Source organism: Xyrauchen texanus, chromosome 8 (assembly GCF_025860055.1).
Source record: "Xyrauchen texanus isolate HMW12.3.18 chromosome 8, RBS_HiC_50CHRs, whole genome shotgun sequence".
NCBI classification, from domain to species: domain Eukaryota; kingdom Metazoa; phylum Chordata; class Actinopteri; order Cypriniformes; family Catostomidae; genus Xyrauchen; species Xyrauchen texanus.
The window spans coordinates 30,960,688-31,067,352 of NC_068283.1; the positions used below are offsets into that span (position 1 = coordinate 30,960,688).

Consider the following 106,665-nt stretch of genomic DNA (forward strand, 5'->3'; position numbering starts at 1 on the left):
TCACGAAGCAGCATCCATCCGGCTCAACTACTAACCTTAAACACGGCAGGGACTGTATCTTCACGCAAAAGAGTGACACTTGAATGACAATCAAATTTGCTCAAAATAATGCTTTAATGAAAATCTGTGTCCTTAATATTTGTATTTAGTATATGTTTGATAAAACCTGAGGCCAAATAAACAGACTGTAAGGTTGCAATCACTTTTCTGCATGTTTTGCCTAACAACTATATTCATTATGGGTGTAAAAATGCTAAATGATCGCAGTGCATCAATCTGTCAAGAAAATTTCAATGCATTGATTACGGAATTTAAGAATCAATTATTACTATATTAATACCCAATGTGACCGTCTCAAATTACACAAGCCTTCTCGCTACAGACACGGAGCAGAGCATGCAAGATTGAAGGGAAAGCGCACTTTGAAATTATAAAGCCAAAAATGAAAATTCTCTCATTATTCACTTACCCTGATGTCATCCCAGATGTGTATGACTATTTGTGTTCTGCTGAAGAAAGACAAAGTATTTTAGAAGATAGAGCTCTGTCAGGTACTTGTCGTACAAGTAAATGGGCGCCAGCACTTTGATGGTCCAAAAATAACGTTTAGGCAGCATAAAAGTAATCCGCACAACTCCAGTCGATCAATGAATGCCTTCTGAAGCTAATCGATAGGTCTATGTAAGAAACAAGTCGATGATTAAAAAGTTTTTAACTTTAAATCAGTGCTTCCGTCCAGGGCTCTGATGCAGTTTAAAATGGCCGAACTCATGAGTTATGTTTGTTCTTCTGTTGAAAGTGTTGGTTCCGAATTCCCACGCGAACGCGCTTGCATCACACGACAGCTACGTGATGCACACTGCTGGCAGGAAGCGCATTTTAAAAGTTTAAGTTTTAATAATCATTTTTTTAAACAAACATATCGGTTAGCTTCAGAAGACATTCATTAATCGACTGGAGTCGTGTGGATTACTTTTATGCTGCCTAAATGTAACTTGGACTGTCAAAGTGCTGGCACCCATGTACTTGTACGACAAGTACCTGACAGAGCTCCAACTTCTTCTAAAAATAATATGTGTTCTGCTGCAGACAGACGGTCATACTCATCTGGGATGGCATTAGGGTAAGTGAATAATGAGAAAAGTTATGCGATTGCTTTAAGTTTATGCTGCTGAGCTCACCCCCACAAACCGAGAAGAGATATAATGGATGGTCCAGAGTTTGACTTTGTCATTCTTCAAAACTGTCTGTAATATTGTATTAGACCACACTAACCTTGTTCAGCCTCCCTGTGAGATTGACAACAATTTTTCCAGCTCTGTGATCATCAATGATCTCAAATTCACCAATGTAACCTGCAAAAATCACACAATAAGCTTCAGTAGTTTGTTCCGACAGTTACAAATGCATCAAGACTGGCCAATTCACGTTGTACACACAACAGCAGAAGCTACAGATCATGGTGACAAACACATGCACGCACTTACCATGCTTCATCATCACAGTAAGAAAGCGCACTATGACTTTGGAGCAGGGCCTGATGAGAACCTGGCGCTTCCCCCGTTTCTCAGCATTGTTGATGCTTTTCAGCGCATCGGCGAGAACGTTCATGCGCACCATGATGCCTGTAATAAAGAAAAGCCCGTCATTTGGTTGAAGTATCCATAATGCAGCCTAGAACAGCCACTGTAAGGACAGAGCAAATTGCTACTTCAAAAGCCAGCCAGGCGCATATCGACAAGGCAGGTGTAAAATCACCATTTCCGATTATATCCAGCGACGTCGCCTTGTAAGGTTTAAGTTCAGTTACACCATGTTAAAACTGGGAATACTACTTTCTTAGACGCCGAGTGGAAGGGTAACGCTCCGTCAATGCGGAGAACAGAATGCAACTTAAGCTATCACGACTTGCAACTTTCGACTTCACCTAACACACATTGGTATCTTTACATAAGGCACCGGACTGCTTAAGTAGACTCTGGTTATTCGTTTGTCTTTCAGTTCATGGGCAAGCACCGCTGAACGTTTTGGACTTGGGTCACCCGTGACTATCAAGGAAAATATCCTTTTATACAGACACGGTTAACCAAATGCCTCAAAACCCTGGCGTTTAGGTTGTTCATGAATGCATCTTCAATGCTATGTGTTCATGATACATAACGATGTCCATGATTTTAAACAGATTATACAAGCATTGTAGTTATCCTGGACCTTACCAGATCAGCAATATGGCGGAAAGAGGAAGGAAGAGCGGCGCGCGGTGCGATTAGGGAAAAATTTACTCTCGTGAGAGCCTTGATGCACGCTAAAATTGAATCTACAGTGTGACTGCCACCTACGGACTCGGAGCATCTTAGCGTATTCAACATAGATGAAACATCTTAAAATCATTCAGTATTTGCGCACCACGAACTTAATATATCTATATATATATATCTATATATATATATATTCAGGGTTGTGAGTGTTACTTTTGAAATGTACTCCACTACAGATTAAAGAATACATGCTGTAAAATGTCATTTGTAACGTATTTCATTAGATTACTCAAGATCAGTAACGTATTCTTAATACTTTGGATTACTTCTTCAGCACTGGAAGATTTTTTCACTTGTTTTGACTATAAAAACTCGTTAAAAATACATTCTCTGAAAAACCTAAATATCTTATATATCTAGTTTTAAAGATTTTTGATATTTTTAGAGGAAAACAATACCAAAATTGTCATCAAGAATATGATTTTCCCCTAATATCAAAGGTCTTTCTAGAAAAAAAGAAATTATGATCTGTGTATTTTCTTGATAAAAAATATGATTGTGTCTGTAACATGTACGTGTAAAATGGCTACAAATAGCATTTTAGTTTAGCGAAAAGCTGACAATTTACACAAGTTTATTTCTATTTCTTCCGCATTAAAGTTATATAATTAAATATGTTTTCCTTCTGAAAGGATTAAATATGAAATTAAACAAATTACAATAAAATGCAAAGAAATCTCTACAGTAATCAAAATACGTTTTGAATGTAACTGTATTATAAATACCAATAATTGAAATTGTAGTGGAGTACAGTTACTTATATTTTAAATACGTAATCCAGTTACATGTATTCCGTTACTTCCCAAACCTTTGTATATATATATTTTAATATATATATATATATATATATATATATATATATATTTTAGATATATATATATATATATATATATATATATATATATATATATATATCTTAAAATATTTACTTGATTTAATTTATAATAATGTGGTCCTCCATAGATAAATGTACACTTTTGTTATAAAATCCACACTTTTAACATCACAAAAGGGAAACACTTAAAATAGGCATAAAGATTGTAGAATGTACCAAGATACACGTTGTTGCATTGCGAGAAACTATGTACAGCGTTCTAAAATAAGGATTAGGAAAATACATTGAGTTTATTGACATTTCTTACAATGACTCGACTTAACTATTTAACATTTTTGGTACATTAGAAATATCAAATCTATCAAAGCTTCTTATAATCCCAATATATATGTATATATTTTTTTTTTTTAACTGTGAGAGGCTGGAATACCCCTTTTTAACTGTGAGAGGCTGGAATACCCCTTTTTAACTGTGAGAGGCTGGAATACCCCTTTTTAACTGTGAGAGGCTGGAATAAATGTAACCTATTTAACACATAAAGACTAAATTATTTCAAACGCAGTAGGCAGTGCTGAGTAGTAACAGATTACATGTATTCAGGACTACGAAATCAGACTACAAAAATCAAATCCTTGTAATTAGATTAAATTACATTTTAAATTAATATACATATATAATCAGATTACAGTTACTTTTTATGGATTACATGTTAATCTGGAAAAAGCAGTAAAGTGTTCATAATTTATTGAACCCTCTAATTTTATTTATTTTTTATATTTAAATGTTTACATTCCAAATCATCTTAAATCTGCTATACATTTGGTAAGTCGTTGAGTCTTGTCAAATGGAAGATATTACATTACTGACTACAATTTTAGTCATATTATTGTAAACAGTATCAGATTACAATTCAGAAGTAATCTACCCAGCACTGCACATCGGTTTGCATGAACATAAATATGTAAACAGTAAAAACAGACCAAACAGAATTTCACTTGCATTGTTTATTCTGTAGATCATATCATGTGTGATGATATCAACAGGCTCTTATTTATTCAGTATAGCAATACAAAAAGAGCTACAAGATTTACAGAAATATTTAATGACTATTTTTTCTTTCAGGGAATGCTCAAAAACATTTTTGGGGACAAATAGTAAATTGAAGAATCTATCTGTGACAGATGAAGCTTCTAAGTGCTGAAGTACATCACATGAGGTGGTGATGAGATGCTATCGTGCATCTCCATTCTGCAGGTTCTTCAGTAAGAGATCCATGTAGGCACCCTCTAACAGATCTTCCTCCTTAACTCCCAGGTCCAGCATTAACTTGTTTGCTATCGCCACCCCTTCCTCTCTGCTCTGATGTTCTTGCATCACAACTTCGAGCTCCATGAAATCCCCTAGGCCCTCCACAGAATCAACATGCACCCTGGTCTGTCCCACCATATACAGCCTCCTCTCCTTCTTGACTTGGCCCACTTGCCCCAAAGCATCAGTCAAAACCTTGACAAGCCCCTGTGGATCGTTGGTAGGGGTTATGGAATAGTTTGACAGCTTGGGTCCCTCTGTGTCCGGCCTCTCATAGAATATTAACTGCCCTGTCCCATCCTGGAAGTCCCTGAGTTTTAGGCGTCCTGTAGGGATCTTAAAAAACGTGTCCTGCTGGCGGATCAATGTCCCTTCTGAACCGCTCAGCTCCTTTGCACGCTGCGTCAGGTAACGCATGTTACGCAAAACAGCTTTTATCTCCACGTTTGACGGCATGTGGAACAGATATGTCGATATAAACAATACAGTAGCACAGTAGCGCGTGTATCAGGCGTGAAGCTGCAGATCTGTTTCGCGCGCTTACGTGAAAGACTAGAGCGCATGCGCAGTATCGTGTCATACTGCATGACCCACATATCAACAACTGGGATTTTATATTATAACAAAATAGCCTAAACTGCAGTGGGTTGACATTTTAACGGATACTTGAAATTTATTGGTTATCGGATAAGCACACAATCCGGAGCAGACATCAGCGTCGCTAGTCTTCAATTGGCTTTGCAGAGATGTTTACATCCCAGACCTCTTCCTTTCAGGAGTCCATAGACGTGGATGAAAGGGATATAGACTTCGACAACGAAGAATTCGCCGGATATAGCCAGAAAATACAGCAGATTAACAGTTACTATGCCATATATTACTACCAGAGCACAAGGTACAGTGTTTTAAGATAACGCTATGCTAAGGAGGCTTGGGGGGTTTTGCAGATGCTGGTTATTTTGGAGATTTTTCGTACCTCAGATTACAGAATATGTGAGGTTTTTTTGCATGTATTTTCGGGCCTGGATAACCTCTTGCGTGGTTTAGTAAAAATTCACGTAACAATGTACGTTTCCCAGCCTCAAATGAATTAAACTTGCAGTTGCATGAAGGGAAATGGAATTGATTTTCTAATACTATATTTCTGTAATAATTCATCCATGATAGTTGTTGTAAAATCATACCCACAAAATGTTTTACTATAGTAGCCATATATTTTAACCATGATTTCCGTATTTAAACCATAGTAATAATAGAGGAGATAAACTGTTACTAAAATCATAATCATTCTGCCAAAAACATAGTTCATAGTTTACTACAGAAACACCATGGTTAACCCTTAAATGCATGAATGCAAACCTTGGGTCGTTGCTTCTTAGTCAAATAGCAATGTCAAAATTAAACCAAGTTAATTAATGGAACATCCGCACTACCTTGAGTAAGAAATAACATGTATAATATGGATGTGAACATGCATATGGGATAATTCACCACTGTCCCAGAAAATCAACTTGATGTAGTCATTTGTATGAACATAATACTAATTTGTCTTAATAAATAAAGAAATATTTATCCTGTGATAATAAACTTATGTAACCGCCAGGACCATAGCTAGTGGGGTGAAAGATGGTAATGATTCTAGGGGCCCAAAAGTACAGGGGGCCCCACAAAAAAAAAATCAAAAATGTATTTTTTAATAGGAAAGGGGCCCAGAGCAATATACAGTCAGGGGTCCCAGATTACCTTGCTATGGCCCTGGTAAACGGTCCTGCTCGACCTGCTCCGAGCGGGATTCAAACCCGCGTCAGGAGGCGGGGCCAGGGGAGTATACCGCACAGCTATCATGTACCTGCTGGCTCCCGTCACACTTGTGACTTGTGATGTAGATATGAAATAATAATACATAATATGATTTATGGAATCACAAAAAAAACAAGCTATTTCATATCTCGGGTCTTTAATCAGCTTATTCACTTTTGGTAAGTAAGCAGATATATATATATATTTATTTTACCCAAGTTAGCTTTTTTTTTGTTTTTGTTTTGTTACACTAATCAGTAGAGAGGTGTGGGCATAATTAAAAAGGTACAGGGGGTGGAATGAGGTCCCTGGTTACCAAAGACCCGAGTTAGGTATGTATTAAACTTTAAGGGTTAATTTGTATTATGTATCATGTTTTTTTAAAACCATTCTTGCCACAAAAGGGTTATTATTGTCATGGTTACTGCAGTTTTAATGTAGTTAAAACCATGAAAATATTTCTTGTGTATGTGTGTGTTTGTAACGGTTTAAAAAAAAAAAAAGAGAGAAAAACAAGGTACATGTACTACAAATTAATCATGGTGACATAATAGTCCAACTGGAGAAACCATGTTTTTTGGCAGAGTTAATATATTTTTTATTACCATAGTTTTGGTTTTCCTGGATTATTACTATGGTTTTAATGTGAATATCATGGGTAATATGGTCACTGAAGTAAAACTATGGTAAATGTTGGTTATGGTTTTACTACAAATACTATAGTTCCACTATATGGACTAACTGGAATATCATGGTTAATTTCCGTAAGGGATGGATAAAGATATTGCGAGGAACTTATCGTAAGCGCAAACTATTGCGTGGGAATGCAGAACTATTTTGGGGGGAAATTCCCTCCCTGTCCTCAAAGGGTGCCATAGAAAACAATAATAAGAAAACATAACAATATTGCTGTTACAAATAACCAATCATAGTTTATTTATTTTTGATGATGAAGGTGTTTTTGTTGTAATGGTACAAATAAATTAAGTTTTGATTTGATATTAATTTCTCTCTAATGAATCATAGGGCTGGGAATTGCCACAGACTTCCCGATTCGATATTACAATGATATTTCCTAGCCGATTCAATATGTATTGTGATATTATGATTCTGTAAGTATTGGGATTTTTTGTTTTGATATAAACATTTCTTTAAAAGATAATAAATATATTTTATTTAAAGAGAAAAATAAATAACTCCTTTTCTCAGAAAAAAATGTCTATTGAAGAACAATTGTGTCTGAAATGACAGTTTGTTCACACTGTAATATATAATTTTTCAGGTAAAAGGTAGGGATGTGCAAAACTACAAATTTAAAACTACCAATCGACTTGTCAGTGCGTTGTCTAAGCTAAGTGACTAGCAAAAGAACACATAAGGCTGCATTATATCCGTTTGTATTCAACAAATATATACAATATATAATTTTAACTAGTCAAACTAATTTTGTTATTTTAGAATATATATAACATAGCCTATTACTGTTATCATAATCAATAATTTTGCAACATAAATGGAGGCTAAACCATTTCTGGGGATTTACTGAATTATGACACGTGACAATTCACCTGTAGTCGAAATGTCATTGCTTGTTATTTACATATGCATCCTGAGACTGAGAGTCTGAGGAATGTTCTCATAGACAACACTATTATTATGAACTGCTCCCAAATGACTGACAGTGGAACTTCAGGATTATGCAGAACAGGAACATTGATCACAGCAGTGGTGCATTAAAGGACTAAATGTAAAGAATTAAAGGGACAAAACTTCTCAGAGAGAAAACCTTTTAATGTGAAACATTTTTTATTTAAAAAAAAATTATAAAAAAATTCATCAGGGAGACGGTTTTAAAATCGTTTGGCTCAAGAATTGCGATTTGTAAACAAATAGTTTTTCCTGCCCTAACATGTACGGTGTATGAACACTATGTAATCTTCATAATGCATAGCATTCTTTGGAAATATCATAAATGACCATCTACAGCCATGGCCAAAGTATTGGCAGTGACATAAATCTTGTGTTTCGCAAAGTTTTCTGCCTCAGTTGTTGTGGTGTTGATTCACATTGTTTCTAGATTGTTGTGCAGAGTGATCAGATGCATTTTAAATAATTGCAAAAAGCTTAATTTACCAAAAAAATTTACTTTATAACAAAAACCCAAATTTCATTGTTTTTTGGCCCTGGCACAAAATTACCAGCTAACATCATTTCCCTAATCATATCAGCAGCTCCTGGGAAAGTGTGAACGAGTACTTGTCAGGTGAAATCACTATCACTCTGATTGGATTATAAGAGCAGACTGATTGCTATAGAAGGAGGAAAGAAGTGCTTCCAATCATTGTGTTCTTGTTCGTAATGGTTACCTCTAAAGAAAGACGTGCAGCCATCATCGCTTTGCATCAAAATGGCCACATATACAAGGAAATTGCTGCAAAGAATATTGCACCTGAAAGAACAATTTACCGGATCAACATGAACTTCAAGGAGGGAGGTTCAACTGCAGTGAAGAAGGCTTCAGGACGTCCCAGAGTGTCCAGCAAGTGCCAGGACTGTCTTCTCCTGAGGTGTCAGCTATGGAATCGTGTTACCACCAGTGCAGAGCTTCCTCAATACTGGCTGCAGGTTGGTGTGAGTGCATCTGCACGCACAGTGAGGTGAAGACTTTTGGACAATGGCCTGGTGTCAAGAAGGGCAGCAAAGAAGCCACTTCTCTCCAACAAAAACATCCAAGGACAGACTGAAATTCTGCAGTAAGTACAAAGATTGGACAGCAGAAGACTGGAGCAAAGTTATTTTCTCTGATGAAGCCCCCTTCCGACTGTTTGGGACATCTGGAAAATCGATAGTCTGGAGAAGAAAAGGTGAACGCTACCATGAGTCCTGTGTTGCGCCAACTGTGAAGCATCCTGAGACCATCCATGTGTGGCGTTGCTTTTCATCCAAGGGAGTGGGCTCTTTTACAGTTCTGCCCAAAAACACTGCCATTAATAAAGAATGGTATCAAAACGTCCTGCAAGAGCAAGTTCTCCCAACAATCCAGGAGCAATTTGGCGATGATCTGTGCATTTTCCAGCATGATGGAGCACCATGTCACAAGGCAAGAGCAATAATGAAGGCTCAGAGATCATTACATTTGAAATTTTCAAATGGGATCTTAATCCCATAGAGAATCTGTTGTCAATCCTCAAAAGGCGTGTGGACAAGCAGTCCACACTCTGAGCACTATTAAGTCAAGAATGGATTGCCATCAGTCAGGATTTGGCCCAGAAGATGATGTCCAGCATGCCAGATTGAATTGCAGAGGTTATGAAAAACAAGGGTCAACACTGTAAATATTGACTCTTTGCATAAATTGAATGTTTTTACCAAATAAAAGCTTTTAGAACTCTTGAAACACTTATCATTGTTTTCCAGTATGCCATAGAAATATGTGAAAATAATCTACAAATACTGAAGCAGCAAACTTTGCAAAACACAAAATTGATGTCACTGCCAATACTTCTGGCCATGGCTGTAGGTCAGTAAGAACCCCAGGAGATGATTTTTGCTAAATGAACACTCATTAAAATATTAAACGCATTATTAAACTACCCAGATCTGATGCTTCTGGAGAGAGTGTGGCCTGGAGCCAGAGGAGATCAGACTCCACTACAAGTCAGGATGACTTTAGGTAAAGAGGGTCCTTCATCATCACTCAGTCATTGCAGTCCCGTGACTTTCGTCTTTGGGTGTTGTGATTTGCTCTGCGTGCTGGGGGAAAAATCATGGCTTCAATCAAATATCTAACTTTGACTTTTCATCATCTGATCTTGTTCATGTCATCCATTACCACTGAGCTGAATGCTGTCTTTTATTAATCTCTGTTAGGTGTTGCTGTTGATTCAGTGAACATCATTGCTTCATTAACTGCTTATCTGTCTGCCTGCTCACTTTGTTGCTGTTTGTTTGTTACTTGTTAGTATCATGAATGATCTGCTTTGTAACATAGATATTTTCCACTCTTAAAGTCTCACCCTATTGGACACAAGTTTACCATCAGAGGCGGAGCCAGAACTGCGAAGCTATATCTCTCGCAGGTTGAGCAAGGGTGCTCTGCTTGGTGGTATGGGTAACATTGCCACTGTGGAACTAAGGTACCCAATTAGCGTTTTCAATATTTTCAGTATTAATTTTGCCACTCAAATACATTTGGGTCACTCATTGTTTATTATTCTTTAGCCCAAATCTGACACTGGTTTGGGCAAAAGATCAGAATCCATTCTCCATTGTTGTGTTCCCAATTAAGATTAGATTAATATCACATATTTTGTTAATATCATCAATTTCTTCTTCTTTGTTTTTAGTCACTTTTCTGGCCAATTCACTGTTTTGTTTTCTTTTTTTCTGTGTTCAAGTGTTCCTGAGCAAGCGGTGGGCTGTTACTGCTGTCTGCTGGACCAGGAGAAATCCCCTGAACAGATTGAGGCTGATGGCAACGGCTGGGTGGTGTGTCTCCTTGGAGAATCAGAGAAGGGCCTGAATCTATATCCTTAAATCAGAAATGACAACTACAACATTGTGCACTGAGCAATAAAGTGAAATTGAAATATGACTCTACAAGAATTCCACAAGAAACAACAATTTAATAGTTTTACCATTGTGTTTAAACAGGTAAGAGTAGTTTACCACTACACTATGCTCTCTTCGTAAGGTTTATCATTTTAAAAAAGCATACTTCTTTCCCCCTTAACCCTACAAACATTCAGAATTGAGCTGGACAAGTATGTTCAGGGTCTGCAGGGTAGTTTGACCCCAGAGGTGAGATCATTTTTTAAACAATGTATAAACAAATAACATACATTGTTACCTAAATATTAATCTTAGTCAATATTTACTTGCACACTGCCTCTGATTATTGGATTTCTATGTGCTGATACAATTTGGTAATTTCTGGTCACAGATGCAGAATTTGGAGACGTACGTCAGGCCCTACCTCAACTGCTGGTATGAAGAGTCAGTAATGCATATTCACAGAGTTGTTCAACTGTTGCAGGCAAACCTGGGGTACCTTCTACATGCTGTAAGAAACCACTGTTGTCTATACCATAAGAATTCTTTAGACTTTCTTCTGGTAACAAAATATAGACAAATTATGCTGTGTGGACACTGGAGAACAGGGTTTGCAAACTTCCATCCCAGACGTTTTTCAGAATCACATCCTTATGCAGTTGAATGGATAGATCACCAAAAAATGAAAATTCAACCCAAATTACTTACTTTCTTCAGTGGAACTCAAATGGAGATGTTAGAAAGAATGACAGCCTAAAGGCTAAATTATAATTACTGGGCGAACATGCTTCGCTTAGTTCGCCTACTAATGATGACTAAATGCAGTGACATTTTTGTTCTGCCAATGTGTTCGTTTGGTGAGATTTCTCCTGTTTGCGTGCATCGCTGAAATTCTTGACCTAGAGAACTCGGCTGGTCTAAGAGCGCTGATGATTGGTTAAAACTATTTGTGGGTGTGGTTTGGACATAACGCTTTTTATTTACAATCGAGTGTGCCTGCTTACTGCCGTTAAAATGAATAACTTTGAAGCCGTCTCTCAGAGATTTTGCTGAAGCATCCTTTTTTTTTTTTACATGATTTGCAACAGTAATTCTACAAAGAATGAGTGGCCATCACAAATGAGTAGATAGAGATTGGAGTTTTAAAAAGTGAAATTGGCCGTGCAGGAACGGACTATAAATTGGGTTAGTTTTCATTGTTGACCATTGTCTTTGTTCATTGTCCCCCGGGAAGTCAAGGGCCCCTGGGCACTGGCTCCATTGGCCCGGTTAGTAATCCATACCTGGGTCCGTGACAAGTTTGATAAAGCAAAGAAGCGACACAGCGCTAAAATAGGCTGTCCTCGGAGAGAAAAACCTGCATTATTGGCTTTACTTGTCGCTGAAACAGTACATTAAAAAACCCTAAACAAACTAATTTTCAAACAACATTGTGTGTAGTATAAATGCAGGTTTCGTTCGCCTAGGGTGCTTTAGTTCATCCAGGAGAAAAAAGTTTGGCTTCTTCCAAAGTATAAATTAGGCTTTAGTCACCATTCACTTTCATTGTATGTCAAAATTATGCAACAAAAGTGAATGGTGATGTAGGCTGTTATTCTACCTTAAGTCAAGTCATTTTTATTTGTATAGCCACGAACCACATGAAAGAGAGTGAATGATGACAGTATTTTCATTTTTGGGTGAACTATCCATTTAACCGTTGATGGCCAGCCTATTTTGTCAGCATGATAAATGAGTGTAGCATAAGAATGGATCACTAATAAGCAGTTCTCTGCTGCAGGCTCTGAGTCACAAACTTGTAGAAGTCACAGAGGCGGATGAGAAAACAAAAACAGATGTAGCAAGGTGAGCAAAATAGGATTTTCTCCTCATAACCTTACTAATTGTATTTCAGTGTGACATCCATTGCAGTTATAATGGCAATTGTCTCTCTTAGATTTATCAAAGCAGCCAGTCTCCAGGGTCTAGTCCAGGAAAACACAACCACTGCATCGCTGTGTAAGGCCATCTCTGAGGACTCGCACACCAATCTGATCATCGACTGCTCCACCAGTCCACCCACACTCACTAATGCAGGTCAACATCATCACCTCACTACTAAATCCACTGTTATTCTCCTTTAATAAACACATTGTTATGATAACTTTATGTTGAAATGGTACTGTGACGATTGCAGTCAGTAACCGGTTCTGTGATGACTGGATTCAGGCCTTCCTCAATGCTACTGAGCGCTTTAACCCTTTCCTCCTCCGTCAGATCCTTGAGAACTTTAAACTTAAGGTAAGTATTGTTTTGCTTGTGCATAATAGTAATGTGGTTCCCAAATAATACTTTAGTAATCGTATGGCGTTACTGGTAACCCATATGTTTAAAGTGTTCGTTCACCAAATTGAAAATTCTCTCATCATTTCCTCACCCTCGTGCCATCCCAGATGTGTACTTTCTTTCACCTGCCGAACACAAATTAAGATTTTTAGAAGAATTACTCAGCTCTGTGGGTCCATACAATGCAGGTGAATGGGTGCCAAATTTTTATGGAGTTAACATGCAGTCTTTGCCTCTAAAGAGAGAGGTATATCTTGCAAGGCAAGTAAGTACATACAATTGTATATGACATAGACACACAAAAAAGCTCAATCCTTAACACACAAACCTCAATAACAGTGACAATCAACAAACCTGAGGGAGAATTGTTGCTATGGCACTCTAGGGCTAATGGTTCTAGAGCTGCTTCAGAATCTACTTAGCTATTCATAAAAAAGTTAAAAGATAAGTTTCTAGGATCACCACACAACAATTGACTAGCAGTGGCAAAAACCAACAAAAACAGCATAAAATCAGCAAACAGCAAAAATAAACCTATAACACTAACCACATAATTTATTAATGTTGCAATGCATGCTGGGAAGTGAGAACACGCAAATCAGCAACGTTGTTCAGTATGAAATTGTTTGTTAGGACAACTCTGTTAGACTAGTTGGGACAAAATTTGGGGGGATATTGTTGGTCTAAAATAAAATACAATTAAATTTTTACAGTGTATTTAATTGGTATGGCCTAAATGAAAGCAGCACAACAGTAGACACTACAAGATTTGCCAGCCCAGAATGATTGTTTAGAGCAAATTAAATGAAAAATTCCATGGACATGGAAATATTAGGAAAATGTAAAATTGTGATTTCTAGACCTTCGTAAGAGTGATCATATTCAGAAATGACAAAATTATGAACTGACTCGTTGGACCTTACTAAGACCTGGACTATGTGGCATCATTACAGTTATCTTCTTTCTCTATACAGGCCATTCAGGACATGAACAACCTGAAGCGTTTCATCCGTCAGGCAGAGATGAGCCACTACGCTCTGTACCGCTGCTGTCTGTTCCTGCAGAGCTGTGGAAATGGAGATGTGCTGCTGCAAAACGCGCATGCTGAGCACAGCAGCCTTCCCGAGGCCTGTGGAATCATAAATGTGCTGGAGGAGTTCCTCGGTGAGCAGGCACAAGACACACTGTACTGACACCTCTGCCTGCAGGGGGCCACAAGGTTTCATACATTCACCTGGTAAGCCTCTGATCACCTTGTAAGCTAGTGCTATTCAAATCCGGTACTGGAGGGCCACTTTGCTGCAGAGTTTAGGTCCAGCCCTGCTCTTACACACCTACATGTAATTTTAAATTAATGCTGAAGACTTTAATTAAATAGTTCAGGTGTGTTTGAATAGGGTTGGAGCTAAACTCTGCATTAATGGTGGCCCTACAGGACCGGATTTGAATAAATACCTTTGTATGCATATCCCCCTGAATTGCTATCCAGCCCTCATAATCATATCAGTGTGGTCATAGATCTGCATTTTGGCCAACTTCATCTATCTTAACACAAAATATAGTACATCTTTGTGTGTGTTACTGAGGTTCAACATCAAAGATCAAAAATGACTTTTCTGTGATATGCTGCTGTATGTCGATTTTGGATGCTTTAACTGATTATTATTATAAATTATAAATGTAAATATTACATGATCCAGCTTTATTTAATCCCATTTGTATATATTAACACTATACTGTTTATATGTGAAACCTGATTCTATTATGTAGTCTCAGCTGTGTTTTAGCCATTGTCTTGTGCAATGTTAAACTAAGTGGTAACCAGACAGTTCTGTACATTAATGGTTTGTAATGCTGAAGAAGGAAGCTGATCATGTAATACTGAAGCTATTCACAAGCCAATAACATGTTAGCTCATCAAAATTATATAACAAAAATAACAAGAGTCCAGTGGGAATTACACTTATTGTCATGCTCTTCTTTTTCTTCTTTTGTGTCTGAAAGTGCTTAATTTATTCATATTTAAATACTTCTTGATGTTTGATTTAGGTCTATGATTTAAGTATTTTTTGAGAAGTTTTGACATAATTCCTTTCATTTTTCTCAGTGGCAATTTTACAGTTTTTCTTACCAAAGACAGGCAAGAATTTAGAATCACTAATCTTGTAATACAAAATTAATTTTAATACAGAAATTAGATGTAAATGTTATGAATGCTAAGAAATGAAGTATAATAGTGTGTTTTGTTAAAAAACACAACAGACCAGTTTTTGTATATATTGCTCAAGTTGTAAAATACGTCAGTGTGTTTAATTATATTAGAATTGTGTGGCTCCTGAAACTCCTCACTTGTTCAAATTTGGTATGACTATACCTTAATTTGTGCCAGCAACATTTCATTTTGTCGGAACTTGAAAGAATTAAAGAAGTGTACAACACTGTGGATCGAGTTACTGTATTTTGTCCCCATGAAATTGAGCTCTTTATATACAGTATATGCACATTTATATGAAGCATATTTGTATAACAATAGTTCTCTTGATTTTTTGGCATAAGGCCATATAGCCACACATTTAAAATGTTAAATATATGATTAGGCAATAGCATGATTCATTTAAAACAATTGCTGTACAAAACGTTTGTCATTCCTTGCAATCATACATTGCAAAAATACAATGCCTATCAATGCACAAAAATGTTACAAAATATTTCATTATTATTCAATACAATTCCATCAAACTAGTCCACTTAAACTTTTTAAAATCTTAGTTCATCAAAATATTATGCGGATCATCACAATTGTGAAAATGTTCAAAATTGTTAATATACAACTCCAAAAGTCTGATGCACATATCACGGCTCTCCGTTGCAATGACTTGTATGTCATATTCATTTTCCTATGGTGGTGCATTTTGGTAAACTCATATCTGCATTCAATCCCTGCAATTTCACTCTGAAACTTTGATATCAAAGTCTACAACTCCATGAAGAGAAAAGCCTAGGTAGAAGGTAACATTTTAATGAGTTAATGAGCTCGGTCCAGTCAAGATCATTTTTCAGGTCACTTGGGAAAAGGTCAAGTTTTTCTGTAGCTTTTTGTTTCTCCAAAAAAAAAAAAAGAAAAAGAAAGGGTGGGGTAGGGTGCTCATGGAAGGGGAACTATATCATTATCAACTACCTCATCCTCTTAAATGGCACCACAGAATAACTTGGCATACACTTTTCCCGATGAGCCATTTTCTTAGATTATTTACCTTTTCAGGCTCTCCTTCATCCAGCTCCTCTTCCTCAGAACTTCCTCAAAAAGTGTGAAAGTGAGCTAGATCCTCACAAATACATTCCAAGGCAATTCTAATGCTACCTTTCAGTCCTTTCAAAAGGCCATGAAACTTATGCCACGGTTTGTGTACTACCTCCGGTATGTGTAAGCAAGCAGGTAATCCATCAACTCAGACTTCCCCTCTTTGGTAGCAAAAATATCTACATATAACAGAAGTTCAAGCAATCGACATCCAATATCAACTTCTCAGAAATAGGAATTATTCAAGCAGACTGTCAGTGACTGAGGACATTTTTCAGAGTCTCTAAAAGCAACAATTACTAAAGAGCAGTATCAATAATTTCAATGACTTCCTCTGGATTAATTGGGTATTTCTTGCATATGGAATCATGTTGGTCATAGAACCACTTTTTGCACACATCCCAATGTGTCAAGTATGTATGTGTGCTGTGGTAGATGAGATTTGCCATTTCAGCCCAGGTCTGTGCTTTCTAAAACATAAAGCAGTCATGCAAGTTGTTGAGCGACAAAGGCATCATCTACAAAACGGGTGTAAGCTACCTTCAAATGATCAATAGCTTTCTCCAGATTTTCTGTTTCCCGAACATGCAAATTAAATGAGAAAACCAACTGTCATTTGGATCTCCCTTGCTTTTTTGGCCCCTTTATTTATCACAGGAAGTGGTTAAAATGGGGCAGAACAATTCTTCTGCTTCCAAATGGTCACTAGACCATGAATAATCGGTGTATAGTTTTGTCATCTGTCATAATTTTGAAACGTTCATTGATTTTCAAAAATGTATTTACAATGAGTATATAGGACCGAGGAAAACTGACATTGACACTTCCCTATTTAGTTTAGAAGATACAGAACAGCTTTTTTTATTATTTACATTTATGCATTTGGCAGACACTTTTATCCAAAGCGACTTACAGTGCACTTATTACAGGGACAATCCCCCCAGAGCAACCTGGAGTTAAGTGCCTTGCTCAAGGACACAATGGTGGTGGCTGTGGGGATCGAATCATGGACCTTATGATTGACAGTTATGTGCTTTAGCCCACTACACCACCACCACTCCCTATTATTTATTAAACACTGCACAATGAACATATTTGTCCATTGTTCAACATAAGTGATGACAGTGTGGATGCAAAACAGAAAACAAAATAATAAAAAACTTATCTTAATCTTGCTCAAAGTGACTCATGTCATTGAGGATCACAAATGGTTCACAGTGGAGCAGTTTTGACCCAGGTAGCAGATTCACTGCCCAAACAGGCTATCATGTCACTCAAAAGACCACCACTCTCAGGCCTCCCACTACTGCTGTGAAATTCTGCAAAAGCAAACAGATCACACACATTCGCTGCTGGGGACTGTTGTACATTTCGTTTTCATTCTCAAACAAGTTAACTTGATTAGACCCAACTTCACAAGACACTGGACAAATCAAGACATGAAAAACCCACCGAAAGCCATTTTGAACAGCTCACCAATTGTATGATCAGTCATTTTTCTAATTATGGAGTTTGGCACATCATAGATGCTATCAGTTACCACTGTATGAGAAGGAATAATCACAGCACACAGAGGTGAATATTTATGAGTCTATAGAGTAATCTATATTGTAAATAATAATCTCATGAGAAAAGGGAGCCGACTTACCATGCTCACCCTCACTGGCTGGCCATTTGGAAGGGGGGGTGTCATAGACAGCTTCTTCAGTGGCTGCAACCAATTATCATCAATAATTAGAAATCATTTTCAATAAATTATCAGGAGTAAAAAATATCAATATAATACATCATATAGGAAAAGCATGAGTGAAAAAGATCACTATGCAGACATTTTGATGGTGGAAGAATATCACAGGCAAAGTCTGGCAGTACATCCTCCTCTGAACTCTGCTCCATTTTACTGTTTGTTTGCGGACTTTGTGTGTCATCAGCACCTGAGGACGGTCAGTAAAGCAACAAAAAGCTATGAGCATCATAAATGTGTTATGGAATTGTGTTTTAATACAAAAATGGTTTTATTGTGCCTTAGGGCATCTGGATGAAGTGGCTTCCTAAGTGGTTGAATGGTGGAGATTTTATTTTTTCTTACACTAAAAAAATTAATAGATCTTTTTGTTAATTTGTTTATAATGATGAACTCTCAGGAATGAAGACTCCAGTCATTGAAGCAGTCCTATCCTAATGATGAAGCCATTTAGATGTGTCATGACACATCCTCAATAAACAGAAAAATTTGATTATTAGACTTAGTTCATTTAAAAGTATAACAGAAAAGCATTAGAAATCAATAGGTGGCAAGTATGCTGTTGGAAGTGGAATTGGAGAAGTGCTGGACTTACCAGCAAAGGACTGGAATGACTCTTGATCAAAAGAGAGGCATCGACTGTCCATTGCAGTACTGCTGGTCTCAGTATATGAGCTTTCACAGAGGCTAGACCGAGATGCAGGTGACACCTGCTCCCTAAACTCAATCACACAAAAATCATTCAGAACATTATGAATCTCATGCAGAAATGACCAGTGGTATAAAGTGTCATGTAGAGCAGTGGTACCCATTAGTGACACGTCTAGTTCTGTCAGGTCCGTTGAGCAGCATGGCTTTCCACAGCTGGTTCATCCACACCTGTCTGACATTAGCTGAATCTGCAGCCTGTTCAACCCAATTAAAAATCAGGGATAGACAGCTACATACTAGAGAATACTTTAATTGGCCACACTTAAGAGTAAAGCATGTGATTTTTTCTTTGTTAAAATATGTTCTATCCCAACTCGATATGCATAGAAAACTAAATGCAACATTTGCAGGTTGGTTTCTTCTAAAAGTGTAAACACTGTGGCAGTATTTAATCATTGCCTGTTAACATTGGTTTGTGGTGGGACTACAGGTGAAACTCGAAAAATTAGAATATCGTGCAAAAGTTCATTAATTTCAGTAATTCAACTTAAAAGGTGAAACTAATATATTATATAGACTCATTACAAGCAAAGTAAGATATTTCAAGCCTTTATTTGATATAATTTTGATGATTATGGCTTACAGCTTATGAAAACCCCAAATTCAGAATCTCAGAAAATTAGAATATTACATGAAATCAATAAAAAAAAAGGATTTTAAATACAGAAATGTCGGCCCTCTGAAAAGTATAATCATGCATATGTACTCAGTACTTGGTTTGGGCCCCTTTTGCATTAATTACTGCCTCAATGCGGCGTGGCATGGATGCTATCAGCCTGTGGCACTGCTGAGGTGTTATGGAAGACCAAGATGCTTCAATAGCGGCCTTCAGCTCATCTGCATTGTTTGGTCTCATGCCTCTCATCTTTCTCTTGGCAATGCCCCATAGATTCTCTATGGGGTTCAGGTCAGGCGAGTTTGCTGGCCAATCAAGCACAGTAATACCATGGTCATTGAACCAGGTTTTGGTACTTTTGGCAGTGTGGGCAGGTGCAAAGTCCTGCTGGAAAATGAAATCAGCATCTCCATAAAGCTTGTCTGCTGAAGGAAGCATGAAGTGCTCTAAAATGTCCCAGTAGACGGCTGCGTTGACTGTGGACTTAATAAAGCACAGTGGACCAACACCAGCCGATGACATGGCTCCCCAAACCAACACAGTCTGTGGAAACTTCACACTGGACTTCAAGCATCTTGGATTGTGTGCCTCTCCATTCTTCCTCCAGACTCTGGGACCTTGGTTTCCAAATGAGATGCAAAATTTGCTCTCATCAGAAAAGAGGACTTTGGACCACTGAGCAACAGACCAGTTCTTTTTTTCTTTAGCCCAGGTAAGACGTTTGACATTTGAAGCCCATGTCCAGGACCCGTCTGTGTGTGGTGGCTCTTGATGCAGTAACTCCAGCCTCAGTCCACTCCTTGTGAAGCTCCCCACACATTTGAATGGCCTTTTCCTGACAATCCTCTCCAGGCTACGGTCATCCCTGCTGCTTGTGCACCTTTTTCTTCCACACTTTTCCCTTCCACTTAACTTTCTATTAATGTGCTTTGATACAGAACTTTGAGAACATCCAACTTCTTTTGCAATTACCTTTTGAGGCTTTCCCTCCTTGTGGAGGGTGTCAATGATGGTTTTCTGCACAACTGTCAGGTCAGCAGTCTTCCCCATGATTGTGAATTCAACTGAACCAGACTGAGAGACCATTTAAAGGCTCAGGAACCCTTTGCAGGTGTTTAGCTGATTAGAGTGTGACACTTTGAGCCTACAATACTGAACCTTTTCACAATATTCTAATTTTCTGAGATTCTGAATTTGGGGTTTTCATAAGCTGTAAGCCATAATCATCAAAATTATATCAAATAAAGGCTTGAAATATCTTACTTTGCTTGTAATGAGTCTATATAATATATTAGTTTCACCTTTTAAGTTGAATTACTGAAATTAATGAACTTTTGCACGATATTCAAATTTTTTCGAGTTTCACCTGTATATCTGTTTGTTCAGTCAATGGAAGATGGGGGCGTGTTCTGGTAACATGTTTGAAAAGACATGCACTTTCTTACACCGATTAAGCTTAATAAGCAGACAACGCATGTGTTCATGTAAACACATTAAACAGCGTGCCTTTATCGGTATATGGTCATAAACGGCGTAAGAATAAACCGATCAACACTGGTAGACTTTTGCCCATTATGACTATTTCAAAAAAATTACAATTCTCCATTTGACACTTAAAATGGTTTTTGTTCTCCATCTGGATCACCCATTTCTGTAGTTTTCATACATTGCTTCTTATGGAGACCAGAACAACGTACGGTGGCAATCAGAATCATTATGGCACCTTTAAGTGGTTGGTCAGGAAAACTTTGGACAACCGACAATCGTGAAACCCGCATTTATTAAATGGTAGCCAGCTGGTACGTGATAGTTGTGCAATATCTATAATGTCTTGCAGTGATCATTGTACAGTGTAGTTTGATTAAATATGATTGCAAAATGTGTATAGAAATTAATTAAATAATAATTGTATTTAGAACCCCCAGTGAGCAAGCTGAAGGCGACTGTGGCAAGGGACACAAAATTCCATAATATGTTGGTTAATGGAGAAAAATAATCTTGGGAGAAACCAGGCTCACTGTGGGGGCCAGTTCACCTCTGACTAAACAACATGAATATAATGCCAATGTAAGTGCCATGGCATTTCTAGCCTCCTTGTAAACGTGTCAGACTCCCATGCCGGGATTCCGCTCGAGGAAGGTCCAGTAGGCCTGGTGACTTTAAGAGATTTGTATCTGAATAATAGGATTATTCCCATGCAGGTAAGCACGTATAATTAAGTGTAACGTCATTAAAGGTGTTTTCATGCAACACGAAACTGGGAAATGGGCCGATGGTTTTATTATGCTTAACTGCTTAAACTTTTATGATCTCACCCCCATAAAGAAAAACCCTTTAAGGCATTTGACCTTACACAACTTTTGATCCACTTATGTTGCCACAATGACACGATTACTAACTGACAATGTCACTAAATTACATTGTGACTACAAATCCAGGAATTTAATGTTTACGGTTGTCACACTGTAATTAGTTAGTAGTTGATACAATGAAAGTTTGGTCATCAGATTACGTTGATGTTGTGTAACGGTCACGTGTTTCTACTTAATACCCCAAATCTTTTTGTTTATCTAATAAAAGATTAAATCTAAGAGGTAAAATACATGATCAGTAGATTCAGCTTCAGTACATTTGAACACATTATATTGTTGGTGTATTAGGACATGCACAAAGGCAGTTTTTCTTGCTTTGAGTCATAACAAGAGCAATCCATGTTCCTTTTTGGAATAGTCATCATTGTTCTGTAGGGTCTTTAGTTTCAACAAAAAACCATTATTTAGTAGTGGCTTGTGGTAGACCAGATCCTCAAACACAGTTCACAGACTCTCTCTTGAACAAGAGTTGGAAACTCACCAGCATTTTCTTCTTCCCGTTTTTCATGGTGATCTCAAAAAGATAGCGTTTGTTCTCCGGTCCGCTCACCTCACGCACAGACTGAACCTGTTAAACCACGTGGCAGACTCTTAAATTGCAATGGAACTCTAAAGTATCAATTTTCTAGCATTCAAACAATGACACAATTATGCTGAATATTATTAATGCAATTTACCTCATATATGTAATAATGTCCTCTGAGGTCTAACTGTTGAATGTAAGAATGAACAATGGATTAATACCTACAAGAGCCTTCTGCAAAATGGCAATCATTTAACTAAAGCATTTCAAAACAATGTTGTTCGGATGAATGAGTTAGAAACAATTGGAAAATCATATGAATGCAAGTCTAATATCACCACAGGTATATTACATAATCTCAGTAATATCTCTAAAAAATATTTTCAATATTATTAGACTTTTTTTTTTTAATAAACCAAAGAAAATTCACTATATTAAATGAAATACTTACAGCACTCCCATGTTTCTTAGTGTAGAAAAAAAGCGTTGTGTTGTAAAGTCTGAACCAGTAAGTCACCCACCGAAGCTTCTAATGAAAATATATTGAATCACTGAGAAAGAGGCTTAATTTAGTTCTACAATTATCTAATCACTGAATTAGTATGCATCCTAAAATATAATTGCAGAATATAATGTACCCATCCAAAAGTCAACTACATTCACATACACTCACAAATAAAATACAGACACTAGACCATACCAGTTTGTCTTTACGTTTCTTCAGAAAGCCCTGGCAGAGCGGGGTTGGCACCCCTCTTTCAGTCGACATGCTCATCTCAGATCTGATTCTGTAAGTGCTTACACTTCACCATACCCAAATCAACATGATGACTTCTCTTTTTCTGAAACCGTCACATCCTCACTTTTGATCTTTACATATTGACAGGGGCTTTCCTCCCTCATTTAAAAGCAAAACGTGGCATAGATATATGCTAGTTTTGCAGTATACAGAGTCTATTACCATTATTACAAAGGCCACATAAATGTATCATGAACATAATAAAAACCACCAACTCTGTGATGTTCATTTCACTGTATAAATGTGCTAGCTAAGCTCAATTTGTCCCAATCAAGCAAAACAGACCGATTTATTCACACAATTATTTATTGTAAATGTTTGAAAACTCAGAAATGCGGCAATTCCATGGTTTTGAACATGTAAAATTGCACAGAAAGTTACATATGCATAAGATCTGAAACTTTAGAACACACATGTTTCAGAAACTCAGTCTATACATGATTGTTAGTAGGAAAAGATCACTGATAAAGTCTTTGCAATGTTATATGCCATCCTATTGGTCTGGTTTCATCTCACCATTTCTTAATTGAATATTCACCGATATATAATAATATTCTGTCATCATTTAATCACCCATATGTTGTTTTAAACCTGTATGACTGGCTTTCTTCCTTGGAACAAAATGAGATATTTAGGCAGAATTGTAGGGACTAACAACCTCAGTCAGCATTCACTTTCATTGTATGGGAAAAATAGAGCAATGTCAACATTCTTCAAAATTTCTAATGTGTTTTACAGAAGTCATATAGGCTTGGAAAGACATACAAATAAAGTATATGATGACAATTCAGTTTGGGTGAACAAACCATTACCGTAAAAATGGGAAGAATTAAATTCAGAAATGTTGCTGTGCATAATCTTTATAAAGTAACAGGTAAACAGGATTTTGATATATATATATATATATATCAACATAAAAATAAAACAAAGTATCCCTTGTTCCTGATTCAAGCCATTGCAAAAAAATACATGAGGCAAATAAATTAATATAATAAGAGCAAAATGACCTTTACATGTGAGAAATGGTTTTGTTTCAGTGCTCCTCCCTTGAACACGTGTGTATCTATGTGAGAAGGTAAAATATGATTTTGTTCACTAAATACAGGCAAACTTATAATGTCCAGTAAGATATATACATATATAAACATAGTTTTCTGTCATCGATCAGTAAACCCTGTCCCTCTGCTGTGTGTTTTCAATATAGGTCACACCAATTAATACTGACAGAGGAAAATATCAGTTTGCATAAATTAAAAACATGTCCATGTCCAACCAGCAGAGAGCGTAATTGCAAGTCCTGCCATACAATAAATGTCCTTTTCCACCACACCGCTGATAAGGGATCGTATGTTCATAAACACTTATGGAAAGACACATGGTTTGGAAAGGCTGTTTTAAAGGGATAGTTCACCAAATAATTAAAATTATGTCATCATTAAATCATCTCCATATCGTTCCAATCCTTTATGACTTTCTTCCTTGGAACACAAAAGGAGATGCTCAATAAAAATGTTATCCTCAGTCACTATAAATTTTCATTGAGCCGTTTTTCAATTCAATGAAAGTGAATGGTGACAAATGCAAACATGCTGCTTAACATCTTTTGTGTTACACGGAGGTAAAAAAGTCATTAAGGATTGGAACAGGTTGAGTCAATGACAGAATTAAAAAATGTTTAGGTGAACTATCTCCAACTATACAAACTGAAGCCATCTATTACTTTGCATATAACCTTCTCTCGAAAAGGAAATAAGGATGGAATGAGGGACAATGGGTTTTGTAGTTTATCAGGGGAGGACTGAGTTGATGTGACATGCTAGTTGTGCAGATCAACGCTGCTTGAGGAGAGCTTTATACATGGCGAAGCCAAGAACTGCAAACACGGTGGCACCGACACTGGCCTGCAACCAAAATGTTGAGTTTTTCAGGTCAGCTTGGGTCATGTGTCTGTAAAAGAGTAACAGTGAGAAGAAAAATTTAATGTTTGTTATGACATTCTTCATGTGACTGCCCATAAGACTCACGAGATGACAAATGACAAATCAATGACATCCCTACTGCCCCAACTGAGAGTAAAAGTAGTCCTAAAATTACAGATTGCCAATGAAAGTAATACAATTTTAAATTTAGAACTTTATAATTAGAAAGTACTGAAGTTAAAATCTAGGCCTAGATTAATTAGAGTATTTAAACTGATGGGTGAATCTCAAAAAAGCTATCAATAACATGTCCAGGTCAAATCCACCCCTTTCCCCAATTTGGAATGTCCAATTGCCAATGCATTCTAAGTCCTCGTGGTTGCGTAGTGACTCACTCAATACGGGTGGCATAGGATGAATCTCAGTTGTCTGTGTCGGAGACCGTCAATCCATGCATCTTATTACGTGGCTTGTTGGGTGCGTTACCTCGGAGACCTAGCGCATGTGGAGGCTTCATGCCATCCACCACGGCATCCATGCACAACTTGCCACGTGCCCCCACTGAGAACAAACCATATTGTATCGACCACAAGGAGGTTAACCCATGTGACTCTACCCTCCCTAGCAACCAGGCCAATTTGGTTGCTTAGGAGACCTGGCTGGAGTCACTCGCTTGCAAATCTTTTTGTTCCAAACATAACGATGGTCATTATGGTCATCATCAGACCAGAGGACATTTCTCCAAAAAGTAAGATCTTTGTTCCCAAGTGCACTTGAAAACTGTAGTCTGGCTTTTTTATGGTGGTTTTGGAGCAGAGGCTTCTTTGCTGAGCAGCCTTTCAGATTATATCTATATAGGACTCGTTTTACTTTAAATATAGATACTTGTCTACCCGTTTCCTCCAGCATCTTCACACAGTCCTTTGCTGTTGTTCTGGGATTGATTTACACTTTTCACACCAAACTACATTTATCTCTAGGAGACAGAATGAGTCTCCTTCCTGAGCTGTATGATGGCTGCGTGGTCCCATGGTGTTTATACTTGCTTACTTTTGTTTTTACAGATGAACGTGGTACATTCAGGCATTTGGAAGTTGCTCCCAAGAATGAACCAGACTTGTGGAGGTCCACAATGTTTTTTTCTGAGATCTTAGCTGATTTCTTTAGATTTTCTAAATGTCAAGCAAAGAGGAACTGAGTTTATCCACAGGTACACCTCCAATAGACTCCAATTAACCTATCAGAAGCTAACTACCTAAAGGCTTGACATCATTCTCTGGAAGGTTCCAAGCTATGGAATGATATTAATCTCTTTATTATTAATGAATGCACACAATTATTCATGTACTAGATACATTTTGTGAATGTATTTTACTAACCACAAACAAATGCCATTTGATTTGAATCTGTGGAATTCGGGATTGAATGATTGTGCAGCGATTTGTACAAATACAGACATGTTTGCAAATAAACATGGTCTGTTCTACATTAATAAATCAAAAATTGCTCATGCAAAAATGAATCCGTGCATTTGTGGATCAGAAGACACGCGTGCATTTATTGATTCCTTGTTCGAGTCGATCCTGTTCGGTTCATTTGGATTTTGAGACTTGTTTTCCGCACTTTCAGCATTGAGGATCCACACGCAACTGAAAGGCAAGGCAGGCAGCTACCACTAGATGGCAGTCGCAGAGAATTACCGAGTTGGCCTGCCCTGGTTTGAGAACAGGTGATAATGGACATTTTGGCATTCTCCCGAAGAACCTTTAAAACATGGATAATACCATTTTAAACCAACAAGCTGGTTGGGTAAGTAACACTAATCTTTTTTTCTTTTTTTTTCCTTTTATTGCATACTGAAAAGAAGAAAAAAAAAGTAACTTCCTATAGACTAGCAAGTTAAAAACAATGTACATTTGATATATTTGACATATTAATTACATTTTATAAATATTCATTTGATGAGATATTAACAAAAACATGTTGGCTCTTCATTATGTATGTTAGATTATTGTTTAGAGTGTGAGCTGATCAGGGAGGAGAGAATGTTGGCGTGGCTCGTCTGATGTTTTCTGAACGTGGAGAAACTGCAAGAAAAACAAAACTAAGGACACTTGTGACAAATGTCAAAAGGTAGTGTGTGGGATCTACACATGGAAGGTAGAGAGTACATGTGTTGAGTAATCGATCCACAAGCGTCAGTGAATGATGTGCGGGGTTTGCCCCCAAAACAGCCAGATGCCTTGTTCAAGTGAGCCCACTTTTAGGAGAATTCAGTTCATAATGATTTTACAGCATGATATTTTTGCTCACAGTAAAACAAATATTGCTTTCTAAATCAGTTCGTTTTCCCACAGTTTAGCTAATGTTCATATTCTTTATTAACTGTTTTGGCCATTTTGGGTTTGGCCTATATGTGTTTCATACATGTCTAAGGTTTTTACTATGCATTGAAATACACATTGGTGATGTTTTTATAAGCTATTGTATTGATTTGTTTTTATTTTACAAAGAAAATAATTTAATATAAATAATCAAAGTTGCATCTGTAATCAGCTACAATAGCAAGTTCTGTGATTTTCGATGAACTAATACATTTTCACATTCATTAGAATTTAAATTTACGTGTCCTGGTGTTTATTATTAATATAACAGATTAATTTATTCATGGATTTCGATTCCAGTGGTGGCTGCATAGGATTGTTTCCAATTTGTGTTGTCCAAACATTTCCAATAACTCCAGAGCGTTGTAAAGTCCAAAAGTCAACATGTTTTGAAAAAATATAGATTTAATAATTTCCCAAATTCACAACATGTTTTTATCTAACGAAATATTCGCCTCAATCCATGTTTGTTGGCGTTTAGACTTTCAAAAACATTTTCACTGTGGTGAAAAAACTTGCTGGACACAAAGCGAGGCACGCACCTTCCGGGGCAGTCTAGCAGCTAATATACATATATTTTTTGTATAGTCTAGCACTATTATATATTACAAAAAAAGATTGTATTATATTGGACTATCTACGTTAAGCTTGGCTCCGTGCTCCATTTAATCCATATTATTCTATTTTATTCTAATTGAGGATTTTGTTCGAGGATTTTGACATTTTTTAGGGTGATGACGTCATAAAATATGACGACAGACATTAGAAGCTTCATTCTAAAACCTCAATAGAAGTGTCGAATGTAAATATGACATGACATTTGGTACAGTCTAGTATGAACGATCAGAATGACCGCTATGGCCATTCTAGTAGTTATAGAGTTCTATATAGTTATATCACCTAAAGGATTATTAGGAACACCATACTAATACTGTGTTTGACCCCCTTTCGACTTCAGAACTGCCTTCATTCTACGTGGCATTGATTCAACAAGGTGCTGAAAGCATTCTTTAGAAATGTTGGCCCATATTGATAGGATAGCATCTTGCAGTTGATGGAGATTTGTGGGATGCACATCCAGGGCACGAAGCTCCCGTTCCACCACATCCCAAAGATGCTCTATTGGGTTGAGATCTGGTGACTGTGGGGGCCATTTTAGTACAGTGAACTCATTGTCATGTTCAAGAAACCAACTTGAAATGACTCAAGCTTTGTGATATGGTGCATTATCCTGCTGGAAGTAGCCATCAGAGGATGGGTACATGGTGGCCATAAAGGGATGGACATGGTCAGAAACAATGCTCAGGTAGGCCGTGGCATTTAAACGATGCCCAATTGGCACTAAGGGGCCTAAAGTGTGCCAAGAAAACATCCCCACACCATTACACCACCACCACCAGCCTGCACAGTGGTAACAAGGCATGATGGATACATGTTCTCATTCTGTTTACGCCAAATTCTGACTCTACCATCTGAATGTCTCAACAGAAATCGAGACTCATCAGACCAGGCAACATTTTTCCAGTCTTCAACTGTCCAATTTTGGTGAGCTCTTGCAAATTGTAGCCTCTTTTTCCTATTTGTAGTGGAGATGAGTGGTACCCGGTGGGGTCTTCTGCTGTTGTAGCCCATTCGCCTCAAGGTTGTGCGTGTTGTGGCTTCACAAATGCTTTGCTGCATACCTCGGTTGTAGCGAGTGGTTATTTCAGGCAAAGTTGCTCTTCTATCAGCTTGAATCAGTCGGCCCATTCTCCTCTGACCTCTAGCATCAACAAGGCATTTTCAGCCCACAGGACTGCCGCATACTGGATGTTTTTCCTTTTCACACCATTCTTTGTAAACCCTAGAAATGGTTGTGCGTGAAAATCCCAGTAACTGAGCAGATTGTGAAATACTCAGACCGGCCCGTCTGGCACCAACAACCATGCCACGCTCAAAATTGCTTAAATCACCTTTCTTTCCCATTCTGACATTCAGTTTGGAGTTCAGGAGATTGTCTTGACCAGGACCACACCCCTAAATGCATTGAAGCAACTGCCATGTTATTGGTTGATTAGATAATTGCATTAATGAGAAATTGAACAGGTGTTCCTAATAATCCTTTAGGTGAGTGTACAAAAAATATATGTATATTAGCTGCTAGACTGCCCCGGAAGGTGCGTGCCTCGCTTTGTGTCCAGCAAGTTTTTTCACCACAGTGAAAATGTTTTTGAAAGTCTAAACGCCAACAAACATGGATTGAGGCGGAATATTTCGTTAGATAAAAACATGTTGTGAATTTGGGAAATCATTAAATCTATATTTTTTCAAAACATGTTGACTTTTGGACTTTACAACGCTCTGGAGTTATTGGAAATGTTTGGACAACACAAATTGGAAACAATCCTATGCAGCCACCACTGGAATCGAAATCCATGAATAAATTAATCTGTTATATTAATAATAAACACCAGGACACGAAATTTAAATTCTAATGAATGTGAAAATGTACCGGTATTAGTTCATCGAAAATCACAGAACTTGCTATTGTAGCTGATTACAGATGCAACTTTGATTATTTATATTAAATTATTTTCTTTGTAAAATAAAAACAAATCAATACAATAGCTTATAAAAACATCACCAATGTGTATTTCAATGCATAGTAAAAACCTTAGACATGTATGAAACACATATAGGCCAAACCCAAAATGGCCAAAACAGTTAATAAAGAATATGAACATTAGCTAAACTGTGGGAAAACGAACTGATTTAGAAAGCAATATTTGTTTTACTGTGAGCAAAAATATCATGCTGTAAAATCATTATGAACGAATTCTCCTAAAAGTGGGCTCACTTGAACAAGGCATCTGGCTGTTTTGGGGGCAAACCCCGCACATCATTCACTGACGCTTGTGGATCGATTACTCAACACATGTACTCTCTACCTTCCATGTGTAGATCCCACACACTACCTTTTGACATTTGTCACAAGTGTCCTTAGTTTTGTTTTTCTTGCAGTTTCTCCACGTTCAGAAAACATCAGACGAGCCACGCCAACATTCTCTCCTCCCTGATCAGCTCACACTCTAAACAATAATCTAACATACATAATGAAGAGCCAACATGTTTTTGTTAATATCTCATCAAATGAATATTTATAAAATGTAATTAATATGTCATATATCAAATGTACATTGTTTTTAACTTGCTAGTCTACAGGAAGTTACTTTTTTTTTCTTCTTTTCAGTATGCAATAAAAGGAAAAAAAAAGAAAAAAAGATTAGTGTTACTTACCCAACCAGCTTGTTGGTTTAAAATGGTATTATCCATGTTTTAAAGGTTCTTCGGGAGAATGCCAAAATGTCCATTATCACCTGTTCTCAAACCAGGGCAGGCCAACTCGGTAATTCTCTGCGACTGCCATCTAGTGGTAGCTGCCTGCCTTGCCTTTCAGTTGCGTGTGGATCCTCAATGTTGAAAGTGCGGAAAACAAGTCTCAAACTCCAAATGAACCGAACAGGATCGACTCAAACAAGGAATCAATAAATGCACGCGTGTCGCCTGATCCAGAAATGCACGGATTCCTTTTTGCACACGGAAATTGTCACACTTTAATACAAAGCAGAACATTTATACTCACAAACATGACTTTATTTGTACAAATTGCTGCACATTTATGTAATTCTTAATTCTACAGACACCGGTTGAAAAGCATTTGTTTCATTGTATAGTGACACACATTTACGAATCGTGTTCACGTTAATGAATAGCACTGGCTTGTTCGTTAGTTGTGTGTGTAAGAAAAGGAAGTCTCAAAATCCAAATGACCCGAACACGATCGATTCGAACAAGATGTCAATAAATGCACGCGTGTCTTCTGATCCACAAATGCACAGATTCATTTTTGCATGAGCAATTTTTGATTTATTAATGTAGAACAGACCATGTTTATTTGCAAACATGTCTGTATTTGTACAAATCGCTGCACAATCATTCAATCCCGAATTCCACAGATTCAAATCAAATGGCATTTGTATGTGGTTAGTAAAATACATTCACAAAATGTATCTAGTACATGAATAATTGTGTGTGCATTCATTAATAATAATGAGATTAATATCATTCCATACCAAGCTGCTTAAAGGCACAGTTAACTTAGTGTATGTAAACATCTGACCCACTGGAATTGTGATATAGTCTTTAAAAGTGAAACAATCAGTCTGTAAACAATTGTTGGAAAAATTACTCATGTCATGCACCCTAAACAACTTGCCAAAACTATAGGTTGATAATATGAAATCTGTGAAGTGGTTAAAAAATGTGTTTTAATGGCTTCATCCTAAGTGTACGTAAACTTCTGACTGCAACTGTAAATCCATGGTTTTACTATTGTATTGGTAGACTTTAGTAACCATAGTTTCAATTATACTGTATCCACATAGTAACCATGGTTTTACTATAGATTAACCATGGTTAATATTATGGTTTTACTGCAAATGGGCCTACCATATTTTAGCCATAGTATTTGTACTATAAACATAGTAATCACAAAATTATTAACTATTGTTTTTGTTTTAATGTATTATAACTAACGGTTTCACTACAAAAAGTTACTGTACCATGGTAAATTTACAAAACCATGGTAAATGTATTGCAAAAGAATGCAAAACTATTGCAAGAACAAGCAAAACATATTGCGCGGGCACTCGATGCTTATTGCAAGAGCACAAAAAAAAAAAATCCCGCCCTGTCCTCTAAAGAGCCTCAGACAATTAAGTACAGTTTTTCCCACACCCGTTCCATATCAGCTTTGTTGGATGGCGGGTTAGCCTGTAGATCTCTTTCGGCTGACTCCAGAGACTCAACTTGCTTCTCAACCTCGTCCATTCTTGTTATCAAGGTGGAAATTATCACCTCCATATACGTGATCACTCTATGTATTTCCACGAGGCCCTCCATGTCAGTCGAGATTTTTGTTAATGCTGCATAAATGATCGAGGTATCCCGACCTACGTCGTGAGGCTCGCTGTCATTATCAACTGGACCCCTGCCATCTTGATCCTGCAAGTCGTCTACAGTGCGAGAACGCAAGTGCTTTTTAATGGGCCGACGTTTTCGACATCCTGCACTCCCAGCACAGTTTACAAAACAAAATTATAATGTTCTCAATAGTTAATATTGCTTAAAAGGATAATTGTAGCAAAGTTTAAATGGAGCTCGCCTTCAAGTGATCAGCCATTGTATAGCATCACATGACCCCCCCGTATTACAGTTGTTTTACTGTAATACATTTAAGTGAAAAAATAAAAATGATTGCCCCAACATTTTTATTTATTTTTTTTAAGATTCACACTCAGACATAACTATAGCCAGCGCATGATGAAACAACCAAGACAAAGCATTATTGTCCAATTTCAGCATTAGTAGGGTTTTCAATCTGTCTTTTGTTTTGCCTTTAATATACAGAAACAATTAGCAATCAGGAGAGAAGAGGTACCATGGAAAGCAGAGAGAGAGAAAAAGCATGAAAGAGCCAGCTCATGTTTTCAAGGGAAAAAAGTAAAAACACACTGCACAGATGAACATGACGAAAGAGAAACACAATACAGGACAAGTTGTTTCCCCAACTCGCATCCAAAGGAAGAACTCACTTTAAACACACTCCAATATATTGTCAGATTCAAACTTTTAAATTAAAAGTTTATCATAGCCATTTTGAGAGTTTTGTCTGTGAAACACATTCAATATCAAAGAAGCCACAAAGCTAATTCAACATTCAATGACGATAAATCAACTATAGAAGTCCATATATTTCTAGCAATAACATGAGTATTTACCTCAAAGTTGAAGTGTTACATTTTTTCAATGTTAAAATACTGTACTTCCTCCTATCCCTACTTATATACAGAGACAACTACAAGTAATAAATTAATTGGTGGTTTACTCACAAAAGCAATGTGGCACTATCAAATCTTTGCTGTGTTTATTTAGGTATCCCAAGTATCCTGCCACAATAGTATTGGGATAGAGGGGAGTGTTGGAGAAACTGTTTGAAAACATTATTTTTGCAATTATATTTGCAATGTGATGCTAGAGGCACAGAAATTACACACTTCACCTTTACAGACTTTGTGGTGAGAGAAAGAATTCAAAATAAAGAATTAAGAATCCAATTTCATTGAACCACCTTTCCAATTTCTTTGAACCACCTTGCCAAAAACCATTTAAGAATGGAATACAAGTAGATTAATTCACCTTAGTGAACAATAAAGTACCTAGGTACCCAAGTAAGGGGGTCTTTACCTGTCACAAATGGGACGACAGACGTATCCATGTAGACAGAGTCCTCAACAAAGCTGACTGGATGAACCTGATTACTGAGGCTGAAGTCCTCATTAGCCACACAAACGTGCCCACATCTTGAATAAAGTGCCTCAACCTTATACAGACATGCACACAGCACGGCAGTTCAACAACTGCACACCCAACAACACCACCCCGCTGCTCACCACATGCTGTAAACGTACACACACCACTACAGCTTAATAAAGAAATGGCTGCTTTGGCACTTTAAACTAACACCCAATGTATGATTTGACAATATCAATATGTCTGTCTCTAGGAGTTTGTTATGCATGTATAGATACTCTGGTTTAGTATGACTTAAAAACAAATTTGGGTTGCCATAGTGACCCATTCATTTCTATGGGGAAATTTACAAGAAATGCTCAATTGATTTGTCTATTTTATGACAGAAAAACACTCCAAGAAGTGTGTGTATGGATTTGTGCACCTTTTTTTTTTGTCAGCTGAATTAAAGAAACTAAGAGGACTGCTGTGAATACAATCGATTTAGTGATAAAAGATGTGGAATTTTGTTTTCTGCTTTTAAGTGTTTCGATATTAAATATTTGAATATATAGGTGAAACTCGAAAAATTAGAATATCGTGCAAAAGTTCATTAATTTCAGTAATTCAACTTAAAAGGTGAAACTAATATATTATATAGACTCATTACAAGCAAAGTAAGATATTTCAAGCCTTTATTTGATATAATTTTTATGATTATGGCTTACAGCTTATGAAAACCCCAAATTCAGAATCTCAGAAAATTAGAATATTACATGAAATCAATAAAAAAAAAGGATTTTAAATACAGAAATGTCGGCCCTCTGAAAAGTATAATCATGCATATGTACTCAGTACTTGGTTTGGGCCCCTTTGCATTAATTACTGCCTCAATGTGGCGTGGCATGGATGCTATCAGCCTGTGGCACTGCTGAGGTGTTATGGAAGACCAAGATGCTTCAATAGCGGCCTTCAGCTCTTCTGCATTGTTTGGTCTCATGCCTCTCATCTTTCTCTTGGCAGTGCCCCATAGATTCTCTATGGGGTTCAGGTCAGGCGAGTTTGCTGGCCAATCAAGCACAGTAATACCATGGTCATTGAACCAGGTTTTGGTACTTTTGGCAGTGTGGGCAGGTGCCAAGTCCTGCTGGAAAATGAAGTCAGCATCTCCATAAAGCTTATCTGCTGAAGGAAGCATGAAGTGCTCTAAAATGTCCCGGTAGACGGCTGCGTTGACTCTGGACTTAATAAAGCACAGTGGACCAACACCAGCCGATGACATGGCTCCCCAAACCAACACAGACTGTGGAAACTTCACACTGGACTTCAAGCATCTTGGATTGTGTGCCTCTCCATTCTTCCTCCAGACTCTGGGACCTTGGTTTCCAAATGAGATGCAAAATTTGCTCTCATCAGAAAAGAGGACTTTGGACCACTGAGCAACAGACCACTTCTTTTTTTCTTTAGCCCAGGTAAGACGCTTCTGACGTTGTTTGTTGTTCAGGAGCGGCTTGACAAGAGGAATACGACATTTGAAGCCTCAGTCCACTCCTTGTGAAGCTCCCCCACACATATGAGTGGCCTTTTCCTGACAATCCTCTCCAGGCTACGGTCATCCCTGCTGCTTGAGCACCTTTTTCTTCCACACTTTTCCCTTCCATTTAACTTTCTATTAATGTGCTTTGATACAGCACTTTGAGAACATCCAACTTCTTTTGCAATTACCTTTTGAGGCTTTCCCTCCTTGTGGAGGGTGTCAATGATGGTTTTCTGCACAACTGTCAGGTCAGCAGTCTTCCCCATGATTGTGAATTCAACTGAACCAGACTGAGAGACCATTTAAAGGCTCAGGAACCCTTTGCAGGTGTTTAGCTGATTAGAGTGTGACACTTTGAGCCTACAATACTGAACCTTTTCACAATATTCTAATTTTCTGAGATTCTGAATTTGGGGTTTTCATAAGCTGTAAGCCATAATCATCAAAATTATATCAAATAAAGGCTTGAAATATCTTACTTTGCTTGTAATGAGTCTATATAATATATTAGTTTCACCTTTTAAGTTGAATTACTGAAATTAATGAACTTTTGCACGATATTCTAATTTTTCGAGTTTCACCTGTAACCTTGAGAGTATTCAACAAAATTGACTTATTGTCTGCAAGATGGTATCTTAATCTCTCCATACAGAAAACTGCTGCCATCTACTGAGTGCTGCATTGTCAGCAACTAATTCAAAACTTGAAAATAAATACAATACAGACTATAGATCTAGCTCTAAACTCTAAATGACATTGATAAAACACAAATCATGTGAAACACGATCCACCAAAGCACCAAACAAAAATGGTTAGAGAAGCTTGTGCAATTTAGATGAACACTATATAAGCAGCAACAGGTCAGACATGTTAGCCTTTCAAACGTAGAGACAATCCAACACAAACCAAGCTCCTTAGATCCTCCTTAGTCAAATCACATAATTTGTCCTGTTAGTGGCAGTTAGTCTCTGTCTATGTAAAACATGAGATGGTTAAAAAGAGAGCGAGATGATATGCCATTAATGAGCACTAGCATGATGTAAAGTGATGCAAAGCAAAGATGAAAAGGGCGAGCCAAATAAAGGAAAAGGAACACCTAAGGGGGACAAAACAAAACATGAAATCACAAGATTAAATAAGAAATAAAGTTTAATGAATTTCGTACACCAAGAGCATGAGATAATAAAAGAGGTTAAGACACATGCTTTAAAAGATTATTATTATTATTTTATAAAAATCTGTTTCAGTCATTCATGTTTTTTGGTACTAACTTTATACATTAATGGTCACTTGCAAATTTACTTAAAAAAATAAAAATAAAAACCAAGTCACACCCTTGCATTCTTATGATGTTACATTTTATAGGTAGAGAAGAAAATATTTAAATCTACGAGATCAACTGCTCACTGCTCAGTATGAAAAAAGTCTCAGGAAAAATTGCAACTAAAAAGGTGACATTTGAACTTTGTGGCCACATTTGTGCCTGAAGCATAGATGAGTGAATTAGTGCAGATTTACTATTTGCATATCCACTTCAACGGGCTACAGAAAAAGAGGGTTAAATATCAGACATGACATCAAACGCCAAGGTCAGGGCAAATGCATCAATTTTATTCTGTCCAAAATGCAAAGGATGCCTTTAATAAAGCAACTAAAACTGCTGATGGGAAGTATGAAGAAAAACTCAAATTAAAAACACTCAAAGAGCTGCATGCTTTTAGCAGGCATAAAATGATACAATTTAAACAATTCTTCAAATCACTATGTGATTGTAAACTCATGGACAAATGCATAGTAACATTTAAAAACAATATCTGAAATGATCAATTTAAGATGTAGAATATTATGTATAATAATATTAATATTAGTAGCTTAAATGTTGTCCAAGATACAGGCTGAAGTAAAAAGGGAAATGCACTAGCATGCCTTGTCTGCATTACTTGTGGTTAGACAGAAATTACGAGGCTAAATGTTTGAGCTATGTGTGGATAACACTTTGAGAGAACGGAATATCTTGCCAGACAAAAGATGTGAAATTCTTAACATTTTAGTTGCAATAAGTCTGTTTCAAACGACCCCAAATTTAAAGAACTAGCTTACCCCAATTTTTTTTTTTTTATTATTTACTCACTCATGTCGTTTCACAAGGTTAGTCTAATATACTGTTTTTTATATCTGCGGAACACAAAAGCAGAGTTTTTTTTAAAGTTGTTACGCTGTTCTTGTCCTTTTTAGAGTGTGACAGGATCATGTCTAGAAGGCAATGGCCCCTTATCTAATGTCTCACTGTTTCTTTGTCCTACATAAATCCCACACCTACCCCTAACCTTAAACCTACCATTAAATCTAACCCAAAACCTAACCTTCCTAATAGCGAATGAGACTTAGGCTGCCGGGGTGTTACCTTTTAAACACAGCCATGTGAAAGAACTTGGTTGATATGTAAGGGATAATGTACAGTCAGCCGGCTGTTATGATCAGGTCTTATATCATCCTGAAGGAGTTTATTTTGCGATAACAACCAGCTGACTGTGGATATGCAATTGTTAGTGAGAAATATCAGACCGCTAGATGGCGCCACTGACCAATTAGAATAGATAGATAGATAGATAATATACAGTCTGCCGGTCTTTATCACAAAATAAACCAAGCCAGAATTGTCAGGACCCTGTCATGGTGTATCACTTATTACATGGCTACTTAAAAAATAAATAATTAAATAGGACACAAAATAATGATCGGATTTGAAATTATGCCATGTGAGAAAAAGGGGACAAAAACAACTGAATTCAGCCTACAGTTCGTGTTGGAATTTCGTTGGTGTTTATATGATGAAAATAACTGCCCATTTTCATGAATGTTATATGACAGATGTAAAATATTGATTTGAGTTTAAAATATTTTATTAGTTTACTTGTATAGTATTATTCAGAAATATCAGACTGCTGGATGGCATGACTGACCAATCAGAATATTAGCATTCCAAGGAGTCGTGTAATAAAAACTGTCAGTGTATAATAAAAGCTGCATAAAAATTATTCTGAATTAAATTATAAATATATTTTAATAATAATAACATTAATAAATAACAGCAAACGTTTGGAATGAAATGGAGGGTGAGATAATTACAGAATTTAAACTTTTGGGTGAAATATTCTTTTAAGATAAAAATTTAAACAAGTCTTGTAAAAAAAAAAGTGCCATACTCTTTTACAGATGCACAGAATATTTCTCAATATCCCTTTGTGGATATGCAATGTAAACCTGACAGGCCAACAGCAGGTCAAGAAGAGAGAAGGACAAGGTGTTAAAAAGCCAAGGTTAAAGAAGGTCCAGCAGAGAGGGAGAATGGGGGTGTGTAGGGCTTTACATAGAGACCTGTTCAGAACGGCACTGTAGAGTTTGGCCTTTACAGAGCGCACCAGCTCAGTGTTCAGGAGGTTGTGACAGATGCAAAAGGTACACCTGTTGCAGGTGCACATGCAGCGTAACTTGGCGTGGCTGCAGAAACACACACAGACAGGAAGAGTCAGTGTCACGTGACGCAGTTCCAGGAGATTTGGATCTCAAAGTTGTTCGAGTGTTGCTCCAGCCCCTCCTCTATGGTGAGGGCAAGTAGGGCTTGTAGATACAATGGTGAAGGGAAATAAGCACAGGAAACAAACAAACAACAGTAAAAAGGCCAAAAACACCTGCTCAAGGTGTAAAATATATGGCTGTCAAAAAGTAAGATTAACTATTTAATAATTTTTTTTAAATAACGCAATTAACAAAATTAATCATGCCCCCTGAGCTGTATATAAATTAAATAGTATTGTAAGAGATTTTCCAACCATTGGAGCCATTTATGCTCCAAGTACTGCCTCAATGTGATTCTACAATCAGCCCGGCAACAGCATAGAATGAGTAAGGGGGCTGTTCACAAAGGGCACATTTTTACATTCTAAAACGGCTAAACGGAGCACCACAGAATGGAATCCTAAAACATGGCATGAAATACTGAAAATACAGTCAGACACTTTTTATAATGTATATAGAATTATTTACTTGTCTACCACAATAATGTATTGTCTTTGAATCACCTTCACATCGGGGCTTTTCTCAACAAATATGTTATATGGTAGATTCATTACTAACAGCCCCAATGAAAATGTAGTGATATCCTTGTATGGAAAAGCAATTTCTGGGAGCAGAGCATTTTTGAGAACAAAAACTACCTAGCTATATGCACAACACGCAAAAGAAAAAGTAGGAAAAGAGATGCAGAAACAAGTAGGGTGCATAAAGCTAGAAAGCTTTGGTACGTCATTTCTCAAACATGAAGGGAGAGATTCAAAACTAAAGATTTCTAAAACCTAGCACAACCCAATAATGCTAGAATACCATTAAGCTTGAAAGTCCATTAAAATAGTTAAATTAATACTTTAAAAATCGCACGTTTCTGTGTAGTTCTCTCCAAGCAACTGATTTCCAAAAACATTTACTACTAATATTTTGTGTGTTAGATTGCCAAGGGTTAATCAGGTCCAGACGCTAGACCAGGAGTGTCAAACTTATTTCAGGTCGAGGGCCAGATTGGACTAAGCATACCTGTATGAGAGCTGAACTATTCATACATGCGTACAGAGTATGCATGTATGGTCTCAGAGGCGGAGGCAACTGAGACATGTCCTCCGCCACCCAGATTGAAATGAGTAATCACACCACCAAGAGCACCTACTAAGTAGTGGGAATTGGGCATTCCAAATTAAAGGGGATAACATTGTTTTTTTTTTTTAAATTACAAAAAGAACATCATATATTCGGTTAAGCATGTGTGGGGAGGATTTGCTGCTTCAGGGCAAGGGTGAATTGCAATAATTGAGGGAATCATGAATTCTGCTATCTACCAGAAAATCCTAAAGGAGAACGTCCGGTCATCAGTTTGTGAGTTGAAGCTCAAGTGCAACTGGATTATGCAGCTAGACAATGATCCAAAGCATAGGAGTAAGTCCACCTCTGAATGGCTCAAAAGAAGCTAAATAAAAGTTTTGGAGTGGCCTAGCCAAATTCCTGACTTGGACCCAATTGAGATGCTGTGGCAGGACCTTAAATGGGCAGTTCATGCTCAAACCCTCCAATGTGGCTCAACTAAAACAGTTTTGCAAAGAAGAGTGGGACAAAATTCTACCACAGTGTTGTCCTACCCAGTTATCAGAAGCATTTGCTTGCAGTTAGCAAAACCAGCTATTAAATTTAACGGAGCAGTTTGTTTTTCCACATGGGTGAAATAGGTGTTGGATAACAAATTTGCTACAATAAAATATATATACATTTATTATGTTATATCTCGTTTGAATATCTAAAATTTAGTATGAAAAATACATAATAGAAGAAATCAGGAAGTTGATAAATACTTTTTCAAAGCACTGTATACTCTATATACAAATCATGTATGAAGATTATAAAACCATTTATTAAAAAAAATTGCCCATCTTAACTTAATGTTATCATTTGAACAAGTGTAATGACAGAATTCAATTTTACATTTAATTAAACTTAAATTGATTTTTTTTTTTTTTTACACAAAACAGTTCTTGTTTCATTTTGGTATGACAGAGAGAAGAAGCTTGCGGTTTCGTAAGGGAATCAGACATAATTCAGATGCTGTGTTTCATTGATATTATTCAGTGATGTATTCATCAGACTGGTTCAAACCAATAACTTGTGAGTTGGCGAGTCGTTTGGAGAAATTAATTGAAAGGGCCAGATTGGAGTCCTTTGTGGGCCACAATCCTACTGTAACATCTGGCTCTTTCTAGTTACTACTATACACAAACATAGGAAAGAACGGTTCATCGCCAGCCCATATAGAACAACAACTCGACTCACAATTGTTGAGCACTAATGCAATAAAGACCAAATGTAATCGCTAAAATACTTTTATCACTGCACCACTACAATGTCTGTTGACAGAAAAAACAGCATTGAAACGCAGTATAACTGTCTACTATATAACAAGCACAAAAGGAAAACAACATCCACACAGACACACAAGAGATGGTCTAGCCAAACACAATCTAACAAGATGGGTTAACAAAGGCGCAGACTGGTTAAAGAGGGGAAAGGCAGGCTTTACTCACGGATACATGGCCATGGTGGTAAGTTTGGTGTAGATGTCTTTGTTGGGTGCTTCAGTTGTGTTGCAGGTGAACAGCTGTGGCGGGTGAAGTTTGTGTTTCCGGCAGAAATCCAATGGTGACAGAGTGTAGTACTGACGGGCTTCATGCAGGTCTGACTTGGCAGCAATAATTATACATGGGGTCTTGCTGTCAATAAAGTATTTCTGTAAATGGACATTGGTGTTATTGTTAAAAAGTTGAATTACCTTCAACCAGGATAATCAGCAAACTAGAAAATAAAAAAAGCCAATTCGGTAGGGTAAAGCACAACCAAAAAAGGAGGTTCTTCGTAACAATTTATAGAGGCAAACAAGCTTACAAAAGTACTTTGCTTTATATCAGAAAACTGAATGATTGTGCAATTTATTTTCAATGATTGAATATCAGAGTCAAAACATAGCTGTCCAAAATGATGCTTTTTGTTATTGCAAAGGTATTTCCAGTAAATATAAAACTTGCTCGCCTTGTAGACTTTAGCGCAGTACTCAAAGGAGCGAGGGTTGCTGATGTCATAGACCAGGCAAACGATATCACAGGCCAGATCAGCCTCTGAGAGGAACTCAAAGTCTGGAAGCAACTCATGCAACTGAGAGAGAGAGAGAGAGAGAGAGAAAGTTATCAAGAGTGTCAAGACATGAAGGTGATCATATTTTACATAGCCACAGGGCTTATACTTACAAGCAAGTATTTCTCCTGTCCATAAACATAAGTGGTGCTAATGGCATAGTAAGATTTGTGGTCTTCTCTTATCCTCTTCTGATGCTGAAATATTGAGCGAAAATCAATCAATCATGAAATGAAGCGGTTTGATTTTGTGAGGTATCCGTACTCACCACCAGATTCCTGCCCAGGAAAGCCTGCAAAAAACTGCTTTTACCACTGCCTCGAGCTCCCAGGACATTGCAGTGGAAAACACTTCGCTGGGTTTGTTTTTTCTGCAGGTCAATGCGCTTATTCCTGGTGACTGCACATGGGAGGACACGTTAATCGATTACACAATGCATGGCTTAACCAGACTCTATAGACAATGCAGAATTGATCTTGACTGAACTTTCTTACCTGTAATAGCTGCTGCTTGTGATTCCTGTTCTTGAATAATGGAGTAACCAAGGTAACCCATGTACTCTAAGCAGCGTTGTACATCTAGGTATGTTGTTAGCCTAAAATGACAAACTACTTCAGTGGAGAACTATGACTACAGTGTGTTCAAGACCAACATGACAATGTAGAATGAGTGCGGCACTTACGTCCACTGGGAAAGGTAGCCTTGGTAAGTGATCCAGCCCTGCTCATTGGTGCAGACCGTGTTGTTGACATCAGGACCCCAGGGCATGTAGGGAAAGACCTTGAATAAATCTTTCAGCTCATCTGTAGACAGGGCACAGTCCCGATCCTGAAGCACAAGTGTTTAAAAAAAGAAATAGAGAACAATTCAATAGGGCAGTCGAACCACTCATTAAGGGGGACAGTTTTTAATTATTTGTCAATGTACCTTGTGCTAAACTGATTTCTCACAATTATTTCAGTGTCTTGTGCCATGAGCGCCAATTTTTTAAGATGCCGTGTCAAGTTAAAAAATGTAACTCTTAAAAATTAGAGACTTGCAGTCTTTTCAATTGTGCTGCGTCTTACTGGTTTTGAACGCAAGAACACATCTTGTGTGAACAGCCCCTAACATGTCCTTCAACAGGGTGATGTTGTAAAACACGTTGTATTATATAACAAAACAAACACTTTGGTATTTTAACATATAGCAATATCAATGTTCTGTATTCAAAATACCATCCACTGACTGAAGTTACATAACTGTACTTTTCAATGAAACTGAATGACATTTTGCTGAGCTCACCTTGTCATGCTTGTCAAAGACACTCTGGAGGAAGAGGTAGGCATTGTGGTTCAGCTCTGTGGTGCAATCTGGAGGTATTTTGAACCTATGAAAATAAATGGATGTTAAAAATGTATCTGACCTGATTAGAAAACCACAATTGGACACTGTGGTTCTGTTTCTTTAAAAAACAGGGCAGTAAGCCATTTTTTTTGCAAAAACATTTTTAGCATTCATGGTAAAAATGCAATATGCCCCTCCCAGAAATAGTGGACTTCAATTTCTAAGCTTTTTATCGTGACAAAAGCCCGACAAAAGCCCATCAAATTTAAATAGTGAAATTAAAATTTCCTCATAATTTTCTCACCCTCATGATATCCCAGATGTATATGACTTTCTTTCTCCAGAAGAACACATTTGAAGAAAAATATCTTCGCTCAGTACCTTCTTATCATGCAAGTGGATAGTGATCAGAGACAGCCAGTATAAACGTCACACAACAGACAGCGTGAACTCAGCATTCTCATGAAGCTTAACGCATGCAATGACAGTCAAAAAGTACTTAAATATTGATCTGTATCACACCAAAAGCAATCGTGTTGCTTTAGAAGACATGAATTTAACCGTTGGAGTCATATTGATGACGTTTATGCTGACTGTATGTGATTTTTGGAGATTCAAATGTCGGAACACCATCCACTTGCATTTTAAGGACTATGATATTGTTACATTTTTCTTCAAATGTGTTCAGCAGAAGAAACCCATACACACCTGGGTTATCATGAGCGTGAGTAAATGAGAGAATGTTCATTTTTGGGAGAACTATCCTTGGACTCACAGTGGAAACAAGTATTCTTGGGTCAGCTCCAGGTCATCATCATAACCAAACCTTCTGAGCACAGTCCATGTGGTCTCATGCCTTCCTCTCTGAATAAATAGTGTATGAAGGAACAAGAAGCCTGGTAGACAGAGAATACACATAGTCAAGTCAGAGAAACAAACAGTGCAACATTATTTGTTGCAGGGGCAACATTATTTGTCTCTCTGATCAGCTCACCCTTCAGTGTGAGGCCGTTGTCCTTCACCCCATCTGACATATTTTTCCGCACAACATTCTTCACATCCTCCAGGGCTTGAGGTGCTAGGGGTATGTTGAAACAAGTTCTCTGCAAAGTAAGACCACCAATTATCAACCATGTTGCCAGAGCATATCATCCACTGCACTTGGTAATGTGCAATATGGAAACAACCTCACCCCATCAACTATACACATCTTTTTTGGGGGGGAAGACACAGTAATTTCAGCACAAAGCAGTATCAGACATTATGGGGGGTTCGGGAAAAAAAATGCCACTGAAAACAACTAAAAACAATTGCAAATGTTGAATTCCTGTTTTTATTTGTAACACCTGATATAGTTAGGCATTTTAACTCTTGTTAAAGAAGTAGTTTAGCAATATGATAGATATGGATTAGAAACAGATCATTATTTTAGTCAAAATTTTCACATTCAGCCAACTACTGGTTTGGACTGGTCAAATGTGGATACTGGTAGTAAAAAATATTGATCTGTTTCTCACCCTCACCAATAATACAGATCCTGAAAACATGGATTTAACCACTGAAGTCATCTGGATTACTTTAATGCTGACTTATGTGATTTTTTGAGCTTTAACATTGTGACACCCATTCACTTGCATTATATGGAAAGTCATACACATCTGGGATGGCATGAGGATGAGTAAATGATTATAGAGAATTAAACATTTTGGGTGAACTATTCCTTTAAGTCCTTTTTTTTTTTTTACTATCAAACTGAACCTTTGACAAGCCCCACCAAGTAGGTGGCTGAATGTGAAAGTCACTTCCACACCAGAATGTGGAGGTAAAAGTGTAGATTTACAGTTAAAAATAGGACTTAAATACCTATCATATCACTTCTGAAGATATGGATCTAAATACTGGAGGCTTATGGATTACTTTTATACTGCCTTTTGGGCTTCAGGGTGCTTTCAGACTTGCACTTTTGGTGCACATCCAAGCTCGAATGACGTAAAAGTTAATCGCAATACATCACAATATACGATTATATAGTCAACTCCCCTGTCGAGGGTCAGTGAATATTTTTGCTTTATTGATTTTGATCTAAAAATTTAAATCTTTTATTGAAACATGAAAAATATAAACAAAAAGATGTTTCAAAATACAAAATGCACTTTAAACAAAAAGTGATCAAAAAAATCTTATTTATCCACTTCCCCAAATCCAAACATTTACTATCTCCACGGTCCATTTGCCATTACGCAAGCACCCGTCAATGGCAACAGGTGAAAAATTACTAATAGCTTATAGATTAAGAACTAAAGACAAATATAAATGTAAAGATAATAATAATCATAATAAATTCCCTTGCGTCTCCAAAATAACGCCGCCAAATGTGTGTTCTTATCGAATTTGTGTTAGTGTTGCGTTTTGGTAATCCAGTTTATGCTGCCTAAAGAAAGTAAAATAGAACTTATTTTAGGTTTAAGATGTACGTGTATTATATTACTTTATGATTTAATCACTTTCTTCTTTGTTTCTTTAATACAAAGATAACTGTATATATTACTGAACCTGCAGTTGCATTCACAGAAATAAAGTGAACTAAACTCGCAGCACCTCACGAGATGATCGGAAATCATTTGCAGCATTCTCATAGACAACATTATACTGGCAAACAGTTTTCAGATAAATGCAACAGAGAAAAATGTGTGTAAACTCTTTAAAATGAGCTTGTTCCACAAGACAGGCTCGTGCTTCACACCTCTGAACAAACAGAGAATCAGACACGAGCAATGAAGGCTTTTCTTTTGTCTGTTCTTAAAAATATAATAAAGTGTGTTTCTTCAAGTTCATGTCTTTGTGACTAACAGCATTTCTTTCATGTGTCACTTCGAGATGTCTTACAGGTCGCCCGCCTGTTGTGGGTAGATGAGCAAAATTTCCTGCGCATGAAATACATTTGGACGAGGAGCTTGCCAACAGGATTCAGCCTCGTCACATTTGGTGGGTGCCAAGTTCACTCTCTGGGCTACAGTTTAATATATTTGCTGACTTCCCAGATCCATGCTTTTACCATTTCCTAATATTGTTGATCAACGTTTGTCAATTGAGTGTTGCAATCAGCATCGGGATCTTTGTAAGATATCGTCGATATCCGATAACATCGTCCTAACGCCCAGCCCACAAACGCACAAAGCGCATCATTGTATTTGCTTACGACTAGGCAGGAACTGTTGTGCAATCCAATGCAGATGAATGAGAAACAACAAAAGTAAAAGATCACAGAAGGGGGCCTGGGTAGCTCAGTGGTAAAAGACGCTGGCTACCACCCCTGGGGTTTGCTAGTTCGCGTGCTGAGTGACTCCAGATCACGACGTCCACAACACAGGCATGTCTTATCACAATTGCTGCCGTTTTATTAAACAAAAAATTCCAATTGAGTTTATTCATCAGATCATAATTAACGACAATGGCTTTCAATGCTTTTTAACCATGTACAGAGCGCAGCTTTTTGCTCATGCCCATGAGCAGCCGGTGAAAGACAGCAGCTGAATCTTCGGATGACACACAGCTCATTTCTCCGTCTCCGTGAGTTAATGAAACCCCACATGAAACACACGAGAGACACACACACACTGTCTTTCATTGTACATGATGTAACTAACAGCACAGGTTTGCGAGAAAGCGGTTGTAAGATCTGAAAATTTGCAGGTGTCAGTTCGGTTATAGAATGCAGTTGTCACTCTTGTAAATAACTGAACTGTGTGTGAACGTAGCTGTATTAAGCATTAAAAATACAGGTCTGACAACCAAATTCTGCTGCTGTGTGAATGTGGCCTTACTCGTGCGTACTGTTCTACAATACCTCAGAAAAACGGAAATAAATTAAAAAATGTCTCTCTTTTTTTTTTTTTTCCTTCAAATAAATAAACTTCTCTTACCTGGAAAAAATTAAGCTCATTGTCATTCAAGATGCCATCGTTGTCCAGGTCAGATAATTTAAAAATGCGAGTTAGTGCTTTTATGCAAGATGGTTTCATCTGAAGAGAAAAAAGAAGAAACTCATTACTACAAAAAAATTATAAATAAATAAAAAAAAAAAAAATCACTAAATGTGGGTGTTTTGCTTCAGCAATCCAACCAATTCTTCAAATCTAAAACTTAACGTTGTAATCTCCATCAAACTAAAAACATACGGGTATTATAATGGTGAAAGGCACTTTAACAGTATGTCTCGTGTTCTCTATTCAGATATTCTGTGGCCATGATAACAGCCCTAACAGCTCTACAGGCATAATCACAGCTAATCTCTTACCTCTTTCTCTTCAGGGGTGTATAATGGTCCTGTGGGGTGCAGAACAGCCTTTTGGGCATAGTAGAACAACTCTGAGATATTCTTCAGGTTTTTGGCTGAACACTAAAAAACATTAATAATAAAGCCATTAAAAGGATAATTGATCAAAAAATGACAATTCTCACATCATTTACTCTACCTTATGACTTCCCAGATGTGTATGACTTTTTTTTTTTTTTTTGCAAAACACAAAAGACTTTTAGAAGAATATCTCAGCTATCTTGGTTTTCACAATGCAAGTGAATGGTGACCAGAACCCAGAAGGTCCAAAAACAGACATAAAGTCAGCATATAAGTGATCAATAAGACTCCAGTAGTTAAATTCATATCTTCAGAAGTGATACTATAGGTGTGGGTGAGAAACAGATCAATATATAAGTCCATTATTACCATCACTCTCCACCTTCAACCAGCCCAAACTAGTAGGTGGATGAATGTGAAAGTGTAGATTTTCAGTCTTAAATATTGATCGGTTTCTAATCCATATCGATCATATAACTTCAGCCAATATGTATTTAACCACTGGAGTCTTATGGATTACTTTTAAGCTGCCTTTATGTCCCTTTTGGAGCTTCAAATTTCAGGTCACCGTTCACTTGCATTGTGTGGACCAAGAGAGCTGAAATATATATTATTTTAAATCTTTGTGTTCCGCAGAAAAAAGAAAGTCATACACATGATGACGGATGGCGTGAAGTGGAGTAAATGATGGGAGAATTTAAATTTTTGGGTGAACTACTCCATTAAATGAACATTGCATCAGGACAACACATCTGATCTTGGTTCTTGTCTGAGTTATATATCCAAAGGTAAGTGCAGCATTCAAGGGTATTATTTAAATCCTTAGGCTGATAATCCAATCTAAATCCAAAGTAGTATTTCTAACAAACACTTATAATTTAATAAAAGTTGAAATAAATATTTCGGGTACAATACAAGTTATGATCAATCGATAGCACTTCTGACAATGTTGATAACAAAAAAAATTATTTAGGCGACGTTACAGTGAGGCACTTACAATGGAAGTGAAAAGGGAAATTTTTTGGCAGAAAGGTGAAGCTTCTAATTTCTTATAAGCACTTAAATTATTTAATTTACATAGTTTTTACAGTCGTTGTTGTCATATCAATAAAGTTGTAAAATTAACACCAAGATCACTTTAACATGCATATTGTTTCAGTCTTGTGACTATACTTTTCAAAATGTTAGTATTATAACATTTACGGATTGGCCGCATTGGGTGATTGGCCATTGTAAGTGTCTCACTGTAACCCAGATTTTTGGTTTACTTTTTCTTTTTTAAGCAAAGTGGAAATACATTTTTGTAGTAATACATATTATGCTATAAATGCTGTCGATTGATCTTAACTTGTATTGAACCCGGAATATTATTTTTAATAAATTAACACCCATTAATTTCTTTTTAAACTCAACAATGACTCTTTTGACATTTATAGGAGCCCAATTAGAAAAAAAACTTGCAGTTTTGTTAGACAAATTAAAAGGACTGATTTACTTTGTATTTAATGGCTTAGTGTGAGCCATCAGTCTCTTGTACATTGAAAATAATACCACCACTGCACCAAGAATGAGTGGAGACACATGACCCACAGAGGTCACTTTCCTGCATGAAGCTAATATCCCTCTGCACACACTCGGTGTCTAATATACTAGAGCACTGAGAGGCGTGTACAAAACGTGTCAGCATCATCAAGCTTAAATCAGAAGGTAAAGCTAAAATATTACACTAAAACTAACACATCTTGTCCAAGTGTTCAATCTAAAAGGTATAAAAGACAGTCATGTCATGTAGACAGAGTGCACATCTCACCTCCACACAAGTCTCTATCTCAGAGTACTGATTCATGATGGGCAGGATGGTCTCCATGCTGCTGTGCTCCACCAGATCAGATTTATTCCCCACCAAAATCAATGGTACTCTGTGACAGTGTTAGACAAACTGATTAAAAACACTACATTTTACTGCTTCAAAGACACAATGCTTAAAAGGTGAATTGTGCAATTTCAGCTCCACTAGAAGCACCAAAACAAAAATAATGATTTCATTGTCCTCGTTCTTACAAACAGGCAGTCCTACCCCAAACTCACATCATAAATTGAGCCAGATGTTGAACATGTTAGACCGCTCAGACAAAGCAATTTTTAAAGGCCTAAAGAGCATTAAAGTTTAAACTCCTCAAAGAGGTCAACATAAGAACTGCTTACTTATAGCTATCCCTTTCACACTAAAGCCAAAATTATCCCTTAATTTTGACACGTACACTCAGAGTCAAAAGAGAAACTGTTAAAGTACAGTACATATGACTGTGCGAACATTCACAGGTGTTTAGCGCATGTGCCTATGACAGCTACGAGACACTGGACTATTTTTCTTGAGGAGTTTAGACCTATAAAGATGTCCTTATATTCCTTCAGACTCTAGGTATACAAATGCAGGTATTTCCTGACATCCTCACACACGTCCTTTTCTTGCACATCCACTTTTGTTGTTTTTAGCTTTGTCTCCTGTTGTTTAGAGGTGATAACATCAAGCGATTCTTAGTGACAACAACGGCTTAAATGTGAGTGTTGCCACCTTGTGGACACACTAATTAGTGTAAATAATTCCAGGCGCATGCTCATTCTGCACGTTCAGAATATAAGGTTAGAAAAATCTGGCTGCACACGTTCAATGCTCGCACACTCTGCTGATGACGAGATTTGAGTTACACGTCCTGTCACGTGTCAGACTATACATTGGGCTTAATCTGGGATAGGAGAAAGTATTTTAACATCTAAACATTTACCGCTTCACCATTAACTGCTAAAGAAAGTAGAGGTAGGCCAATATATTGGTTTAACCAATTAGTGCCAGCCACAGTGGAATAATAATTTAAAAACAAACTATTTGCAGATAACCAATAGTTCCAAAAAGCAATGTACTCCATCAGCACAAAACAGGTGTCATAAAATTCATATCATGTAAATAATAATAAACTATATTCCTCATTAAACCTTGTTTGGTGAAATATACAGATTAAGTCAGAAATGTACATACACCTTAGCAAAATACATTTAAACTCGATTTTCACAATTCCCTACATTCAATCGTAGAAAACTGTCCCTGTATTAGTTAGGATCACTACTTTATTTTAAGAATGTGAAATGTTAGAATAATAGTAGAGAGAATTATTGATTTCAGCTTTTATTTCTTTCATCACATTCCCAGTGGGTCAGAGGTTTACATACACATGTTGGTATTTGGTAGTATTTGCCTTTAAATTGTTTAACTTGGGTCAAACGTTCTGGGTAGCCTTCCACAAGCTTCTCACAATACGTTGCTGGAATTTTGGTCCATTCCTCCAGACAGAACTGGTGTAACTGAGTCAGGTTTGTAGGCCTCCTTCCTCGCGCACACACTTTTTCAGTTCTGCCCACAAACTTTCTATCGGATATAGGTCAGGGCTTTGTGATGGCCTCTCAAATACCTTGACTTTGCTTTCCTTAAAGGGGTCATGACATGAGAAACCAAATTTGCCTTGATCTTTTGGTATATAAGAGGTCTTTGTATCATTAAAACGTCCTGCAAGTTTAATATTTTAAGACGTCCTCCCCATTCTAAACGAATCATTTATTTAATCAAGCTCAAAATACATCTCGTTCTGGATTCATGGTTAGAAGTGACGTGTCGGTTAGAAGTGACGTAACAGCGTTTGCATATGACCGCCTCCAGCACAAGATAACTACGATTTAAGCGCAAGACAACTACGCTCATTTCAGTATCGCCGTCGCCTCACAAGTGTTCAGTCGATGGACAGCGAGCTCTGACAGAGACTACTTGTGCACAGGAAAATTACGATGCCACACAGATGTGCTGTTCCTGGCTGTGGTCAAACAAAACCTCTGAATAAGCTGCCGAAAGATCCAGACGTCAGGGAAAAATGGATGCAGTTTATTTTTTGCGGACGTTCCAGTCACGGCAGTGTTAACTTAAGCGTTTGTTCTGTACATTTTAAGGATGACTGTTTTGAGAACAAATCTCAATATGATGCTGGCTTTACCAGAAAACTGTTGCTCAAAGATAAGTCCGTGCCGACTATTCTGGGAACAACGACGACGCAAACTGTAAGTAATCTATTTTAAACTTTAAACTACTTTTTAAAGCGCAATTTCATTCATTATGAATAATCACAGTGTTTTTACTTAGTTTACTTGCATATTGTTCTGGCTGGAGCGTCAATAATTGATACATAGGCACTGACGTTAGCCAATCATAACAGTGGGCGTTAACACTGAAGTCTTAAATGGAAACGCCTCCAAAACAGACTGTTTGAATCAGAGGATGAGAAACAGGGTGGGAAAAGGTCATAAATCACTAGATTTTAAAAGTTTTTCTTAAAAAAAAATATATTAATACTATAATTGCACCTAAGGGAACATAATAATACAATAAAAAAAACCATGTCATGACCCCTTTAAGCCATTTTGCCACAACTTTGGGAGGTATGCTTGGGGTCATTGTCGATTTGGAAGACCCGTTTGTGACCAAGCTTTAACTTCCTGGCTGAGATATTGCTTCAATGTATCTACATAGTTTTTCTTCCTCATGATGCCATCTATTTTGTGAAGTGCACCAGTTCCTCCAGCAGCAAAGTACCCCAAAACATGATGCTGCCACCCCCCATGCTTCACAGTTGGGATGGTGTTCCCCATGTGCACTTGCATACTGTAGTCTGGCTTCTTCCTTGCGGAGCTGCATTTCAGGTTATTTAAATATAGGACTTGTTTTACTGTGGACATAGATACTTGTCAACCTGTTCCTCCAGCATCTTCACAAGGTCCTTTGCAGTTGATCTGGGATTGATTTGCACATTTCGTACCAAATTACGTTAATTTCTACACGACCTGCCTTCTGGTGTATACACAGGCTATGAAAAGCTTAATCTGCAAAATACATATAGACCATTGTAATGGAGTTAAGTCTGCGTTATTTCAAATAAGAGTCCCCAGTATGTTATGAGCTGGTTAAAGGCCAAAACATACTTCACGCAAGTACGCAAGTGCAAGCTACATAATGTGCGCTCTTGCATTGCTCTGGCAGTTACAAACCCACAAGAGGGCAATAGACTTTTTAGGCGTGACCATGAAACCAGTGCTGCGTCCGAAACCAGGAAAATGCTGCCTTCGGAGGCTGTATACGTAGTCAGGATGAAAATAAGGTGCTTTTCAAACTGTTCGGAGACCAGTTCTTAATAGTTCCATTCATTCAAAACAGCTGTCAGCTAAGCCATTAACTGATTAGGCAGCAAGTCAGCTGTTGCCTACATTTTCGCATGCAGCCCAGAGAGTTGAGGAGTGGGTAGAGACACGGAAAAAAAACAAGTTCCCTGAATGGACTGGGGACAAAAAGTCAGAAATATTTTATTACTCAAATTGCTGCCCGAGTCCGCCATGACAGCTGTTAATTGAAAGACGCTCCATCGCCCTTTGGCAATGCTGAGAATGCAGTGTGTACTTGCGTTGTGTTATGAATTGAGTGCGGACACATTTCACAATACAACGACGTGTGAAATCGAGCTTGCTTACCAAGGTGCATCTGTGTTCACGTACTTGCGTAGAGTATGTTTGGGCCTTAATAGTTCAAAGTCCTGAATTCTGCACCAAATCTTCCTTTTCTGATTATTATTGGGATTTCTGTCTAACAATAAACTACATTTAGGATTATATTTTGGACAAAAAAAAGAGGAAAAAAAAGAAATTTATTTAAAAAAAAAATTTAAACTATTGGCCGATTAATCCGTTATCAGCCTGTTCCACCACATTAGTACTTGAAATTGGCAAAATACACTGTCTGTCGACCTCTAGAAGAGAGTGCACTTAACTCTAAGAATTAGGGTGTACTCACACGGAGTACAATCTGTACCGTGCCGGGGCAAGTTTGACCCCCAAATACAGTTCGTATGACTTGTGTGATGGCTCCGAACCTTGCCTTGGCCCACTTGAAGAGCACACAAGAACTCAGACATATTTGGTAAAATACGCAAGTATCTTCGTGCTAGTGGATACCAAAGAACCACTGAGCAATGAAGTGACAAGCTGAAAAAATTGAGGGTTCAGTATCTCAAGGCAAATCTGGCAGCTCATCGGAAGAAAAGTATAAATTCCAGTGGTGCGATGCTGTTGACAATTAGGCATGTAAGAGGGCCGTGTGTCAACGTGCCCCAAACGACAAAAATAAAAGCCACAAAGTAACATTACAATGATGGACTCCATTTTGCTCTACAAAAGAGCTCTTTTCACCCTGTTTTCTTCAAAACAAAAAGTCGTATCGTAATGACGCAAGCGTGCTCAGGCCAGGAACGTTAAGTGCAATGTGAGTGCAGGCCAGCGGGGAAGTGGGGACAATCGTGCTTGGGCACGGTACTAGGCAACCGTCCTAGTGAGAGTACACCCTTAGTCTAGTGATTGAGAAAACAGTAAGTGTTGTCTTGGGAGCACAAAGAATCCTTGTCAATTGTTTAATGGTATTTGTTGCACTGCCACTAGCAGCCTACCAGATAATTGCAATATGCAAATGTTTGCATTTTCCCATTTTGATGACAATTTAGATAACAATACTCAACATGTAAAGTCAAAAGAATGCCAGAATGACAGGCAGCTCTCTTTTCAAGCATGTTGATGGACCCATGAGACATCCATTTCAAACATAGCACAGCCAAGAAGCAAGAGGCCACAGACCTGCTGTCCTTATCTGTCCGTTCGTTGATGAGGGGAATCCAATGACTAGTCACCTTCAGAAAAACAATAAAATGGGACACAATTGAACACCACTAAAAATTAAAATGTATAAATAATTACTATGAATAAACTTTTTTAGAATTACTAATTACTTAATCAAATTTCTATTTAGTCTGCAGGTACACTGATGGGTATTTGTTTTTGGTATGCAAGGAAACAAGACTTACCTCTTCAATTGACTTCTTGTTGTTTACTGCATAGACTATGCATATAACATTGGCCTGTACAAACATAACAAATGACTAGTTAGGTGAATAAACACAAGATCAAAATAAATTACATCAGCATGGAAATTAAAGCCCAGCATTACCTTTGAAATTTCTTGGTAAAGCTGCTCATCTGTCTGCTCTGCTTCTGTTGGATAAAAAAAAAAAAAAAAAGAAATACAACATATAACAAGACAATATAAGATTTGTACTAGAGGTCGACCGATATATCGGTTTTGCCAATTAATCGGCTCCGATAAAGATTTCTGGAACCATCGGTTATCGGCAAAAATCCACACCAATAATCTCCCCATTGTGTCCGGTGCTGGATCGGCTGGGAAGGGCGCGCTGTCATTATACAGTATGAGAGCGGCCTCTAGAGGCGAAATAAAAACTATCACTGATGCCTCGTGGTGGTTGATTTGACACGCAAGACTGCATGTTGAATGCAGCAGAACACTGTATGGAGCTGAACAATGCAGACTTAAAACACCAACAACTAAAAGGTATGTATAGAGTAAATGTTGTCATATCATTATAAAGTATTTCATTTCTTGACTAGATGCTGCATTAATAGAGAACAGCAGTATGTTTGCAGACCAGGCTGAGAGGACGCTAATATTAAAGCTAACCTCAAGCGGTTAGAACAATGTGACAAAAAACACGCAAGTCCAACCAAAATGTTTAAATAAAATATATATTTTAAAATATCTATTTGCATTAGTTTATATCCAGTCACATTTATGCTTTAGCCAGCTACATTGTATATTTAAAGGTAGTGAGAAATTTGAGAAAAATATCTTCATGCAGTCAAGAGAAACGTATAAACAAATCAGAAATGCATCTGATTTTAATTCATTTATTATCCTCACAGTAATATGTATTTTGTCATTTTGATTAGGTAATCATCAAGTGATCGTTGTGTGTGTGTGTGTGTGTGTGTGTGCTAGGGTTGCAACGGTTAGAGATTATCAAGGTATGATAACCGTCTCAGAAAATATTATGGTTTCACGGTATAACACAATTTCTATTATCAGTGAAAACAGAAGGGTTATTTATTTATTTTTGAGCAAACACTTTATTATAATTGAAACTTGAAATCATTTATTTTATTGAAGTATGTGTAAAATAAATAGGAAAAAATAAGAAAGCTAACAGAATTATAATAAACAGAAATATAAATATGATAAAAAATATTATGTAACTATAACATGTTATATAACTTAAGCATGTTAGCATAGCATGTTAAATGATCTACTAAATAAACAATAACATCAGCTGTGTGAGCTTTTGAAGTAATGTCCTATGATTATTAACAGTTAACATATACTGCTCTTGTCTGTCCCTTTATCTCAGTGATTCTCAACTGGTTTTGCTTCAGGACAGATTTGACATTGGACATCAAGTGTTGACCTGCCATAGATCAAACAAAACCTGTATTTAATGTATCCTGGATTGCATTTCCTTTTATGTTGCATAGTTTTATTCATGGTTTTTCCAGTACAAGGACATGCATCAAGTGACAATATTTTTGTTGATGATGTCAACGTTTGACTTTCATCACACAACTGAATAACACAGACTGCATGACTATGATAAATGATTACTTGAGTTAGATTAACATACAGGTGTGAAGGGACTTCAACATTTCTCAATTGCACAAATAAAAAATACATATACATATTCATCTCTGGCTTGCTTTTGCTCACATGTCAATGAAAACCCCTCCGTGTGTCGATGCAGAGATCTACTTTTATATTTAATTTAATCACTGAGAAGGTTTACCTGCAAAATTAGTAGTAGCAAACATCACAAGCAGCCTCAAAAATGGACACAGAGTAACTGTATAACACTTTTCCTTGAGCAGAATATTGCACTACAGATCGCTAAATTTGTTCAAAGGGGAAAGCGAGAGATGGAAAAAGCGCACTCGTGTGCATGGTTGCCAGATTGCACAAAATAAGTATAACATTAGGCGGAATATTTCCAATTTGCGCAAGTATAAATCTCAAACTGGGGATGTTGCGTCTCTTATCTGGCAACCATGAGCATGTTAAACGCTTGTGGAGACGCGTGAGGTCCCAATGCAAGTTAACTGAAATATCCAATAAAAAAAAATGCTTTTACGATAAATGAGCCGCAGGCTACATTAAACCATGTGGAGGACCTGATCCGGACCACGGGCCGTATGTTGCCCATGTCTGCTTTAGCTGTTTGCGAGATTATCATTAAATAAAAGTGATACATAATATGTCATTACCTGAATAGTCCACTATATGTGTAGGCACCCTCTCAGGTGTGACATCAGCAGGAATGGTGATCTCTTCAGCTCGGAGAGGGACCTTCAATATGATCATACAGAGTGCATGGTAAATTATAATGGTATGCATTGGTAGGCAGTCTAAAAACAAGTCTGAGAAACACAACAGGAATACAAAGCATGTATGCATCTTTGTACTGGATATACTTTACATCATAAGTAATAAAACAATTAGGGGAAAAAATACATTAAATATCGGCAACTAACAGCATATTTTTTTCAGACAACTGATAGTTTAAAAAAAAGCAACTATCAGTACCGATTAATCAGTCAAACCGATATATCGGTCGGCGTCTAATCATAATAAGTGAAAATTGGGGATTCATGATGTCAATTTATCATCAAATGCAATTTTAAGGAATGATTACCTCGTCAGGGAATTCCTCACTGACAAGTGACATAATCAGGGAGGTCTTCCCCACTTTGGCTGTGGAGAGAAAGCATTTCATATGGTGACCACTGAGTTTTAGATCTATTAATAGCTCCAAACAATTTCCAGAATCATGCCTGTCAACATTTCAGAACCCATGAAAAGAAATAAAAGCACAAGTGAAAAAAATATATATAATAATATCTGATGCGAGTAAATATGTATAAGTGAATAGACCAAGGTGCATGAAGCCTGACGGTTTGGCATGGGTGAACAGCACGTTTGCAATGACATGTAGCATTTTGGTTGCCAAGTCTAAACTTTGGTAGTTCTTGCCATCGGAAGGCCACCAAATGTCTCTCCTAAAACTGCTAAAAATAGCCCTGATAAACAAGTGTGAAACTAAAGCATCTAAACATGGCGGATCACACCCCTACCATTAATCTCAGGGTCTGAGGATAATTTAAAGCTGCTTGCAATTTTCTAAGATTGTTTTTTTTTTTTACACAACGCACAGCCAAGCAGAAAACAAAACGTGTCTAATAACTGCAATCTTTTAGGGGTCATTGTTAAATAAGACTGTCTGAGGTGGGGCTGCAGAATTAATAGAAAAAATTATTGAGATTGCAAATACAGCTGTTGCAATTATAGAATTGTGAAAAGTGTCAAATACTGCAATCCATTTAGGTGTACTCCCATCATGCCAACATTTTCTATTTATGTTTAGTGCCTTTATGTGCATGAATGCAAAGGCAAATCAGAGGCATTTAAATACAAATAAATCAAATCTAAATGCATACAAGTAATGCTCACTATCCAAATGGCAAATGTATTCTTTATTTTCATGCAATTAAAATAATAATGCAATTCAGGAAGTTCTCAGCTTCTTTTGAGGGATAAAAATATAGTCAAGTTCTTAGAAATATATTCGGAGTCCATCTGGTATAAATGTTTTAAATAATTGAAAGCATTTTTTACGTTTTTAATGACTTGTGTGAAGTTAATATGTAACCATGAAGTAAAAGGTAAAATACATACCTTTCTGGCAATGTGAGGACACGTGAGTGTACCCAACTTTATCATTAATTTCATAAAAATGTCAAACATATTTTTCAAGGTAAAGCATATTTTTTACAAGTATCATGGTTTTTTGAGTCACAAAAAAGTTCTCAGGTTTACTCCATTTGAACTGAACAAAATGTGCCTTTCCACAAAAATGTCAAAACATCTGATATAAATAAAAAAAAAAAACTTAAGTCATGAAAATCTAAAGGGGTCATCTCTCTTACACCATTTTACTTGTATTTGGTGGACAGAATGTATCTTTATTATTCTATATTTATATAAAAGTTATATAGATTTTAAAACCAAAATGACATCTCTGCTTATTTAAAAATAACAATAGCAATAAATATTCTCAATATAATCATTCAAATTAAGAACATAAACGAATTTATTCAATTTAACAGTTTATATCTGAAAATTAATTTGTATTCAAGTACTTTTTAATTAAGCAAAAACGAACAAAAAAAAAATCAGGGACACGTCATTGACCATTATAGATATGCAAAGGCATGTCAACAAATCAATATATTTTTGTGTAGCTTCTTTTAACCCATTTAGATGTCGTTAAGCATAACAGATTATTTAATTGCTCGTTAGTTATAATGATAAAGATGAACGTCTCATGTTGATGAATGAAAGCTTAGAATTGCTCAGCTTTAAAATGAGAATATAAAGAGTGGGAATGGTTTCGGGTGCAAATAACCTGTGCTTGTTGACTAATTAGATGCCTTTGCAAAACAATTCAACAACTCAACCGGTCATGAATCAGGACAGTCATGAATCTGGAAAACACTGAATCAACCGACTTACGTTCTCCGACCAATAATATCCTCACGTCCTTTCTCATGGTTGCAAATTGTATTTGATCAAAATAAAAAAAGAATAAATCCTTTGGCTTGGATCATTTACCGCGCTGACGTGTGTAATAGCAGAGGCCCGCGCACTGCTGCCTCACTATAGGGCAAAACGGACGGATGAAATTCAGCCCGTCTCAGTGTGCAGATAATCTCTGCTCACACGAGTTTAACACATAGAGACGGTTCATGCCGTCGAGACAAAACGATACCGTATAGCTGAGGGTACGGCTTGCTCTCTTCTGATTCCGTTTATGACATTTCTGGGTTCACATTTCAAGAACACGCCAGAAGAGGCTGACCTCCAATAACCGGTAACTACGGAATGCAGCGATAGTCAAACGCGAATCTCACACTGACTTTTTCTGTTTACCGCTAGTGGTCATGGCGTTATACCGCCATCTGTAGGACTGGAGGAAACGTGTTTGCAAAGCTTTCACATTTTCCTTCTTTGTTTTTGTGGCAGTTTAAGTTCTTCTTGCATATCATCACCTACTGGTCGGGGCTGGTCAAAGGTGGATATTTATAGTAAAAAAGGACTTAAATATTGATCTGTTTCTCAACCACACCTATCATATCAGCCACCATTCACATGCACCTACGGAGCTACAGAGCTGAAATATTCTTCTAAAAATCTTAATTTGTGTTCTGCAGAAGACCAAAAGTCATTCACGTATGGGATGAAATGAAGGGGAGTACACGACGAGAGAATTTTAAATTTTTGGGTGAACTATTCCTTTAAGTTAAATGTCACATTATCCACTAAAAACGTATGTAGATGCAAGTGTAAACACTAGAGACCAGAAAATGGTCCCCCATTTTGGGAAAATGGAAAACAGGCCCCAATTATGCATCATAGAACATCTCTGTGTTCAGACAAAAAGTAGCTAGCAAAGTAATAGGTCTATACTCTGGATCTAGGTCTATACTGGACCACTTAAGGGAACAGTTTTTGTACCTCTAGGTAAAATTAATAACTTGTTTTGAATACACAGTTGTACCCTGAGGACCGATTGTGTTAGTGTACCTTTAAAGGTACATTTATATGTTTTATTTACATGTACATGTATGCATTTGGCAGACGCTTTTATCCAAAGCGACTTACAGAGCCCTTATTACAGGGACAATCCCCCTGGAGCAACCTGGATTTAAGTGCCTTGCTCAAGGACACAATGGTGGTGGCTGTGGGGCTCGAACCAGCGTCCTTCTGATTAACAGATTACCAGTTATGTGCTTAGACCACTACACCACCACCACTCCATTGCTCTGGGAACAACAACAATTGTTTAGCTTTCTGTCTCCATAGGTACAAATATATTCCCAAAATAAGGGTACCACTCCAGTGATGGTGCTGTACCTTAAAAGGTACTATTTTCTGAGAGTATACTATACAGTTATCAGTCAGTGAACACAATTATATCAAGTATGTTATCATGCATAAACCTGTAATGAAAAACATTTTAATTTCATTTACAGAAACACAGTATGAAAAACATGGCACATATCAACTTGCATGGCTAACTAAGTTATTTAAAGATACACATGAATATAAATCAAATGGAAAAAGTGTGGACATCAAGTCAGCTTTGTTCAATAATCCACATGATTATAAATAAGAAAAAAATGCCTGGCCAAATGTCAGTTTAATGAAACTCAAGTGTTTATCAAAGAGCATTTCTCATCGCACACTACAGGTCACTCATGCTTCTTCACCATCCTCAGGTTGAGAGAATACTGTTAGTGATTAGTGCACATTATCATGTACCAAAGTCCCCACTTCTATTTTGTGTCTAGCTCAGTTGTAGTGAACTTAGTCTGTGAATCTAATTCAGTTTTCTCTAATAAACATAAGATGTTGTATCCTTTAGGTCTTAAGTCAAGGCTTCAGGATCTCTCCTTATACTAAAGAGCCAAGAGCTTCACACAGCAGTCTGATCCATCATTCTGTGCCTCCAGACCAACCACCATACTGTCAGTGCTTAAATTTTCTGTCAGTTTAAGAAGTTTCATATCCTTAAATTGACCATTTCTTTTGAACTTACTGTTAGAGATAATGCCCAAAGATGTTCTCTCCATCTGATGTGACTGTTTGTCGTCAAATGTTCAACCCAAGATTTGAAATCAGAATATAAGGGTTCATCTAAAATTAATTTAGAGTACAATGAGACGTTGTGTGCTGAGCTCACTGTCACATCCAGTCACTGTTTTCATCTCCGTCTACGTATATTAGCTTCAGCTGAAATAAGACAGTGTGTTATTTTTTTAACTTCATGTTTTACATCTTATGTGTTATTCAATTAGCACATCTGATGAAGAGTGGTGTAATCTTACTGGTATAATCTTGGGGCTGCATAGGTTTTGAAATGACTTTTTTGAGGGCCTCCACCCACTCTTTTTGATCACGCTCTTGTTCACACATGAAGACAAACTGTCGATCAGGCGTCTCCACAATTACCCCACACTTCCATTTGTTGCCTCTTGTCCCTTTAGGTACACACTCCCTCACTGAATACCCGTGATTTTCTGAGCCAATAAAAACAACCCCAAGCTCAATAGCATCCTTAAGGAAAGAAACAAACCATTAAAACAACAAAAGATCTTTTTAGATAACCTCTAAAAATCTATTACAGACGTATTATATTGTATGTAACAAGGTTAGAATGTTTAGTTTCACTAAAGACAATGCAGAATATTATCTGAATTCAGGACTTTAGTTATATGGATGCCCTGTAAATTAAGTTGAAATTTTGGAAGACTTCCTGGATTTGCAAAAAATAAAAATAATAATAATAATAATAATAATAACAATAATTAAATACAATTCATACCAGCTGTGTTTTAAAATAGAGTAGTTTCCTGTCCAGTGAATCCAAGATAAACCATCTTTTCTTGAAAGGTTCTCTTTGCTGTTCAACATATACAAACAGTCCAAGTTATTTGTTTATTAACAAATTAACACTTTTTATATTACTTTCTAAGTGCATTACAAAAATATACAAAAATGCAGGGCCGTTTCTAGTTATAAGTGGCCCGAGCCACCAGGGGGCCCCACAAAGCAAAGATAAAAACAAGAAATGCCAAGAAAAATGCACCTACAGTATATGTAGCTGTGTGTGTAGGTGTGTGTGCAAAGGCGTGTGTGCAAAGAGTTGTGAAAGAGGTGTTTTACAAGAATAGCAAGTTTTTTCAAATTTATCCTGAAATCAAACAAGTACAACAGAAAATCTAGATTTCAAGATATGTCAGTAATCAGGGCACTTATTCAACATTCATAGTGTCATTTGTGTAAACTCTTACCAGAGGGCCAGTCTTCTCCATGTAACCCTCTTTCAGATAGTTTCTGGTTATCCATGGTATTAACTTAAAACAAGAAATACTGGTGAATTATCTTTTAGACGGGAATGGAGAAATGACTAATTGGGTACATAGTTTAAAAACAAAGTTGCTCACGGACTGTTCCACGGTGCTCTCAGAGCCATCAGTCAAAAAAAGTTTTGTTTTTCTAGTCATGTTTCCATTAAAAGTCTTTAGTATTTCTGAAGAAAATTTCTAGGAAAACTGTTTTGTGTAAGCCAATTCTGTATAATGTTGTTCCAGATTACCAGACATGCAGAGCAAAAGACACTCCTGAAAGTGATTAGTGGGTATGCACCGTTGACAGAACCATTTAACTTGTTTTAGTATGCACAAGGAAAGTAACAAAACATAAAAAACACATTTTTGGCCACTGTTGTCATTGATATGTTATAAGGCAATAGAAATCTTGTGAAATAGGAGGGAAGACAGGCCTACAGCAGTTTTTGGTTTTGGGAAGTAAAAGAACCTGGAAAAGAGGAAACTTGAAAACTTCCTTTTTTTCATTACATTTTGTAAGCATAATTACAACCGGTGAGAGCATTTGAACATGTTTTTAAGCAAGACATTTGAGATTTTCAAAACCTAACGTCATATAAATTATAAGCACTGAGGTAGTAACACATGGTGCTCTAGTTACTGAAAGACAAACACTTACTGACTAAATGTACTTACATCTCCCTCAGTTGCTGTTGGAAAGGCTGTTTTAAGGTAGACATGGCGAACAGCTCTAATGGCATTAAACCAACTTACAATTTCCTAAAAAGAATTAGAGAGCAAATACTTTAGTATTTTTTTAGCAGCAAGGCTGGCTTTGCAGCTGAAATGGATTCAAGTTTCTTAAATAAGTTTCACAAAGTAAATAAATATAGCTCAGATTTGAAGGGGGGGGGGGTTCAAATTGCTTGTGGACAAAGGAAGAAAGAAGAGAAAATGTATCAAAAAGTGTTCACCCGTCCACTTTTATGGTAAACAAAAAGGTTTTGGGCGTGATCTTCCACACAGTAGGTGATTTGAAGGCCATGAGCATGTCCTATCTTCTCAGGCTGAAAGGTCACATTCAAGTCCTTCACAGAGATGATGGCCTTTGGCCCCTTAGATTCCTGAAAAGCACATACATTACTAAATGTGTTGCTTCAACTCATTTGTGCACCTAATACATGACTGACTTTTCTTTTTAAAGACGTAGAATCTTTTTAAAGAGACAATGGACCAATAATGCAACAAAATTGCATGCAGTTGTTTATGGTCGTTTTACTGGCTTCAACAACAAATGTCTTCAATAAAGAGTAATCTTTCTTGTCTTAATATAGTTTGCAGATTATACAGCAAATAATTGCTCAAATTATTTATTTCCTTACATCCTCCTTGTAGTACTTGAGGGTAAAATCACGCACTGAAAGAACAAACTTCCGCTCGAGAAACTGTCCATTATCCTTTCCTTTCTTCCATAACATGCCCTCATAGACACCTAGAAACAGGCAAAACAGTTTAATCAAAACATTTCTAATATCCTCAATATTAGCAGACCAAGTACAAATTGAGCAAATACAAATATACACCAAAGCAAGCCGAGTGGATGAAACTGGCTGACTATAATATGCTCTGCATGATAATATACTATTATCTATTCTATATTTTTCGTTGTAGTTTTTGCTAAAATTGCATGTTTTTCCCTTTCTCTATTTCAAAAACTTTTTTTTGAGACTTTGCCAAATTGCTTGATATGCACAAAATATTAATCATGTAAATTCATGTTTTTCCACCAATGTATGCATGCATACATACATACATATATATATATATATAAATAAATATACAGTTGAAGTCAGAAGTTTAAATACACTTAGGTTGAAGTCATTAAAATTAATTTAACCACTCCACAGATTTCATGCATACTATAGAATTGGCAAGTCATTTATGACATCTACTTTGCATGACACAAATAATTTTTGGAACAAATCGTTTACAGACAGATTGTTTCAGTTTTAACTGACTATAAATGACAATTCCAGTGGGTAAGAAGATTACATACACCAAGTTAACTGTGCCTTTAAACAGCTTGGAAAATTTCAGAAAATTATGTAAAAGGCAAGCCATTAGACAATTAGCTTCTGATAGGAGGTGTACTGAATTGGAGATGTACCTATTAAGGTATTTTAAGGCGTAACTTCAAACTCCGTGCCTCTTTGCGTGACATCATGGGAAAAGCAAAAGAAATCAGCTAAGATCTCAGAAAAACTAACTGAACCAACACAAGTCTAGTTTATCCTTGGGAGCAATTTCCAAATGGCTGAAAGTACCACCTGTACATCTGTACAAACAATATTACGCAAGTATAAACACCTTGGGAACACGCAGCCATCATACAGCTCAGGAAGGAGACGCATTCTGTCTCCTAGAGATAAATGTAGTTTGGTGTGAAAAATGTAAATCAATCCCAGAACAACAGCAAAGGACATTGTGAAGTTGCTGGAGGAAACAAGTAGACAAGTATCTATATCCACAGTAAAACGAGTCCTATATCAACATGACCTGAAAGGTTGCTCAGCAAAGAAGAAGCCTCTACTGCAAAACCGCCATAAAAAAAGCCAAACTACAGTTTGCAAGTGCACATGGGGACAAAGATCTTACTTTTTGGAAAAATACCCTCTGGTCTGATGAAGCAAAAATTTTACTTAAACCATAATTACCATCGTTATGTTAGGAGGAAAAAGGGTGAGGTTTGCAAGCCAAAGAACACCATCCCAACCTGTGAAGCATGGGTGTGGCAGCATCATGCTGTGGCAGTGCTTTGCTGCAGGAGGGACTGGTGCACTTCACAAAATAGATGGCATCATGACCAAGGAAAATAATGTTGACATATTAAAGCAAAATCTCAAGACATCAGCCAGGAAGTTAAAGCTCGGTCGCAAATGGGTCTTCCAAATGGACAATGACCATAAGCATACCTACAAGATCTTGTAGTGGCCATCACAAATCAAATTCACAATTTGTGGGCAGAACTGAAAAGGTGTGTGTGAGCAAGGAGGCCTAAAAACCTGACTCAGTTACACCAGTTCTGTCTGGAGGAATGGGCCAAAATTCCAGCAACTTATTGTGAATTGCTTGCGAAAACCTACCCGTTTGACCCAAGTAAAACAATTTAAAGGCAATGATATCAAATACAAGCAAATTGTATGTAAACTTGTGACCCACAAGGAATGTGATGAAATAATTAATTCTCTCTACTATTATTCTGACATTTCACTTTTTTATCCCTTTTACTACTACTTAGTAGGTACTTGTGGTGGCGCAGTTACTTGCCTCAATCCGGGTGGTGGAGGACAAGTCTCAGTTGCCTCTGCTTCTGAGACAGTCAATCCACGCATCTTATAATGTGGCTCGCTGTGCATGACACCGCAAAGACTCACAGCATGTAGAGGCTCATGCTACTCTTCATGATCCACGCACAACTTACCATGCGCCCCATTGAGAGCAAGAACCCCTAATTGTGAACACACGGAGGTTACCCCATGTGACTCTACCCTCCCTAGCAACCAGGCCAATTTGGTTGCTTAGGAGACCAGGCTGGAGTCACTCAGCATGCCCCGAATTCGAACTCGCGATTCCAGGGGTGGTAGTCAGCGTCAGTACTCGCTGAGCTACCCAGTCCCCCCTGACATTTCACATTCTTAAAATAAAGTAGTGATACTAAATGAAACTTTCAGTTTTCAGATAAAGATGTGGAATTAGTAATTTGCTTTTCAGTAAATCTGAGCTGACTTACCTTCACAACGCACCTTATTTAATGTTTTAAAGTCTAAGGTTAAAAGAAAAGATCTATAGGAACTGAAATTGTTTACCTGCTGTGTATGGTCTTTCTGTATTTTCCTCTGTAAACTCCATTCTTTCATATTTGGCTCGAATCCATTGTTCTCTCAGTACCCTACAGTAAAGATAATGTTTTTTTTTTTTTTGGAGTTACATACAGTAAACTTTAGTCAATTGATGTGAAAATCATACTATCTATTTTATTATGCAAGTCTAAACATATACTATTTTCTAACAACATCAGACGAGTTCAGCTGAATGCGACTATATATTTACAGCAATAATTCACCCAAAAATGCATCTTCTGTCATCATCAACTCACGCTCACATTGTTCCAAACCCCTATGACATTATTTCTTCATGGAACACAAAAGGCTATGTTAGGCCGAATGTTTCAATGTATGGTACGAAGATGCAATGAAGGTGAATGATGAGATTAAGACTAAAATTCTGCATCTCCTGTTGTGTTTCACAGATGAAAGAAAATCATATGGTTTTGGAACAACGTGAGGGTGGGTAAACTATCTCTTTAACGAATGCACCAAATGCACATGCAATGTAGCTCATCAAGAATATATAGGTCTATGGACAGAATCAAAGAACTAGACTTCAGTACCAGAAACCTCTTTGGCTGAATTAGTTCCAGTTTATGTGACCAACAATAGTACACAGCCTTTTTTCCTGCCAGTAAGATGTTTGCTTGATCAGCTTTTTTCCTTTTTTTTTTTTTTTTACTTCCCAAAACATAGATTTGCTCAATCATGATACAAACTCAATATGTTTTAGTTATTTCAGTTTGTATATAGGTTAGTTTGACTTAAATCAGCAGAAAAGGAGTGGAATACTTACTCGCAGTCTTCTGGCTGAGGTTGATAATAAAAGACGGGGACAAATTTCTCATAGAATTTTTTGGCAGCTCTGTTTCCATTGGCCTTCATGAACTTCTCACCCGAAAATGAATTGAAAGGAAACACAATGGCAATAAAGTTCACATGTACAACTTGAAAGGATAGTTCATCCATAAATAAATTATAGTTGTATGGATAGTTTAATAAATTTATTTATTGATAGTTCATCCATAAATAAATTTTCATTTTGGGGGAACTATTCCTTTAATGTAACTACTAAATGATATGTAAAACAGTATCCATGCAAAATAAATATAGTAATAACATTGTTGACATCAAATGTAGGATACAATTGGTTGTTGGTGAAATAGCGTCAAATAATGTGCACGGCAGGTATTTCCCAGGTCAGTTACCATACCTGCACAACCTCGTCATCCCAGAAGTCTAGGCGTATGGATTTGATACGACTTATAGCTGGAAGATTGCGATGAGTTCCAGAACAGTTCAGACACACAAATATTCCAAGTGTACACGAAGCCCAGTCTGGTTCTTCAAATGGTAAACAATGGAAAATTAAGCATTGACTATATGAATGGACAAACATTTATGTCAAGTGTATATTTAAAATAAACAAACAAATAAACATTTAACAAACTTAATTTGCAAATCCTAAATGGCTCAAATAAAAAAATCACTGGATCAAATAAAATCTTAGTGGACACATAATTTTTCTGAATTTCTGTTAATCCATTAGAATCTTATTTTGATTCAAATTCATTTTAACTTAGATTCTAATTTAGATTTGGTTCCAAATAATGAGTAAATTAAATTAGCAATCCATTTGAAGTTTACCATGGTTTTACTATATTTACTTTAACATTCATCTATACTACGGTTTGAGTGAAGACATCTGCTTATAACCACTTTGGCAGCTGTAGTTTTAAATGTGTTTTGGCCATTTCTTTTTATAACAAATGCCATTGTTTTATAAAATATATAGTTAAATCGATCTATAGCAATGAAGACACATGCTATTTTATTTTAAGCGACTACAGTTGTTTGCATTTGCTATAGTAGCAGACGAAGTAGCCTAGTTCGCCGTTTACATGATGCGGTGTTACTGTACTCACCTGGAGCTCCACAGTCGGCACAGCAGCTATTGTCTGGCAGCTTCACCAACTCTAGAAGTGTCTTTTTGTTCTTTTCCCGATATGCCATAAGCGAAATAATATACTGACTTTTTAAAAAATGGAGTAGTGGTCTCGATTGGTATCTGGTGTTGACACGTTTATCAAGGAGGGAATCGTCCCGCTGATATATTTCTCATTTATCCGTGTAGTGGTCTTTACACATCAAACACGAAACTCAAATGTACAATTGTGGTGAAAAGAATCTAAAAATGTTATTCTGAGATGCGACTGGTATTGCGGTCGATGCGTCTGAACTCGACAAGGTCTTCCGCAAGCATTCAATTCCAAAAAAAACAACAACAAAAAACGCTATAGCTTCGATATCTGCTCTATTAAATAAGCACAGCTTCTCCTGGCATTCCTCTAAAATGAATGTGAAAATGACAGTGTAGGGGTGGCCAACTCCGTTCCTGAAGTGCCACTGAACAACAGAGTTTAGCTCCAAACCTAATCAAACACAACTGCCCTTAATTGTTTTTCAAGTCATCCTAGAGAACTTGAAAATTTTGTTCAGGCATGTTAGATTAGGGTTGGAGCTAAAATCTTCAGGAGTGGCAATTTCCCGCGCACTGTGATGAAGACGCGGTGGTTGTACAGGAGGAGCCTTCTTGCGATATAAAAACAAGACAACGTATCTTGAGACGCGCTATTGCTTTTTTTTTTATTATTTTATTTTTATACTTGACATGGTGTCTAAAATACGGTGAAAAAAAAAAAAGCTGGACGCGGCGCAACGGTCAAAAACCTCCGTCTAGCGCATGTTTACATACACCGATCATCCACAACATTAAAACCACCTGCCTAATATGGTGTAGGTCCCCCTTGTATCGCCAAAACAGCGCCAACCCGCATCTCAGAATAACATTTTCAGATTCTTCTCACCACAATTGTACAGAGCAGTTATCCGTAGACTTTGTTACTGTAGACTTTGTTAGTTCTAACCAGTCTGGCCATACTCTGTTGACCTCTCTCATCAACATAGTGTTTCAATCCTCAGAACTGCCACATCACTGGATGTTTTTTCACACAATTTAGAGTAAATTGTAGAGACTGTTGTGAGTGAAAATCCCAGGAGATGAGCCGTTACAGATATACTCAAACCAGCCCATCTGGCACCAACAACCATGCCACAGTCCAAATCACTGAGATCTGATTCCGTCCCCCCCTTCTTTATTCATGGCAGTGTTTTTGGGCAGAATTGTGAGAGAACCCACTCCCTTGGATGAAAAGCAACCCCACTCATGGATGGTCTCAGGATGCTTCACTGTTGGCACAGCACAGGACTCATGGTAGCGTTCACCTTTTCTTCTCCAGACTATCGATTTTCCAGATGTTCCAAACAGTCGGAAGGGGACTTCATCAGAGAAAATAACTTTGCTCCAGTCTTCTGCTGTCCAATCTTTGTACTTACTGCAGAATTTCAGTCTGTCCTTGGAAGTTTTTGTTGGAGAGAAGTGGCTTCTTTGCTGCCCTTCTTGACACCAGGTCATTGTCCAAAAGTCTTCACCTCACTGTGCGTGCAGATGCACTCACACCAACCTGCAGCCAGTATTGAGGAAGCTTTGCACTGGTGGTAACACGATTCCATAGCGGACTCCTCAGGAGGAGATGGTCCTGGTGCTTGCTGGACACTCTGGGACATCCTGAAGCATTCTTCACTGCAGTTGAACCTCCTTCCTTGAAGTTTTTGTTGATCCGGTAAATTGTTCTTTCAGGTGCAATATTCTTTGCAGCAATTTCTTTGCATGTGAGGCCATTTTGATGCAAAGTGATGATGGCTGCACGTCTTTCTTTAGAGGGAACCATTACGAACAAGAACACAATGATTGGAAGCACTTCTTCCTTCCTTTTATAGCAATCAGTCTGCTCTTATAATCCAACCAGAGTGATAGTGATTTCACCTGACAAGTACTCGTTCACACTTTCCCATGTGCTGCTGATATGATTAGTGAAATTATGTTAGTTGGTCATTTTGTAAACAGTGAAATTTGGGTTTTTGTGATAAAAGTACATTTTTTGGCCAATTAAGCTTTTTGCAATTATTTAAAATGCATCTGATCACTCTGCACAATAATCTAGAAACAATGTGAATCAACACCACAACAACTGAAGCAGAAAACTTTGCGAAACACAAAATTTATGTCACTGCCAATACTTTTGGCCACAGCTGTACACAATATAAAGCAGGTGGTTGTAATGTTGTGGCTGATCGGTGTATAAGAACAATGGAAAAAGTATGCAGCTTAACAAAAACACATTCAGTGTGAATGGCCCCTAACACAAGATATGAGATTGCACTACCTTTGATTACTAAGACAGTAACAACTTCTTAAATCTTCCATCTTAAAAAATTCCAATTACACCTGGCTAGAGTAAACCCAGTAATTATATCAATTCCAGTCATTCATCCCAAACGTGAACTGTCAATCACATTGTAATTGCATAAAAAATAATGTTGCAAAATCATTGGATTTTACTGGAGGAAAAAAAGTTACATATTTGTTGTCCTGAAGTCAAGTGGATTAAAACTGCTACATTTAGGAGATGGTTTGAAGTGAAAAGAGATTCATGACTAAAAAAAAAAAAAATCTAATGCCGGAGTTCAACAACCACATAATGACGAAATAAACAGGGCAACCAGGTAAAATAATATCTGTAAACAAATTCTTATAGCACTATCACCTGTACAGAGATCTTGCAATTTACATACAATAAAAAAAAAAAAAAAATACAAAATGTTTGCTGGCAAATAGCAAATACAAATTTATTACTTGATAAAACATTTTGGAAAATGACAAATCATACTGATCTTCATAATGCACAACAGCAAATTTAAAACATTTCAATACAAATCAGTCCTGTCCACAAGACAACATAAAACCACACTCCTTATAAGAGTATATATTACTGTACAAATGCATAATTACCAGCAGCACTTAAGTAGCTGCCTAAAGATGTTATTTAAGGGAACTCTGAGGCCAGAAACTCCACCGTGCTTTTGGGAAGAGTGAAGTGTATGCCATTTAAATAGTGCAGGAATCTGAAAAAATAAAATAAATAAAATTCAGGAAACTGTTCCACATTTAACATAAAATTATCATTAAGTAGGGTTTTAGAACTAAAATTAACAAATCAATATGATAACATGGCATACAGAACAAAATATGTGTCACTTTATAAAGAGGAACAGTGGGCATTGACAGGTCCAGATCAAAAAGGCATGGCTTTCAAACAGTAAAACACTCATTTGAGTGGATAAGAATATTTAGAAGAGGAACAAAACAGCACTTACACATTTATGACCTTATGCTATATTTAAGCTTTGCAAAACCCACATCCTGTCCCTCCATGGTATTTAGTTTATAGCGCCGGGCCGTGCACCATGCCCAAGTTTAATTTCCACACTTTCTTGACAGCTCAGCAAATAATTAGCATCAGTATGAAAGCAGATTCAGTAGTGAACATGTTGTACATAACATGTTGTTTGGCATAAGAACACATATTTATAGCAAATTCTTGAGATGCATGTTGAAATGATAAAGCTGCGGTTAGCATTTTGAACCATCAGTTATGTGGTTGTACCTTTATGAACCACATAGTCACATTGACAGTTGTTTCTTTTTTGTTTGACTCTTTCATCTGCTGTAAATGCTGAGAGTAATCTTAACTATTGAAATCTACCCACTAGTGTTGTCAGAGTACCAAAATGTCAGTAGTCGTTAGCGATAGCAGTGAGGCCTGATGTCTCCCTGGCCTGATTCAGTCGATGGGGGTATGTGGAGAGCGGGGGGCGTGGCCGAGCGATGAGGGACGGCAGGGGGAGAATTAATGCAATCAGCCAGGAAAGGGATAAGGTGGATGTGTATGTGTCTTTATGTTTATATTTAGCTGGCTGAAAAGCAGTGTGTTTTTTTTTGGTATACACCGGAAACTGTTTTTCTGTTATTAAATGTCTGACGTGGATTGTTCACCCGGTCCCCACTTCCACATTGAGAACCTGATTTGCCACACGGTACTTTGGACAACACTACTACCGACTGTGCAAAAGGTGTTGCCTTATGACCCTTACAATGCGTTTTGATAACGCATTTGGGGAGTGTCATTCCACATGACCTAGTTGAAACCTCTCCACAATAAATGGCAATATTCTAATATTGGCTATGGTGTTTGAGCCCCGTCCTTTTAGGTGTGAAACAGTCAACTATAAAAGCAGGGGCGCAAACACAATATATCCGAATTTTCTTCCTTCAAGACAGTGATTCATCTCTTGTCTAGAAGCCCTCTACTGCTTCACCATCGACTACACGAGTCAGCGGGCAAGATCTTCACGGCAACAAGAAGACGATCCGCTCACCTGGACAAGCCCTCATAATAAATCTTGAACTGATTGACAAATTCACTTGTGAAATGAATTGCTGTGAACTGTATGCCAATGACTGGCTTATGATCAATAATATGGTAGTAAACAATACATTGAATTCTAAAGCTGCTTTTTGTATTGTCTTATCAATGATTAACTCTTCTGCCACAAGAATGTAATGCATTTTAATTATCTGAAAAAATATATATATTATATACACACACAGTGCATCCGAAAGTATTCACAGCACTTCACTTTTTCCACATTTTGTTGTCACAAAATGTGACAACATAATTGCCTTATTCCAAAATTTATTAAATTTATTATTTTCCTCAAAATTCTACAAACAAAACCCCATAATGACAACGTGAAAGAAGTTTGTTTGAAATCTTTTTTTACATAAGTATTCACAGCCTTTGCTCAATACTTCGTTGAAGCACCTTTGGCACCAAGCTATAGGAAGAGTCCTGGTGGTTCCAAACGTCTTCCATTGACGGATGGAGGCCACTGTGCTCATTGGGACCTTCAATGCTGCAGAAATTTTTCTGTACCCTTTCCCAGATCTGGGCCTCGATACAATCCTGTCTCGGAGGTCTGCAGACAATTCCTTGGACTTCATGGCTCGGTTTGTGCTCTGACATGCACTGTTAACTGTGGGACCTTATATAGACAGGTGTGGGCCTTTCCAAATCATGTCCAATTAACTGAATTTACCACAGGTGGACTCCAATCAAGTTGTAGAAACATCTCAAGGATGATCAGTGGATGATCAATTTTGAGTGCCATGACAAAGGCTGTGAATACTTGTGTACATGTGATTTTTTTCATTTTTAATACATTTGTAAAGATTTTAACGTTTAAGATCATGAGAAACATTTGTTTCAAAACGTTTGACCGGTAGTGTATAATTTTTTTATGAAATCACTTACGTTCTTGTGTCTTTTTAAAGATGTTGTACTGCAAGTGGTCCTTGTGCGAGAGGCACATCCCACCGTCAGATCAGCATAAGAGCTGCATTCTCTGTCTGGGCCACGCCCACCTATTGTCAGCTCTCATGGAGAAAGACTGCCCTAACTGCGAGGGCATGAATCTCAAGATGCTTTGCTCGCAAATCACGCTCATTCTGAGGGACGATTCAGCTTCCCGCGCCTTCCCACCCACCTCTTCTGTGACACCAGAGGGATCACATGAGGAGGCACGATGGGGCTGTGAAGTTGAGCAGGATGAATTTGAGGTGGACCTTGTGCCAACCCTCGCCCCGCAATCTCCATGTAACATGTCTATATCGATACACTATGCACGGCCTCGTCTCATTTGGCGGTTCTGACGATGGGGATGATGATGATGTTATGTTTCTCCCTGCATCAGGCGATTGGTTAGTGGATGATTCTACCGCCCTTACACCAGCGAGGAGCATGTACATGCCACTTACAAGGAGATGCTTTGTGTCCTTTCAAGGGTGATAGAAGAGCTCAATATTGAGTTGTCTGCTCCAGATTTCTGCTACAATCTTGCCTTGATGAATGGTTTCTGCAGTCCAGATGCCGTCAAGCGACTGCGTCCCATAGATCTGTCCCGTTCTTCCCTGAAGTTCATAGCGAACTGTCAAAATCTTGGCGAGTGCCCCATTCAGCCCGCAGCGACTATATCCACTCTAATGTGGATCACGGGAAAGAAAACAGTTATACCCAACTACCCCCTGTGGATGAGGCACACCTCTGCCCAGGAGAAATCACGCCCATTCATCCTTCCAAGCCGTATCGACTGAGGTCCTCACTGGCTGGAAGAGCATACTCAGCAGCAGGCCAAGCTGGTTCAGCACTCCATGCGATGGCAGTGCTCCAGAATTTCAAGCCAAGCTCCAAGCAAATGGACGATCAAGGCAACTGACCAGAGACATACAAAATGCTCTGCACTGCTATGGACGTAGCGCTGCATGCCACAAAGTCACTGCACAGGCCATTGGCAAGTCATCCAATGGTAGTTCTGAATGGTCACGTCACAGGCCTAATTCATACTATATGACTATAGTTCATATATCCATTCTGAGTGCTCCCCTCCTGGCCCAACACGAGGGTCACACACTGCGGCATACTCATGCCGGTCACCATCCCACGAGACTGCGGCGTCATGTTTCCTCTCTGGGAGGTTATGTTGTGCAGTCAGGCGTGATGGGATTCTGTTCCCATATGCATTAGAAAAATGCAATGTTAAATGTACTGAGTCATAAGGGAACACCTCCGATACGAACGTAACCTTGGTTCCCTGAGATGAAAGGAACCAGACTCAAAGTTCTTTGAGGTGCAAGTGATGCGCTCTTTGTTCCTCAGTGAGAAAATTCAGAGGAATGGTGTTTGCATGCTCAAACACCATAGCCAATATTATAATACTGGTATTATTGCAGAGAGGTTTCAACTAGGTCATGTGAAAGAACACTCCACATATTCATTAGCAAAATGCAATATATGTAGTTTTAACCACTTTGATAAAGTGGTTGTTTAATTACACAGATTGAGAATGTTTGTTATAATATATAATATCCAGTCCAAGTTTCATCTGTTATCAAAAAAGTTTTTCTTGCATTCTACCACATGACAAACCAGTCATCTATTCAGAATAATAGAATCAGTATGGTCAGGTGAGTGCCCCTGACTAGACTATTTCATGTTACTTTGTAAAGATAGGAGACATGTAAATTTAGTCATGATTTTTTTAATTCAAAAGCATCAAATCAGATATTTCAGTTTTAAAGCTTGTTGCCTTGTGTCTTAGGTTGATGGATGCATACCATTCTGTATGATCAGTTGATGTTATAAGTGGAAAAAGTTAGGGTTGTCAGAGTGTTTTATGTAAACCAAAAATGTTGATTTGTATTAAAAAGTAAAGCCACAACATTAAAACTATCTGCCTAATGTTGTGTAGGTCCCTCTTGTACTGCCAAAACAGCACCAACAATCATGCCACAGTCCAAATCACTGAGATCACATATTTCCCCATTCTGACGGTTGATGTGAGCATTAACTGAAGCTCCTGACCAGTATCTGCCTGATGATGCACTGCACTGCAGCCACATGATTGGCTGATTAAATACATCGCATGGAAGACAGTTGGTACCAGATAGGCTGGTTTGAGTATTTCTGTAACTGCTGATCTCCTGGGATTTTCATGCACAACAGTCTCTAGAATTTAGTCAGAATGGTGCCAAAAACAAAAAACATCCAGTGAGTGGCAGTTCTGTGGACATTAGCACCTTGTTGATGAGAGAGGTCAACAGAGTATGGCCTGACTGGTTCGATCTTACAAAGTAAACAGTAACTCAGATAACCACTCTGTACAATTATGGTGAGAAGAATAGCATCAATTTTGAGATGCAGCTTGGTGTTGTTTTGGGGGCATGAGTGGGACCTACATAATATTAGGCAGGTGGTTTTAATGTTGTGGCTGATTGGTGTATATTTGTATGGTGAAGATATAAGGTTAAAATTCTACAATTTAAAAATGAATTAAAACATTAAGGATTTTATTCTGCTGGCTGGTCAGGCCAGTAGTTCTGATTTTTTCCACTGGCTCCCTCCAAAAAATTAAAGTCTTTATTTATATTTAGCCCAAAGCAGCTGGGAAAAAACATAAACTAAGGTGTGTTTGATAAAATATTCCCAAATTGATCTCAATGGTCTTTCAAAATGCCTGTAGCATAATGTGTGGCTAACTGAAAATTAATTCCTGACTCTGTAAGTGTGCCACCTAATAGACAAATGAGGGATGAGATTCCTATTGAGAAACAGATGTCTGCCATTATAAAGCATTAATAAACCTCATTTAAAAAAATGAAAGGTAAATAGGTTTAAATGTATCATTTTGCAGTCACTAACATCACAGAAAATGTATGAGCATTAAATTGACACCATTCTAATATGCACTTGGAATATTCAGAAATCTGTACTTTGGATGTGGCTGATAAACTCACCTGCGCTTGATCTTTCCCTGCTCCTTTAGTCTCTCTGATCTACAAATGGTACGTAGGGAGGGGAGGTAGTCCAGAGCTACTGCTGTTCGGTTCCACAGTGTTCCAGCTGACCTGCAGGAAAGCACTGATTTCATCACCTCACTCTTCCTCTCCATCCCCCTGTAAAACACAAGATAAACTACTGTATACCTTGTACTGGAAACAATGCAGTCAATGTAATGCTAAACTCACTATATTGAATAGTTTTTAATGAAAAACTAAAAGCTACATGGAAGATTCACTCACCTTGATTCACAGAGCATCATTTGAGTGAGACTGAAACCTTGTCTGTGTGGAGCCACGGGGAGGGTGAGCTCCTCCTTTGCCTCTCTTCGGATCTCCTCCTCCAGTTCCTGAGCTCTTCCCCAGGCCTCGGTGATCGCAGCCCTACACTTCCTAAAACTTAAATGACCCAGTGTAGAGTGGATTTCCTCTGCACTGATCCCATTTACCTGGTTGCCACACTGTAACCGAACCTCATCGGTCATCCCACTTTTGACTTCTGCACCAGTCCAGCCAAAGTCGTGTGGTCTGCAGGAACCCTCAGTCTGTGACAGCTGGTAAAACAGTGACGAGTCCAGGAAGGACATGTGGTCCATGTACTCTGCTAAACTGTTCAAGCACTGTGACACTGGCACACTCTTCTTTCTATCAGCTTCAGTTAACACAGCACGTCTCAGTTTCACTGGCGCAGTTTGAGAAACATGTGACTCCTTAACAAGCTGATCTGCAGGTTCCTCATTAGTCCTTTGAACAGGAGCATTGTTGGGCTTAGGCAGCGAGAGGCACTCATCCTCAGACTCTGAATCAGACTGGAAAACATCTTTATTGGTCATGCAGAGCTTCTTCCTCCCCCTCATTCTGGAGGACACCTTAAGAGGACTTCCATCATCAGAGGGCTCTTCCAAAACTTTTAAACTCAAGGTCTGAGTTACGTGCTCAGGTTGGGACGGTGGGTGTGGTGCTGCTTGTGATTTGAGGGTAGATGGCGATAAGGGTCGAATGGGCAGAGGGAGCAGATTCACCATATTGGAATAGAGAAGATCTACTCCCCTTCGCTGGACCTCTGAGAGAAGATCCCAGCACCTCACGCTCTCAAGTACTGATGACTCATGCTAGATTGATCAGGAACAAAATTCTTTTAATTCTTTACTTTATTTTTTTTTAAAGTAATACCTTTTGGTGTACAAATGCCTACAATAAGATTTGCAGATTTGAAGTCAATTACTCTCAATGGACAGACAATCATAATAGCTGTCTTTACACAAGCATACACAGAGCTAAATCTAGCCAATTAAATATTTTAGAGGAAAGCAAATCTAGAATAATTTATATTCACTATATTCAAATTCCACAACTTTCTTAGAACTCAGTCATTTAAAATCACTTTTCCACACACAAACAAATTATAATTCCAGGTTTTCCAAGACCATGGGAACTCCTCATATTGACAAAGTGTTTTACTTTTTAGAGATAAAAAAATAAATAAAAACCTACCTTCAGTAGTGAATCTGCCACATTTTCAGTTTGCACATTCAGAATCCCCAGCAAACTCTCTGTGCAAGCAGTGTGGCAGGGTGGTAAACTATCCCCACACATATCATCAGCTTTGGCAGACTGAACATCACATTTGAGCTCTATGGGGTAAAACAAAACCTTTCTGTTACTGAATATTCAAATACAGGTATTATGGAATACTCAAAGATTTTAGCATCCTTTTTCAAAATCTTTAAAAAATGTTACCTGAGGAAGGTAGAGGCCTTTGCACCTGCTGTCCACCACCACTGCAGGCCCAGAACTGCAGGTGCAGGAGGCTCTGACGAATATCACATTTGTTCCAGTCTAGCAGTGAGGACACATCTTTATTGTCTGTCCTCATGTTTTCTGCCAGACACAGCAGCTGTAGGTAACTGGACACATCTGCCTGAAAGAGCCCAAAGCTATAACTACCACAGCTAGAAAGCACACAACATAGTGGAGACATTGTTTTTCCAGAGAAAAAGGCAAAAAATAAAGTGTCCCTACCACTGAAGGAGCTTTAAAATGGATTTCTTCAAAGTAACCGTCAAATGAAGCACCAAATGTCAGATCTGCAAGAAAAAGAAAAGGTCCCATGATGACCAATTCATTATTTACAAACTCATGATTCTATGCAATTTCTAATTCCACTTACCACTGGTTGTTAGAATCACTGGTCTCTTGGTTGTGGTCATGAAGGTTTTTACTGCAGCCAGGAACCCATTGTCATCATCAAATATGACGTCCACCTCCTCAAATAAGATGAGTGATGTTGCCGTTCTCTTGCCCTGGTCTTCACTGGATATCTTGGTCACTGCTGGTTTTTCACTAATGCACTCTTTGCTTTCGTTGTCAGTGTCCTTTGCTTTAGAATACGTTTTTGGACATGCTTTGAAAACAGAGCAAAAGCGACAAACATTGTAAGAAAATTGGCAACATGAAGCATGAAAACTATTTCCAAAATAATCAATCTATTCATTATTCATGTTTGGTGATGATTCACTAAGATCAGTGTTTTTTTTATTGTTACCAGGCTGTGCTTTCTTGTTTAGATTGTTTGCTTCTTTGCCTGTAGACCTTCCACCTGCTTTGAAAAAACTGGCTAGAGAGGTAGGAGCCAAGCGGTCTCTCTTAGACAGAGCACTTCGAGGAGTCTGAGGAGGCTTCCTGGGAGATGATACAACCCTTCTGGGAGAGTTCAGCTTTCCTGTGATTAGAGGAAAGGTGTTGAAGTATTACACACAAATTCACACTTTATATTCATTATGTAAACAAATATCAAGAACAGGGCTTAAAGTGAAAAAAATTCCTGAGCCTGAACATTGTTTTGCACAGACGGACTTATCTTCAAATGGAACCATTTATTTTTAAGTATTACGGCTGTATCTTAATGGCATCTTTTTATTAATGAAGACCAGTATCACTGATATTTTATTTAGTATACTAAATTTTAGGGTTATAAAATAGTCCACAATGCATAAATTATAAATTAAATTAGATTAATCCTTATTAAAGCTACAAGCGTTCTTTAGTCAAAGAGTAGTTAGTAGTTTTCTCTGTTCCCTTTGTTCTTTGGTTAACTTTACTGACAGACAGAATTAGTGGCTACTGTCACTTTAAGATCTACAGCTGGTGACAGGATCTCACGCGTCTCATTCTCTCACTACTCTTTACTTCCATTTAAGATTTTATTTAACTCATTTAAGGGTTATTGTTCGTTCAAGTGCGAAAGAGAATTCGATACTGGTTCGCGACTTTTTGTGCCTCGTGTGTGTGTGTGTGTGTGTGTGTGTGTGTGTGTGAGGAGGACATTTACTTAAGTGCGTTCTCTTTTGTCTTGTCGCACATTAATGGTTTAAAGCATTTGGTGGACAAACTAATAACTAATAAGAGCTAAAGAATGACAAAGAACGGATGCAGCGTTAATTGTGTTAAATATTTAAAACATTAAAGCTGGACAAAAAAAAAGAAATCGCGATACGTTAACGTTGACAGCACTAACGTTACTTGTCATACATTGCTGACAGAAAATGAAGTGGTTTAAAGTGGACTCGTTTTCATGGTAGGCCTACACATAATGTTTTTTTTAGTAAGCTATACAGAATGTTCTACATTAAATATTTAACTAACAGTCTAAAGTTACCTAGCAGAATTGTATGTTAATGTTAGCTCAGTCAACGTAAGGCTAACATCAAAAGGTGTAGACAGAAAATATGATTATGCTGACCTGAGCTAATTTACGAAATCAACCAACTCACATCCTTTCTTTCTTTTCATCCATGATGACATTAAGTCACCTAATGTTGTTTCTGGAGTTCTGCGCTCCATGCTTTCACCGACGACGCTAACGTGAGGTATGGATCTCAATCACACTGTTGCCAGGACCCGCCCTGCTCTGCTTCTGATAGGCTTGTGACGTTAGTTAGAGCTGCGCTCCTCTCATATGTTTGATAGGTGAAATCAATTGACTCGAAAATATTAAACCGCATTGAAGTTCCCAGTTTCAAATGCAGCCGAGCGGTATGCGCCCTCATAATGGAAGCGGCGCACTCGTTTTTTCCAAGCGCGTCCGCGCCGAAAGTGCGTCCGACTGTAATTTGCAGCCTGATTAATACATTTTGCCTGCACCGGAGGCCGGATCTACCCTCAAGCCGGAAATCCGGCCCCCGGCCGGAATACTTTAAGCCCTGCAAGAATTAACAGTGGGATGTGCTCATACTTGGGGAGGTGCCAGGTTTGGGGTTGGTACCGGTGCTGCTATAATTGCTGAAGTAGGACGGTTTGTGGACATTGACACCCTGGATGTCCACTTGGTGGGACTGAGTGGCTTCTTTCAGCTGAGATAAGATCTGACGACCACTTCTTTGAGAAGAAGAGTTCACTTCAAATACCTTGAGGGTAAAAAACCAACAGGCTGGGTTGCAACGTTTCCCTTTCTGAAGAACACCAGACAGTGTTCAAAATGAGAACTTCAAGAGGCAACCCCTTCTTTCAGAGATAACACGAAGAGTGCATTCAAGACAATACGTTTACAGCTCATAAGAGCCATCCTACCCATTTTATAAACATGCTAAAATATGGATCTGAATAGAAAAATGAACCAGACCTTGAAACCCAGTTCCTGAGCACAGGCATACACCGCAGCAGTTTTTCCCACCCCAGTGGGTCCCATTATAAGCAGTGTGTTACACAGAAGATCTTCCATATCTTCTAGTCCCTCACCACCATCCCCTAAGAGCCAAGAGTCTGCAAAAATATACAGGTGGGACAGTTAGGACTCATGAGTTGCGAACATGGCAGGCAGAAAAGCATGTAGTGTGTACTTGCTCCTGTGTAAGCTTTAAATACCATTACTATCGTCCTCTTGCTTATTTTCCTGCTGTTTTCTCTTCTCCTCCCGATCAGCTCTCAGTTTCCACTCTTTCAGCCAGCTAACAGCAATTAAACAATAAAAATTAAATGCAAGACAAATGTCATCACTTGCATGTCAATTAGTAAATGGAATGATTTCCAATCTTGGAATCAACGAAATTCAATTAAAAGGCAAGACCTGTGCAGTCTCCGAACAGATTCCATATTTCCAATTACATCATTTGAGTGCTGTGGCTGATATTTCTCTGACCAAAGCACATCCTCTTTCACTCCATCTACAAGAGAGAGAATAAACAAATATATTAAAAATGTCACACAGTAAAGTAGATTCAATTTTAAGTAAATTTAGTTTTAAGTAAAAGTACATTTACACAGAAAATTAAAAAATAACATGAAAGTCTGTACATGCTTTAAAATAGTTTAAGTTGTCTTTGATAGGACGACACCTATACCTAGTTTACAAAGATTAATTATTTTCAAAATACTGCCTCAACATTATTTTGTTTAATTTAATTTCTTACTTTCTGTGCCTGTAGCTCCTGGCACAGGGGAATCCAGTGTAATGGGAGACTCACTCTGGTTTCCCACAGGTGAGGTCAACTCTGCAGGCTCCGGCTCTTTCTTCTTTTGTCTCTGTGATCGACCTCTTCGATTTCTGCCAGAAGGCATGGTTTCAGTGACATCCTGCGCTGCTGGACCCCCTGACTGCTGGATCCCCTGACCTGATGGTGGACTTCCTTCAATCACTATGACCTCCCCTTCTATGTGACTGGACTTAGTTTTTTTCCTCACTTTGCCGGTTCCTTCCCATTCATCAACACGCTTCCGTTTTCTTCCGATGCCTGACTCGGATGATCTAGCAGGGCAGAATGTTTTAGACTCACCTTCAGGTCCTATATAGAACACAATAAGAACAGTATAAATACAAAGAAAAATCAGTAAATCCTGTTGAATTATGGTCATCTCTTGTGCCTGTGAAGAAATTTCAATAATGTACTCAATTCAATTTTACAGTCACCTGATGCAGAGGCCTGAAGAATGTAGTCCTCATGTCTCTTAACAAAGCGTGTGAAGAATCTTTGGTGAGGGAAAGAGGGATTGGAGTTTCTGATCTCCTCCAAAAGATTCTGTCTGACAGGCTCAGAAATCTCTTTCCAACAGCAAAAAACCTTGACATAAAAGAAAAGTAAAATTTCATATGTAAAATGGATGGAGACATTTATATCGCAGTCAGAAACACAAAAAACACACACAGTGCATTCATAAAGTATTCTGAACCCTTCCATTTTTTCACATTTTGTTATGTTGCAGCCTTATGGCAAAATGCTTTAAAATGTAGATTTAAAGATTTAAACAATCTGCACTCCATACCCCATGATGACAAAGCAAAAACAAGATTTTTTGCTATGACACATGAAATTTAGCTCTGGTGCATCCCATTTCTCTGGATCATCTTTGAGATGTTTCTATACTTTGATTGGAGTCAACCTGTGACAAATTAAATTGATTGGACATGATTTGGAAAGGCACACGCCTGTCTATATAAGGTTTCACAGCTGAAAATGCTTAGAGCAAAAACCAAGCCATGAGGTCAAAGGAACTGCCTGCAGAGCTCAGAAACAAGATTGTATCAAGGCACAGATCTGGGGAAGGCTACAAAACAAATTTGGCTGCATTGAAGGTTCCCAAGAGCACAGTGGCCTCCATAATTCTTAAATGGAAGTTTGGAACAACCAGGACATTTCCTAGAGCTGGCCGCCCGGCCAAACTGAGCAATCGGGGGAGAAGGGCCTTGGTAAGAGAGGTGACCAAGAACCCGATGGTCACTCTTGTTGAGCTCCAGAGATCATGTGTGGAGATGGGAGAAACTGGCAAAAGGACAACCATCACTGCAATACTCCACCGATCTGGGCTTTATGGCAGAGTGGCCAGACAGAAGCCTCTCCTCAGTGCAAGACACATAAAAAGCACTTAAAGGAAACTCAGACTGTGAGATAAGATTCTCTGGTCTGATAAAACGAAGATTGAACTGTTTAGCCTCAATTCCAAGCGTCATGTCTGGAGGAAACCAGGCACCGCTCATAACCTGTGCAATACCATCCCAACGGTGAAGCATGGTGGTGATAGAATCATGCTGTGGGGATGTTTTTCAGCGGCAGGGACAAGAAAAGCTGAATACAGCAAAATACAGAGATATCCTTAATGAAAACCAGAGCCCTCAGGACCTCAGACTGGGCTGAAGGTTCACCTTCCAACAGGACAATGACCCTAAGCACACAGCTAAGACAAAGCAAGAATGGCTTAGGGACAACTCTGTGGATGTCCTTGAGTGGCCCAGCCAGAGCCTGGACTTGAACCCAATCGAACCTCCCCTGGTGAGACTTGAAAATGGCTGCTCACCGACGGTCCCCATACAATCTGACAGAGCTTAAGAGAATCTGCAGAGAAGAATGGCAGAAAATCTCCAAATTCAGGTGTGCAAAGCTTGTCACATCATACACAAAAAGACTTGAGGCTTTAATAGCTTCCAAAGGTGTTTCAACAAAGTACTGAGTTAAGGGTCTGAATACTTATGTCAATGTGATATTTCAGTTTTTTCTTTAGTTATCAAAAATCTGTTTTTTGATTTGTCATAATGGTGTATGTAGATTGAAGTGGGAAAACATTTAAGCATTTTAGCATAAGGCTGCAACATAAAAATATTTGAAAATATTAAGGGGTCTGGATAAATTCTGAGTACCCTATTTATTCACCAGAAAATTTTAACCTTTTAACCTTTAAAGGGATAGTTCATCCAAATATGAAACTTCTGTCAAAAGAAGTTGTTAGCCCTTAGTCACCACAATTTCCTTTTATGGAAAACAGATGCCATGAAAGTGAATGGTTACTGAGGGTAACATTTTGCCTGACATCTCCTTTGGTGCTCAATGGAAAAAAGTTATACATATTTTAAACACAAGGGGGGACAAAATAATGACAGAAGTTTCTTGGGTAAACTTCCGCTTTAAATTTACAAATTGTAAAAAAAAAAACACACAAACCCGCTGGCAAAATGTTCTCTTAGTAGGAATTGTAGTATAATCCAAAGACCTCTCCAAAAACATCAGTGGTGCAGATGGTGAATTATTGGACTCCTTTAAGCAAATTAGGAAGGGATTTGAAGGCCACCCGAGGTTCCACAATGAACAATCTGACAAAGAAATTGAAAGAAATTAGCACAATAGTCCCCTATATAAAAACATGGGCCTCCAAAAGAAGAATGAAATGTGCAACCTTACCTGCAGCCCTTTGTTGGATATGCAACACCATCAGGAATGAAGCACAAGCTTGACTGTAAGCCTCTCGGCTGGCTGCTGTCTTTGCGATCTGCTTTTTAAAGGACTCTGGAAGGCCACTCTTCAGAAACTCTCTTTTTGCTCTGAACTGTTCATCATCTTGCGAGTTCTCCGATGCCTCTAGACTTAAAGGGGAGATGTTGAGGTCAAGGCATTTATTAGAATTTTTACAATACACAGTGAAGTTCAGAGAATTAAAGAGATCAAGTCTGTTTGTCTGTAATTAATAGTGTAATACCTGCTGTCATCAAAGATTGTGATGACGCCTGATGGTCTCTGAGCTTTTCTCTCTACAAATAGAAGAGCCAGTTTAGAAGCTGAAAAAGTAAATGGAAATTTATCATCTTACTTTTTTTTTTTTTTTTTTTTTTACTGAAGTGTGTAATTTCTTAGTAGTGCCACCATCTAGAATTGCAAAAATAAACATGGTTGTGGAATGCACCCATGTCTGCCTTTAATTGAACAATCAGTTAGTCCAGCCTCTAACTCATGGCATTGGTCGAGTTGAAGTTTTTGTGTCTGATTAGACAGGCTGCTCAAAATAAACATGGGAATTTAACATTTTGTTTAGAGTTTTTGAGAAAATATACAGTTTACTTTTATTACTTTTATACAGGAGTAATTTACCTGTAGATGTCTTGAATGCTTTGTTTTGAGCAGTACTTTTCCCCAAAACCTCATTTAAACTGCGAAACATTTTCTGTTTTTTGCTGCTTTCCTCTGAAGTGACTCTGGTGCATTTACTCTGCTCCAAAAACACTACTGAGTCCTAAAAGGAAGACATTGTACATACAAATGAGAGAATAACTAAAGCCATTATTAGAAGCAGTTCTTCAAAATTTACATCAGTGTACTTAAGACATATCCACTATCATACCTCATCCTCACAGTAATTAACGATGGATTCTTTGTTTCTTGAAGAACTTCGTAGAGTTTCCTTTATAGTGTCTTTTTTACTTTGCTGTAGAGCTTTGGCTTTCTGCACCAGCTTTCTAGCTTGTTTTCTTTTTTTACATGCATTTAATTCCTATCAAACAGAAGTTTTGGAGAGTTATAAGTAATATCTGCAAATTTCTTTTCTATTTTTTTATATTTCTTTTTCTATTAATTATATAATAAAATCTCCTCACCACAAAATCATTCAGAAATGTTAGTTACCTTTATTGCGAGAGAACTTGATATTTTTAAATCTCCAGCTCTTGTGGCAGATGATGGAAATACTCTGGTGATTTTCATCCTGGCAGATTATAATTTAAAGTTTATAAAACACAAGGAAACAATTAAAAGAGATTATGGAACATTAAGTAAGTTGATCATACCTGATAGGGCTGCCTTTCGGATCTGGTGGGCAGAGCATTTCAGCTCTATAAACGCCCCTTTTCAGCCTGTGTTCCTTTGGGGTGGAGGCCAAGGAGGGTGTATTTTGGGTCACATCATTTACGGTGTTCTCTTGCTTCCCTTTATTCTGTGACGTGGCATCTGTATTGAGCACAACGGCTGACTGTCTACGTGAAAGCTCTCTGTTCGACCTCCTCAGCTCTCTTACAGTCTGTTTGCCTTCATCTTCATCATCAGCTAGATTATTTTGTTTGTCAACCTCCATCTCTGTAGAAAGTTCCTTGGGTTTCGGAGTTGGAACTGGAGCATTTTCATTGGCCTTTGCTTGTCCCATCATCCCAGCCTTACTAACTCGCTTTTTTTTGTCACCAGTACTGCTTGTCTGTTCTTCATTCTGCTCAGAGCCGGTCACTTCTGATTTGTTCTCCAGAGATTTTTCTTGTTCCTCGCCTACTGCCTCAGGAACGAACTCTTGAACCTGGCTCTGCTTGCTCTGACCCTTGTTGGTTTTGCTTTTCAATCCATCAAGGCTAGGCTGCTTGAAGGCATTCATAAACTGCTTTCTCTCTGCCTCAGTGCTATTAGGCATGGGGCTGGACTCCACCACATCAAGTTCCAAATCTTCCTCCAGAAGAACAACATTAGATTTCCTTTTGTGGTCAGGCAATCTATCTGGTTTAACCTCTGGTGTAGGAACAGATGAAGTCTTGTCATCTTTTATCTGACCTTTTCTATTTCTACTAAATATAGATGCGACTTTCAACTCCTTGACCACCTTGACTGACTCATGATCGGGAGAAATGGGATGCACCTCTGCTTGGATCGTGAGAGTTCGGGGTGACACCTGCACAGGACCAGTTGCAGGGTCACTCTGATCAATACAGGTGTTTTGTTCACTTACAGTGTCAGGAGCAATGCAGTCAGGCTTGGGAATAGCATTACCTGCATCCTGCTCTTGGCAATGATTCTGCAGGAAGTCATTGAATGATATTGTGATAGTGCTGCTACTGTGTGTGGTCGTATTATCTTCAGTGTTCTCTGATTTAGTATCACAAATTGGCTGCTCAGACTCTTGAGCATGACTGACACACTGCTTAGTCTCTTCACAACCACCTTTTTCTTTTCTATTTCTCCTCACAGTAGATTTCTTGCTCTTATCTTTGTTCTCTATAGGAGCATTCAGTGCAGAACTGTCCACAGAATTTGTATCCTTCATGTCATTTGGATCAGGCTCTGTGGCTTTTTTCCTCCCAGCTGATTCCTTGTCTGAAGAGACATAATGACTAGTCTGAGTCAGACGGGCAGAAGTGTCACTACCCTTGGTAGAGGAGATTGCACTTTCATTCACAGCTGATTCACTGGGGCTCTCTATCAAGACAAGATCCTCTGTGACCTCTTGTGAATCCACCTGTTCGGACTTCTTGTTTTCCTTGGGCTTCCTGGTTCGTTTCTGGCCCTGTGCCCTTACAGATTTACTAAAGATTTCCGGGCTTCTAACTTGCTCTGAAAGTTGCAGAGAGTTCCCTTTAGCTACCGGAGAGCTTTTTATTTGTGCAGGGGAGGTCTTCTTAAAATAGTCCATAATGCTGTTTGAACGTGGTGGGGAGAACTGTTTTTCCACTTGCTTGGGCATAAAGTAATTAGTAATAGTCCTGGCAGGTGGTGCATCTGCATCCTTCCTCAATTTCTTGCATGGCTAGAGGCACAGAAACAAGAGATTATGGGTTAAGTTTACCCCAAAATGAAAATTCTGTCATAATTTACAAATCATTATGTTGTTCCAAACTGTTTAACTTTCATCCATGGAACACAAGAGAAGACATTATGTAGAACAGGGTTTCTCAGCCACTGGGTTGAAACCCAAAAGTGGGTTGTGGATCAGTGTCTGCTGGGTCGTAAGATCTTTTCTGTCATGAGTACAAATTACCAATTAGAAGTATAGAACTGTACATTTGCAATGTTTGGGGCAACAGTGACCTCTATTGTCCAATCGTGTTTGTATATCCAGGTTTATGTAAACGACTGTAAGAGGCTGCATTTCTCTGATGTTAATTATTAGCAGTCCAATTACAATAATCCATGAATGCTATGAATCTATCTTTTTGGCCAAGGTCTCTTTATGTAGCGTTGCATGCGCTTGCTCCATATATACATTTCTGGACATCATAATTTCAGAGCAGCAGTCCCAAGTGGGGTTGCCACACCCATCCCGTAAAATACATGAACGTCCCATATTTAAAGATGAAATGATGCGTCCAGTATCTAATCAATACAGGACACAATTTGTCCCGTATTTAAGCTGGTCTGATGGCGTCACCACAAAATCATTCAAGGTAATTAATTTATCGTTGATATTCATTGGAAATTGTGCCTACGGTGGGTAAAGCACTGTCTGAATAGTCCTTACATTGTGCTAAAACGTGCTAAAACTTTGGAGGGTGTAGTAAGGGACCATCTGAAAACTTCAGTCAGCAGCACCAAAGCTACATATTGGGCTATAGATATTAGGCCGCAATATTATAAGCATATAAACATAATTCGATTTTGGAGTGTAAAACAACAAAGAAATCTTGTCTGACCATTCAGGCCATCTTGTCCGACCATTGGGAGTCTACATTGGGGAATAAGTGTTGTCTGACTCGCAAACTAATGACTCTCATTAGCCGCCTCTTTTCAATCTTTTGAGTGACACACAGCACACCCAGTGTTGTCCGACACCCAATGAATGACTCTTAAAAGTCTGTTCTTTTGAATCTACAGCACAAAACATCTAGTGCTACTTGTGTAGTCTGATACACATACAAATGGCCCTTATGAGCCAGTTCTTTTTAGCGAATCAAAGTCACGTATACATCAGTCAGAGTGGTTACTGAATTAATCTGATACTGATCCCCAAGTTATGAATGTCCAACTCGAAATTAAATAAGAACTGTTGAAATCTAACAAGCATGTAGTACAACATTACATAACACAGTCTAAACAGTCTCTGGAACTGTTACTATGTAGTTCACCCAAAAAGAACATTCTCTCATCATTTACTCACACTCAGGCCATCCCAGATGTGTATGACTTTCTTCTGCAGAATACAAACAAAGATTTTTAGAAGAATATCTCAGCTCTGTATGTCCATATAATGCAAGTGAATGGTGGCCAGAAATTTGATGGTCCAAAATGGAAATAAAGGCAGAATAACTCAGGGGTTTAATCCACATCTTTAGAAATAATATGATAGGTATAGGTGAGAAACAGATTGATATTTATGTCATTTTTAAGTCTTCTATTTTCTTTTTTGGTGATTTGCATTCTTTGTGCATATCGCTACCTACTGGTGAGGGCTGGACAAAGATGGAGATTTTCAGTAAAAAAGGACTTAAATATTGATCTATTTCTAATTGATCTCTATCATATCGCTTCAGAAGACATAGATTAAACCTCTGGAGTCATATGGATTACTTTTATGCTGCCTTTGTGTGTTTTTTGAAGTTTTAGTTTCCAATCACTTGCCTCCAGTACTGAAATTATCTTCAAAAAAATCTTCATTTGTGTTGGGATGGCATGAGGGTGAGTAAATGATGAGAAACCTTTCATTTGTAGGTGAACTATATCTTTAATGTTGTACTTCAGACCTGTGAGATTTCAACCAGGCAGTAAAGCTATTAACTGGTTGTTCATATGACAATGTGCAGTTAAAGATACACATGAGTTTTGTTGTAATCAGTGGAATAATCTAATAATAATAACATAAATGTTATCACATTTCCTGTATGTTTAGAATTGTATTTAATTTATAGTTGGGATTAATGATCAGATTGCATTTATGCCTTTAACAAGAATTGTGTAAAATGTATTTCTGATTTGTTTTATCTTCTCTGTAGAAATCTGAAATTATTTCATCATTTGGCAAAAGGCTGCTGAGGACAGTATATGTAATAAGAATTGCATTTCTTACTTTCCAAATAATTCTTCCTCAAAAGTAGGCGACTGAAAGTATTGTTAAGAGGAATTGGAATTGTTACATTTCTTATGATTACAATCCCTACAGAATACAAAATGAAAGAAAACAATGAAAGTAACTGATGCTGTCAGTCTTTCACATTCTGCTAAGCATCTTTTTTTTAGTTCCACGGAAGAAAGAAAGTCAAACAGGTTTGGAATCACACAAGGATGAGAGAAAAATTATAACTTTTGGGGTGAAATATCCCTTTCAATAATTCAAATGTAATGTTAGATCAAGACATTGTCATTTAATAAAGCCTTTTTAATACACATACCTGACCCTCAAAGTCCTCCATGATAGCTGCCATAGCAACAGCCCCAGCCATTGTTGATTTACCTCCAAACTAAAAGCCTGTATACATTAAACAATTCAAAACCAAAATATTTTAAGCAATTTAAAAACAGATGCATAAAACAGGTTTACGTTAAAAAAAAAAACGTTTTACGGTATGTGTTTATATAAAACTGAAAAAAAGCTCAAATTACAGTATGAATAAACTCAACAGAAAACACAATTTATGAACCAGTTATACTATTGCAATCCAACTACCAGGCTGAGAAATGTAATCGGTCAAATACGTATATATCGATAAAGCACCCATGCAGACACTCACCGGTTATTTTTCTTTCTTCAGGGATACGTTGATACATACTCCAAAATTACAAGTGGACAAGGCATAAAAGGCTATTTGTATACAGCAGTGCGTTTTAGTGAACACAAAGCCTATCTACACATTTCTTAAACGACACACATGCCAAAACTACAAAACCAACATATTAAGTGCTATTAAGCATTAACAAACCCGCCTTCCATGAAAATTTTATCTAGATAATCAGAAGTGCTGTTGAAAAGACAGTTTAGAGCCAATATTCTGTAATAACGTAGGATTTAATGTAGATGAATTGTTTTCAACAAATGGCGCCAAATATCATAGACGTCTTTCACTGCGCCTGCTCCACCAATCACAGCTCGTGACGTCATATACGCAGAAACCGGAAAAGGTACGTTTTCAAAAGACATTTGATTTCAAAATAATAACATTACTTTTGGGGGAGGCTTGGCAAATAAATAAATAAATACATTTTGGGGAGGCTTAGCAAATAAATACATTAAAAAAAAATAGATATTGATTTTTTAATTAATTAATTAAACAAATAACAGATAAATAAACAAACCGTAAATTAACACCATGTACCTCTCAAACACCTAACCTTTCAAATTGAATTACCTTAATGTATTTTTAAATAAATTTTTTCCAACACAAATTTCCCAATGAAATAGTGTGAAACATACATTGACAGTTAATTTTTTTTTATATGATATATATGTTTTCACTATTAAACATAAGTTAACATAAATTGGAATTAAACATAGTTTTTCAAACTATAGCTATATAACATTTGGAGAAACAGACCTCATTATCTGAAAAATGTAGTATGGTTAAAGATATAAAGGATGGAGGGCTTCGAGTTATTGACTTTGATTGTCTTAATGGAACCTTAAAATTAAATTGGTTGAAGTCCTGGATCAAACACAGTGGCTCATTTTGGTATTGTATCCCAGAGCATTTATTCAAAAAAGTTGGAGGCCAGGATTTTCTTCTCAGGACGGACTTTAATATTGACAAATTACCTATATCACTATCAGAGTTCCAAAAACAAATACTGTTATATTGGAAAATGTACATAACTTTTCACCACACACCTCTGTACCCTGTACATAATAGATATATATTACACCACAACAGATATTTTTAGAAGATTGGTTTGGGAAGAATATATGGTCCATAACTGACTTAATGGATGCCAATGGCAATCTTTTAAACTATTAACAATTTTGCACTAAACATAATTTCAAACCCTCACAATCAGACTTCACTAAATTACATAAAGCACTTCCCCAAGAATGTGTTTTTCTAACAAGAAATATATTAACATACCAAATGATGCAGGATTTTAATTTTGGATAAAAAAGTTCAGTAATCATTTTATTAGAAATGGTTTTACTGAAAACATTTACCCCAAAAAGCCCAACAAAAATGGCATCCTGCATTAATTTGATACAAATTCAATAACTAAACTAAGAACAATGTATTTAACACTATACCCCCAAAATGAAAGAAACACACTTAAAAATTATGAACAACATTTACCCCTCTAAACATTACGTAGACTTCACTTTGGTATTGATGAAAAAAAAAAGGACACATCCTTCCAAAAGAGACACAGGCTTTATGTTGAACGGGCGATGAGAACCTTTATTTTGAAAGAAGAGGAGAACATTTGTTTTGGGTATTTGATGTTGTTCACACTCGCCAATGCCGCTTTTTCAATTTACCATCTCCAAAAGAAACAACTGATGCTCAAAAGAAACTCATCTAAAGCCCGAGGTATTTTAAAGTGTAAAATATAATTTTTAATTTAGAGATATTCTTATTAGAAAACTCAAGCAAATACAGGGCGACATTACTAGCATTCGCGCTAACCGCTTTGTCTGTACACTTTTTGTAAGACAGGCATTGCAATGTATGAAAAAAATTGTGCCTTAGTTGCATTCAAGAAAAGAGGGACTGTACATTGTTTTAATGGATTTAGCACACATAAGATGATATGTAACCTCGGTAGCAAGCCTAATATGTTGCATTGATTCTCTAATCATCCATTCACATAACACGAAACTTTTTCGAGAAAAAAAATATATATATATATTTGCATTATATACTACCACAGCGGTTTTTGTTTTTCTTCAAAAATATGTATCTATTTTTCAAGCATGTATGTGATTATTTATTTGTACTTTATTTTCCAGTTCCGCTCTCTTGGCATTTTTCGGGATCATCTCGGTGTGTGGGGATGTGCACGACATCATAGTCTTTTAATTTTTTAAGAGGGTGTGTGTGTGGTCTCTGTGAGACTGTCATAAGTCTCGAGAAGGAGTGAGAGGGCCTCACATTTTTTGTCAGCCTCACATTGGTTGTTTATTTGAGTGTATGCATGTGTCATCATGGGAGACGTCATTGACTTGGACAGACAGATCGAGCAACTCGGACGCTGTGAACTTATCAAGGAAAATGAAGTTAAGGCACTCTGTGCCAAAGCAAGGTAACACTGATAACACCTGACACTCAGTAGTTTAAGAGACCAGCTATGTCATCATTCAGGAAAACCCATATTACAGAAAATGGTTCTGAAGTTGAATGTTTTGAATCATTAAGTAGGTACCTTATTTATATTGTGGATGTCTATGTCTGTCTGGCATGATAGGGAGATCCTGGTAGAAGAAAGTAATGTTCAAAGGGTTGATTCCCCAGTCACAGTGGGTATTTTTTATTTATTTAATAATCACGTCTAACTTCTTTTTATGCCATCTCGTATAGGATTATGTCAGAGACAAACCAACCCAATAATTTGTTCCCTTAATTTCCAGGTTTGTGGTGATATACATGGGCAGTTTTATGATCTTAAGGAGCTATTTAGGGTAGGTACCACTTGTACTGAATGGAGAATGCAGACTTGATTCCCATAGATGCACTTTTTTCATTCACATATGTACACAAGGCACATGTATGTGCCTAGCTAGACTATAACATTTTCAAACCAGTTCACTGTATCATTTGACTGATAATCTCATGTGTCAGCAGGTGGGGGGTGAAGTTCCAGAGACAAACTATCTCTTCATGGGAGACTTTGTGGACAGAGGGTTTTACAGTGTGGAGACGTTTCTATTGCTGCTTGCATTTAAGGTAGAATTGCATTTAAGGTAGAATAGAATTATAAAACATTTAAGTATGAAATATGTTAATCTTGTAATTACTGCATTAAGGCTGTTCCAAACCTTGTAATCTGCACTTATTCTTATTCCTTTGTGTTTATGCCTTTAGGTGCGATACCCTGACCGGATAACACTGATCAGAGGAAATCATGAGTCACGGCAGATCACGCAAGTGTATGGCTTTTATGACGAATGTCTTAGAAAATATGGCTCTGTTACAGTCTGGAGATACTGCACAGAGATTTTTGACTTCCTGTCCCTCTCGGCCATTGTTGATGGCAAGGTTTGACCTCATATGTATTTTTAGTGTCCACTTTCTGTAATGTTTACACTGGTATATTAATTTGATATTCTCTTTTTATATTGTACTTTGCATGTACTACAATTGATAGTTACCCTTGTCTCTATCACAATTCATTGTCCCTAGGTATTCTGTGTTCATGGTGGCCTTTCTCCATCCATTCAAACTTTGGATCAGATCAGGACCATTGACCGAAAACAGGAAGTTCCTCATGATGGACCCATGTGTGATCTGTTATGGTCTGACCCAGAGGGTGAGACGCACTGTCCTCCATACCCATTCTTTTTCAACATTTTTATCTTTAGGAATGACCCACATATTTTGACTACAAAGTAATTTATAGGTCTTTAAAATTTTGTTTTATTTTGTTAATTGTTATTTTTTTTTTCTACTTTTCTCCAGAGACAACAGGGTGGGGTGTGAGTCCAAGGGGAGCTGGATATCTATTTGGTAGTGATGTGGTGGCACAGTTTAATGCTGTCAATGATATCAGCATGATTTGCAGAGCTCATCAATTAGTTATGGAGGGCTACAAGTGGCATTTCAATGAGACCGTGTTGACTGTCTGGTCTGCTCCCAACTACTGTTATAGGTGTGTTGCATTTCCCTGCAGTACTGTGGTCCCATAGCATTTGTCCATAAATTATTATTTAGAATACATATACAGACTTAAGAAGGGCCTTATCTCTATTATTAATTTACAGCAAGAAAGGTCTCTCCAGGAATTGACCTCCTTACATTTGTATTATTTTTTTCTTTAGGTGTGGTAATGTGGCAGCCATTCTGGAACTTGATGAGCATCTCCAGAAGGAGTTTATAATATTTGAAGCTGCTCCTCAGGAAACCAGAGGCCTCCCTTCTAAGAAATCTGTGGCTGACTACTTCCTTTGACCTTTCAGCCTGGGAGAAGCTTCGGAAATACCTGTATAGACATTTCTTTAAAGACTTACTATTTTCCTCTGGCAAACATTTATTCTGCATTTATGTGAATGGAAAAGCGACATCATTTACTGGAGCAATTCTAGGCACCTTTGTACAATGGGCCCATTTTACATGAGGTTTTTTACATTCCTTCCTCTTCCCCGAAAAATGTTGTAAACCGATGTGCAAAAATTCAAACCTATTTTGACTTCCCCCAATTGTGCGGTTCGCTGTTTTGTATTTTCAAAACTCAAGTGATTTTTTTTTTCCCCCAACAAAAACAATACAATGATAGAGGTTTACATATTTGCATGTGAAAATCTGTACATAAATTGACATATCCATGAACATGTTACAGGTCTGTGTTTCAAACTGTAAAACACTGTATTTGTGATTGGGTAATAATGGTTCAGGTCTAAAGCATCTGAGGAAAATTTTACGTTTTTCACACGTGAATGCAGTGTCATTTACAGTTTAGATATACAGCTGATAATGGCATTAAGATGTTTGAAGAATTTGAAATGAATTTGTGAATTTTGTTCTAATTGACATTGACACGGGGAACCATCCATGAACCTTTCCAAACGTAATTACTCTAAACTGAATGTACATGTTAAGTCAAAGTTAGAGAAAAATACTTCTATCACCATCTTTCCAGGCATTTATATTCCATTCGTTTTTCACTGTTATGCACTGTTCACAATGATCTCCTCTAAATACTAATTTCACAGGTTTTGTAATGTGATGTTACCAAAAGGGCAGTTTCATAAAGAATGGCAAGATATGAACATGTCAAATCAACAGGGGCGTCGGACTGGGGGGGTAAAGGGTACCCAGGGCCCGAGGCGGCGGGGGGGGGGGGCCTTAGAAGTCAGTTTTCTATACATACATATTTGGTAAGGGGGCCCAGCAAGATGGTTTGTACCCAGGGCCCAAAATTTGGTGCTACGCCCCTGCAAATCAAAGTGCTCTACTTGCAAAGCAATAACCTATTACTAATTATATTTCTATAGCTGTTTTTAGGTGTGCACTGAGCAAGTTTTTGCTCGTATTATCTTGGACTTACAGTAGCACCTAGTGGTGTGGATGCAGCCTAATTCAAAATCAATAGTTCTCAGTGACAATCCTGTCATACAATGAGGCGAGCAAACATAAATTGCACCGAACATCTAGTTAATCCAAAACTTTTAATAGTAGGTTTAATTTACCCTTTGTGTTTGAAAAAACAAGCGCTTTTGTAGAAATGTACTATTCACAATCAGCCATGATTAATGTTATCCAAGAGTGAGTGTCCAAAAACAAGACTGATACTGGGATTAAGTAGTTTTCAGATGGTCATGTGATTCTAAAATTGCAGCCAACATGAGGGCGCCCCTGCCCTATGCGCAGTAAAACAGCTATTAGAAGTTTACTGAAGAGTCCTCGTCTCATGCGAGTGGTTATTTCATACGTTTCAAAATTACAATTAATTTCTTTAGGTAAACGCTATAATGGGGAAGCGTTACTATGTGCAGCTTTTAAATATTTGTTAAAATAATAAATAATTTGCAACCACACAATTAGAACCAGAGGAATCTTAAATCAGACAGCAGAGGAGCAACTTCTGATACAAGTGATTATCTTGATGGTAAACAAGACGATGCACCAAAAAAGCACTTATCAGTCAGCTCAGCGAAAATTAGTTACAACAAGTAAAGACTTGACAGTATTGTTGCAGTATTCTGTTCGCTACGGTCATGCGCAGTGAAAATTCGAAGTCGCGAGCTGAATTCGATGCAGAGCCGTTGCTGTGTTACAAACGAGCCGTTATATATCGTCTGTTTAAAATGTTCAGCTCTTTGAAAGCATTTTGAAAATGAGCATTTTTTTCAAAAGTAAACCTACAATTAAATTTTGGACAGTTAACGAGATGTCCGGTGTAATTTATATTTGCCTTGTCTCATCGTATGACAGGATTGTGATTGTGACTGAGAACCGGGACACTAACTGACAAGGCAAGTGTGAAAATGAGAAACTGCATGACTAGTTCCTTAAAAATCCTTTGTACCTTTCCCTAACCAAAAGCCTACTACATATTAGGCCCCTCATATAAGACTCGGGTAGTGTTTTACGTTTCAGGGTGCAGAAGACGAACTAATCGGTTTAGAGGAGCAGACGACAGCAATCATCGATCACAAATTCAAAGACGACTCTTCTCTGACTACGTAGGGCTATAACATATTGTTATATCTATTGTTTGCAGTGCTATTCTGGATGAATATATAGTAAATAATATACAATTAATTCAGAATAGCACTTTTACAATAATTTTGGCATGTTAATGAAATAATTACTTCCTTCAACTTGCTCATAAAGCATCAACTATTTCCAAGTCCATCAAAACAGGAACAGCATCCAAAGGAAAGTTTATCCACCCAAGGAAACAGTGGCTTAAAGGTAAACTTAAACTGTGTTGTACTGTTGTCTAGTCAAGCTGAAAAGAGTTGGCCTAATAAACTTGATTTGTACACTGCATTTTAGAATCAGGAAGTTACCTCTGAAATGGACCATAACAGCAGCAATATTCTGTTGAATCCCAAAACCAAGGGGTCCTCTGATCTGCACAGCTACATTCAAAAGATGACTGTTGAGTAAGCAGATTCTTTGAGAGTGATTGCTATGAAGTTTTGATCAAGGGTGTTTAAGGGGATAGTTCACGCAAAAATGAAAATTCTCATAATTTATTCAACATATTTAAGTAATTTGTTCCTGTAATTCTCCACTTTTACATCTTCTTTTTTTAATTTGCTATCCACATTTTTTGTGCATATCACCACCGGCTGGTCAAAGGTGTAGATTTATAGTAATAAAATAAAACTAAATAAATAAAAATACATGTCGAGAAGACGCTGTTTTCTTCACTGTGAAAGCAAAACATCTTTGTTTGGACTTCCAAAGGTAGACGAATTGAAGTATCAGTAGTTAAAATGTATTTTTACCACTATTCCTCAGCAGTACATCCACAAACAATGCTGGATTTTCAAGTTGGTTACCCCTGAAAGATGGTGCAGTTCCCACTTTGTTAGGACAATCTGGCACTTCAGGATCACAACCTGTAAGTTTGCCTGATTATTTGTGAATTGATCTGCTACCAAGTGTTCAAATGCAGAGTTTTGTGTTGTAACTAACGTGTACTCCCAGTGCACAGCTGTAGGCATCTGCTAATCTGTTAGCTTATGTTATTGTGTTGAAATAGTTTTGCTAATCAGCTGCGGGCCCACGGTTACCTACAATTGTGTTGAATTATGCAGATTGTTTGATGTTCTTACTATCATGAATAGTGATCAAGTGTGGAGATGTATTTGTTTTTACAAACAGTAATTTTACATCTGCAATCCATGGTAGTGCTCGGCTAACTTGCTATGTAATGGTATTGTTTTGGTAAGTGTTTACTATTCAGCTGTAGGCCGGTTTTTACCTAAAACTGTGTAATAAAATGGTCGATCTCAAGAGTCTTATAATTATATAATTACAAGCTGTAATGTTATGGCCACTATCCTTGGTGGTCCACGGCTAACTCGCTCATTAACGGGAGTAAGCCTCTGTTCTCCATTCATATCTTGGGCAAAAAAGTTCGGCTACACCCATTACTGCAAAAGATGACTAATTAAGATGCACTATGTGTCTTTTACTTTTTTAGGTTCACAATAATCAACATTGTACTTGTAAGAAAGCTTAAAAATTCAAATTTACCACTGTGAAACCTCCTGCTCAAGTCGTGCTTGTGCAGGTGGGTCGGGTTCGATCAGCTTGTTCTGAAATAACTTTCATTATTTCATTCATTATCGGACTCTGGCTCAAACTGGTATGGCAAAAACCGACGCCAACATTACCATAATTGCAGTAGTGTTTACAGCTGCTCGGCAAGGTTCAGGAGCTGAAACTCGCTTATGGTAAGGGCTGTTACATTTCCGACACGCGCTCTACGCAGTTGACCAATCACAACAGATTAGGCCAGCTGAGCTGACCAATCAGAGCAGACTGGGCTTTTCGGAAAGGGGGACTTTAAAGAGACAGGAGGTAAATCAGAACTTTTTGGCCAGAGTATGAAGAGCGGGAAACTAAATGTACAGTATGAGAAAAATAATGTGGTTTTTTTACATTAAAGCATGTAAACCTATTCTAGTAGACCCCCAAAATATTATTATGAACCTGTAAATTAGCATATTATGGGCTCTTTAAATATTTATATTTCTCACCCACACCATATCGCTTCTACACTGGAGTAGTATGGATTAGCTTTATGTGGCCTTTATATGCTTTTTGGAACTTCAAAGTTCTGGCCACCATTCACTTGCATTGTGAGGACCTTACAGAGCTTAGATATTCTTCTAAAAATCTTTGTTTGTGTTCAGCAGAAGTAAGAAAGTAATACACATCAGGGATTGCATGAGAGTGAGTAAATAATAAGAGAATTTTCATTTTGGGGTGAACTATACCTTTGAATTGTTAGGACCATGACAGAAGAGACTTTGTTTATACAGCTAGATTAAATCACAATATTTCAATGTTTTTCATTAGCAAAGCATAGAAGTTTTTTTATCTAAACAAAATCTACTCACAAACATTTTTATACTTTTTGCTAATCATTGTCTATTTTCTATGCATTGATTATACAGTATGTCTATTATACAAGACTTATAAAGATTTGCCCATTTGTTTTAGAGAGTGGATGATTTTAAGTGAAGGTTTGCCAGATGAGGTGAGTTTAGTTGCAAGTGTTTGGAAGTGCATACAAAGAATATTATATTTAATGCGCAGTGACTGTCTTTATATGCTTATATGTACTATTGGACTGTTTCAATTCTAAAAGTTTGCAGTAATATTTAATTAGAATATGGCAGAGTCATGAATATTCAAATCCAATTCAGAAGAAGATATGAAGATTAAATTTTCAATTACTGTTTACTGATGTACTTACTGTACTGTCAAACTAAATTTGCTTGTTTTTGATGTGTAGATCAGCAGGGATGACTTCTCAGCCTTGTGTCTTAGAATTATAGAATGGGTAATGAAAGCTGCTTCAACAGTTCTGATCCCTGCTCTTGAGCTCACTTTGGGAAAGAAAGACAGCTTGCCCTTAAACCCTTCCAGTGTAGTGATTCCATGCAACACAACCTGCTGCTTTGAGAATAAAAAACTAAAGGAGACAGAGTCTGTTCTCTCCAGCATTGTACAGCTTAGTCTGAACTCAGTTTCCTGCAAATGCAGCAGTGACAAGGCAGCTGGCAGGAGAAGAACTCCAACACACTACCCCTCACTAAATAGGTAAATACAGTAACAAAAGCCACATGTCATTTAAGGTCAAATTGTGGCATACTGGGCCACATGTAATGAGATAACGCAGTAAAACAGTGAAAATGTAGATTTGTATCAACAAAATGTATAGCATCTGTATTTAGCAAGGTCTGTTTTTAGCAGGTCACCAAATTATACATTAGACGAGGACTGCAAACAGAGTTTTACTTTACACTCTTCGTCACGACCACAACAGGAAAGCAGGGAAGGGAAGGGTCTGCATTCTTCTGCTCCACTGGAGTCCCTGTTTGGGATTTCAGAGGACATTATCCTCAGCAAAGTTCAACAAGGAATCTCCAAGTCAATAAGTGATAAAATACTGTCATCCACACACAAAGAGAAAAATCATCCTAAACTAGACTCAACTAAGTTTAGTATAGATCTGGCGAAGAGCATTATAAAGCAAACAAATTCCATAATGGCAAAGACTCTGCACAGGAAAGCTTCATCTCAGGCTTGTTTAGACATTGAGACTAGTGATGCTAATGTCCCATCACTTCAAGAGATCCTACAAACAGTCTCTGAAAAGGTGCTGGATAATATTTTAGAACAGAGACCAACAACAGCAAGTTATGAGTTGGACAGGAGTAATCTTTCCAAATTGTCTGCTTCTGCAATGCAATCCATTGTTCTCATTTTAAAGGTAATTAATAACTGCACTGATGGACAAAGTGCCAATGATGGTACAGAAACCGATTCTGCAGTGTGCCACTCTCTCAGCAACTTTCTGTTTGCAGTTGCAAAGGAACTTAAAGCTCTTGCAATCCAAAGCAGTTCAGCTCACACTGTAGACATATTTGACTCACCAGAACGCAGTAGAGGATCTGGTCATGACCTATTTCTAAAAAACATATGCAAGGGTAATATTGTTCAGGCAGTAGAGGAAAGATTGACACACATCTTTGAAACATTCAAGAATTCTTCTATTTTCTCTGGTTCATTGCACCAGACTGATTCACAAGGATGTCTAGGGGAACGGTCAGAGGCTCCTGAGAACATACCTCCAATCAGTTGTTTCCTTTCAGATGGAAGAATCACCAAAATATCCACAGATGTTGTAGATGTTGTATCTTACACAATTCTGTCCACTTTGGAAACAATGAATGGCAAGGCTTCATTATCTGGATCTCAGCATCAATACTTCGATTTAGAGCCTGAGCCATGTGATGTCAAACATGTTTGCCATGTGATAGTCACAAAAGTGTCTGAAAAGATCTCCCCAGTTTTGTCTCTCGCCAAAATATCATCACCCCTCAAATCAGACCTTGTTGATGTCCTTTCTGCAGTAACTGCTGCAACAGCATGTCAGGCATTTAAGATGGAGCTTGATAATGAATGTTCACAATTCTCCACAACTGAGGAGTCAGTGTCAGCTAACCCATTGGCCAGGCAATTAGTGACCTCCCTCACACAGACTTTTGGGGACATCATCCAGGGTTGTTCGACCATTCTTGAGCCATCAGCAGTAACTGAGTTGCCCTCACCATCTCTGGCAGGTCAGCCCTGCTCTAAGAAGGAGAGCATTTTATTTAGCCGTTCTAGGTCTTCTGATTCACAAGAGTCTCAAATTGCATTTGCCCCTGAAACAAGCAATGCATCTATGTGCTTTAAGATAACAGAGAGTGATCCCACCTCTGGGATTCCTGATGGAGAACTAAAGGAAGTGAGCAGTTCAATGGAACTGAATGCCCAGTCAGGATCCAGAGTGTTGTGTGAAGAAGTTAGGTTTTGGGCCAGTAAGCTCTACCATGATGTTCTTGACAAGCTAAAAAGATTAGCAGTGTTTCAACAGCTTGGAGAAGGCAAATATGTGGACATCGAGAGCACAAGTGGATCAGAAAATGCCCAGTCCTGTGTTGGCTCTTTGACAGATCAATTCAACCTTTTTTCCTACACTAAAGAAATAATTCAGCAAGTTCTGGATTCACTTTCTTCTTCACTCTCAAAGAATAGCAAATGTACCACAAAGACTGATCTCTCAGATATATCTCTTGACTCCTGTAAAATGCTTGAGAGGATTATCTCCTCCTATGATGTCTCTTCAATTTCCATAACATCACCTAGTATGCTGAGACCAGTTCATGGAACCCAAGGATCTGACACCAGGTTATCAGGAAAGAGAGATACAGGGCCAACAACTGAGCAGATCCAAACTGAAGCAAGAAAAATAGTAAGCGAGGTGCTGCTTAAATCAATAATTCTTCTTTTCACACACTCCATTGGTAATGCCTCACAACAGAGCACACCAGACACATCAAAAAATGTGTCTTCTGCTGCAAGAGATGTTCTGAACATTATTATGAATGGTCTAAAGCATGTTACACACTCCACCTCATCAGTGACAAAGTCAACCATATTAGATGGTAGTTTCACCGAAACTGAATCAGCACATTTGGAATCCCATCAGAAACATGCTATTGACAAATTCCAGGTCACTGGCCATAACATTTTTGACCAAGTTCACAATCGAATTAAGATGTTTTTCTTCGTATTTCCACCAATAGACACAGATGAGGGTAGTCAATATGTTTTTGAGCAGTCTCAAGGTAAAATAGAAGACTTTGGCACCATGTCCAACCAGTTTTCTGTGAACACATGCTCTAAAGAAATCATCCACCAGGTAGTATCGTCATTGCATTTACAAGTATCTCAAGTGGATTCCTTAAAAGGGAGACGATCAAATATTTCCCTTGCAGCCTGTGAATTGGTGGACTCTGTCATCTCCGCACTAGATACTGCTTCCACTTGTGCTAGTCCTGATTCTTCTCAATTAGAAGATCAATCATTTTGGAAACAAGAGCTTACAACCAACAATGATTTGAAAGATGCTATCATACGTGCCACAGCCAGCCAGATTGCAATGGAGGCCATCATCAAAGCCTTGGTTTTTGTTACCACAGAATTTTGCAAAACTGAAGCAGTACTCTCAGAGACTGAATTTTCTGCCACAGAAGAGCCAGTTCCTTCTGCCCCATCAAAAACTCTGTCTCCTACGTCATCACCTGAGAGTGTTGTTGCCCTAGACATAGTGAGTACGATTGTGAAAGATTTGGAGAGCTTATCAGAGTTTATAGAGGTGCCAATTACTTGGGAATCCAGCAACACAAACAAACTTCAAGAGCAATTGAAATCCCAGAATGGAATAAATGATGCCAACATGTTTCTCACTTTCTCAGAGGAATACATACCATTAAAAGCCCTATGCATTTTTCACAAGGTTAAGTCCAACGTCAAGAAATTTTTCTCCCTTATTTCACCAGTCAGCATTAATTATGATCTTAACAAATCTGTTGGAATTGATGTCGCAGGAACTAAATCTGTTAAAGCATTCTGCAAGCCTACAAAGAGTAAACCACTACAAACAGAATTCAAAGCCCACTCCCTCCAAAAAGGTCACAGTCAAAGTGGCACCAGTGAAATCACAGCAATCACACAGGATGCAATCAGCATTTGTGCTAAAGAAGTTGTTAGCCAGGTCTTATCTGCTATTAAAACAGCACTGGATACAAAAGAGTTTTCTCCATCAGGGCTTAAGGTGACCAAACTATCCCTTGCAGCCAGTCAGATAGTTGATTCCCTACTAGTTGGCATACAAGAGTTCAACTACTATCATGTTCAGGAGCTCAAAAGAACTGACAGTTATGATGAGCATTTTTCCATCATTGACGAGAATGATGTAGGTGTGCTTTCAAAATGTCAAAACATCCTTGCAGCAGATAAAGAAAAGTTTACAGATGACTCTAAAGTAATGACAAAAGCACAGTTTTCTTCATCTAGAGAATCATTTGTGAAAAAGGCAGATGAGACTTATGGAAAAGAAAATCAGATGTTACCTTCCATGCCAACAAGGCTTTCCCCTGGGTGTTATTTTGAACAGCTCCTTTCCACTGAGAGCCTCTGTTTGTATTCTGCCAATCTCATCCAAAAAGTACAACATATTTTTGAGGAAAAAAGTTCTGAACAGATGCTTACGTTTCCTGCAAACAGAAGTTATTTGGAACAAACTTTCTTTACAGATTTTGGCAAAGTTGGAAATCCTGCAGTGTCTCATATGGATGCATTTGTTGGTACATTTGCTAAACATTTAGTGAGGACTCTGTTACAGAATTGCCTGGGGGTATCACCAACTTCTTCAGTTCAGTTATCCCAAGAACAAAATAATAATTTACTGACCAGCTTTCACACTACCTTTGTCAAGACCGAGGCTGCAGAGTTTTCCAACTCAATTTTGCAGCAATTCACTGAGATTTTGACCAACAGTGTTTTGGATGCCCTGTCTGATGCCTGTGGCACTCAAATATGTTTTAAAGGTAAGATCAACATACATATTTAGGAGGAATAATTGATAACAATTTGAAGCACATTAAACATATCTATTGAATGCTACAGACTGGATGATAAATGTTTCTCTTCAGGTGTCTTGTCAGCACCAAATTCTAACAGTAGGCATGCCACATGTGACACTTCATGCGAAACCCCCATTTACAGAGAAGTTAATGCCAAAAAGTCATCAGCGTCACCAAACACTGAGGTTAGAAGCAACACCATAATTACCCATTCAGTTATATATTCCTGCCTTAAAGGAATAATTCACCCAAATTGAAAGTTCTCTCATCATTTACGCACCCTCATGCCATCCCAGATGTGTTCAACTTATTCTACAACATATTTCAACTCTGTTGGTCCTCACAATGTAAGTGAGTGGGTGCCAAGATTTTGAACCTCCAAAAAAGCATAAAGGTAGCATAAAAGTAATCATACTACTCCAGTGGTTAAATCTATATATTTAGAAGCTATACGATATGTGTTGGTGAGAAATGGGTCAATCCTTTTTTACTATCATCTCCACTTTAAATTTCTTCTTTTGTTTTTGCTGATTTGCATTCTTTGTGCATATAACCACTTACTGGGGGGACTTTACAGTAAAAAAAGGACTTAAATATTGATTGGTTTCTCACCCACACCTATCATATCACTTCTGAAGATATATATTTAACCTTTTTAATGTGCTTTTTGGAACTTCAAAGTTTTGAAACTTATTTACTTACATTTTGAGGACCAACAGAGCTTAAATATTCTTCTAAACAAATTGTTCGTGTCCAGCAGAAGAAAATCATTCACATCTGGGATGGCATGAGGGTGAGTAAATGATGAGAGAACTTTCATGTTTGGGTGAACTATCCCTTTAAATGTTCAAGTGAAAACACATATCTCACATGTTTTGTAGAACTTTGGCATTCAGTGCTTTCATTCCGTTCCTGGTGTTCAGCAAATTACTGATAAACCTCATGACAAGACCAAAGAGAAGAGCAGAATGATGGCATTCATTCCTAAGATGCCAAAGACCACAAAGATACCAAAATTCAAGTTAAAGGTTTGCATTATGAGTATTCTTTGATAGTAGTTTAAATGTAGACCAAATCCTTTTATGATTACTACATGATGACTGATTTACTTTTTTTTAATTGCTGTAGATGTTCAGTAAAAAAGTTGAGCCTCTAAAATGTGATAGCCAAACGATGCCCAGAACAGACAGTTTCTCACACGGTGAGTGTTGATAGTAACATATCTGCAGTGTTTTTGATATAGGCCTACGGTAAATAAGCTGCTGAACCACAGATGCCATATTTTTTCCTTAGGATTTGCTGCTAATAGTACATTTTGTTCCTCAAGTCAAGAAAAAACTGTAGTCAACCCCTCACAAGAAGAAGATCCTTCTATTGTAACTTCACCAGTATCAGAGCCTAGAAGACATCCTATTTTGGCCAGTGCATTGACTGTGCTCTCTCATGTCCTGTCCAATGCCTTTAAAGTCCAAAACACAAGCATC

The 106,665-nt window shown here is 37.7% G+C and overlaps 7 protein-coding genes across 14 annotated transcripts in view; 2 read left to right on the top strand and 5 right to left on the bottom strand.

Annotated features, from left to right (window-relative positions):
• Positions 1-2,294, bottom strand: part of rps15a (ribosomal protein S15a) — a 7,765-nt gene extending 5,471 nt beyond the window's left edge. The window contains exons 1-3 of the mRNA XM_052132396.1: positions 2,217-2,294; positions 1,488-1,625; positions 1,276-1,355 (exon numbers count right to left, since the gene is read on the bottom strand). Coding sequence (XP_051988356.1) covers positions 1,276-1,355; positions 1,488-1,620 — 213 coding nt within the window. The 5' untranslated portion in view covers positions 1,621-1,625; positions 2,217-2,294. The remainder of the gene's footprint in view (positions 1-1,275; positions 1,356-1,487; positions 1,626-2,216) is intronic.
• Positions 2,295-5,040: 2,746 nt separating this feature from the next.
• c8h17orf75 (chromosome 8 C17orf75 homolog) lies at positions 5,041-16,430 on the top strand. 2 transcript variants are annotated; one of them, XM_052132226.1, is made up of 10 exons: positions 5,041-5,356; positions 9,860-9,934; positions 10,272-10,397; positions 10,659-10,787; positions 11,004-11,061; positions 11,204-11,323; positions 12,593-12,657; positions 12,749-12,888; positions 12,989-13,092; positions 14,112-16,429. In XM_052132226.1, the coding sequence occupies exons 1-10, from the start codon at positions 5,208-5,210 to the stop codon at positions 14,328-14,330; spliced, it is 1,185 nt and encodes a 394-aa protein (XP_051988186.1). In that variant the 5' UTR covers positions 5,041-5,207; the 3' UTR covers positions 14,331-16,429. The 2 variants fall into 2 exon arrangements, with proteins under 2 accessions (XP_051988186.1, XP_051988187.1); XM_052132227.1 differs by lacking the exon at positions 9,860-9,934 and having other exon boundaries at positions 14,112-16,430.
• A 479-nt stretch (positions 16,431-16,909) lies between these two features.
• Positions 16,910-23,178, bottom strand: LOC127647728 (interactor protein for cytohesin exchange factors 1). 2 transcript variants are annotated; one of them, XM_052132169.1, is made up of 10 exons: positions 23,105-23,178; positions 22,856-22,933; positions 22,559-22,591; positions 22,363-22,449; positions 18,991-19,088; positions 18,778-18,899; positions 18,268-18,372; positions 18,087-18,149; positions 17,915-17,980; positions 16,910-17,757 (listed from the first exon to the last, which is right to left on the bottom strand). In XM_052132169.1, exons 1-10 carry the CDS (start codon positions 23,171-23,173, stop codon positions 17,651-17,653), a joined length of 828 nt encoding a protein of 275 aa, XP_051988129.1. In that variant the 5' UTR covers positions 23,174-23,178; the 3' UTR covers positions 16,910-17,650. The 2 variants fall into 2 exon arrangements, 1 of the variants encoding a protein (XP_051988129.1); XR_007971093.1 differs by having other exon boundaries at positions 17,697-17,757; positions 18,778-18,904.
• Positions 23,179-23,500: 322 nt separating this feature from the next.
• On the bottom strand, positions 23,501-59,681 carry rhot1a (ras homolog family member T1a). 5 transcript variants are annotated; one of them, XM_052132164.1, is made up of 21 exons: positions 59,331-59,681; positions 57,454-57,512; positions 57,026-57,107; positions 54,870-54,913; positions 54,727-54,780; positions 54,500-54,552; positions 49,593-49,701; positions 47,723-47,824; positions 47,349-47,447; positions 44,420-44,528; positions 44,201-44,321; positions 43,384-43,468; positions 42,782-42,927; positions 42,594-42,694; positions 42,368-42,498; positions 42,213-42,290; positions 41,998-42,120; positions 41,496-41,698; positions 38,752-38,874; positions 33,792-33,927; positions 25,019-25,150 (listed from the first exon to the last, which is right to left on the bottom strand). In XM_052132164.1, the coding sequence occupies exons 1-20, from the start codon at positions 59,365-59,367 to the stop codon at positions 33,795-33,797; spliced, it is 1,992 nt and encodes a 663-aa protein (XP_051988124.1). In that variant the 5' UTR covers positions 59,368-59,681; the 3' UTR covers positions 25,019-25,150; positions 33,792-33,794. The 5 variants fall into 5 exon arrangements, with proteins under 5 accessions (XP_051988126.1, XP_051988128.1, XP_051988124.1 ...); XM_052132163.1 differs by having other exon boundaries at positions 42,213-42,296; XM_052132166.1 differs by lacking the exon at positions 33,792-33,927 and having other exon boundaries at positions 23,501-25,150; positions 42,213-42,296.
• Positions 59,682-60,452: 771 nt separating this feature from the next.
• Positions 60,453-69,229, bottom strand: adap2 (ArfGAP with dual PH domains 2). The gene is made up of 11 exons (XM_052132397.1): positions 68,520-69,229; positions 67,808-67,938; positions 67,391-67,482; positions 66,574-66,656; positions 64,090-64,199; positions 63,682-63,831; positions 63,404-63,487; positions 62,672-62,734; positions 62,203-62,280; positions 61,706-61,934; positions 60,453-61,610 (listed from the first exon to the last, which is right to left on the bottom strand). The coding sequence occupies exons 1-11, from the start codon at positions 68,605-68,607 to the stop codon at positions 61,582-61,584; spliced, it is 1,137 nt and encodes a 378-aa protein (XP_051988357.1). The 5' UTR covers positions 68,608-69,229; the 3' UTR covers positions 60,453-61,581.
• A 2,043-nt stretch (positions 69,230-71,272) lies between these two features.
• On the bottom strand, positions 71,273-91,231 carry atad5a (ATPase family AAA domain containing 5a). Its single transcript, XM_052132583.1, has 23 exons — positions 91,119-91,231; positions 90,780-90,856; positions 86,490-88,204; positions 86,329-86,407; positions 86,048-86,197; positions 85,798-85,939; positions 85,409-85,460; positions 85,114-85,295; positions 84,877-85,025; positions 82,854-83,004; positions 82,357-82,728; positions 82,014-82,110; positions 81,812-81,894; positions 81,570-81,709; positions 81,183-81,354; positions 79,494-79,670; positions 79,119-79,352; positions 78,971-79,035; positions 78,689-78,869; positions 78,443-78,582; positions 77,192-78,060; positions 76,907-77,065; positions 71,273-71,619 (listed from the first exon to the last, which is right to left on the bottom strand). Exons 2-23 carry the CDS (start codon positions 90,828-90,830, stop codon positions 71,541-71,543), a joined length of 5,439 nt encoding a protein of 1,812 aa, XP_051988543.1. The 5' UTR covers positions 90,831-90,856; positions 91,119-91,231; the 3' UTR covers positions 71,273-71,540.
• A 1,554-nt stretch (positions 91,232-92,785) lies between these two features.
• ppp4ca (protein phosphatase 4, catalytic subunit a) lies at positions 92,786-96,335 on the top strand. 2 transcript variants are annotated; one of them, XM_052131834.1, is made up of 9 exons: positions 92,786-92,894; positions 93,314-93,606; positions 93,769-93,820; positions 93,932-93,982; positions 94,143-94,247; positions 94,386-94,559; positions 94,704-94,830; positions 94,980-95,169; positions 95,339-96,335. In XM_052131834.1, the coding sequence occupies exons 2-9, from the start codon at positions 93,509-93,511 to the stop codon at positions 95,466-95,468; spliced, it is 927 nt and encodes a 308-aa protein (XP_051987794.1). In that variant the 5' UTR covers positions 92,786-92,894; positions 93,314-93,508; the 3' UTR covers positions 95,469-96,335. The 2 variants fall into 2 exon arrangements, with proteins under 2 accessions (XP_051987794.1, XP_051987795.1); XM_052131835.1 differs by having other exon boundaries at positions 94,146-94,247.
• The last annotated feature ends 10,330 nt before the right edge of the window (positions 96,336-106,665 follow it).

Coding starts and splice junctions, on each gene's coding strand:
- rhot1a (XM_052132163.1), bottom strand. CDS start 59,367: ATGAGAAAGGACGTGAGGATATTATTGGTCGGAGAAC. Junction 42,928..43,383: donor TCTTTGACAAGCATGACAAG/GTGAGCTCAGCA, acceptor CTTGTGCTTCAG/GATCGGGACTGTGCCCTGTC. Junction 41,699..41,997: donor ACTGCGCTAAAGTCTACAAG/GCGAGCAAGTTT, acceptor GTCCATTTACAG/AAATACTTTATTGACAGCAA.
- c8h17orf75 (XM_052132226.1), top strand. CDS start 5,208: ATGTTTACATCCCAGACCTCTTCCTTTCAGGAGTCCATAGACGTGGAT. Junction 10,788..11,003: donor TCAGAGAAGGGCCTGAATCT/ATATCCTTAAAT, acceptor AACCCTACAAAC/ATTCAGAATTGAGCTGGACA. Junction 11,062..11,203: donor AGGGTAGTTTGACCCCAGAG/GTGAGATCATTT, acceptor TTCTGGTCACAG/ATGCAGAATTTGGAGACGTA.
- ppp4ca (XM_052131834.1), top strand. CDS start 93,509: ATGGGAGACGTCATTGACTTGGACAGACAGATCGAGCAACTCGGACGC. Junction 93,607..93,768: donor GCACTCTGTGCCAAAGCAAG/GTAACACTGATA, acceptor CTGGCATGATAG/GGAGATCCTGGTAGAAGAAA. Junction 94,831..94,979: donor GTTATGGTCTGACCCAGAGG/GTGAGACGCACT, acceptor ACTTTTCTCCAG/AGACAACAGGGTGGGGTGTG.
- LOC127647728 (XM_052132169.1), bottom strand. CDS start 23,173: ATGTCGACTGAAAGAGGGGTGCCAACCCCGCTCTGCCAGGGCTTTCTG. Junction 22,934..23,104: donor AGAAACGTAAAGACAAACTG/GTATGGTCTAGT, acceptor TATTTTCATTAG/AAGCTTCGGTGGGTGACTTA. Junction 18,900..18,990: donor ACTAGACGTGTCACTAATGG/GTACCACTGCTC, acceptor GATTGAGTTTAG/GGAGCAGGTGTCACCTGCAT.
- atad5a (XM_052132583.1), bottom strand. CDS start 90,830: ATGGCTGGGGCTGTTGCTATGGCAGCTATCATGGAGGACTTTGAGGGT. Junction 85,940..86,047: donor TTAATTACTGTGAGGATGAG/GTATGATAGTGG, acceptor TCTTCCTTTTAG/GACTCAGTAGTGTTTTTGGA. Junction 77,066..77,191: donor ATGATGCTCTGTGAATCAAG/GTGAGTGAATCT, acceptor TGTGTTTTACAG/GGGGATGGAGAGGAAGAGTG.
- adap2 (XM_052132397.1), bottom strand. CDS start 68,607: ATGGCATATCGGGAAAAGAACAAAAAGACACTTCTAGAGTTGGTGAAG. Junction 62,281..62,671: donor TGGAGAAGACTGGCCCTCTG/GTAAGAGTTTAC, acceptor TATGTTGAACAG/CAAAGAGAACCTTTCAAGAA. Junction 61,611..61,705: donor GCAGCCCCAAGATTATACCA/GTAAGATTACAC, acceptor GTCTTATTTCAG/CTGAAGCTAATATACGTAGA.